At 48.3% G+C, this 138201-nt stretch overlaps 8 protein-coding genes across 15 annotated transcripts in view; 5 read left to right on the top strand and 3 right to left on the bottom strand.

The window, feature by feature from the left end:
- ZNF592 (zinc finger protein 592) lies at positions 3004-33019 on the top strand. 2 transcript variants are annotated; one of them, XM_021407081.1, is made up of 8 exons: positions 3004-5374; positions 15924-16102; positions 19823-19999; positions 20817-20976; positions 24922-25200; positions 26515-26627; positions 29758-29935; positions 31215-33019. In XM_021407081.1, exons 1-8 carry the CDS (start codon positions 3035-3037, stop codon positions 31737-31739), a joined length of 3951 nt encoding a protein of 1316 aa, XP_021262756.1. In that variant the 5' UTR covers positions 3004-3034; the 3' UTR covers positions 31740-33019. The 2 variants fall into 2 exon arrangements, with proteins under 2 accessions (XP_021262756.1, XP_021262757.1); XM_021407082.1 differs by having other exon boundaries at positions 29758-29893.
- SEC11A (SEC11 homolog A, signal peptidase complex subunit) lies at positions 33745-42734 on the top strand. Of its 2 annotated transcripts, XM_021407083.1 has the most exons (7): positions 33745-33886; positions 33969-34078; positions 36320-36469; positions 38571-38687; positions 40575-40694; positions 42057-42114; positions 42258-42734. In XM_021407083.1, exons 1-7 carry the CDS (start codon positions 33836-33838, stop codon positions 42306-42308), a joined length of 657 nt encoding a protein of 218 aa, XP_021262758.1. In that variant the 5' UTR covers positions 33745-33835; the 3' UTR covers positions 42309-42734. The 2 variants fall into 2 exon arrangements, with proteins under 2 accessions (XP_021262758.1, XP_021262759.1); XM_021407084.1 differs by lacking the exon at positions 38571-38687.
- Positions 51272-56371, top strand: NMB (neuromedin B). Of its 5 annotated transcripts, none has more exons than XR_002441891.1 (4): positions 51272-53145; positions 53608-53810; positions 54571-54677; positions 56094-56371. XR_002441891.1 is itself a non-coding variant. In XM_021407653.1 (3 exons), exons 1-3 carry the CDS (start codon positions 53010-53012, stop codon positions 56139-56141), a joined length of 387 nt encoding a protein of 128 aa, XP_021263328.1. In that variant the 5' UTR covers positions 51272-53009; the 3' UTR covers positions 56142-56371. The 5 variants fall into 5 exon arrangements, 2 of the variants coding, with proteins under 2 accessions (XP_021263328.1, XP_021263329.1); XR_002441892.1 differs by lacking the exon at positions 56094-56371 and adding an exon at positions 53918-54092 and having other exon boundaries at positions 54571-54678; XR_002441893.1 differs by lacking the exon at positions 56094-56371 and adding an exon at positions 53918-54069 and having other exon boundaries at positions 54571-54678.
- Positions 63617-68204, top strand: LOC110403930 (dual oxidase maturation factor 1-like). The gene is made up of 6 exons (XM_021407699.1): positions 63617-63815; positions 64617-64674; positions 65375-65509; positions 65646-65859; positions 66520-66734; positions 67382-68204. Exons 1-6 carry the CDS (start codon positions 63669-63671, stop codon positions 67594-67596), a joined length of 984 nt encoding a protein of 327 aa, XP_021263374.1. The 5' UTR covers positions 63617-63668; the 3' UTR covers positions 67597-68204.
- Positions 70599-75798, bottom strand: LOC110404014 (dual oxidase maturation factor 1-like). Its single transcript, XM_021407886.1, has 6 exons — positions 75652-75798; positions 75452-75509; positions 72543-72677; positions 72137-72350; positions 71366-71580; positions 70599-70877 (listed from the first exon to the last, which is right to left on the bottom strand). Exons 1-6 carry the CDS (start codon positions 75796-75798, stop codon positions 70678-70680), a joined length of 969 nt encoding a protein of 322 aa, XP_021263561.1. The 3' UTR covers positions 70599-70677.
- Positions 82686-100939, top strand: DUOX2 (dual oxidase 2). The gene is made up of 33 exons (XM_021407625.1): positions 82686-82749; positions 83382-83465; positions 84386-84550; positions 85407-85594; positions 86579-86780; positions 87258-87424; positions 87497-87557; positions 87663-87759; positions 87863-87950; positions 88656-88755; positions 89026-89189; positions 89444-89607; positions 89797-89915; positions 90615-90752; positions 90854-90967; positions 91816-92018; positions 92132-92317; positions 92688-92913; positions 93538-93631; positions 93859-94034; positions 94214-94280; positions 94592-94684; positions 95544-95722; positions 96523-96753; positions 96946-97045; positions 97172-97221; positions 97303-97430; positions 97607-97760; positions 98329-98561; positions 98922-99080; positions 99239-99394; positions 99476-99604; positions 99857-100939. Exons 1-33 carry the CDS (start codon positions 82686-82688, stop codon positions 99977-99979), a joined length of 4602 nt encoding a protein of 1533 aa, XP_021263300.1. The 3' UTR covers positions 99980-100939.
- SORD (sorbitol dehydrogenase) lies at positions 101062-117590 on the bottom strand. The gene is made up of 9 exons (XM_021407626.1): positions 117422-117590; positions 113944-113977; positions 113077-113241; positions 111426-111585; positions 109128-109246; positions 108615-108680; positions 103606-103781; positions 102671-102792; positions 101062-102002 (listed from the first exon to the last, which is right to left on the bottom strand). Exons 1-9 carry the CDS (start codon positions 117479-117481, stop codon positions 101837-101839), a joined length of 1068 nt encoding a protein of 355 aa, XP_021263301.1. The 5' UTR covers positions 117482-117590; the 3' UTR covers positions 101062-101836.
- RBPMS2 (RNA binding protein with multiple splicing 2) overlaps positions 133164-138201 on the bottom strand; it is a 21693-nt gene continuing 16655 nt past the window's right edge. For both annotated transcript variants that reach the window (XR_002441832.1, XM_021407499.1), the window contains 2 exons: positions 134561-134630; positions 133164-134331 (listed from right to left, as the gene is read on the bottom strand). Coding sequence is in view for 1 of the 2 variants with exons in the window: in XM_021407499.1 (XP_021263174.1) it covers positions 134568-134630 (63 nt within the window). In the remaining variant the exon portion in view is untranslated. The remainder of the gene's footprint in view (positions 134332-134560; positions 134631-138201) is intronic.

The raw sequence follows: 138201 nt of genomic DNA on the forward strand, positions 1-138201 counted from the left end.
AAGTTTTTTCACTGAGAGGGCAGTGATACCCTGGCGCAGGCTGCCCTGAGAGGCTGTAGATGTCCTGTCTACATCTATGGGAGGTGTTCAAGGCCAGGTTGGATGGGGCCCCATGCAGCCTGATCTGGTGCTTGATCTAGTGATTTGCAACCCTCCCTATGGCAGGGAGTTAGAGCTAGGTGATCTTTGAGGTCCCCTCCAACCCAAGCCATTCTCTGAAGCTTGGCCAGAGCAGAAGGCCCTGGACTTTGCCATGGCACCCAGAGCAAGTTCACAGATTTCTGGGATGGTGTGAAGACCTCTAGGTTCCTTGTCTCCTGAAGAAGCGTGCTGTTTCTGGGTTTGCACCATGAAATATATGTACTTTCTTCTGTGAGTCCTTTATCACTGCTTGCTTTACTGATCTATCCCATTGCTTTGCAAGTCTTGGAGCACATCCGTGTATTTTATAGGTAAATAGAGAGAGAAAGCTGGCTTCCGAGCTTTGTTTTTAAGGCAAGTCTTTAGCAATGGAAAGATGGAGTAAGGATAGAAGTCCTCACTTCCTGCTTTCTGCACAAGCCAGTTTGTGGAAGCTTTGGGCAGAATTTCTTCAATGTACTTTTTCTGTTTTCTATCTAAGAAAAGGTGGAGACAAAGTTGTCTCTTAATGGGCTCAAAGATGCACACAAAACCTGAAAATGCAGAGTTTCTTCCAAGAAAACCTTATTTCGTAATGCCGCAGATGCCTCAGATTTGTTTTGTCTTGTGTTTTAACATACTAATGCACCCAGAGATGTGGTTAGGTGTGCAGGGGTAAGAAGGGAAAGGTCAAAAGTGATTGTGAGGCTGATTTTTTTTTTTTTTTAGCATATAAAACTTGGGTGTTCCTGGTTACGGAGTGAAGTGTCTTCCTCACATAGGGATGCATGTGCCAGAAATCTCAGCAGCTGAGCAATGCCTAGCTCTTGCCCAACTCGCACATCTTTTCCCACCCAAAGAAAAGGGAAGTTTCAGATCCACGCTCTTTGCCAACTGCAATAATGTGTGCTGTTTCTAAACTCATTATCAGCTGCTGATGATTGGAAGCACATGGATAATCTTCTGGGTTTCAGGGACTTAAGGCACAGTTGCCCTACCTTGCTGACGGGTGTGACTTGTGAATTGCTGTAGAGTCCTCTGTGGACCTTCATATTTGTGGTTTAATTTAAGAATGAGAACAAGTTTAAGCTAAACCACAGCAAGCCACTTTTAGGCCAAGTAAATCTCTGTAGAGTGTTTTGGAATAGATTAACCTAAGCAACACCTCCAAGGCTTGTCTATAGGCATGGCTGAGCTAACACTCAAGGACCAGCATGCCCTCCTATTCTGTGCTGTAGTGATTTCTCCTGGCCTAGTTCTAGAAGTTGCTCCCAGCTCCAGCTGTCTGCCATGTAGAGTTACGTTTTGTTTGGTTTCCAAGTGATGTTTGACAAACTTTAAATAAACCCAGTCACAAATAACAAAAGCAGTCTGAAATCGGCAACTTCCAGCCTTTAGGGAAGGTATCAGCTGCTTTTCTCCCCCCTGCCTTGTCCAGGTCCTCCTCTCTGCCTGCACCTCTGCTCCCAGCTCTTCCCCCTTCTTTTGGGCTCTTGCCACCCCCTCCATCTCCCACACTTGCTGCTGGCTTTGGCAGTGCTGATGCATCCCAAATCAAGTGAATGTGGCAGGAGTTACTATGCCTGTGGGTGCCCCTTGCCAAGCAGGAACTGGTGCCCTTTGACTTTTTTCCTCCCTATATACATCAGGTCATACAAATGTGGTTTTGAAATGAAACGTCCTAAAAGAATGGCTTATTAAATGTTTAGGAAGTCTTTATATTGCTCCAGTGTTTTGGTTAAGTGTGCAGGCAAGACCAGTATTCCTTACAGTAATGAAATGTTCAACTGATCCTGTGCTGTCAGTTTTCATCATGGATTTGATCAGAGCTTGATTATTGTTCTCGCAGGTCTCTGTGGCTGGTGTTTAAGCCCCACTCCCTTCTGGAGGGCTTGTGAGGAGAGCTGTCTGGGAATATCATTTCTTGTTATGATTTAGATACAATCCTTTACTTTGTGGGCAGTTTTGCCTGGTGGCATCATTACCTAATTAAGGATTGCCTCCTGATGCAGATAACCCCTGCTTGGTTTACAGTGCTTTGAGCTTTTGTACTGAAATATTTACTGTAGACTTGTATTATTTAAATTGCCATGGGTAGGAGTTCATTTCACTTTTCAGGGCTATTTCTTATGGGTCACCTGTTTACTTCCTGCTTTCTTCCTTGAAGCAGGACTGAATTCTTCACATGCAGCAATCTGTTGAGAAATTAGCAGTCACTGTTGCTTTTTAGCATTCCCTTCCTTCCCCACCCTCCCCCCTTCCCCCCCCAAAAAAGCCTAAAACAACCCCAAATGTAGTAATGCACTTCAGAATCTTCTCTGTTGAGGTTCATGATGACAGTTGTTCTCAGAGCAGGGAGGTATCAGGGTGAAAGAGTGTCCTCAGCATGGGCTTGTTGGACCAGGGTTGGTGAAGTGCTGCTGTCTCGCAATGCCTTGAACAGCTCTGGAGGGTACAAGTTGTGTGCAGCACATGATTTGAACAGCTCCTGTCTCTTGTCACCTGCCTCTGCATCTCGAGGGTGAGGACAAGGCAGCAGTTAAGAACTAAAGCTAGTGGGAGACCCTCGGTTGGGTGAAAATAGCCTTGTGGCTGCAGCTTGAATTGATACCAGCCATTGGTGGGCCTGCAGAAGACAGAGTGGGGTTCCCCTCCCCTGGGGAACTTTATTGGCCTGAATGCCTTTGTGCTAAGAAGCTAGGCCCTGCAGAGCTGGTATCTTTGTGTGTGAACAGTCAGTCTTGGAGCAGCTGAAATGGAAGCTGAAGTGTCTGCTGCAGATGTCCCTAGCTGTGTTTGTGTTTTGGTAGTTGTGGTTTTTATGTTTGACTTGCTTGCATCAACACCTTACGAAGTTTGTCCTTGAGAGAAATATACCTGACAAAGTATTTTGCTTTTAATTGTAGCTTTCACCATGGGGGACATGAAAACCCCAGACTTTGATGACCTCTTGGCTGCTTTTGACATCCCTGATCCAACTAGCCTTGATGCCAAGGAGACCATTCCATCAGCTGGGGAGGAGAACGAGAATCACCTGAAGTCATCAGGAATCTGCATAGATGAAAATGTGTCCTTATCCCACTCCTTGCCCCCCTCCGATGCTCCTGTTGTGAGTGTTATCGTGAAGAACACGAGTCGCCAGGAGTCCTTTGAGGCAGAAAAGGAGGGGAATCACCTCGGGACTGGTCTGCTACACAATGGGTTTCGCGGGTCCGATCTGCCATCAGAGGCTCATGCTTTGGTGCATAATTATGGGAAGTTTGAGTCGACTTTTATTAATGGTGATAGTTCAAGAAGTTACTCTGAAAAACTGGACCAGTCCAAGACAGAGCCTTTGCCAACTTTTAGTCAGTTTAGCCCAATTTCCAGCCCTGAGCCAGAGGATACATTCAAAGAGAATAGTATTGGTGATAAACCCAAACATGCCCAAACTCCGTATTTTCCACCTCCTTCGATGTATTTGCCAACAGGAGCGTCAGTATTGGATCACTTCAGGAAGGTACCAGAGCCTGAATTAAGCATGTTTGATCAGTATTGTAAAAAGGAACAAAAGGTGGAGATCCACTACCAGCCAGAGAGCAGGCTGGAAATCAGCAGGAGAGAGCAAGACAAAGCGACTGAGAGGTTTGTGGAGTCAGGCAAGGACTTGGTAGATACCAGTAGCTTCCTTGGAGAAGGCTTGGTGTTTGGAGATCTCCCTCACAGTAATTTAGGAGAAGATAAAGGGTCTGTGCCCGAGTTGAACTTGTCTTCATCAGTACCACCTCGCCAGAGGTTAAAGCCAACTCACTCCAAGTTGTCATCCTGCGTGGCTGCATTGGTAGCTCTTCAGGCCAAAAAGGTTGCATGTATTCCCAAAGGTGATCAGCCAAACCTTACAAAAGAACCTGGTCCTTTTAAAGATGGGACAAAGGGAAGTCCAAAAATGCCCAAGTCGCCAAAGAGCCCACGAAGCCCCTTAGAGGTGGTGAGGAAGGCCAGCAAGCAGCCTGAGAGTCCTCGAAGCGTGTGCAGTGACAGCAGTGGGAAGGGTTCTCCTTCCATGGCAGCCAGCTCTCCACCAGCTATTCCCAAAGTTAGAATCAAGACTATCAAGACATCTTCTGGTGAAATTAAAAGAACTGTAACTAGAATTTTGCCAGAAAGTGATGAGTTGGGCAAGTCTTTGGAAGAATCACCTCTGGAAACCTCATCTGCTGAAGAATTTATCAAGTCTTTCCCTTCCCCTGACACTAGTGCAGTTATGGAAAGCGAGGCTAGCAAGAACTCAACCAAAAATGGGGCTGCCGTAGCTATCCAGCTGTCAAATATAGTGAGCCCTTACACAGATGGTTTGAAAACAGATCTTGCTGGAAATACCACGTCTCTCGTGTCCTTATCTCCGCTGCCCAACTGCAGTGGTGGTGCCGTAACAGTTGGTGTTGCGGGGCAGCAGCTGAACAAGAAGCAGCACCAGCAGCAGGGTATCGTGGTGCAGCCGTCCAATGTGACGACCTCCTCCAGCCTCCTTCCCAAAGCTGTGCACTTGGCAAATCTCAATTTAGTTCCCCACAGTGTTGCTGCTTCTGTTACGGCGAAGTCATCTGTGCAGAGGCGAAATCAGCCTCAGGTGACGCAGATGTCCGTGCCGCTGGTGCATCAAGTAAAGAAAGCTGCTCCCGTCATCGTGGAGGCATTCAACAAAGTACTACACAGTGCCAATCCGGTGCCAATATATACTCCAAACCTTAGCCCTCCACCTGACACCAGTATTAATTTACCTGCCTCTGGGTACTGTTGTCTGGAATGTGGGGATTCATTTGCCTTAGAGAAAAGCCTGACTCAACACTATAGTAGGCGAAGCGTTCATATTGAAGTTATGTGCACTCAGTGTTCAACTATGCTACTTTTTTTTAATAAATGTAGCTTGCTCAAACATGCAAGAGATCACAAGAGCAAAGGCTTTATCATGCAGTGTTCTCAGCTGGTGATGAAACCAATTTCCTTAGACCAAATGTTTTCACCTTCTGCGAGCTCTTCAGCATCTTTGACTCCTCAGACTTTGCACTCACCCTCTCCTTTGCGTAAACCCAATGCTACTTCAGGAAATGGGGTAGGACTTTCTACTAACACCCAGCCAGCCTTGCCTCTCTACCCGGACCCATTGAGACTAATCCGTCAAGGACTTAAGTGTTTAGAATGTAACAAGCAGGCGCAGGATTACGTTGCTTTAGCAGCTCATTACCAGAGAACCTCAGAAGATAATGAGAGACTGGTAAGTCATCATCTTAATGTTATTAGTTAAATCTCTGCGTTTAAAGATACTATTCTCTAGGGTAAAAATAGGCATGGTAGTGGTAAGTGAGTTGGATTGTCTTAAAGAAGTGCTTGCAGGGAACGTTTGAGATACATGTGTGCCCCTGTGCATCTGAAGAGATGTTTTAGCACTGCTTTGCTTGCCTTCTTTGTACTCTTTGCCAGCAAAAAGAATGTCTTTTATTATGGGAATGACAGGAAAAGGAATGTAGGGAGGCAGTGGTGACCCTTGAATCTCAAGGGAAGGTGTTGTTAGAGCTCAGAGATCCCACGAATGAGTTGTAGAGGAGTACCAAGTGGTGCCTTAAGCAGGTTTTTGTTCGCTGAGATTGGCTGGAGGAAATCTGGCGCAGATTAATTTTCCCTTCCCTAGAACCTGCACCAAAATCTTCCTGTAACACTTTGAACGTTGGGTCCTGTTTTTTCTTTAAGACTGGTAAAGTGTATATGGGATTAGCTGAGAGGATGGCAACATGGTATGTGTGGTGGGAGGCTATTTTTGGTGTTTTTTCTCTACTTTTGAATGATAGAGGGGTGAGCTGGTGCAGTGTTGGAATAAGAAGCATCTGCTCCTTGGCTCATGAGCATTGTTAGTGGCTTCCTTGCTCCAGTGAACACTGCACTGTTATGGCTTCCATCGTCTTGCCAGGCATTCCCTTGGAGGTGCAAATGGATCTGGGTCCCTCCTGAAAATCCAGCTGATGAGCAGGAAGGGGATGTTCTTCATTATGCACCAGTCTCTGCTGTGGCCACTGTAGTTCTGCACTCTCCAGAACCTCCTTTTACTTGTTAAATGTCTACCATGAGTATCAAGGCCTGTTACACGGGCATACAGTGGCCCTTTATCTTTCTCTTAAATTCAGCAGCAGCAAAAATAGATTATGGCAAATGATTTTTGTGGTGAAAAATGGGAAGGCTGGAAGGGATTGGTGTGATGGTGTAATCACATTTCTTACCTGAGGCAGACCAGTGAGTACTGTACTCTCTCAACACTGTGACTTGGTTTTGAACTATGATGCATTTCTAGGAAATGTCAGCAGTCTGGAATTAAATACTTTCAGGTGAGGGGATACAGTGAGTGTCCTAAGTGAGCTAAAATGTTAATCAGTTGCATTAAAAATTTATTACCAATTTTTGTTGTGGGATTATCAATTCAAGAGCTCCTTAAAGAGAAATGTCTGATAGTATTTTTAGACTAGTCTCATAATGTATTCTGTAACTTAACCAAGAGAAGAGTTTAAGTCTTTTATTTCAAGTTAGATTTGCTAGATGTGAGATGATTTTTTTGAAGGATTTTTCTGTATATGACTGTTGGAAAAAAATGAAAAAGAGGGGATTTTAAAGCTTGCAAAGCCATCTCCTCCCTATTTTATCTTAAACTCAAAGGTGTGTTCTTGCTACGGTATTGTGCTGAGTCCTTTTTCAATGTATCTGCTCTCCTACCAAATACCTCTTGAAATTGGATGGTGTTGGAGGGGTCCATGTAGTAGGTGGGTGCTATGCTTAGCTTTTCCGAGTTGTCAAGCAAATTTCTGAGGTCCAAACTTTCATATTGGTCAGAAGAAAAGAGGAATGTTGATAGGAGCTGGATATGTTTGAGCAGCTAGTTTCACAAACACTTCCTTAGGCAGTAAAAGAGGATAGAAAATATTCATGTGAAATTCTTACCCCTCTTGCGAGTAATGTAAAAGTGTAAATCCAACGTAAACTCCATTTCATACACTCCAGCAAATTCAGCACAATCATGGTCATGTGCACATGTTTGTTCTGGAGCACACCCCTGTTGCAGGGCAGTGCACTGGCACACAGAGGTGGTATTGACAGTTGTGGACAGCCTCAGGCACAAACCACATCCCTGCATCTCAACAGACTGATTTGCTAGAGGATAACTCTAGAAGAGTTTTCGTCTGAGTTCTGGGATGGAGAATTTTGATAAATTCAAAGTAAAGCTGTGTTTTGACTTGCATGTTCTGAAGTGCTTTGACAAATAACAAATTGCTGTAACTTCGATTGTGGCAGAGCAGATCCATGCTGGGTTGTTGCCTGCAGGTTATCATCAGTGACTTTTCGGATGCCTGCTTTTGGATTATTGCAAGAAGGTGGATTCTTGATCAGGGTCAATGGAAGTAGAAGGGAAAGAATGTTGCTAGCTGAGGGGTAAATGTGGAGTATTTGCAGCTCCCAGGTCTGTACTAAAAGAAGGAGACCTCTTACCCATGAAAAATAAGCTAGGTTTTTGTTTTTTTTTTAATGATACTAAATCTGTATTTACATACCTGCTTTATAACCTTACGTGGGTTATAGAGTCTGATTCTGTGCATCAATTATCTGTGACATATGTACATCTAATGTTGAGCATAACCTGAGAAAGTGAGCAGGCTTTGAAGTACTCAGTTATGGTGCTTTTACCTCAAACCAAAAAACCCTACAAAAATAATTGAAAAAAAAAAAAAAAAAAAAACACTTTCCAGAGAGCACAGAACAGGAATGCCACCTTGTTTGGAAAGTGTCTTATCCAATAGGGTTGATTGGAAGAATTAATCTTGTACCTTTTCTTAAGACGATATTTTCATTTACTCGGTTCCCAGTTGCAGTGATATGACTAAAGGGTGAACAAGCTGCAGTGAGAGGCAGGCATGATTGGATTGGAGAGGGGGAACAGCTTAAGCTGGCTTTGTTCCCCATGGAAACTTATCCTGTACATCAATTGTCACCTTAACTGGAATTTCTTACCATGACTCGGTGCATTACTTTGACGTATTTGTGTTTCCTCTATCTGCTTACAGGGAAAGTAAGGCGATTGAGTTTACTGTTCCTTCCTGTCAGTGGTTTGGAACAAACTTTGTATTATCTCTCTGAATGGCCTTGGGTAAAGTCCGTATTAATGGGACTGATAACAGGTAAATGAGTTTCCTAGGTGGGGCCAAAATGAGAATGACCTCGGTGGATCCCGGTTGTTTTGGAAGAAGGAGGGGAGATGGATGTGGTCTGGACAGTAGAGGAAGGGGGAGATGAGGAGCAGCTATGAGGAAGAGAGGGTGACCATGCTTGGGTTGAGAAGGTGGAATGGAAAGACCTTTAGAGACATAATTGAGAGCTTTACCATCATGTTACATTTCAGGCCTTTGGTAGTTACATTGTGTGTTTTGAGCGGATCATATTAATGGATCACTGTTACTTTACCTTTTTTGGAGACTTGTAAGACTTGGAATTTTCATGAGTTTGATGGGATCTGTTTACTGCTCTGCTGTTCTTTTGCAGAATTACAAGAAATGGTATCTCAAGTTGAGTATGTGGTAGGTTGGATTTTGTTCACCAGATGCCATGCTGCCCTTAGGTATTGCGTTGGTCCAGATGTTCAGAAGGTGATGGCAGATGTTTCTTGTAACTTCAGATCTGTTTGGTCTGACTACAGCAGTGTTATGTTCGAGAGCAAGTTTTTTTTGTTGTTGTTGGGGAAGTATAATTAAATATATGCTAGATTATGCCAAATTAGGCTGATTCATACATATGTTCTATAATTTATTTTTGGTGCATGTGTAGATAAAATTTGCTGAACCAATGAGATAAGAAGTTACCACGGAAAGCTGGGAATATTTTACAGGAGGACCTAGATGATTATGAAGACAGAGTAGGAACAGGATGAAGCAATTGAGAATCAGGATGTTTGGTGTCAAGAAGACTCTGGATGAACAAGCTGGTATGATCGTGCAAGGGATTTATGTTAACCTGCAGTACCAGTCAGGGCCTTGTTTGTGGTCCCTGTTCAGTGTTTATCAGAAATAAACTGGAATAAATGAAAAACGACCAAGGAAGTGGAATTGTGATGTTATGAGGGGAAATTAAAAGGCTTTTATGAGTTCAGCTTGGTAGAGACATAATAAATTATGGTGGCTCTCCTTCAGCACCATAGTAGGCACAATATGTGAGAGCTGTGGCACTTTCTTTCAGAAATTAAATCTTCAAAAATGAAGAGTTTTCTCTACTTGCAGGGATCACCAGAAGTGGCTTGTCAGCATCAGACAGCTCCTGTAGCCTGTTCAGAACTGAGCTCAAATTCCAAATGAAGAAAAAAGGAATCACGCAGCTCCTGATGTGTGCAGTATAGATTTGCTTTTCCTTACAGCAGCCTCATGCACACTTGCTCTGTGTATTCGGTGTGGTGTTTAAAGAGTGGAGCTTTTTAAACCTACAGGCTACACTGATGTGAGAATAGACTCAAAAGCTTTACATAGAAGATCAGGTGATGATTTGTCATCATCAGAAGAATGAATTCTGCAAGAGGCTTCCAGTAGCAGTAGTGAATAAAAGATACAAACTGGTTTTGAGATGCAGCTTATTTGAGATTTGGCAATGATGCACCAGTGCACAATAATGTGTGCAGGAATTCAAGGTACATTCAGATTCTCTTGAGCATCATCATCCATCAGAGAAGTTTCATATGCATTGTTTTTCTTTAGTGACTTCACCACCCAGAATCCATTGAGGTAATTAAGACAAATACAAAATGTGAACTAAGGACCTCTGAATTTTCTTTCACCTTTGTGCTTTTGTTCTTTTTCCCTCTTTTTTTTTTTTTGCCTTTTATTTCTCCAATAAGAATTTTTCACTGAGTCACGACGTATCCTGTTTATGCACCACCTACACTGGAGTTACTTAAAAGCAATTTTATTGCTGCCTTTTTTGTTTCTCCTTCCTTCCCTCCTCTTAAATCAATGTTTTATAATTTATTGGCTAAAACTTGCCAAAGGCTAGTAAAACCACATGCTGCAATGGTAATTTCCCAGCAGCAAACAAGTAAGAAAGTAGCCATATCTCTGCTACTTTTCTGTTGTTTTTTTCTTCTTTTATTTTTCTCTTTTTTTTTATTATTTTTCTTCCCTGCATACTCATGTTTTAATTAGGAAAGCAAGAGGATTGAAAGTCGATAGAAATTCCACTGGTGCTGTAAAGCACTGCTTTCTCCATTTCCCAAACCAAGGACGATGAATGCAATCCTTAGGTACTGGCAGATTCTGATATCTGTTTTATATGGACATTTTCCCTTTGTTTTTTATGGGAACAAAGGGCTGGAGGATGTTACAATGAAAACATGTTGAGGGAAGGAAGCAGACAAAGAGATGAAATAGCAGGATGGGAGCAAGACTCAGTGCCCTGAGGCCAAAGCAGTGCGTTGGGATGAGGAGGAGAGGCTGGGGAAGAAGAGGAAGGCTGGAAGCTGGTGGCTTCTGGCAACAAGAGGAAGGCCTCCAATGACTGGAGTCCTGTGATGGGGGGTTATGGGCACGTTTTGAAGGACAGGCCAGCAAGACAAAGTGAAGGAGTTGTCTGTTTTTGTGAAAGCAGCTGGAACACATGAAGCTCTGCCTGGTGGTGGGATAAGATTAACAGGAAGACTGGTAAGGATTGTATGGTAATGGCTCTTTGCTATAGGCTGATTGACCAGGAAGAACAAGCAGATGAGGTCCTGTACCAAGTGTTAAAAGTAGTCTCACATTCACAGACCTGGGCCTTATGGAGGACTGCATCCACCCGCAGTCCCTGAGTAGCATCAGTGACAATCCCCTGACTCAAGAGAAAGGGGAGCCAGTGGGGAGAGGCGATCTGGATTTTATAATCATGAAGAATGTGGGAATGTGAAGGTCACAGGCAGCCTTGGTTGCGGTGTCCATGAGATAGTGGAGTTCAGGATCCTGAGGGCAGAGAGAAGGGTGAAGGACAAACTTGCTGGACTTCAGGAGAGTAGACTTAGGCCTCCTCAAGGATCTGCTTGAAAGAGTCATAAATTGTTTGATTTGAAAGGGATCACTGGTTCACCCTACCTGCCGCAGCAGGGACACCCAGTGCAGGGTGCCCAGGCCCATATCCTGGCTTTTGAAGATTGCCAGGGAGGAGACTCCACAACTTCTCTGGGCAGCCTGTGCCAGCACTCCATCACCTGCACAGCAGAGCAGTGTTCCCTGATGGTCAGAGGGTGCCTCCTGCCCCAGTTTGTGCCCAGTGCCTCTTGTCCTGGCACTGGGCACCATGGTAAAGAACCTGGCACTGCCTTCTGTGTACCTCCTTGCAGGTGTTTGTTGATGAGACCTCCTTGATCTTTCTGTCTGAAGTCACAGCTCTCTCAGCCTCTCCTCACAGCAGAAGTGCTCTGTGCCCTTCATCATGATGGAGAAGTGTGCGTCTTCCTTCTGGAGGGAGGGCCGAAGTCTTGTAGTTGGGATTAGCAACTACTTGACTGGTCATGTACAAAGGGAGCTGGTTAACAAGCAAAGTAATTTATAAAGATCCTAGCAAAAATGACATTTGAACAGCTGTGGTACTATCTTTGGTAGGATGCAAGGTGTAAGGAGGTGCAAGGTGAGAAGAAAGAAGCAGAGCTTAGAAGACTGATGGACATCGCTGTTGATGGATGGGCAGGATGGAGGGCTAATGTAAGAAGAGAGAGGAGACGCGTGCTATGTAACCTTAGGGGTTGTACAAGTGATTGGAAAGTGAGGATGTGGAATCCCAGTGTCATCCAGTAAGGGATGATTTTAGCAACTGGGAGTTTAGGTTTTGCAACACAGGGGGCACAGCAGTTGTTCAGTTTGTGGATCAAAAGAAATGATGTAGAAACTGAAATTCTTAAAATTATGGCTGAGGTTGTAAGGAGGAAAGATTACAGTCTGAGAAAGTTGAGAATTATGTTTATTTGATGCAGCATTGTCTCTGTATGGGATACTTAGGGCTGGACTTGATGAATGTTCCCTTACTAAAACTTGACTGGTTTTAGGTGTCAGTTTGGGTCTAGATCTTTCTTTTAACTAATAACTAAGTTTCTATTACGTTTTTTTTTCTTCTGCAAGTTGAACGTGCTAGTGAAATGATACGTAGTCATTTAGAGAGAGCCCTGGGAAGGAATGTTTAGCTTAGCTATCATGAAGCCTGCACAAGAAATTCTCTGCTGGCCACTTCTGCTGAATAGAAATAATCCAAGCCAAAATAACCCTGTGGACATCTGGATGGCTTGGGCCAGCAGTAGACCACCAGACTGTAGGGTGGGCCAGCAAAGAGTTGTGCCAGTGGGTGATGGGGCAGGAGGTGCAGAACTGGTGTGCTGGGGCCGCACATTGCTGAAAGCTGTGCTGCCAGAGCTGCATCACCCAGCTCCACAATGAACGTGCTGGAGGGTGCGGGTTGCTGGTCTTCATCCCAGTGAGGCACTGAGTGAAAGCTAGCGCAGAGTTCAAGGTGAACTTTTGAAGTAGTAATTCCTTGCTGTTTTTTTTTTTGTGTGTGTTAGAGCAGAAGCATACTGGTAATCTCCATTGCAGTGCTCTAACTGGGATGCCTTGGGTGCCCCTTCAGTTCTAAAGCAGAAAAATAAAAGCTTGCAAAAGGCTGTGTGTGGGAAGAACTGGGTCTTGGGGGGGCCTCTGGTGGGGGATTTTGGTTTGAATATATAAAGAACAAGGGCTCTTCAAAACATTTGCATCCTGAAAATATCACTTCTGTTCCCCTCTTGTTTCACTTTGAGTACTCTTTTTGTTGTTGTTGTTAGCAGTCTTTCTTCTTTAGTAGCCCGGCTTCCATGCCTTGCTGTCAGCATAGCTCTGTCTTCTCTGCTGCAGCTCTGTGGTGGTTGTGTCGAGGAGGATTTCTGTAGTTTGGGGGCATCTCTTAAATGTGACTTTTGTCAACATCCCCTAATTCTCTATAGCAGCGAAGAGGATCTAAAACTGGTGTAAATCATCTCTGCTTGCACTGAAGCTGGTTCCCTTTCAGTTTGCATCAGCAGTAAGTGAAAGTGAAGGGTTTTGTGCCTCAAGTTCAGCTTCCAGTGGGGTGTTAATGGGGATCCTGCCCTAGCTGGGTGCAGGCTTCAGCTGAGTGAGAAAATTGGCCACGGGCGTTTCGTGGTGATGCCTGCATGTGAGAAGGGAGATTGCTCTGACTTTCTGCTCCAGTGTGCTGTGCACAGCTGGGCTGGAAGGGAACACACTTGTAAATGGATCAGCTGTGGCTCAGAGTCCTTTATGCAATTATTCTAGGGCAGCAGAAGGGTCAGCGGTGCCATCGCTTTGCAGGCACTTTCCTGAGCAAGACTGGGCTTTAATTTCAGACTTTGTGATTCACAAACACCTCCGTGGCTGTGGGGTTGTGCTTCCCACTCTAGAAGGGTTGGGCTAATACGGCTTTCTGTCCTCCACTCTGCTTCAGCTGCTGTTGGTTTTGTTGGCTTTTTTTTATTTTTTTTTTCCCCTTTTGAAGAAGCTGATAAATAGAAATGGGAATAAAATGAAGTGTTCTGAAGTGGCAGAGCTTCTGAGTGTTTTCCTGTCTGTGAATGTGACTTCTGGAAGAAGAAAAGCCTGAATGCTATGTGGCAGGCAAACTGGAGTTACGTAAAACTTGCAGCAAATAACTCTTGATTAAAGTGTAGGTTATGGGAGCATATGAGAAACACAGACATTACACAATTCAAATCATATCCTGGTAACATGCTTTAGAAATAACTGACTAATGAATGTCTCAAATTGCTGCCAGACTTCTTTGAAGAGTCATGGAAAACTCGGAGAGAGATAAAAATGTGACGTCTGGAACCAAGTTACATTTTCTCATACAAAGCAGGAGCGTTGCAGAAGGAAGAAAAAGCCGCTCAGTCTCCAAGATGATGATGATGATGTTTTGTTAAATTTTATTAATTCCTGACATCTGATTTGTTTGATGTGACTGCTGCTGAGCGCTGTGCTGTTCTCGCAGAAGCACGGGATCTGTTCCCTGCGGTGGCAGTGCTCAGCGGGCAGGCTGTCACTTGGTGCATGCCATGAAGACTGCTCTTTCCCATGTGCATCACTTGAATTCTAGAGACAAGTAAATACAACCTGCTGTCATATTGCCCAGCCGCTTCTTCATGCAGTTCTTAGTGGCCAGCCCCTACTTGTCATTCAGAGGCTCAGTGTTCTGTGCCCCCACTGAGCTCTGTGTCAGGGCGGGTGTTTATCCAGCTGTACCCACAGGCACAGGGCATTAATTGTGCCTTATCCTCCCTGTGTCTTGCTTTTTATTCCCTAATTGCATGGTTCTTGCAGAGCCTGAAGAAGTTAACAACTGGTGTTGATGCCCCTGGCTAGCTAAAATCAAAATGTAACCAGCCTCGACAAGGTAGTTTTTTGGATCTTGTGAGACAGTATGTCTCGCTCTGCTACAAGGGCAAAGGTGCCTTCTCCTCGTGTTTGTGCTGAGTCTGCTTTAAATACTGGGAGAGGTCAAAGTTGAGAAGTCCTCTTCTAACCATGCCAAAAAGCTTCATTTCCCAGCACAAATCAGCTAGGAAAAAATGCCATAAAAGACAATAAGGACACCTGAGACTGCCGTGAACATTAAGTCCTACTTGCAGCTCACCCTTTAACTGCTGAGCAAAGCACTCTCAAAACATTCCTTGCCTAGAGGTCCCGGGGATGCTTTAATTTCCTGTTTATGAGTTCAGACGATGGCTCAGTGGTGCTGCAGTTCCTTGCTGGAACCTGGGGCTCCTCCAGCATTTGGGAAGGACCAAAGTCCTCCTGATATTGGTGTGTGTGGGTGTCCTGCGACAATTTCTTCTTGCCATTTCTCTACTACGGAAATCTTTCCTGCTTCAAATTCGATCTGCAACACCTCAGATCATGGCTTTTGGATTGCTTGGCAGGTTCTGAAGTTTCTTCCTTCCTCTGCCTGATTTCTTAATCTCTCCTCTGCTCACAGTGAGCCTTCTTGGATTTATTGTAGCTTTGTGTTTTATTATAAATGATATTTTCTATTACTTGCCGTATTTTGGACAATGCAGAAGAAATTGTGCAGTTCAGTTTCCCACTTTGATAACACATCATTAGCTGCTTGCTGCAGCTCATTCTCAAGGTCAAGTTGGGAGCAGCGGAGTGATCTTGCATGGATTTACTAATGACAGAGGAGAGTTTTAGTTCCTAGAGGTATCTACTATAGCTGTCCATATGTGCATACTGCTGTGGTGCTAAACTTTACGTATCAAGTAAACAAGGCTGCTCCTGCAAATCTGTACTGCTATTAAGTGCGGCCCTTCCAATAGCAAGGAAAAAAAAGGGCACGGATACAGAGAGAAAGCATCTTTGCATCATTTGTAATGCCAGATTATCAAGAAGCATCTCTAAGGATATCATTGCACATGTGGCTTGTGTTCCTTGGAAGCTCAGGTTCAGTCTGGTTCGAAGAAATATTGTGAAAGGCAGGAATGTGGTTTTGGGGGAGCAGGCTGCCACGTGTCAGCACTGCGCTGAGTTCAGCAGTATACATTTCGAGTCAGAGGGCAGGGAAGTTCTGATTTTTGGAGATTTTGATGCAGTTTTGGGGGTACTTTCCAGCTCATGTGTCTCACTGCTAGAATGAAACAGGTGACTGCGAAGGGCTGGTAGACAGGGGTAGGTGCTGCGTCCTCCTATAAACCTGATAGATTCCTGGGGGGGAGGAGTCAAATAGAGAGTAACTAACTAATTCAGCCTTTCTTTCATCAGACGTGTCAGGTGTGCCAGATGATGCTGCCCAACCAGTGCAGCTACTGTGCCCACCAGAGGATCCACGCTCACAAGTCGCCGTACTGCTGCCCCGAGTGTGGGGCTGTCTGCCGCTCCGCCTATTTCCAAACCCACGTCAAAGAGAACTGCCTGCATTACTCCCGCAAAGTCGGCTTCAGGTTTGTGCGAGTTTAATGCTGAAGGGACAGGAGGGAGTGGGAAACTGGATGTGGGTTTTGGAAATCTTCCTTAAAGCAGAAACTGAAGAGGATGTAACACAGAACCGGCGTGGTTTTCTGTAGGACGAAACGCATTTGAAATGGGAAATTACTAAGTGAGTTTAAGGGGAGGTTTCTGAGAGCAGACATGATTTTGAGGCAGCTTTAAGCTGAAAGGTGCTGGCATTACCTCCAGGTCGCACACGGTCCCCTCAAGACCGCTGTTCACAGCCAAAAGATTGCAGATCTTAATCCTCCACGTCTCTTTGAGGACTGAGCATATGTCAGTTGTCACAAACTGAGGGATGCACTTTGTAGATTATTTTATCTCAAAGCTCTTCTTATGAGCTGAGAGAAACGAGGGAAGGCTCCAAAGGCTCTGGATGTGGTAGTGTGTGCGCTTACATTGTCGTTGCTGCAGCCAAATTGATTGCTTTAATAAAAGACATTACATTTCCCCACAAGCTTTTCCTGCTTTGTATGTGTAGATGCAGATGATTTACTCGGGAGATGAGTGATGGACTAGATGACCTTTTAGGATTCCTTAGAATTCAGTTTTTTCTCCATTTACCTTTAAATACCGTGAAATGTAAAGTGAACAGAGCGATATCTGCTCTCGAAGCTGTTCTTTTAAAATGTCTGCCAATTGAGGAGGCCTGCACTGTGTGGCTTCTTCTAAAATCATACTTAAGTTTTCAAGGGCTGTTTCTTTCAATCATGAAGAAAAGAGACATATCCAACTGATTCTGAATTTAATTATATACAGATAGGTTTTGTTTTTTTTTTTAATGTGGGATCTGATTAGAGGAGGCATAGCCCACAACAAAGAATTAATTCTGTTTCAAATTAAATGGCTGTGATACTGAGGCTGTTTGAAAAAGGAATTAATTTCAGAGAAGGAGGAATGCTGAAAAAAAGGAACTGGAGAAGATGTCAGAAAGTGAGCCACAGCTTTGATGCAGTTGCTTGTACTTCGCAGCACTAGTACTTACCCTCCTATTTCCAGCTGATGGGCTCTCAGTCTACAGCAGAGGTTGGTCCTGTTTCTTAAGTGTGTGCTCTTGCATTTTTTTAAAGCATTATTCATCCCAGATTTATAATATCTTTATGATGCCTCCTTAATCCTTATCAGCAATGCCAGCTTCTATCTGTCCACAGATGTCTAGCAAATACTTGCTTTTTGTGCTGGGAGCATTAACAAATGTCTGAAACAAGGCAGAGTTCGGGAATGGTACTTATGGGGGGGGGGTTTAGCTTTTACCAGCTTCTCCAAAAGTTACATTTCTCTTTAGCTTCTTTAATTTGCATATGCTGGTGCTCATCTTTGGCAGCTGAACCCACCAGATAGGGGAACGTCTGGCTGTGTCATCCCTGTCGTACTTCCTGTCTCTGCTGCCAGGCTGGCGTCATTGCAATCACTGAAAACAGAAGAAATTAATTAAAGTTGTAGAACCAAGTCTAGATAATCCATGGCATCTGTCCTATGGTCATGTAGCGACTTTTGTTCTTTCCTTTCCTTTTCATTACTTGCAGAGCTGAAAAGCCAAGGGTTTCTTTTAAATCCTGCCTAGGGTCAGCTCAGCTTTTGCTTCTTCACAAAATATGTCTCTGCTTTCCTTGAATTTCTGATGCATACTTCTTGTTTTGTTTTCCTGATCAGCCCGTGTTTCGTCTCCTATTCTGCTGACATCCCAGCGCATCCAATTAAGTTTGAAGTAGGATTCTTTGAATTCAGGTTTTAGTCATGGCTAGTGATTGCATTGCAGATGGGAAAGGTCTAATGCACTTTAACATGGAAATTAACAAGCCTACCCAAAATGCTGCCAGGCTCCAAGTGTCACCTGCCCACCTTTCCCACCAGTCCCCACTGACCACATGGCATGCATTTTCCTGCTTGCTGCTGTTCGGAGAGTTCAGGAGCTGGATGCTGGCAGCATAAGAGATATGCAGAGGGTTAAGACAACGTCTTGCAGCCTTATCTTCTCTCACAGGATTCCTTCCAAGACTCGTACAGCACCCTTCCTTGCCCTGAGGCTATCCTAGAGTCTTCTCTTGCAAATTATCCCCTCGTGCTTGGATTATAGCAGAATTCAAAATTTACAGAAACTACATGGCAAGCCTCTGACATCCTCCATCCACTTTGCTCTGCTAATTAGCTTACTTTATTGAAGTTCATCTTTTTGGCACTGGATTCTTGATTACAAAGTGGCTTTTGTTTAAACTTCCATTTACTGTAAATTAAATTAACTGGTGATCATTTGACCCTGAGTTAGTAATTATTTCATCCCCTAAATCTTTATGAAGTCTTTAGTGCCTGCCAAAACTGAGTGTAATGAAGAGCTATGTCTTGTTGATTTGAGAAGTGTTTGTTGAATATTCCTGGTTGTACCATCTGTACCTTCCTGCCAGGATTAGAGCTTTCTCTCCCATTTATTCTTGGAGATTAATTCTTCCTAATAAAAGAGTTCCTGGTGCTACCCTAATGAAAGTCGCTTTCCCCAGCTGACATGGCTGAGGATTGGGCTTGAAGGCAGAGCAGAATATTGTCATGTTTTTCCAAGGATGACACCAGCTGTTGTCACTGCTTCCCTCTAGAAAATGAAGAAAGAAGCGTTCCTGTGCGTATTTTGGGGGAGAGGATTTGTCTCCTCTGGGCTGGCTTCTGCCTAACGAGCTTTTGAAATACAGCTTCAAAGCACAGACTTGTTTCCTAAGCGCTGTCAGGAGGCTCGTTTGGAGGGAAGAATAATCTAGCAAACCTCAGAACGAAGGGAAAAACAGTCATAAAGCTTAACCCCAGCTTTGCTGGGGGAAGCCATCTCTATTTGTGGCTATTCTGATCCCAGGTCAGAGGGGTGCTGGTAAGGAAACTGAGCCTCATTTGCCATTGCCAATGTGTGGCTTCCCGTGAGCTCGGCTGTGCGAGGCATGCTTGGGAGAAGTATTCAAGTTAAATATAGGATGGCCTCAGTCAGATGTTGCTATTTGGGGAGAGGCCTCTTGGGAAGAGAGCGAGCAGCTGGGTCACCCTGGCTTTGTTTGGGGCTGCAAGGAGGAATCCTTGGGCTCCACCTGCAACCTCTTCTTCTTCTTCTTCTTCCCATCTTTCCTCATGGAGCATCCCCAGACAAGTACTATCCAGGCAACGCCTGTGTCTTAATGGCTTTAATGAGCTTAATTGCTTTCTGTTGCTGTTTTCAGTATCTTTGCTGCTGCTGTCATTATTTTCTGTTGCTTAGCATGGTATGGTATGGGGTTACTGAAGATTTCCTAGCCGAATGTTCTGTTTTTAGTACATTTGTTATGCTGCTTGTTACTACTCGGAGACCTCTTCAGATACCTTTATTTCAGTTCTTCACTTGCACCTGTGATGGAATTAGCTTTCAGGGGTATGAGGCTGCATTTTTATGTAGTGTATCTTGCCTTCTTCTTTCTGGGTCATTTTAGTCTCTGAAGGTTTCTTTTATAGATGTGCTCCCTTGCCGATCCATGGATTCTGCCCAGCTGGTGAATTCCTGTATCACATTTCTCCTTGATTCCTCTGCGTTGTTACTGAAGAGACTAAACAAGGACCTGCTGTACCACGGTGCATGCCACCTGCCATGCTGCCTCCCATTGGGATGTGCATCTTGGAAGCAGTATTGCCTCTCTGATTCAGCTCTTTCCTTCTGCATCCCCTAGGTGCATCCATTGCGGGGTTGTCTTCATGACCTTGGCGTTGCTGAAAGTGCACATTCATGAGAAACACTGCGAAGTCTTCCACAAGTGTTCTTTTTGCCCAATGGCCTTCAAGTCACCAGACAGCACCATGGCTCACATGACCAGCCAGCACCCAGCAGAGCCTCACAAGACTACTCAGTAAGTATTTTGTTATTATCTGCTCTTCTCCTTTGCTGAGTTGCTCTGCAACTGCCTCCACTTTCTATCTCAGTTGGTTTTTCTTCTTTCTTTTTTTTTTTGTTGTTCGTTTCTGTCGTCGTATCAGAAGAGCTGCCCCTCTGTCTGCTGGCGGAGGTTCGTTCCTAGCCATGGCATGCTCTCCTTGATACAAATGCTGTCTCCTCTGGTAGGAGGAGAGGAGTTTGGGCAGAGAAGAGCAGAGCATTTGCAAACAGATCTTAATTGATGTCTTTTGGTCTAGCAGGAGCCGGAGTGACATCTCTTGATAGATAGCCCCAGAGTAACTGCTGAATCTGGCACTCCAAAGCAAGGGGAGAGTTGTGCTGTGCAGCATTGCCCCAGAAAGAATCACTAGAGAGAAACCTCTTGTTTTTTCCACTCTATAGCATTCCCTTCGGAGCCCTGAGCTACTGCCAAAAATGTGTGCTGTAAGGGAGGGACCACGGAAAGGTGGAATTGAAAGAAATACGTAGCAAATATACTCTGAGTCCGCTCCCATCCATCTGCACTTACTGTCACACACGTAGGTAGTTATGCATATGCATGTAAGCTTATTTTTAGCAAGTTGTGGTATGTGCCTGGGGCATTTTCTTGTTTTTCTCAGTTGAGATAATAGTTCAGTGGTCCACGTGGGAGTATGTTGACAATACATTGATAGAGCACAGCCCTCATCAGAAGCCCACCCCTTTTCGAAGTTGCTGAGATGACTTCTTCCACTGACTTCTCAAGATAACTAATGAAGAGAGAGTGAGTTTTCTTTTTTAAATTGTTCCAGGGTGATCTACAAATGTTCTTGTGAGACTGTCTTTAACAAGAAGAAGCTGCTCCAAGAGCACTTCCAGCAGAATACCAACAAGTTGTTAGTGGGCGTGTTTAAGTGTCCGCAGTGTCAGCTGGTGTATATGCAGAAACAGCAGTTAATGCAGCACGTTAAGGTAGGTAACTCCCACCACTTAATGATATGAGGTCCTAGTTTCTGAGTTCACAGAGAGTTTGCTTTGACTATTTAAGGATATTGATTGAAAAAATGGAATGTTCTTGAGCAATACATTAGTAGAAAAACACACTGCAAAAATATATGGTATTATCTGGAAACATCAGTTGAGCACTTTGTGTTAGTTGGTAATATTGCAGGTGGTTACTCTCCTTGTTGTCTAATTCAACCTTGTAACAAAGGCTTACTTTCTACAGATAAATCTTTCTGATGGTTAACTGCTGTATATTAAGCCCAAGGAAGTGATTAAGCTTTGGGAGGACCTTTATCTTTGCTTAGGAGGCAGGGAGAAGTGTTCTCTGCCCACAGTACTACTGAATTTGTGTAAGGAAAGTTGGATCTCCCTCTTCTGGGTACTGACATAGAAAGGGAGGGCTTTGGCTCCTTGTCCCCTTTGCAGCTGCCTCCAAGAGAGGCAGCACAGTGTTTGAAACCTGCTTCCCTGACTGCTCTGCTTGCCTGCAGAACCACAGCAGATCGCTAGAGGAGTGTGACTGAGACAGAAGGGATTGCCCTGGAGGTACCAGCCTCAGGGGGTAGCTGTATATACTGTTGTGAAGTTTCTAAGCCACTGCCCATCATACTTGAGAAGTTCTGGCAGTTCAGTGAAGTTCTGGGTGATTGGAAAGGGGAAGATATAACCTTGTTTTTTAAAAAGGAAAAAAGAAGACTTGAGGAACTACAGGGTAGTCATTCCTGCACTGTGCCTGGCAAGATCACGGAGCAAATCCTCTTGCAAAGTATGATAACATACATGGAAAACAGAGAGGTGATTGGTGACAGCCAGAATGGCTTCACTTTCTGGCCTTCTACAACACGGTTACATCGTTGGTAGATGAGGGAAGAGCAATTTGTGTCATCTACGTGGAGTTGTGCAAAGCATTTGACAGTGTCCGACGTGACATCCCAGTGTCTAAAACAGTAGTGAATGACAAATGGAACACTCAGGTCACCAGCTTGATGTCCAAATGGAGAGCAGTGATGACTGGTGATCCTCCCGGGTCATTAGTGGGACCAATGTTATTTAGCATCCATGCTGATGACGTGGACAGTGGGACTGAGTGCACCCTCAGTAGGTTTGCAGATAACACTAAGCTGTGTGCTGCGACCAACACACTGGAGGGTTGGGGTGCCATTCAGAGGACCTCGACAGGCTTGAGGGCTGGGCCTGGAGAACCTCATGAAGTTCAGCAAGGCCAGGTGCAAGGTCCTGAACCTGGGTCAGGACAATCCCAAATACAAGTACAAGCTGAGCAGTAAGTGGATACAGGCAGCCCTGCTGAGAAGGATGCTTGGGCATCCTGGTGGATGGAAAGCTCGACATGAGCCGGCAGTATTCCCTCATAGCCCAGAAAGCCAACTATATCCCAAGCTGTACCCAGAAGAAGCGTAGGTGGCAAGTTGAGGGAGGTGATTCTCCTCCTCTGCAGAGTTCTCCAGAGACCCCACTGCAGCACTGTGTTCAGCTCTTGGACACCCAGCACAAGAATGACTTGGAGCTGTTGCTGCAAATCCAGAGGAGGGCCATGAGGATGCTCAAAGGCCTGGAGCACCTCTCCTATGAAGACAGGCTGAGAGAGCTGGGGTTATTGAGGGACTCTGGGAGTGTAGTGAGTGGGCAAAGGGGGAATGGCTTTAAACTAAAAGAGGGGAGATTTAGATTAGATATTATATGAAAATTTTTTACTCATAGGGCAGTGAGGCGCTGGCACTGCTGCCCAGAGCTGTGGGTTCCCCATCCCCAGAGGTGACAAGGCCACGGATGGGCCCTGGGCAGCCTGAGCTGGGGGTAGGCAGCCCACAGCAGGGTGGAACTGGGTGGCCTTGAGGGTCCCTTCCAACCCAACCTATTCTACAGGTCTGTGATACGTATGAAAAGCCTGTTATTGTCTGTTTGGTGGAGGTTCTTAGCAGTATGTGTCTGCGGGCTTGCAGATCTGTTTGTCTCTTAATGTGTGAATGCCACATTTTGTGGTTGCTGTAGTCAGTATATTTCTGTGCACACTAACAACACTTCTGTGAAAATCCTCTTAGATTTCCTGGTTGCATTCTGAAGGAAGAGCTTGCAAAGTCTTACTTCTCTTTGATTAGAAAAAGCAGTGACATAATTTTTTTAATCAGTGACTTTGTCTTGTTTTTACTTAAAAGGCAAGAAGGTTCAGTAGCTCACTGCTAAAAGAAAAAACAGTCAAAACTACTACTTTGCCCTTTCCCTCCACGCCTTTAACTTGCAAATCTGGAAATGCTCTGCATCCGTTAATGAATTAAAATTTGAAACCCTCCTATGAAGCTGATGATTAGTAATCTTCCTGTATTATCGCTGAGAAAATAGAGTTGAGATTAAGGCTGGGACCTTCAAAGCCCCAGTGCTGATAGCTGGGCTTGAGCAGAAGTACCCAACTTGTTGCAGCTCATTTACAGATGCCAGCCCCAAAAGCTTGTCTGCAGCATTTTGTGCACTAGCTACCTGACATTGGCACTACAGAACTTATACATTTTAATCACTGGGCTGTATTTGGCTATCAACATGTCTTTGAGATTATAATTGAAGAAGGCTTTTTGGCCATGGCAAGGTGGTAATTGCATTGACCCATCTCGTTTCCTATCAGATCGCACTGCTTTATGCCATACAGAGTTTATAGGAGGTGCTGGCTGAAAGTCAGCTCATAGAATCATAGAATGGCTGGGGTTGGGAGGGACCTCAAGGATCATCAAGTTCCAATCCCCCTGCCACAGGCAGGGCTGCCAACATCCATAGGTCACTTTCTGTGCTCTTTTTTTTTTTTTTTCCTTCCAGTGGTGTAGTAACAGAAGGCATGCATGCTGATGTACTCTTTACTTATAAAACACTTGAGATTTCCAGATGGGGAGAAAGGGGAAGTGTTTGTGTTACCCTAAATAGCTAGCGATGCTGTGATTGCATCAAAGAGCTTCTGCCGACGTCCGCTGGCTCAGGTGCAGAGCACAGGCTTCTCGGATCAGACCTTGTGTTTTGAAGTTTGTTTGGTGCCTAACCCAAGGAAAGACTTCCAAAGGCCCTGGGGCCTTCGTGTGTTGAAACTTTACCCATTATTAATTACTATGCACAATTAAACCTCTAAATTATCCTTTTGTGAGGATGAACTGTTGTTGTTCCTAGGGGAATTTCTTGAGGTTTCTTTGGTATGTTGCTGTTTTATTTGCTTTTGCTTTCCCACAGCTCTTCATTTCTTATTATTTTCTTTACGTTCAATTTTCTTTGCTAAAATAACTTTTTTGGGGGACAGGGATTTTGGCCTGTTGAACAAGCAAAGAGCCTGAAGATGTGTTCCGTATAAGGTTGATTTCTGGCTTTGTGCTTGCTCTTATTTGTTAAGAGCAAAGTTTTGAATGTAAATAGCTGTAGTCATTGCAGAGTTAAAGGAAGTAAGGTTGGAGAAACTGTGAGATTGTCTCTTCTCTTCCCTTGAGCAAAGATCAAGCAGCTTTGGAGCCTCTAAGATAACAGGAAACGTTCCTCTCAGCATTTACCAAAGCAACATGTTTTTAAAGCTTAGGTTCTTGAAATAATGACAATTACCATTTCTCTCTCATTACATCTTCCCTTTTTAACTTGAGTGCTCAGAGCTCATCCAAAATGTTAAACAGATAGCGGTGAGGAGTTGCTGTTGTCATGCTGGAAACACGAATAGAAGCTTCATGTTTCTTGGGAATATCTCTTACTGGGGGAAGCACTGTGGTCAGCTTCCAGGGGAAGTGGGAGGATGCACAGGATCAAGATGTTAATGTAGTGGTGCTGGGGGGCTTATGTTATTTATTTAAATTTGATAGTCATTTGTACATAAAGGTATATAATACAGATTACGAATAAATGTTATGTTTGATTCAATTATTTTTTGTTTTCCAGGGTGCTCATGGGGTCCCCCAAAATCCTGAGGAGCTCTTAAACTTTCGACAGAAGTCTGAGAAGACGTCAAAGAACCAGGTTCATAACCCATCAAAGGAGCTGTCAGTAGCCAATGGGACTTCCCACTCTCCTCTGCCAAGGAAAGACATGAGGGTGGAAGGGCACAATCCTGAATCCAAGTCCAGGCTGAGAAGAACTGGTTGGACTTGCAAGGAATGTTCGCAGTGGATCCCTGATCGGGAAACCTATGTGTCCCACATGAAGAGAAGTCACGGGAGGGTAAGGACTCACATAAAACATTTCAACTGGATAACAAGATATTTTTAGCAAAAGAGTCTGGTGATCTTGAATATCTGAGGCAAAAAGAATCTGTTTGCCAGCTCACTGAGGAGTAAGAGCAGAATGCTTTCTGTAGGAGTAGAAGGCAGACTTTCTGTCCTTGGTTATATGCTCTGCAACCTATGTACCTTATCCATTTTGTTGTTCCTTCTCCCACTGCATCTAATGGCAGGCTTTCTCCCCTGCATATTTGTGTAAGTGGATGAAAAGTCCTGTCTTCTCCAGCTGCTGGTTCAACAATAGTGTAAACAAACAAAAGTTTCAGGAGGACATACAGTTCTTCTTAACGATGTATTATTCGGTAGATACAACAGATACATGCAGTGCACAGAGCTATCATTATAGGAACTGTAACTATCAAATTTTTGGTTTTATTCAGCTCTGGCCTTGCCTTGACCTAGTTCTGTCAAGTTAATCCTTACTTGCTGGCAGAACATGGGCCAAGATGTTGTGTGCGCCAGATTTCTTAGTACCTTGGCATCAGAATTTCTTGTTTGATGCGCTGAGTCACCCTTCTTGAGTCCCATGAGCAGAAGCTGTGGAAATGTGGTTCATCAGCCTTGATGCCTTCTAACTTGGCGTGGGGAATGCTGGGTTGTGTACTTAAATATCAAGAAGATTTGGGCAGGGTGAAAGAGCTGAATTTTCTCATTTGAGTTCTACAGGAGGAGGAGGAAATTTGCCAAATATTTCAGTTCAATACGTAGTATGTGTTCATTGTTTAAGATGATTCTAAATGGAATGCACACAGGGTATACAAAGGAGGATAGGAAAAGAAGGAAGCTAGCTACTGGGCAGAGTTCTGTAGGGAGATGTGGGTGTCATAAATGGGTAACAGGTGGTACTGTGTGATGCTCTCTAACATACTGCCTTTTTACTGTGCTGAGTTAGGAGAGGGAAGCTGTACTTCACACTGGGTCCTGCCATCTCCTGGGTGAGAATGGACCTTCCCCTGAATAAATTCTGGAGAGTCCCGCAGCGAAATGACCACACAGCAGAAGCGTCTAATGCAATTCCTATCTTAAAAAAAAAGTATGTGGTTTAACTAGTTGTATAAGACCAGTGCTGATATTAGCCATCTACTGGGCTGAAAGTAAGTGAAACCCCAAAATTTCAGTTGCCTTTATCAGTGGAAGAGGGTTGTTTTGCACCCAAGAGGTAAGGTCCAGATGAACAGCAGGGGAAAGTCAGAATAAGGAAGTTAGTGCCTTTTTGTCTGTCTGCTATTGAAAGATATTTCTGTTCTTCTGCTAGTCTATGAAGAGATATCCCTGTCGGCAGTGTGAACGTTCTTTTAATGCCTCCAACAGTCTGCGTAGACACATCCGCAACAACCACGATACAGCAAAGAAAGTTTACACTTGCTGGTACGTACTGAATACCGCGTTTCAAATTGATACTCAGTGACAGGCTAATCTTTCAAGTTTGGAAGTCCTTTGTAATAGATCATGCCTGCTCATATCTACATCAGGCTAGAAATGACTGGGGGAGAGTGAGAAGACAAATATTTTAAATGTGAGCATCACACTTGTGCCTTTCCAATGGAAAAATGGCACAAAAGGTGTATCAAATGCTAATGGGTCAGGGGTCTAGGCCTGGCTACTTTTTTCACAGGCAGAAGTGTCTGCACAAGCTGCAATGGAGAATTAGGCTTTCTGGATTTGCTTGGGAAGGATGCTCCTCAAAGGAGGAGAATGGATTTGGAGACTCCAGATGAGCTATGTGAATCAGCAGTGAATGACTGTCTTGGCTCGTGCGTGTATTTTAACTGAGAATACAGTGTCAGTTCAGGACAAAGCCCAGTGCTTACAAAAATACCCCTGCAACTGTTCTTATCTGCTGTTGCAGAATAAGTCATACGCTGAACGATCACGCAAGCTTAGTTCCTGTATCAGATTCTGAGGCGTCTTCTTAAAACAGAATCAAAGCACGTTTGTGTTTGAAAGGACATTTGTACTGATGTAGGTTAGGGGATTGTTTTTGTTCATCTAAAATTTTGTTTGAATGCAAGTGTTTCTGAAGAATGTGCTATGGATTTTTTGCACTTAAATTACTAGAAGTCTGTTTTGAAGTGTACATCCTTAGTGTGCTCTGTTCCTGTGGCCCATGTAGTGAGCCACAGAAGCTTTGAGAAAATGGATGAAGTATTGGCATCACCACCACTGGAGCCTGATAGAAGCTAGTTCCCAACACATTTTTCAGCCAGAATTTCTCAACTTCCCTTTTCATGTAACTGCACTGTGACTTGCATCCTCTGAAGGAGATGAAACATTGGTTCCCAGTACGTTTCGTTTTGCTTTAACTTTGTGGGTTGTTGGAGTTATGTGCACCTAGTTTGTATAAATCTATTCTCTTTTGTTCACTTGGTTTCAGAGTGGCATGTATCAGAATCAAAATAGCAGGGAAGGAGGATTTGTGTAGGAATAATGTCCTGGGATGTGCATTAGTTTGTACAGATCCTAGGGTCCAGTTTGTCTGTTACATTTCAGAACAGCAGGCAGCTGTGGATCTATAGTTCACCCGTGTGTTCGTGGTCATGCATTATTTGCAGCAGAGAAGACTGAGCTACAAATTCTAGTGTGTTTAATTCTCAAGCTTGTCGTTGCTCCTTCTCAAAATGAGATAAGGCCCTGACTGGACAGTGGTTGTGCCCTCTTTAATCATTCAGTATTTCAGTAAGTCTTCCACTACAACGCTCTTTTTCCTTAAAACACTTGTGCCAGTGTCTCCAACGGCTGCTCTTTGTTTGGATCTCAGGACTTCTGGTTGGTCTTCCCTTCAGCTGCGTGAGCTGAGCGCGTCTCATTACTGAGCCTCTAGGGCCGTGCACCTTCCTATTAACAGACCCTGTAAATATCAGTCTCGGTACCTTAACTTCATGTCACCCTCTACTCCTGGATTTCCCCTTGAAGACCAGAAGCATGAATAAAATCTGTCATTGACCCGATAGTCTGGTATTTCTGCATCTCCAGGTGTGCTGTCTTGTAGTTACCCTCTTGCTTCTAAGCTGTGATTTCCCCTTCTTGCTGTGCCCTGCTTAGGTTTCAGCCTTATGTTAACTTTGTAGGGTGAAATCAGTGCCAGAGGACTTGCTTAAGCTCCCTTCTGCCAAGTTTGTCACTGGTGTAATTAGGAAAGCATTTTTTAGCTATTCACGTGAGAAGAATTCCAAATTAGAACAAATTGCAAGGCATTCTCATGTTTTATGTATTTTCTTTCATAATTCACTTGGTTATTGTGGTCAGACCTTGCTCTTCTTTTCCAAGTCTTAGGTATGAACTGTCTGGAACACTTGATTTTCAGCATGTTTATTTTTGATAAATACCACTTAATAATCTCTCATCTTGCCTCCTTGAAGGAGAAAAATCCCATCATTATTAAATATTGATTTATCATCTAAGCAATTCCTGTTTAAAAAGACCAGAAATACTCAGTGAGTACGTCTGTGTTTTAACATCGTTACTGACCATTGTTTAATTTCTATCTAGTTGAGAAGCTGGAAGATCAGTAGGAATCTTTTTCTCTTCTGTTAAAAAACATCTTTGTCTCCCAGATATGCTTCACCCCTGATTTGCTGCTTTTCATCCCCTGCTGCCTGTGTTTCAGCTGCAATATGTGCATTGCAGAGAGGTCTGATGTTACTTGCCTCATTGCTCGGGTTGATGCATAGCTCATGGACCTTCCCCACGTCACACTGGCAGTCAGCAGAAGAGTACAAAGTCAGCTTTGGCTTTCCCAATTGCTTGCCGAGTGCTCTTTGCGCCTGACTGTGCTACAGAGGAGTGGTGTGGGTTCCTGTGAGACCTGGCACTTATTTCCAGTAGACCTTGGTCATCTGAGAGGGCAAGTTAATAGCTGGCTCTTCTGTTTCACATCTCCTTCTGAAGCTTCACTGTCATTGCTGGCAGCTCTGAAATCCTTCTGGGTTTTAATGTACTTAGTTCCACATAAATGATGTGTTTGTGAGTGCTTCCGGCCACATGGGCTGGAAGTTCAGAGGTTTTGTAAGAATTTCAAGTGTGTTGTGATAAGCATGGTCCTGTGGATGTGATGCTGCACTGGTTGCAGGGGCTGCAGGGCTCCTCCTTGTTACACACGAAATGAGATCTCTGTGTGTTGCTCTCCCGAAAGCTGGTTTTCTCCCATGCTTTTTTCATCTTGATTACTACCTTGTGCTTGTGCACCATGTATTACAGCGGGCCTGATCTCCAGTCATCCCTGTATTTATTATGTACTGTACTGTAAATAATACGTGCCCTACTTCCATTCTTGTTCATCCTTACTGCGGTAAACTTTTATGGATTTCTGTCAGGGATAGTATTTTATTAGTAAAACGGCAATATCTTGTCTCTTTTGGTAATGTAATGGTACATTACTCAAGAACTTCTGTCTCCTATGACACCTACTGGTTTGGCACATAATGAAGAGCTGTTTGGATGAAAGAACAGTTGGGCATTTCCTCTGATAAATTTTCTTTGTTTTGTATTTATTTCCAAGGTACTGCACAGATGAAAATCAGACGTTTCCTCAGCCGTTCATGCTGGAGAATCACATCAGCCTCATGCATGGCATCAAAAACCCAGACTTATCCCAGATGGCCAAAGCAAAAGCTCCAGAGAGAGACACAGCAGAAGTAACTCATATATTTTCATTGAAAAATAAATCTATCTGGCAGGTAGCTGTCCACTCGGGGTAGTAAACTAGCAGTATTTGCGGCACTAAAGCCCTCTTGCTTTGAAATACAGCAGATTTCCCTCCTCTCCTCCAAACTCTGTCTAGTTTGTTTCTAGCAGTGTCGTGATCTGAACTGAAAGCGCAGCTGAGCTGCAGCAGCACTGGGGCAATGCGTCTTGCATCTTTCAAGATAGTTTTGAACATGTGGCCCTGTGTTTACTGGCCTTCTCCAGTCCACTTTGCAACCGGTACTAATTTGGGTTTGTTTTTTCTCTGGTTTTCCCGTGCCACTGTGTTGTTTCCTTGAGGTATGAGAGTCTGGTACATTTTTTCTGCTTTCTGCCTCGTGTTTTTTGTTTTTTTTTTTTTTTACTACTTACACAAAGATTTCTGGTTTAACTCATACTAGATCTGTTACATATGAGCACTGCATTCCTCCTCAGTGGAACTGTGCCATTTTTTTCTGACAAATGTAACCGTTCAACTGATTTTATTTTGGGTTGGTCTGGATTGGAAGGTTGGCAGGTTGAGCTCCTTGTTCCATTTAGTTTAAAAATAGAAGTGATAAAGACTGTTTATCTGTCACCAGTACTGTAGCACAGAGGGATTGCAACCAAGACTGAGTCCCTTATGTGTTTGTGTAGTGATCCCAGGCATGGTGAAAGGGAAACCTGGAATTCGCTTCCGTGAGCTGGTGGCTGCTTCCCCCATGTAGAGCTATGCACCTGGGGAGCTGGCTTCATCCCGCTCTAGCTGTGTTTCAGATACAAGCTGAACTGTATGCAAAACAAAAACTGTGCAATGCTGCTGGATAAGGAAATAACAAAATGACACAAAGGGACACGTGAGATCAAGCCGTCTTTGTAGGAGGAGATGCGCACTGCAGGATGATGAGGTAGAGGGCATGAGAGAATGAGACATGGCGTGAAGAAAAAGACAGAGTAGAGGGAAAAACATTCAGCTTCTCCTTCCCAACGTTTTTCTGCCTTGCCAGCCCCTCCCAGACCTCCCATCTCACTTTGCAGGTCGGCAGTTGACCTCCTGCTTATTGTGATGAAGGGCAGAGTAGGCATTGCTGTAACCCCCGGGTGTTTGGGTATTGATAGGAAAGACGACGCAAGAGGAGCCCCTAGACATGCCGTTGATTAATCTGTAACAAAATACCTATGTGTGTTCACTCTCAGGTGCCTTCAGATGTACACGTGGAATTTAGCAAACTAAGACGCTGATTCTTCTGTGGGCTCAAACAATGAAGTAACTTATTAATCTTATTTTTTAAGGCAAGATCTCCAAAGAGGATGGCAACGAACGAGCTGGGTCAGGCAGAGCCGGCTGCAGGTTCAGACGCCCCGCCAGCCAAAAAACTGAAAGCGCACTGGAAATGTGCAAAATGTGGATTTGCAACAGACATCAGTACTGAGTTTCAGGAACACATACCTCAGCACAAGACAGACAGCTCCACATATCAGTGCTTGTTCTGCGGCTTGTGTTACACATCTCAAATCTCTCTGAACAGACACCTCTTCATTGTTCACAAAGTAAAAGATGAGGAGGAAGAGGAGGAAGAAGAGGATGAGGAGGAGCAGGAGGAGGGAGAAGAGGAGAGGGAGAAGCTACAAGCAAAGATGAATGAGAATGGACATGAGGAGTATAATGGTGAGATGAACACTACGGCGGAAGAAGAAAGCCTGGAATGCAAAGAGTGCAAAACTGACTCAGCTCTTTGTGAGCACAGGCAGACGTGTGGTGTAGAGGGTCCTCATAGCACCTCTCAGAACAATCATTCAAAGTCTATTAAGACTTAAAAGCAAAACAAAACAAAAACTTTTTGCTCTGTTGGGGTTTTTTGTTTGGGGGTTTTTACTCAAAATACTGGGTGGGGATGGGGCAAATCATTGAAATATTCTGTCAATTTCTTGGGATGGACATCCGTTACTTCCATTTGTAAGGGAAATTTGGAAAAGAAAAAATACCCTGCCATTGCATCCTGAGCACTAACTCTCTGCCAGCTCAGAGAGGTGAAAAGGGAAAGCAGGGTGAGAATCCTCCCTGGAGCTTGTCCAATTCCTGAGGATCAAGGAGCACTTTCTGCAGCTGCAGTTCCCTGAAGATGAGCTTTCCTCCTTGGAGTGCACTGCCTCTGCCCACAGCCCCAGCCTTGCCTTCCCCATCTCCCTTTCTTTCTCTTTCTATTTATGACTTACTTTTCCCATTCTGCCTTTGTTTCATTTATTTTAATTCATAATGCTGTCTCAGCAAAGCACGCGTGTCAGGGCTGCGCTGGCCAGTCCGAGATTGTCTGCATTTAACAGGACAGGCCTGAGTCGTACTCAAGCTTGCATTTAATTTACTACCCTAATAACAGTCACTAACAGTTTTCCAAAAGGTAATTTAATGAAACATCATGATTCCTAATCACCCCCAAAATAGAATTTTGTAGCCCCTTCCTGCGAGTGCACAACCACAGTGAGAGGGAGGTGGGTGGGTACAGCACTTCTCTGCACTAGAGCATCACAGTCCCAAAAAACAGAACTTCTCACCGGGGCCTGTGGGGTCCTGGCAGGGAGGTGGTGAGGGTCCCCATAGGGCTGGCAGGGCCAGGAAGCCACCGTCCCATTGGCAGCGCTGCTCCTCTTCTGCCTCAGTTTTCCATATTCCTTTGGAGACGTTTATGTCCACGTAGTCATATTGACTCTGTCCGTGCCGTTTCCTCATTGTTCCCCTGACACACACGTTTCATGTAATATAATTATCTTCTATACCATTTTTTTATGTTGAGCCAGAATCCCGCTCGTTATTGTTTACTATGACAATGTTTAAATAATTTAAGAACTATTTATCTTATTGCATATGAATTGCTCACTTTCTTGTCTCAATGTGTTTTGATACAAACAGTTTGGACTCTTTGTATTTTTTGATACTGTGTACATTAGCCTAGGGAATGTTTTACAAGGTAGCTTATGTAGAGTAACAATAGCAGGGGGCACTCCCATGCCATCACATATCTATTTAATCTGCAGTGGCATTTGTGCCTTGCTATAATGTTTACTTCAAAGTATTTCAAATAAAAGCATCCAGCAGTGCCCGTGGTGCAGTGCTTGCTTGCCGAGGGGAAGGCTGTGGGGCTGGAGGTGGCCGGGAACGCAGGAGGGGTGACCGGAGCTGGAGGGGCACCCCAGCTGGCATGGGTGGGGACGCAGCCTGGGGGCTCCTGCCCACCATCTCCTCCTGCCACCAGCTCCTCCCTGTCCCCTCCATCTCCTTGCTGTCGTCTTCTGACCCTTCCAACTGGGCTGCATCAACACAGTGGGGCTGTTGCGCTGGAGGAGGGCTGTGGAGGCAGGCTGAGGAGCTGCAGTGTTCAGCCTCGAGAAGGCTGCAGGGAGACCTCATTGCAGCCTTCCAGTACTGGAGGGGAGCTTACAAACAGGTGGGAGAGCGACTTTATACACTGTCTAATTGTGATACAAGGGGGGGAATGGCTTTAAACTAAGAGGAGACCGAGGTGAGATGTGCGGAGGAAGCTGTTAACCCAGAGGGCGGTGAGGCACTGGCACTGCTGCCCAGAGTGGTCGGGTGCCCTATCCCCGGAGGTGACAAGGCCACGGATGGGCCCCGGGCAGCCTGAGCTGGGGACGGGCAGCCCGCGGCAGGGCTGAGGCTGGAGGCCCTTCCCACTCAACCGCGCTGGGATCCCATGATTCTCCGATCCCACCTCCCCTGCCCCCTTCCTCCCCTCCCAGCGTCAGCCCCTGTTGGCTCCAGCCCCACAGCGCCCCCTCCCCCTTCCGCTGCCGCCACCGGGGCCTCCCCCGCTTTTCCCGGGCGGGGTGGGGCCGGAAGCGGCTGAGCGCGCGGGCGGAAGCGGAAGTGGCGCGAGGCCCCCGCCGTGGTGCCCGCGATGCTGTCGCTGGACTTTCTGGACGATGTGCGGCGCATGAACAAGCGGCAGGTGCGCGGCGGGGCGGGCGGAACCGGGCACTCCCAGGCCCCGGCCGAGCCTGACCCCGCCGACCCCTTCTCCTCCCCCCCAGCTCTACTACCAGGTGCTGAACTTCGGCATGATCGTCTCGTCCGCCCTCATGATCTGGAAGGGGCTGATGGTGATGACAGGCAGCGAGAGCCCCATCGTGGTGGTGCTGAGGTAAAGGCGCGGCCATAGCGCTGGTGGTGGGCGCGGTACGGTTGGGGCACGGTCGCGGTTGTGGTCGTGGCCGTGGTCCTGGTGATGGCGATGCCCGGAGTGTCCGGCCTTCTGGAGGATGTCCTCTAGAGACACGGCCCCTGCGTCCGTCCCAGCTGCCAGGTCCTAGTTGAGCAAAGCCTCTCTAAGAATCGTCAGTCTCACTGGAAGACAGGGGAGAGGATGAAATGCCTGAAGGGAGGGAACAGGTGCTGCTCAGTGTGCCAGTGCCAGGACAAGAGGTGCTGGGCACAAACTGGAGCGCAGGAGGTTCTGTCTGACCGTCAGGGAGCACTATGCGGGTGACGGAGCGCTGGCCCAGGCTGCCCAGAGGGGCTGTGGAGTCTCCATCCGTGGGGATGTTCAGAAGCCACCTGGACGGTGGCACTCTGCTCTGGGTGTCCCTGCTGGGCAGGGCTGGGCCAGATGGACACAGGGGTCCCCTTCAAGCTCAGCTATTTGGTGGTTCTTTGAAGCAGGAAGGTGAAACTTGCCACCTTGTGTAAAAACAGCATCTTCTCTTTCTGTCAGCTGTCGAATGTGTATGTTACGGGGTGGTCCTGGAGGAGGGACAGAGAAGGAACTAGAGAACATCAAAGAGCTGAATCCAGGCGCTTCTGAGTTCTCTCAAACTTCGTGGAAAAACGCTTGGCAGCATGGTGAAGCATGGGAAAGGAAGGCCTTGAAGCAAGAGGCCTGGCACCAGCGATGGACACACTGCTTGGGGTGTCACTGCTGTATGAAAGCAATGTTTGTGGCAGGGCTCGCCTTGTCACCGAGGCTGGCAGCACATCCCGCTGTAGAGGCTGTAGCAGCAGAGCATCGCAGCACAGTTACCTCCTGTCCGCCTCTCTTGTTGCTGCTGTGTGAATAGTTGAAGAGTGCAATGAGTCTTGATTAATGAAAAAAGAGGTTGACGTCTTTGAGATGCCAGCAAATAAATTCTTACGGGGAAAAGAAGAGTTTCTTTTAAGTAGGACCTGGTTTGCCACTAGCGATGAGTGTTATTACATGTTATGTTACATCCTCACTGGTATCCACTAACTGTTCTTTCATGGCTGCTTATTTTTTTCCCTGGCCTTCCACTGAGCTGGAAGAAAGAGAGCTGCAGCCATACCCTCATACACGTCTGGCTGAAAATAAGTGATATCACCGTAACAAGATATGTTTCAGATGTTGTATGTTGCCTCACAAAAGCACGATGTCATGGGTACCACCACTGCTACTTGTGTCCTCCTACTTTCTGGGACAAATTCCTCTTGATGGAGTTCTTGGGCAGTGACTGGGTCCTGGGACAGCTGGGTGCTGTGTGGGTATCACACGTGTCCTGTTCTGTGGCCGCGTAGGCCTTTCTGTGCATTTTTACATCAGTGTTAATTACCGCATGCCATTTAACAAGACTCAAAAAGAAAAGGCTTCAAAGCAAGTGGCACTCCTGATGGATCCATTGAAGTTCAGGGGAGATGTTTTGCGCTGCTCCTCCCAGTGAGTAAGACATGGGCCGTTAGGTCAGGTTCTCTTTTCTTATCTCCTGAACAGCAGCATCTCTACTGTCTTGAGATAAAATAATGAAAGTTCATTGTTTCCTGTTGTATTGCGTTATTTATCGGGAATTAGGAAGGTTAAGTATTTGGCAACAATTGCCATTTACAAGACAAGAGAAAAACAGCATGAATAGCAGTGCCTGGAATGAGATAGTTAAGTGAAGCGATGAATCACAATAACAAATTTTTAGCACACCCATCTGTTTGATCCAGATGGGAACATAAGAGCCTGTGTGTTTTCAGTGCTTTGTTCTCAAGGACCATCTATCTACCTGTAAAAAAATATATATATATAAAAAGCTCCCCACCACTCCAGTACTGCCAGCATAGCACAATGAATTCAGAGCTTGTAGAGAAGATGCTGCTCCTTGCCAGCCCTGTTATTAAGAAGAGAGCATAAGGTCTTTTCTGCTGGTATGATTTTAACCCTATCCGCTGGCAGTGGTCTTTTTCCACCAAGTCCGAATTGCTGCTAGTATAGTGATTGAAAATCCAAATGTAAGAGAGATTAGACACATGCCGCTTCTCCCAGTCTGTGCCATTTTCTTAGGCATTCTTCTTTAAGGTCACTGCAGGCTTTCTCTTAGAAGGCTATAAACGTTGAAGCCTGATTCTCAGTGTTTAAATATTGCTCAATTGCTCCTCTTCTCTTTTTCAGTGGAAGCATGGAGCCCGCATTTCACAGAGGAGATCTCCTGTTCCTGACGAACCGAATTGAAGATCCAATCAGAGTGGGAGAAATTGTGGTCTTTAGGATAGAAGGAAGGGAAATTCCTATAGTCCATCGTGTCCTGAAAATTCACGAGAAGTATGTTAAGAATCTGGGGGGCTTTTGTTGCAATTGTTGAATTAATTGTCTTTTTCCTCATCTCCTTGGCTAAGTGAATGGGTGGAACTTCATTCAAGAGATATCCAGGTGTTGTAGGAAGCAACGTCAAAGTTTCCAACAGTTCAGATCTATCTCCTTTGGTTTCCTTATGAAGGTCAGCTGGCAGAGTTCACAAGCTGGGGAGTCTGTCCCAGCATCCCGAACTCCCTGTGTCGCTTAGCATCTCTTGTCATTTCCATCCCAAATTGCCATGTAACTTTGCTGTGTTGTCTCCTCTAGGTATGGTTATAGTTGGGTGTGTTAAGTGACTATTGAAGTAGAACTTTATCCGTGAAGAGCTTTTTCAGTGCAGCATGCAGTATTTTAAAGTTTTTAGGGACCTATCCAGGGGCAGGGTGTTTTTGTACAAAGTTTTCTTCTCTGTAGGAATCGTTAGAGCATCATTATGATTGGAGTGTCTAGGTGCACTGCATTATCCGTGTACACTTCATATTCAAAATGTTGAGCAGGTTGCATGTCTGAAGGACTGAAACACAGTTATTCTGGTTTGATTACTGAACAGGGTTTGGTTTTCCAAGCAAGATTTCCTCTTCAGCTGTGAGCCTTCTTATTTGGCTGTGTGACTGATCAAGGGCCAGCAGTTGGTGGGGGTAAGAGCCAGCCCTGGGAGAGATGTGAGCGAAGGCTAAACCTTGAACTGAATCCCTGTTTCTTCGGGCCAGCTCTGAGAAGAGGCCAGCATTTGAACGGGGTCCCAGCCTCTTTCTGCTGAGTAAATGCCTGCTGCATTATGAATGAACTGGAGCTGTACCAAAGCTCAGAGATCCATTCCCAGATTTAATGAATCGCTTGCGTTATATGTAAAGGTGGCGTTCAAGGGTTGCTGTAAACCAATGAAGTTGATGGGTTAGAGGTTCTCTTCTCCCAAGCATTTGTGGCAGCCACAGCTGTTGGAACATCTGGTCTGCTCTCCTGGCCCAACTCAAGCTCAACCAGCTTCATGCACGTAAAATAGTTCAGCTAAAATCCTGACTGCGAGAATGTTGTAGGCATAGAAGATTGATTGCTGTACAGATTGAATCTACACCCAAGACTTGTAGTGGGTTAGTCGTTTTTCAAAGTATTGGTTCTTGATAGAATTAATTTAAAAAATAAGGTTGGTATAGGCGGTAAATTTGCCATCTAACAGTGCACACACGCTTTTTGAGATGTCCTGGGAACTCTTTTAAGTGAAACACTACTTTCCTTCTCCCCTGTTGCATGCAAAAGTCTCATCTGGGCTCCAGAGCTGCTGCTTGGACTGGTGATTGAAGAGGTAAGAAAAGTTAGGGTGTTCTCTCTCTGCTTTCAGCCAGTTTTTGGGAAGGAGGAGGAGAAACGTGCACTCGGTGTGACAGTTTGTCTCCAGAGATTCTCCACCCTGTTTTTTGCTTGGCTTTATCTCAACACGAGGTATCCAGTGCTTTTTTTTTTTTTTTTAGTGGAACCATAGTACCAATCCTAGATTTTGTGAAGTCAAGCCATTCTCCAGTACTTCTGATTGCTTTAAAAGAAAAAAGACAAACCCAAACTTGATCCCTGTGTTAGTAAAGATGAAACAAAAAAAATGAGTACTGTGACCTGAGGGTGAGCATTGGAGGCAGCTCACACTTTGAGGTGTCAGTTGCTTCTCTCGTTAGTTGAAGAATATTTTTCAGGTGACAGATCTGAATTCAGGAATTTCCTCTGGATGGCCAGAGTCCACTTTGTTTCTGTAGTTACGGGCTGAGTATGAAAATCGTGAAAAGTCTCAGTGAAGGCTAACAGGAGTGTCAAAATGAAGAAAAACAGAATACCCTGTGTTCTGCAGTTTTGTGGCAACTGGGGCTCCAGTTCACATCAGTATTGTTTCAATAAGAAAAGCTTTTCTTTACTTGCTAGCTTTTTCTTCATTGTTCCGAATGAAATTCAGTTCGTTCTTTATGACTAAACACAGTCTGTGGTCAAAATTGTCGTCGTGGTTGCAATGCAGGAGAGCCAGACTGGCTTTCATTTCACCTTTCAAACAGTGGAGCAACTCTGCTGTGGGCTTCTCACGCAGGTTCATGGTACAGCACAGAAGCTGTTCAGTAAGATGTTGTGCTCCTACACCATCACTCTTCAGAAATGAAACTCCATTATCTGCGCCTTTGGGTGTCTTTGTCTTTTCCCAGACTCTGTAAGTAAACTGCTGTGTTTTTGCGATTTCCATACTGTGAGCCAGATGTGCTTTGAAGAGAGATCCGTTCTATTTTCTCCTCCTTTTCCCTTCCAAGGCTCTCATATCAAGTAACACAGATTGTTGTTTGTCTGTGATGAAAACAGCAGGGGCTCTGAAGATCCGCGTGCTTTCCCGCACAATACTTGACCTCTTGTTTCTGTGAGGGAGCCAACAGAACTGAGCAACAGGAATGTTCCTGCTCGGCATCTGCCTCCAGATACCACAGGGAGGTGATGGGGACGGCCAGTCCCCAAGCAGTGGCACAAACCGCTGCTTTGAAACAAGTGTTGCCAGTTGTCCATCCAGCCAGGTGGGAATGCCTGGAGGAGGGAGAAGAGTGCAAAACACGATGTGTAAAGCCAGAGTAGGACAGCAGCTGTTTCCAGGTTAGGGCAACAGTTCAGCTACTCCTGGATCCTGGTTCTGATGTGCTAACTAATACACCTTATGAAGAATTAAAGACTAAAGAGAATGTACAGCGATAATTTCCTTGCTTTCTGTAAATTATGGTTTCAAGCAAGAAGCAATAGTTCTGTATTAGTAGCCCCATTTTCTTTTTGATGTGTGTATCTGGTCACTTACTGATGTCATTCTTTGACATCCAAAATACTCTGTCATCAGGACATAGTTTAGTTTGTACCCGTAACCTCTGGTTTTGTTTGATGGCATCTAGGTGTTGTATGAGAAGAGGCAGTGAGAAGCTGTTTGTTTGTAGCTCTCAGTGTCACTTACATGGGACTGCTGTCATATCTCCTGTCAGTTCTGTCATTTCCAGGCTGAAGAGCCTTGGTCTGTTCTTTCTTGTACAGAAGTGGTTCCAGGCCTTGTTAACCATTTCTGAACCTTGGCCAGTTCTCTCCAAAAAGGATGTAGAGGGTTCAGAACCACATGAAGCCTTCAAAATGTAGGCACATCCTGAGTTCATGTAGTATCATAATGGGATTGTTTGTTCTGTTTTGTCCCTCTTTCCTAATAATTTCTGCATTTCAGCTTTTTCCTGACTGCAGCTGAGTAGAACTGTATGCTTTAACCCCAGAGCCTCATTTCCATAGAATCACAGAATGGCTCAAGTTGGAGGAGACTTTAAAGGTCACCTAGTTCCAGCCTCTCTGCCATGGACAGTGTTGCCAGCCACTAGATCAGGCTGCCCAGGATCCCATCCAACCTGGCCTTGAAATCCTCCAGGGACAGGGCATCCACAACCTCTCTGGGCAACCCGTTGCAGTGCCTCAGCACCCTCTGAGTGAAAATTTCTTCCTAACATCTAAATATCCTGAGTTTTGGTTTAAAGCCATTCCATGCCCTAATCACTATCAGACCGTGTAAAAAGTCAGTCCCCTTCCTGCTTATAATCTCAAGTACTGGAAGCCCACAGTGAGGTCTCCCCACAGCCTTCTCTTCTCCAGGCTGAACACCCCCAGCTCCTCAGCCCGTCTCCATAGCAGAAGTGCTCCAGCCCTCGGAGCATCTCCGTGCCCTCCTCTGGCCCCACTCCATTTTGAATAGTAGTACAGAGCCCAGGACTCAACATTTGTATATAATGCAAGAGAAGCATTGACACGAGAGGTCAAAAGCAAAGGCACAGTAGCTGCACCTTCACTGGAAATGGCTGGTTTTGTTCTTAAATTCTGCAGAAAAGCTTGCCTGGAGCCAGAATTTTTTCTTCTGTTTGCATTTTTTTTCCCAAACACTGTCTTCTTTCCTCTGCATTCAGCAGTTTCCCTTTTTCATCCTGCTAGAACATCTAGGACATGTTTGCTTCTAGTATCTTTGTGTTAGTCTCAACACACTTATTTAGAACAGCTCTTAAAAAGTTGACTTATCTTTCTGACTTATCTTTGCCAGGCAAAACGGTGACATCAAATTTTTGACAAAGGGAGACAATAATGCTGTGGATGACAGAGGTCTGTACAAACGAGGGCAGCACTGGCTGGAGAAAAAGGACGTAGTAGGAAGAGCAAGAGGGTAAGTGGAGTTGAGAAAGATGCAGCTTTTCGTACTGCTCTTCCCCAATGCATCCTCTTAATCCCCCTCTCCCAGTGAATTCTCTCCACTGGGTTTTTGTGACCTGCATGAAGGCATTTCAGAAGGTACCACAGAGTTAAAAGACAAAGGTTGTTCCGTTCTGAGCTTGGCCCAAGTGAAGGCATCAAGCTGTGAGCTGCATCGTGAGATTTTGATGCTGAATGGACACCGATGCAGAGGCAGTGCATGCTCAGGCATTAAGGCACAATGAGAATTTGTGTCAAAATTATTTTTGCGAGTCACAGTCTTTCCAGGCAAGAGAGATCTGAATTTCTAATGTGGAACCCCTGTGTGCACAGTAAGGTTCTCAAGAGGTGCGGGTTATCGTCAGAGCTGTTAGAGGCCTGAGAGCCTACTTGCTCAATAATTTCTTCCTCATGGGAGGAAACAACCACCCGTGTCTAATCTCCACAGCTTGCTTGGCCCCTTTTTTTGGAAGTTGTCCTTTTTCCCCAAGGACCTTCTTTCAGTTAGACAAGACAGCTCAGGTACCCAAACGCAGTCTGAACTTCATCTTCCTGATAATCTCACACACATAATCTCACCATTAAGCTTTTTTTCATATTCCAAATCACGCATAAGAATGTCACTTTAATTAACCATCAAGAGTGTTAGAATAATTGGAAGTAGATAGCTGACTCTTGGCTCGTTTAGGTTTTGGTCTTCTCTCTACCAGTTTCTAAGGACCCTACAAGCTACACTGTTTCTGTGCCAGTTCTGTCTATCCCAAGGCAGCTCCACAGGCATTCATTTATTTTGAATCAACTCTTTGCAAACCTGGTACTGATTGCTACTTCCTTCCTCTCAAGAGAATAAGCTGATATTACACCAATGTTTTATTCCCAGTGGTTGCTGCTAGAAACCTGCTGGCACCTGGGTGGAGGTTCACTGTGCTGAAAGGAGCTGGGGAAGCAGGAAAAGTGACAAGCTGCAGGTGGTGGCTGTTTAATTTGGTTGAATTCCCTTGCAGCACATCATGAAAAATGAGTGATTTGATTGACTCTCCTTGTTTGATCCAGAGGAACCTGCCTTTTGGATAGGCCTCTATGCCTTTTGCGGTGGCCCTCAGGAAAGCCAGCCTGGTTGAAGATGCAAGCACTGGGTGAGGTGGATCATCTTTTCCTAGCGCTGCTGAATTAGGTCAGATTGCCCCAAGGTACCATTGGGCCTTGAGTGCCAAGAACCTAGAAGGCTGGTGCTGATGTAGGAAAAAATCAGTGGTTACACTAGTAGAGGTTCTGTGTGCGCTCTTGAATACGATTTTTTTTTTTTTTTTAAATAATAGAGTCTTTATTTTTGTAGATTTGTGCCCTACATTGGAATAGTGACCATCTTAATGAATGATTACCCAAAATTTAAGGTAAGAGTTTTTTCATTTTCTCCCCCTTACTTTATGAGAACTTTGCATGCTCGGGCAGAACTGTTTGCCCAGTACTTCTGATCCTGTTGCTGCATCTTTAGAGGTGAGTGTGCACTCTTTGTCTCTTCTGCTTTCTCTTACAGTATGCAGTCCTCTTTCTACTGGGTTTATTTGTGCTGGTCCATCGAGAGTAGTCTGTTGCACTGAAGTACGTAGTGAAGATTCCGTGGATTTTGTAGATGAACGTTTTAAGTAGACGATGGTCCGATGTGCCGGGAGGAAGAAGAAAACATACATTTCAAAGCTTCTTGCCAGTTTGGGTTTGTTTTGTTTTTTACTGCCTAAGGGCGAATGTTTGTCACAGTATTTCCAATGGTTTGTCACATTTTAGCATTTTTAGTGAGTTTTTTATATTAAAACTTTAAGCCAAACTGTTCAGTGTTTGTACTTTGAAGCTGAGCTTCCTCTCCAAGTGCCTACAGGACTGTGTCCTTCAAGTCTGTGCCTCCGCTGGTCAAGCGTGACCTCTCCCCATACTGACTGAACTGTCAAATGGTGATCTGTGGGGGTGATGTTTTTTTCCATTTTAGAACTGGAATAAAGATTTTACATCTCGCCCAGCATCTTGCCACATTATTCATTATTGCCCAGTTTCCCTGGGGAGGGGTGGTCTTTGTCGTTGCAAATTGACTCCTAGAGCCCAGTGAATTGACTTATCCTCTCTTTGCAGAATAGCAGCTGCTCGTCTCCTTTCTTTTTGGAGAATAAGCAGTCCTGAGCTGTAGATCCATTCAGTATTTCTGTGATCCTGTAAATCACACTGAAATATTCTGCTTCAGAATTGCAAGGTGTTTTGGGCAGAAGATGGCAAAGGGTTACTTTGAAGATATAAACATTCAGTGCAGCCCAAGGTAATAGAAGATTTGAGATGGGAAACATCCACAGCTGTTTGGCAGAGATGATTCAGTAGGATGCAATAGTCATTATTTTTTTTTGCATTTTGGAAATGGGATCAGGGTCCCCACAGCTGGCCACATCTTACAGATCACGTGGAAGCTACTTTTTGTCTGAACCCCCACTGCCCAGAGGTTTTAAAGAAGCCGCCTCTCATCACCACATGCAACAGCTTGTTTTGTGAGCTTCTTGGTCTGGTTAGTGATCTTGTTTGTGGAGAAGTGTCAGAGGAGAATCTGAGACACAGAAGCTCTGTAGTATCTGCTTCTACACAAATCTGTGCCACTTGTACTGAGTGTGTGACCATTGCAACTTACCTCCATGCTGTCTGTGCTGACTAATGGAAAGATTTTATTTCCCCTTTGTTAGGACAGATCTTCATGAGAACATGCATTAGGATCGTGGTGCCTTTGCTGCCTCCAGCTGAGGCTGCCTAACCTTTCTCATACCATTGTCTCTGGTTGTGTCACTTGGCAGCAGGAGCCAAGCTGTCCCTGCCTGTGTTGTCCCAGGACTGACAGCTCTCCTCTTGATCTTGCAAAACCTACCGGCAGTTCAAGGCCACAGCGTGTTACTTCAGTTGCGTTTCGCTGCATCCTCTTCTTCATGACTGCTCAAAGATTGCCCAGCAACAGGGATTATTGAAGATGATTACTGCTATCATGCACAGCTTGTGTAGGGTAAAGCAGTCAGGAAGGGCAAGGACAAAACCTCATTTATGGTCTATTTTTGGTTTCATGCATATGTACCTTGTTAGGCTTGTGCCATCTATAGAGGTGCATTGTCTTGTTAGCTATGTCCATGATGCCATTTTGTTTAACACTCGGCAGCTGTGCTGACCTGTGGTATCCCCACCTGAACAGAGCCAGTTGGTTTAACTGTGTGGTTTGCTGCCTGAGTAGGATCACAGAATCATAGAATCCTTTGAGTTGGAAGGGACCTCTGAAGGCCATCTAGTCCAGCTCCCCTGCAGTGAACAGGGACACCACAGCTCGATCAGGTCACCCAGGGCCTTATCCAGCCTCACCTTGAAAATCTCCAGGGACGAGGCATCAACTACATCACTGGGCAACCTGTTCCAGCGCCTCACCACCCTCTCTATAAAAGATTTTTTCCTTATGTCTAACCTAAATCTACCCTCTTTGAGGTTGAAACCATTTCCCCTTGTTCTGTCACCACAGACCCTGCTCAAGAGTCTGGCCCCTTCTTTCCTGTAGCTCCCCTTTAGATACTGACAAGCTGCTATCAAGTCACCTCGCTGCCTTCTCTTTTCCAGGCTGCGCAGCCCCATCTCTCTCACCCTGTCCTCGTAGGAGAGGCGTTCCATCCCTTGGATCATTTTTGTGGCCCTCCCCTGGACGTGCTGCCGCAGGTCCATGTCTCTCCTGTACTGAGGACTCCACATCTGTACACAGCACTCCAGGTGAGGTCTCGCAGTGCAGAGTAGAGGGGCAGGGTCCCCTCCTTTGCCCTGCTTGCCACACTTCTTTTGATGCAGCCCAGGATACGGTTGGCTTTCTGGGCTGTGAGGGTATAGCGATGGCTCATGTCCAGCTTCCCATTCCCCAGGACCTTCAGGTCTTTTTTGGCAGGGCTGCACTCAATCCTTTCATTCCCCAGCTTGTACTGGTAGTGGAGGTTGCCTTGAGCCAGGTGCGAGACCTTGCACTTAGCTTTGTTGAACATCATGAGGTTCACCTGGCCCATTGCTCAGCCTGTCTAGGTCCCTCTGGATGGCATCCCGTCCCTCTGCTGTGTCCACTGCACCCCACAGCTTGCTGTCATCAGCAAACTTGCTGAGGGTGCACTTGACCCCACTGTTGATGTCACTGATGGAGATATTAAAGAGTATTGGCCCCAACACTGACCCCTGGGGGACACCACTCGTTACCGATCTCCATCCGGACATTGCGCCATTAATCACCACTCTCTGGACTCAATCCTGCAGCCAGTTCTTCATCGATTGAGCAGCCCACCCACCAAATCTATATCTTTCCAATTTGTAGAGAAGAATGTTGTGGGCCGAAGCAAAAAATTGTATTTGGGACACTGCAAACAGTCTACAAACAGGCCCAGCTGCTAGCAATGAGCCTTGAGCCTGCAGCTCTTTGAGTAATCATAAATTAGTAAGAAAAAAACAGTAATAAAAATCTGTGTTTGCCACTCCACTGTTTGAACACTCGAGAAGAGAATTTGGTATACGGTTTGTCAAAATATTGGAGTGAGGGATGGGATGTTTTGTCAAAGCCAAACCTAGACAGCAGTGAGACAGCAGAAAATCTCTTTGAGGGTTACTGCCGCTGTAGAGCACCTTCCTGAGGACTTGGGGCAATGTTTCTGCATTTGCAAGTAGCACCGAGACTGGCTCTGCATTCCCTGCTTCACCTTTGTCTTGAACTGCTTTGTGTATTAATTTGAATTTATTTTAACTTGGGATCATATAGGGGATTGAGCTGAGCTCTTCTGAAGTCTGCTAATCAACACTTCTCAGTGAAAACTTGCTGGAATTGCTTCAGGTGCTGTTCTCTGTGTTCTCTCGCTTTCACACCTTCTGCAAAAACCTGAGCACGCAGTAGCAGTTGTGTTACTGTCACTGAGTCAATTTAAAAAAAAAAGGCTAAAACACAAAGGAATTCTGATTGTAAGGGATGCAGGAATTAGCTCTCAAAGAGCACCTGCTGAACTCCAGCTCCAAGAGATGAGAAACGGTCCTTTTAGATGTCTGGAAATGGTGATGTACCCGTCCTGCCTGCAGCACCCTCACCCCGCAGGTGTTGCCGGCTGCTGGCAGCAGGTGTCAGCAGTCAGTGTGACTGAGGACGCGCTCCCTGCAGACCTGGGTGCAGGAAGGTCCTTTCCAGCTTTGCTCTTGCATAGTGACCCGCAAATGAGCAGGAAGAGTTTGAAAAACGCAGGGTGTTTTGGGTAAAGTGTAGGATAGTTCCAGCTCAGCTTCAGCACTTATCAGGGCCATGGTGTGATTTGGGAAATGACCTCTACAGGCCATCTTCTGCCTCTTTCCAGCTCAGTGTAGCTGAGAATGTGATTCTGTGTTATCTGCAGCTGTGAAATGAGGTGTTGGCTCTAATAAGAACGAGGATTCACACAGTGAATCCACTTGCAGCTCCAATACCCACCAGCTCCTGTGCTACCTCCCACATCACCTTCTGCATCCTTCTAACACCTCTCCTACCACTGCAGGAAGGGAAGGTGCTGGGGACGAGCCCGCAGAGGCTGCAAACTGAGAACGTGGGGGCAGGATGACAAAGAGCTGCTGCTGGCTCCATTCCCCACCTCTTATTCTGCTTTGCGGAGCAGAAAAACTATGGAGCGTGCAGGATCTCTGGTTCAGCTGGTTGCTAATGCTGGAAAGTCTGGCGAGTTCTGCTGTGCTCCCACAGAGCCGGGGGTTTGCTGTTTAGATGGGCTGAGGCTTTCTGTTTCATTTTGGTTTTATTCTTTTTTTAAAGGTGATGCTGCTGCAGGAAAGCCTCTGAGGCTTAAGGATCTCAGGGTGGCTTAGGAAACATGGAGACCTTTGCGTCACAACAGGAATGGGATTTACTTGTAAATTATGTGGGTGTTGAAAGGTCTGATTTATAAAGACAAAAAAAAAAGGGAAAAAAAATCTGTCTGGGCTAAGACTGCCACGGGCTCTGTTGTGGTTACAGCCAAACACAGCAGATTTTCTGGTAGGCAGTGTCACTGCCTAATTGCTGCTCGGTTACATCCGCAGTTCAGGGCGCAGCTCTGCAGTGCACGGATTCTGTCAGGGGCAGTAGCCGCCTCAGAGCAAAGCAGTGCTGGGGTGCTTCTGATCATTGCTAGAATTCTGACTCTTTTTTCACATCCAAGGCATACAGACAAGTGTGATGGATGGGAGGTGAGCTGTGAGGAGTAACTTGCCGGAAATTGAAGCTCTTTGAGATGAAGGCTGTCTTTGAGTGTTTATGATGCCTGAATGCCCAGTCATCAGTTAAACAGCAATGAGCATTACCTGTTTTCCTCTAGATCTGCCGCTGCGTATTGCTTAGCAGGAAGTTTCTAGGGACTGCATTTGTAAGACAACTGGATGCGTGCTTTCCTTAATAAAACTGGATGATCTCATGGTGGTTTTACTGCCTTTATAATCAGAACACACCAACCTTATGTTTTCCAAGGAGAAGCTGTAAGGCAAAGCCTTATCCATGCGTGGTTAGAAGACTGCTTCTTGCTGGAGAAACACATGACAGCAAACCTAGCGTGCAGCTCCCAGGACGACCCAAGCAGAGATGCCAAGGGAGGAGATGTGGCTTAGGCAGAGATGTCTCCTCTGCTGCAGCAGGGGAAACGCAGAGCAGCTGTGTCCATAGCCCGGCCTGAAGGTCAGAACAGTATGGGTGACTCAGGGGCTGAATCAGAGGAGGGGGTGTCCTGGTTCTGGTCCTCCGGCTGCCAGGTGCACCCTGGTGACGCCAGGCAGCCACAGCCTTCAGTTCCCATCCATGTCAGCAGCTCCTGTCACTGCTCGATGACTTGTAGATGACTGGTCCACCCTCTTCAGTTCTGGGGAAACAGCACCTATATTGCATCTAGAGGCAATTTCCTGCCTCTTTTGCCTTCTGCTCTCCCTTGCAGTGCTTCCATCCCTTTCCGCTCACGGGGCTGTTCATGCACATGTTCAGTTCTAATAGGTCTTCTGAATGTTTGATCTAGCAGTGTTCCCTAAGCCTTAGGGGAAATCAGAACTCTGCACAGAGATCTGTCTAATTAGGGACAGATTAGAAGCACACCCTGTGTGATCCAGGATGGCGCAAGCATGCTCTCTTGCTCCTGCTCTCTCTGCCTGGCTCCACATCTCTTGACTTTTCTGCTAGTTCTCTTTAATAATTTAAAAGCACTTCTTGGAGCACTCTCTGCTGAGTATCTTGCTATTGCCTTTGCCCTCCAATCTCTCATTCTCCTATAGAAACCAGCCTTGCAGGGTTTCAGTTTCTGGAGAGACAGAAGTAAAAATAATGTGGAGAAAATGAACTTCAATTTAATTTCTCTAAGCCTCAATTCACTCAAACAGGGATGTCAGTCTTCTGCCACGTAATTCTGGTTGGGACACTTCTGATCTAGGCATGGATTTGCCTGCAAGAAAACAAGATTTTTCTTCTCTAAGTCTTCTTACAAAGCTGTTATTTCTACTGTGTCCAGCGGGTGTGGAGTGAATGGGAAACCTCAGGGAAAACCACAACTCATTTACTGCTTAAATGAAAATTGAAAAACAAGATGTGTGAGATTTCAAATTTTATCTTTTATAAACAACCATTGTTGCCTATGGTAGAATGAATGTAACAGAGGGATTCAGTCTTTTCAAACAAGAGGCAAATGCATCAAAACAGACCCTCGGGTGTATGACAGGGCTTTAAATTTGACATGGCTTCGGAGAAACAGTGAAGGAGATGCTGAAGCAACTTAGCTGCTGCTAAGAGTTTTATTGGCACCAGGAGCTCTGTGAAAGAGACGTGTAGGGGGGTTGAGGCCTTTGCTCTCTGTGTTTATTTTTTATTAGAGCCATTGGTTTTGAGCATGCATTTTCCTTCCCAGTGGATATTGCAGGGCTAGGAAGCATCTGCGCCGTGTTTCTGGAGCTCTGCAGCTCGGAGTCCCTCCCAGGCCACTCTGGGAGATGCATCCGTCAATGCCAAGGTATCAAAGCATAATTCAATACTGAGGAAACAAAATGGACCTTGCTTTAAACCCTGTGAACCACGGCATTTCCAGATTGCTCTGTTAACTTTGCTTGCTCTTAGCTCAGCATTAACAAGGCCCTCTGTGCAGATTATGTTACGTTTGTTTTGCAGAGCTGCTGGAAAATCTGTTTTGCTTTCCTTGGTGAAATTTTGCTTCACTTTTAGGTACATTTGGATTTGTTAATAGTTTCACAGGTCCGTTAGTACTCTCATTAGCCCTACACAGACTGGATTTGCTCACTGATAAGGAAGAAGACACCCCAGGTGTCCTGGCTGTCAGCTCCTGGAACCATCAGTATGATAAATTGCAAAAGAAACTAGCGAATGAGAGGATAACAACAAACCCTGGGGCCTGGATGGAGCTGCCATGGGACACGGACCTGAAAGCATTGAGCTATTTGCCTGTCCTGCAACACCCACCAAAAGAACCACGGGACTTTTAGTGAGCTGGACATGTGGGGATCTGCAGGCTATATACCAGATCAGTGGGCTGGAAAGGAGTAGGACCTAATCTAAGAGTAAGCCTGGAGCTCATTGAAGAAATCGGGGGGGTGTGAGCAAGGTCAGCCTGCTGGGATCATCTAGCTGCATTTCCCAAAGGTCATTTGCAAGGCCCCTCAGAGAAGGCTCCTAAAGAGAGGAAGGAGACCTGGAATACGAAAGGAGGCCCTTACAAGGAGAAATCTTTTGCTAAAATGTAGAAGGAAACAATCTGTTTCTGTAGCAGAAAACACAAAGGAGCTGTGTGGAGATTGCGTTCAGCACATTCAAAAATGATCTGCAAAAGAAGGCAAATGCTGAAGTTTGGTGTTGGTACAAAGTTTTTCAGGGTTGGTGTGGATGAAGGCCAACTGTGCAAAGAGACTGGGCAATAAAAAAGATGAAATTCAAATGTACATAAATACAAAATTGTGCACAGGGGGGAAAAAAACAATTCTAACTCTATTTATAAAACAATGGGTTCTGAGTTAAGTGTTACCATCTGGAACGCTGGGGTTGTAACAGATTGTGCTATGAAAATGTCATTTCAGTGGTCAGTAGTCATCGAGAAAATAAATTGCAAGTGAGAATTAATAGGGAAAAATAGAGAGTAGAACATACCATGGCAGTTTCCTCCAACTGGAGGCATCAGGGGAAACCAACGGTGCAAGCTGTAAGATCCCTAGATCCTTTAGGCTGCTTTGGGTGAGAAGGAATGGTTCCTGCAGCTGGGAAGGACTGGATCCATGTAGGGCTGCAGAGAGGTGGCTGCCAGCTGCTCTGGCCCAGTCCCAGGGGTTAATCCCACCAGGAAAGGGGGTGGTGAGCTCTGTGCAGACACGCACTGCCTTGAGGGCGAAGCCATCTATCACAAGTCCAGCCCATGCTGAGTCACCTCTGTCCTTCCCCAGCTCCATTGCAAGGCACTTGGTGGCTGACAGGCGACTCTCCTGTACCACCTGCGGAAGCCAGTGTGGTGACCTTTGCTGGCAAAAATCAATTTCTAAAATAGAATTTGTAATGCCTTTTTTTAAAAATATATTAGCTGGGAAGATTCCTTTGGCAGCAAGTAGCAGTTGGTAAGGTGAACTTCTGAGCTGCAGAGAGCAAGCCGTGGAGGAGCATTGTAGTGACAATTTCTGACCCACGTGCTGAAACTTGGGTCACCAAACCTCTCCCAAGCAGGAGACTCCAAGTGTGGGTGCTAGCTGTTTTTCCTGAATTAGGAACATCGTATTTTTGCAATGAAGGTACGGATTAAAAAATCTAGTGGAAACTTGATCTTGGGGTGACAGTGGAGGGAGGAGCCCTCTTGCCTGCTCAGGAAGGGAGTAATTTGGCTGCAGTGTGATCACAGCTGCAGTTGTTACTCCCAGGTGTGGTAAAACACTCTCTGGATGGACCCAGTTTGTTGAGCATCCTGCCCAGGGGTGCTTTGCACCTGCACAACATTCTCCAGAATGCTTGACCATAATTATGCCACTTAAGAGGGTGAGCTGTGCTAAGCTTTGTGCTTGGGATCTGTGTTTTGGTGTTGGGAGCTCAATTTTAACAAGACCACTGCAGAGGGCAAAACTGGTATTCTCAAACCTTGACTGCACAGCTTCCTTTAGCACCAACAGTGCTGCTCAGCAAGCAGTGGGCTTGGGTCCATTTCACTGCTTTTTATAAAAACCCACTGGCTGCCCAGAATCATGTACCCACTTCCAGCCTGCACCAAGTCCCTGAGCAGCTGTTGTGTTGCTTTTCCTCAGCTTGAAACCAGGGTTATGAGCCCTTGTTAATCAAATCTCCCTGCACCCTGTCCAGCTAAGCCTCTGTGTCCAGCAATTAAAGCAGTGTAACTTCAGCGTTATAGCATTTATTACAATGCTGTGACAGAAAAGCTCCCTGCTTTCCTGTTCCCAGCCTGGCTTGCAGTCCTTTATCACGCCCTAGAAGAGAGAAATACCTGCAGCTTCCAGCTGAAAAAGAGGAAAGATCTGTGTCAGGTAGGTTGTGTTTCTAGTTACAAACAGATCAGAACAAAAGACTTCACCCTGCTTTAAATGCTGTGCTGGTTCTTGCTGCTTGGAAGGTGACAGTCCTGGTCCCTGGGGCTGCCTTCTTCTTTCCGTTAATCTCTCAGGAGCACTGTAGTTCCAGGCAGGAGCAGGACTTAACCCCATCACACTTCAGTAGGTGCTGTAATTGCCCGGGACTCGTTTCTCTGCCCTCTCTGTAATTGGTATCACTTCATCCTCTCTAATCCTACAGGTAACCCTTCCTCCCGCTCATCCTCACTGCTGCTCGTGTGCAGTGGTGCAGTGTCAAGAGCAAGACCCAGTCTTGCCGGGCCACCAGCTATTAAAAATCAGATCAGGGTGGGACCTCGGGCATCATGTCATCTGACATGAGTGAAACCTTCCCACAGAGCTTGTGAGGACCTTGTGAGCACATGAGGTTTTATACTTTTTTTCCTTCTTGTAACATTAAAGCTGTGTTTGCAGTTCAGACTCTACCCCAAGCTGAGAGAGGAATGAATTGCCTCAAGATCTTTTCTCTCCAGCAGCAATAAATCCTGAGAAGGCCATTGCTAATGAGCCTTCCCTGTGCCAGTTCCCAGGGGAACTGGGTCATTGCCCCCCCCACAACCCACACCTTCTGGCAAAGGGGAGCTGTGTGTTGGGTAGAAGCTCTGAGGGCACCAATAGGCCCCAGTGGCTCCCAGCTGAGCCCACAGGCCTGGAGCGAGCTGCAGCTCGGCCGCTATCTTGAGCTCTGAGCGCTGGTCTCCAGTAGTGCCTGGCTGTGGATTGACTTCCTCACTTGACCTGAGTCACTCCTTATTGCTATCGGCGTTTTGGGTCATTACTGGATTATGGTGCTGGTTACCCTCACCAGACCTCATCCTGACATGTAGCTGTTGCTGGGCACAGAAGAAGACAAACTGATTGGAAACGTGATAATCTGTGCCTGGTTTGGCTGCAGTGAAAAGGGAGTAGTGGTCTTCAAGACCCTGACAGGAGCAAGTTGTCAGTGTCTGGGAAATGGATCAGCAGCATCCTGTGGGAAGCAGCTCGAAGGGTAAAGGAGCTCAGGAGGGTTGGCAGGTTTAAGGACAGGGTCTTCCAAGGCCATCCCAATAACGAAGTAAGTGAATGGTGCAGGGAGGGTGAGAGGAGGAGGGGTTCCCGGTGCGTGAGTCCGGCAATCGATGGCCCACCCCATGCAGCACCACTTTGTGGTTGTTTTGTGGGTTATTTTGGGGCCCTGGGGGCCATTTGGGAGTCATTCTGTGATTATTTCGGTGCCATTTCAGATTGTTTTGAGGTTACTTTGGGATCGTTTAGCGCCATTTGGGGATTGTTTCACAGTCATTTTGGTGCCATTTGGGCCTCTTGGACATTGTCTGGGGGCAGTTTTGACATCCTTTGGGCCTTTGGGGGCTGCTTTGGTGCCATTTTGGGCTGCGTTGTGGTCATTTGGGAGGTTCTTTTGGGATTGTAGTGTAGACAAAACCGCAGTGCAGGGGTTGACGGTGAGGCAGACTCGGTGGTCTCGGTGGGTGCCGTCCCACTCGGGACGTTCCCACAGCCCGTGCGCCGCGTCGAGAGGACGCGGAGGGCGGGAAGCTAGCGGCCGGGGACGGCTCGCCGAGGGGGCGTGGCTTGAAGAGGCCCCGCCCCCCCGCTCTATATAAATTGAAGCGGCCGCGGCGCCGCCGACTGCTGGGGGGAGCGGGGTCCCGCCGGGGCGGCCATGGCGGCTTTGCGCTGCCTCCTGCTGCTGCTGTGCGGCGCCGCGTTGGGGCCCGCCGTGCACCTCGACTTCGCCGAGCACCGCACCCAGGCGGCCAAGATCAAAGTCAACCCCCGCGGCAACCTCTGGGCCACAGGTACCGGGGGCCCGCGGGGCGGAGCGGCCGGGCGAGAGTCGGTGCCCATCGCTTCAGGCTGCGGGGCGCGGGGTTCCGCGGTTGGGGCGGTCTCTGGTTCGCGCTGTCGCCTGAGCTCTCGGTACCTTCGGAGAAGGGGAGGCCGCTTTGAGAGCCGTGACGTCCCGGCTGTGCCCGGCGCCCCTGAGGGCAGAGCTGAGGGGCACGGCGCTCCTCGCGGCTCCTGGTGCCGACCCGCTGCTCCTTTAGCCCGAGAGCTCCTATCGGCGGGAGGGAAGTTCCCCGAGAGAGGCCCCGGGCTCGCTGGGTTTCTCCCTGCGCTTGGCTCTTCGAGGTGTTCGGTTTGCTTGGTGCTTCGTGTCGGATTGTCAGCGTGCGGTACAGAGGACAGCTTGGCTCATTCAGCTGAGGTCCTTGCTCCAGTCCCAGGCGCGTGGGGCACACGAGCGCGCTGTGTTGCAGGTCACTTCATGGGGAAGAAGAGCGTGACGGGCACTCCGCATCTGGACGCACCGGGGCAGCCGGGAGTGCCGATGGCTTTCAGTCCCTCACTCAGAGCGTTGCTGGAGGACGTGGTGGAACTGCTTACCCGGGAACTCCTGAAAATCCTCTTGCAAGAAAGACTCCTGGATGAGAACCAAGGAAAATACGATCTCACTGACCAGGTGAATATTGGCTAGTATGGAGGGAGACGCCCAGAGCAGGGAGGTAGCGGAGATGGAAGCACCTGCACGGCTGCTGGAGGGTTATTTCCCGCTTCTGCTCTTTCTAGGATTGTGTCCAGCTCAACATGGGCTTGTTGTCCTGATGTTTGGAGGGCTGAGCAGGGGATGAGGTGATCTCCAGCCCAGGGGTTGTTAACAAGCATCTGGATCCTCCACTGATGCACAGGAAGATGGCTGGCTGATGCAGTTGCCATGTAGAGTATGTCCCTTTATCCAGTCATGGTGAGGACAGGGAGATGAAATTCCGCCTCCCTTCTCTTTGTAGGGAAAGGTCAAGAGGGACACTGCTCTGTGCAGGAAAAAGAGTCTGTCCGCAAAAAGGTTTTAGTCTTCTAATTCCCCCTTCTGGGGCTCTTTCCCTGTGGTTAGGGTGCCTCGTTACTGTGGGGGCACGTGGTGTTGTTAGTTTCACCTGTGGAGAGGTGAGGTGTGTGTTATTTTGCTGCAGAACAGGTCTCTGGGAGCAGTCACATGCCCTGTCTGCAGCAGGGGCTCCTGTACTGCATCAGCAGATCCTCAGCTTCCCCTTTTTAGCTCCTTAGCGTGGCTTTTCCCGCAGGGCTCTCCCAATTTGTGGGAAGTTAGCCCCTGGGAGCAAAACCTCTACAGATCCTCACGCAGGAGGTGGAGATGGAATTGCTTGGGCTGCGTGGTTCTGTCCGTTTGCTACCTCTTGGTGTCTTGCCCTTTCTGTTCACAGCAGGAAGTAACAGAGAGCCTAGAAGGGATGAAATCCCCATAGGTGCGTCCTGCGTGCGCTCCCACTGAGCTGCTGTGCTTGAGGAGCCATTCAGTAGCTGAACACAGGTAAAGCTGCTTCTGTCATCTAGAAGCACTGTATAGGCAGTGCTTTCTCCTGTTCCCTTCTTGGGATAGGCACAGGTGGAGTGGAGCTGCAGGGATGTGAGCCTGAGTGGTACTGGTGGCTCAAGCCACCTCCCTGAGTCAATTTCAGCAGATTTAGGTAAACTGAGGATCTCCTAGAGAACTAATCCCCTTATGACAGAGGGTTTTCTATAAGGAAGATACAGCTGGGCATGGCTGAAGTCTCTGTTTCCCTGGAGGTAGAGCCAGAGCTAGAACCTGGTGCTGGACATCAGTCTTTGGTATGTGAGCTGCCCTGGTGTCTCTAGGGTGCCTGGGTGTGAGGTGGCACCCCATCCTCGGTGCCTGGCATGCAGCTGGCTCCAACCTTACACCAGCTCCTTCCAGAACCTCACAGCTCTCCTGCCTCAATCTGCAAGTGGGCACCTTGCTGGGTGTTAGATCTGTTTCTGTCCTTCAGACACCCTGAGCACCTCTGGACTAGCTTCTACCTTTTGCTCCTTTTTTTTTTTTTTTTTTTTTCCCCCCCCCCCCCCACCACCACTCACCCCTGTGGGCATCCATGCCTCTGAGCTGCTGGTTGATATTAATCCTCCTTGGTGCCTTTGAGCATTGTTACACTTTTCTGTGGGACCTTAATTCTTTTGCTCTTGTGGGTTACATGACAGCAACATAAATTCCTTCCACTCTTCCTCCTGTCTCCCTCCCTGTGGCTGTTGCTGGACACCTGGGGTCAGCAGCCAGGCTGTGCTTGAGCTGGTGTGCGTGCTGTGTTTGCCGCCTGCCTGAGAAGCTGCTTAACAGCTTTGTGCTGTGAAACTCTGTGCACCCTCTGTTCAGGGTCTGTCACTTCCATCCTGAAGCAGTTTAGAAAAGCAAAGATGCTTCTCCCTTCCTTGGGACCTCCTGGTCAACAGGACAAGAACTAATTTGCTAAGTGCTATTCTGGTGCTTCAGCACAAGAGCTGTGCTTTGCTGCAGGGTGACTGTCAAGGGAATGCAAGCTACTGTTCAAAAACCAAGCAGATCTTTTCCTTTGAGGCAGTATCACTGATAAGCTGGTTCTTCCTTTCTCTGGGCTCCTGTAAACATTAAACAAATCCTTTGCTTCATGTGGGCTGGTCCTGCCTGCTGCTGGTGGGATTTGTCTCGAAATATCCCTCCACAAAGCAGGAGCCCACGCGCTGTTCCATGCAAGTGATAGCAGAAGTCTCACAGAGCAGAAGGGGTTTGAAAATGGGGATTCTTCTTCATCTTTTTAACCATGTGCAGTCGGCAGGGCTTGGCTCTCAGTGTGCTGGGACTTCACAGTGTTAACCCAGGGCCATGCCCATGTATGTGATGGCAGCTGAGGTAGCACAGAGGACTAGAGGCTCACCGTTGTGCTTTTTCTTGTAGGAGACCGGGCTTCTAACAAAGGTACTGGAGAAGTATTTTTCAAATTGAAGAAGCACAGCAGTGAAGGATGAGGTCGGAAGGCTAAGCTGTGCATGGCAAATGGTGGAGAGCATCATCCTTGTGGGTTACTGTAGCAACATCACTTTTATTTATTCTTTCTGTAATACTGTTAATAGTGATTGCTTGTATGAAAAGCAGATCCTCCCTGTATATTTCCTGTATGTTTTCTGCTTCCTTGATGTCTGATGCGCCCCTGTGAATAAAACCAGTTCTTTGCAGATGCTAGCTCAGACTTTTCCTTGGGAGGTAGAAAGGCAGACCCCATGGCTTGTGCAGGAAGAATGCAGAATGGACGGAGGCTCCTGCCTCTTGTCAGCCAGGAGGTGATAGGCTATGCTTCCTGCAGCCCCTGCTTATTGATGTAAAACAAAATTACAAACTTGGGTAAGTTCTTACAGCACCCACTAATGGAGCAATCCTCTATAAGCCCTCCTCGTTGGAGTGTACTCGCTTAAGGATGGCTGTGTGGTGTGCAGTGTGTGCCCACGGCTAAGCTCTCAGCAGCCCCAGGGTCTTTGGGGACAGCTGAAGAAGGCAGGCTGTCTTTTTATTAACTTTTTTTTTTAATGATGTGTTTAAAATATTGAGTGTACCGTCTTCCCTTATGTATCACTGATAGGGTTTGCTGGCAGCAATTGCCTGGATGCTGCAAGCTAGAACCAGTGCTCATCAGTAATAAGGACCCAGAATGGTCCACGCAGCAAATGCTCTCAAAAAATTTACTTTAGCCTCTGAAGCCTACAGGTCTTAGGCCAATAAATGAGCTTTTTTCCAGCTAACTGAGGGCTGACCTTTGTGGAAAGAAACAGATGTTCTGCAACTGGTTTGCCACAAACCCATGAAATGCCCCAGTGCTAGGGTCCTTTGTCCTTCAGGGGAGTGGGACCGAGCCAAGGGGGAGGTTTCCAGGAAGCTACCTCTCTTCAACTTATTTCTTCCACAGACTTGTTGCTGTGTGCTAGGATACAAGTGGCCCCCAGCCTGCCTTCTGTTAGCTGTAGCAAAGCCTTGGCTTATAAACTAATAATAAGCAAGGAAAACAATGGCACAGCCTATCATATTTGATGCTGGAGAAGACCAGATGCCTGAGAGCTGGCAGTGTGATGGAATGGCAGCTGTATGGGATTCCTGACCTGATGCTCAGCTGTCTTACAATGTGCCGTGTTGTGAGACTGCCAGCTTACATCTAGGCCAGGGAGGTTTAAGGGAAGGCAAGCAGGTTTCTGGATGTCACAGCAGAAATCTGCCATGCATCGCCTAAGTGTGATCAGTTGTCCCCATGCCTGGAGACTGCCTCTGCCAGGAAAGACAGAAGGGTGATTGTGGTGGGTGATTCCCTTCTCAGGGGAACGTAGGGCCCCGTATGCAGACCTGACCCGACCTGTAGGTTCGTGTGCTGCCTCCCTGGCACCTGCATCAGGGGCATCACCGAAAAACTCCTGGGTCTGGTTCGCTCCTCTGATTACTGCTTGTTAGTGATAGTCCAGGCAGGCAGTGATGAAATCACTTGAGGAAGCCTGCTGAAGTACTGATTGAGGTGCTGAGCAGGCTCAGAGTGAAGATGGAGATGGTGGTGATGTGTCCCTGCTGTGTGTAAGACCAGGCATCATGGAGAAAACCATGTACTTTGGTGCTCTTAGAGCTCAAATGGTGTCCTCTGCCCTGTCCCCATGATTACTGTTTTGCTGGATCTGAGCGTGTTTGTATTTCAGCCACCTGCTCAAAGCAGGATCAGCTCGGGACTTTCTCCATTTGGGTCTTAAAAACCTCTGGGGCTGAAGACTGCACAGCCTGGTGCTGCACCTACAACTCCGTCACTTGGCTGTTTCATTGTTTCTCCCTTAATGCCAAGCAGCCACTCAAGCCCAAGCCTCAAGTCCCTCTTCAATTTAAATTACAAACCGGAAAACCATTCAGTTTTTTCAGCTTTACACTTGTCCCCTTGTTACTGCTCCATGCTGCTGCATGGAGCTGTCATGCCTCAACATTTGCCAGAACTTCTGCACGCCATGAGCAGAGCTGCAGTGGGGCCATTGACTTGACAGGTTACTGGGGTGCCCTCAGCCTGCACAGACCCTCAGCAGCTGCATCAGTTCAGAACATGGATAGCTTCATGGTGATCATGGCAAGTCTCCTGGACTTCCCTGTGGCCATGGCATGACTGCAGAGATGGGAAAAGGAAATGAAGCAAGATAAGAGAAAGGGAGATAAACCACCTTCACCACTGATATTTGTTTCCTTTCAGTTGTGGAATAGCTTGGTGAAGAGAAGCCAACTCAGATCGGTATGGTTGAAGGTCCACTGCTACCACTTGGTGTCATTAGTGTCACAGGCTTAGTGAAGTGCTCCTGCTTAGTTAGTTGCATAGGACTGACTCTCCTACACTCTCAGCAAAGGTGTCAGGCCTCAGGTTGATGTGCTCCTTCCTCTGCAGTGTTTTGCACCCTCTCTTGCATAGGATATCAACAAACAAGGCAGTGAAGTCAGGGGTAAAGGAGGCAGAAAGGAAATCAGCTTGCTGTCAGGACGAAAAAATTAGGCTCCTAACACTTTTGCCATCCCCCATGCTTCTCCAGAGCTCCTCTCATCCTGATATGGCCTGGTAGCTCTGTGGGAATGTCGCTCTGTGACCCAGCTGTACGGGCATCAGGTGCTGCTGCCCAAGGCTAGAAAGACAGACCGTCCCACCTACAGACCCACAAAACCTTTCTGTGGGCTGCACTTGCAGCATTTGTTCCTGGCAGATGTGAGCTCAATGGATGGAAAAGGGTCTAGAACAGCAGGGACGTAACCAGTCCTGGAGCCAGGTAAGTGCCTTCCTGCAGCAGGACCCCAAAACACATCAGGGAGATGATGTACAGAGAGGAGAAGTCTGACAAGATGTCACTTCCATTTTCTATGTATTTATGCCATACTTAACCTCCGTATGGTGATAAGAACCAAGAATGGAAATAAAATATTCACATATGAATTGGTACTTCAAGCTTGTGGTTTATAAAACATCATGAGTAGGATAAACATGATATAGCAGATGATAATTGCTTTGTACAGCACTGGGTACTGCTCCACTGGTGCCTCAACTCAGCTGCTACTGACTCCACTGCTCAATGCTGAGACCTTACTGTACAGCTCTACAGCTACTCTACAGCTGTATATAGCTGGCCAAATTACTGCATAATTGATGCTTTTTTATAAAAAGTATGTTTTTTATAAAATGTATTTAGATCATTTTTACAAGAATGAGATGTTTTCCCAGTGTGGGAAGCCAATCAAAGCAGTAGTTCAGGCAAGCCCCCTTCCTCCTCAAGCAACCGGCAGAGGCACGTAGAATAAGATCCCTCGTAAAAGTGAATTTAGGACACTCCTTTATCTTGATAAGGACAAACAAAACTCCCAGTGGAGCAGCCCTCAGGGCTTTCTACCGCTTTGGAAGGAGAGGTGCTTGTTTTCCTATTACACCATGTGCTACTGGTACTTTTTGCCTGGATGGAAGATGCAGATATTCAGATAATCTCCTATCTACAATAAGAATCTGGGATGGAGAGTACTCGTGTGCTCAGGCAGAGACCTTCATCCAAGGTTGGGTAGTACAGCTCTGTGCATTAATTTCAAGGAAGATGTGGAGATGTTAGACACAGGAACTCCATGGAAAAAATGGATATCACTTTCATCAGGCCTCTAAAAACAGGGATTAAGAGAGAAAGCTTCTCTCTAAATTGTAGCCTGGGATGAAAGTGCTAATTATCATGCAGTACATCATTAACAAGACCTAGAAAAGCTAGAGAAGGGTCAACTCCCTCTTACGACGTCAAACTGAACCCCTGGAAGGGATTCTCCAAGCTGAGGCAGTAAAATCCACTTCAAGGCAACTCCTTATTCAATATGGGCACTGTTTGCAATTCCCATAGGGTAAGACATAGAGTCTCTGGGTAAGGATGGAGATACTAAGGAAGGTAGCCAGGTTTCTGTGCCCTGGAGCTCCAAGAGCACATGCTGAGAACCTGAATGGGGCTGGGGCTTGTGATGGTCAATCAGCCCCAAGCACAATGATGTTTCTGGCACGCACCTCTGAAGGTCCCATAGGTGACCCATTCCTCTCCTACAGTTTTGATGGCTCTTGGAAGGAGCAGAACGCTGGATACCCAACACAGTTTCTGGATGAAGGATTCCTGAAAGTATAGTTCAAGTCCCTCCTGTGTCAGTTCTCACTAGGAGGATGGCAGCACCCAGCATCCTATGGTGATCCTACTCACTGACAGACTACTTCTGCCCCCATCCCAGCCCTCACCCAACTTGGTCACCTGACCACTTTCCTCTATTCATGCTCAGTGCTCCTTGGAGCAAAGTAATTGCTCAGGAAGATCTTGGTGCAGTGGTTGACTTTTCCCAGAGCAAGGACACATCTCCAAGCATTTGTACCTGTTCCGCTTCTGGCCCTGCACAGGATCCTGTTCTTGCTTCCAGGGTTTTGCACTAAGATGAACAATAGAACAATCCAAGCTGGCTTGCCTTACTGTTGACATTCTAGGCATCCCCAGCTCATGGGCCAGTAAGAGATGAGCCTAGTTTATCAGACTCCTGAATGTGGAGTGTAATCACAGAGACAGAGAAAGTGAAGCCCTAAGAGCGAGATATGACTTTGAGGCATTTCTCCTCTCTCTGGTCAATGGCAGTACTCAAGCCAGTAAGGTCAGGCAGTAGGTAGAGCTGGCAGGAGCTGGGGATGGTGGAAGAGGCGGGTGTTTGGTCAAAGCTGCTCCCTATGTCTTCAGGATTACGCCCCAGGAAGTGGGTGGGCAGGAATATGATCTGTAGGATGACGAAGGTTGGAGGTGTGATCACTCTGTTCCCCAAACCATGCTGCTGGACAGTGCTGGGATAAATCTGCTGAGGATGGAGGCCACAAGTCAGGAGCTGAGCCAGGCAGCAGTCACAGGGAGGGGAGAGAAGCCATGCCATGCCCTGTCCTCTCAGCCAAACTTGTTTTACAGGTCTCACATGCTGGGACGTCTGGCCTTTTCCCCCATCTTTGGATCCACAGCGTCTTTGGATCCCCATCAACTTCAATGTTCTATGGCAGCTGCACCTTTTCTCATCTGGTGGGCACCCCATGTTGGGAAAATCTCAATAGAGTTTCACATGGGCTGGCCAATGGGAAGCCTTTCCCTCTGCCACCCAGACCTCTTCCAGCAACAGATGTTGGGTGGGGAGACATTGAGTGGGCTCCACCTCAGCAGAGCCCCAGCCTGATGCCAGATGAAGTATCTATGCTCAAGAACGGGACTGAGGGGCAATGGGGACAACCAGTGGGGCAGAGTGGCTCCTGGACACTAACTCCACCATTGGCACCAAGGGGCTGGGCACAGACCCCCACTGGAGGTCTTCTGGGTTCCCACTGCACCCCCAAAGCCACCTCCTTGCCCAGACATGTCCTGCACCATCCCCATCTTGGCTCTCAGCACCATGAGAGACAATGAAGCTGCTTGTGTAAGAAGGGCTGCTCCCATCACCCCCACTTCTTTCCCTGGATGGTGTGATTCATCCCAGTCACGCTGTCCATCACTGAGAGCAGGGCAAAGCAGAGAAATGGCTAGAGAAAATTGAAAAGAGAGGGAAAAAAGCAAGTCTGAGTTATCATCATGGCCTCAGGCTTCCCATAAGAATTCATCAGGGATACAGAGTGCTGGTGAAGGGCAAAACCAACATTTTTCCCATGACCCCATCAGCAGTCCAGAGATGTGTAGCACTTCCCTGCCACGTCCACACTGTGTTTCCATCACTGCTGAGGATGGGGTCTTTGAAGAAGGATGACATTTCCATCTGTCTGGGCTCTTCTCCAGGGAGAAGAGGCTATGCAAAGACCATCAGCTCCCACCCCATGGGGAAATCCCTGTTCCAGGGCAGTGGGGTTTGATGTGCAGCCTGGTGGAGCAAAGTCTACAGTGCTTTGCAGGCAGAGAGGTAGGAAACCAGGGCAACCCTGGGCACTCCCCCAGCATCCTTGCACTCAAACGCTGGCACTGACTCCACATCCAACCATTGCCTGCACCAAGCTGGGTAGCACCACTCTGGGACTTGAAGGGAAATGGCCAACTTTGTGCAGAAATGCCTAATTTCCTGCTAAGCATGAGCTCCCTCTGCCAAGAGGTGGGAAGCACAGCTTTTCAGGGTGCCCAGCCAGGCCATCCACCACCATAAAGTGCTGAGACAGCAAAAAATGTCCAAGAGTGTGCTGCACCTATTCATCATGGGAGGAACAGGGATCTCCCAGCCCAAGGAAGGACATCAGAAATAGTTCCAGCTTTAGAGGAAAGCCCCTAAACATTTCTGTCACACTGGGACCTCTCTGCATCAACACAACCCGCTTAGGCTAACCAAAATGCCAAAGAATGAAAACAAATCCTCAAAGCCTTATTTTCCATGATCTCTGCATTGCACCTAGGTTAGTAACCTGAGCATCTTCTGTGTAATGGGGCTTCAACCCCTTCAGATCTGTCATCATCACTCTGCTGATCACCTGTCCAGCTGCTGTGTCAGCTGTGTCACCTTGCCTAGTGACCAAGAGTTTGGAGGGGACCTTGCCTGGAAAATTCCCCTGGCGATGGAGTCTGGCACATGGTCAATAGTGGTAGCCATCCCCAGACAGGATGCTGTGCTGGATAATGCATTTTATTGGGACAATGGCACTAATGGGGGCTTTGAAGAACTTTGCTGCCTTCCCAAGGAGCTTGGCAGCCCCAGTGTCTTCCTGCCATAAAAAAACCTGCTGGATTTTTTATGGGAAAAATGGAGGAAAAGAAGGCAAAGCCCCCCAGGACCTCTCACTTTTGCAACTCCATGGGACGCCATGCCAGCCCTTCACTCCTTGCATCCTGCCTGTCTTGGGGCTTGGCAGCAGTGTTGGAGGAGGCGGGACACAGCATACAAATTCGGGAAGAAACACGCCAGGCTGGCTTCTCGCCCGTAGCCCCGGAGGCAGCGTGGGCAGGCTAAGGCAGCAGCTCAGAGCAGCCTTTGGCCCAGGGGATCGGCGGGTGCTCCAGCATCGACTGCAGCAGAGGTAAGAGCTGCATGGGGTGCAGGGTCTTCTGCTTGACTGGTCTCTCACGGACAGGGTTGTCGGGCAGCATCTTGGCCAAAACAAACCTGAGAGCATATCCAGGCACTGCAACAGAGATCCCTGCAGTTTGGATGTGCCCTGGGGGGAATGGGGAGGGCTCCCAGGGGCCCTTCAACTCGCGATGGTGAGTTATCCCATAGAAAGAGATCGAGGTGCTTGCCCCTGTACAGAGGCAAAGAGGGAGGGATGGCCATTCAGAAGGACTGGCACAAACCACTGAACCCCCACCCTCCCTGGAGGTGGGCACTAGAGGTGGTGCACAACACCCTGGGACAGGAGCAGGAGATGGTTCTGCGGGGCAGACTGGGTCAGAGGAAGTATGGGCAGATGACGTATCCATTAGTGGTGTGCTCCCAGAGGCTCTCAGTTCTGATTTCCACCCCTTAAGCAACAGGATGACTCTGTGGGATGGCTCCTTCCCCTTCTACCCTGGCACCAATGCTTGCTTCCCCTTCGACACCACCTGGGCCATCATTGTCTCCGTCTTCCTCTCTGCACTGGCCACTTCCATCATCATCCTGCCAGGCATCCGGGGCAAAGGGGTAAGTGGAGGGGCCAGGGGAGCTCAGCCCTATGCTGGATAGAGCCTGAGTGCCACCTCCTTCCCTGCATCTACAGCAGGCCTGGGGCAGTGACCTGCTGATGGCTGGGGCTGAGGGATACCAGATACGGGGATGAGCTCCAGCCCAGCTCCCATACTGGAGAGGCCAGACTTCACCATCCCAAATTTACAGTTGGCCCAGATCTGAGCTTGGCAAGCTCTTGGCTAGATTAGCCTGAATGATTTCACTGGGTGAGGCACAAAGGGCTTGCTCCACCTTCCTGAATCCCCAAAAAAACAGATGGTGTGCAGTGTGCATGCCTCAGCACCACTCACTGAGCCCCCTGGGGATGCCAGGCAAACTCACCTAGCCCCGACACTACTGCTCTTGCATGCCACAAGCCTGCTGGAGAGGCATTTCCCACCCAGAAAACCTCCAAACTGCTTTTGTCTCCAGCTGTGGCCAGCTTCCAACACATTGAAACACGTAAGTTTTGGATACGTGTGGAAACTTCAACTCAGGACTATTAAAGGGAGTGTCTATATCCTTCCCAGAAAGGGGATGGGCACAGTTTTCTCGAATGGGTTGGTTTGATCTTCTAGCTCTGCCTCAGCCTCCATGTTGCCCATTACATGGAAGGGATGCCCAAGCCATGGGTCCTTCCTCTGTCCTACTCACCTGTGAAGCCCATGGGGTTGCCCACCAAGTGAGAGAGGGGCCTATTTCTGGTGGGACTTACTCAAAGCTGAGCCCCATGTCACAAAACCTGAGCATGTCCCCAACTCTGCTTTCCACTTGCAGCGGCTCTTCTGGCTCCTGCGGGTGGTGACAGGCCTCTTCATTGGAGCAGTGGTCCTCAGTGAGTATGGGGGTCTCAGGGTTTTCAGAGACAGATGGGGAAATGCAAGGATGGACAAGATGTGGAGCATGGAGGAGCAAGGTGGGGGGATGAACAAAACTGCTGAGTCCATCTTGCAAGATGAGCTCACAGGGAAGACCAACCCACTTCTGTGCCCAGGATCTGAGCCCAGCAGGACAATCATAGAATCATAGAATCACAGAATACCCCGAGTTGGAAGGGACCCACAAGGGTCATCTCGTCCAACTCCTGGCTCCACTACCTGAAATTCAAATCATATGTCTAAAGGCTTCTTGGATTAGCAATGATAGGAAGCACAGACACTCAGTCACCTCCTCTCCAAAGGCTGGTGGACCACTACTGGTTTCCCATCTGCCAGGAGACCCAGACAAACTGGCAGTAGTTAGAGGAGGATCGGTGCCTGGATGGTGTTCACACACAAGCCCCAGTGCCTCTACGGCTGGGAACTGAGCTGACCATGGGGAGAAACAATCCCAAATGGGGCTCCTGGGGAAGTGAGCAGGTGCTGGGGGAGGGACATGCATGCACCATGCCTCTCTGCTCACAATCCTGCTTATAAACCAGGCCTTGCCCTTGGAATATTGTTTGGGCCATAGTGACACTCACAGTATGTCCTTCCAGCATACATTTTCCGTAGATGTCTGGCCACCAGGACATGGCTAATCCCTCATCTTTACAGCCATACAGTTTACCAGGGACTGGGAGAGCGGCTGGGTGACAGCAAACACCTCCTACAAATCCTTCAGCCGTGCCGTGGTGAATGCAGATATTGGGCTGCACATCGGCCTGGCGGGGGTGAACATCACACTGGTGGGTGAGTATGTACTGCAACCCAAAGAGATTGGACACAAGTTTGGCCACTGTCCACCCAGACAGTGGGCCTTTGTGGTAGGAAATCTTGCAGTTGCCTCCAAGTCTGGGAGAAGACCTTAGTCCTCCTCCTCTGGCAGGAAACCCAGTGAATCAGGTCAATGAGACCATCAACTACAGTGAGCAGTTTTCCTGGAGCTTTGATGCAGATTATGACCACAGCTATAGCGAAGGCCTGGAGAAGGGGCTGCCCAGCCCCATCCTCTACGTGGCGGAGAAGTTCACCACACAAAGCCCCTGCAACGTGCACAGGCAGTACCGCATCTCCAGCCGCTACGCATCTGTTACGCTGTGGTAAGATGGGGCAAGCAGTCAGTTCTACTTCTGCTCAGCTGTAGGTAGAAAGGTCTCAGAGGTTGTGGGAAAGATGCTGCCAGGAAGCGTGGTTTGGCATTCCTCACAGGTGTGTCAGCAGCCAGGCCCAGCCCATGTCTCCTTCTTCACGCTCAACAAAAATAACTGGCCATGCCCAAACCTCTCTGTTATTGAGAAGCTGGTTATCTGAAGGCAAAGACGTGATTTAAAATGATTCTGCCTTATTGTTCTTGGATTCAGAACAATTTCTTAGACTCACTTCCCCAGTAAGCTAAATCCAAGCCCTACACACAGGGCAAGGCTAAGAGCTGGGCTCACTCCAGCTGCTGAATCAGATGTGGGCAGGGCTCGCGGTTTGATTCTTCCTAAACAGGTCTCCTTGGCTGCCCTTTTCCCTTTGAATAGATAGGAAACACCTGGGGCTGGCCAGTTATGAAGGACCACAGGGTCAGAGAAAGATACAATTTGAAGGGGGCTTCTGGAGGTCTCCACTCGAGCCCCCTGCTCAGAGTAACCATATCAGAGTCTCAAGTAGTTCAGTGCTGAATGCCCCCAGGTATGAAGAGCCCTCTTCACCACTGCAGGAACTGACATGCTCACATGCAGTGCCTTCAGCTCAGTTCTGTGATCCTTTTGTAGGATGGCCTTATGCACCTGGATCGTTTCTATCCTGCTCTTTTCCATGCCTGTCCTCCTTTATGGTGGCTACATGCTCCTGCTCACTGCCGTGCTGATGCTTTTCTCACTGCTTTTCTTCGTCACGGTGAGGAACATCCCAAAGTGTCCCATGCAGTTTGGGCCAGCCTCCCTGAAAACAGATTACGGTGGATCCTTTTGGCTGACATTAACAACAGGTGAGTGCTTAGCTGGGGCTTTTTGTCTCCGTTCCTGCAGCAATAATGCCCCAGTGGTATTTCATCCACTCATACGAGTGACCAAAATCATCTGCATCCTGAGTCATAAAACCAGGGAGACACTTGGCCTGGAGGGGCCATCTGAGATCTCTCATGCAGCAGGATTAATGTCAAAGCCTCATCAGGTTGTCTAGGGCCTTGTTCAGGCTTCCAGTTGATGTCCCCATGCATCAACTCTCTGCCTTTCAGGACCACGGATGGTCCTCTCCACCTTTCAGGGTTTGTCCCATGGCTGTTCCACACACTGGCAGAAGGTGGCAATTAGATCCTCCTGAAGGCTTCTCTCTTCCTGGCTAAAGAAACCTACCTCCTTCAGTCATTCCCCATACATGGTGGGCTCTAGGCCTAACTGTCTGGGACTTCTGTCACAACTAATTAACTTCTCTTTGTACTGGAGAGCCCAGCTGTGTCCATATGTGGAGGTGCTATAGGAAGCTGGGAAGGGAAATAATCCCTTCCCTTGACCCCCCACATGATGCCATATCCCACTGGCCTCTATCCCCTCTGGCCCCCATCTCTAGGTCTGTGGCTGGATGGGCCTGAGGTGCATTTGGGGCCAATGCATCTCTCCATGCTGTGTGTTTCAGGGCTGCTCTGCCTGCTGCTGGGGCTGGGTGTGATCGTCCTCAACTCTGTGCACCCGCAGAAACTGAAGCTTGTCTTCAACATGGAAGAGGGAAAGCAAGAAGAAGTAGATGGGTGGGACAAGTCCCATCTGCCAGCTGAGACCAGCTCCTGTGAGCAGGACATGCTGATGGTCTCCCTGGGTGAGCTCTGTGAGGTGACAGCCACCAAGCTGTGAGGCAAAAACTACACAGCCTCGGAGCCCTCCTTGATGTGGAAGCTAAACCAAAAGAAACTAGAGAGTAATCAAATATATATAATAAACGGATAAATATGAAGCAAAGGAGAAGCAACCCCTATACACATCCCAATAGGACATTCACCCCAAAAGGTCCTCAAGAAGCCCACTCTGCCCAACAATGCTCTTCCCATCAACAGGTAGAGAAGAGTGAGCAGAGCTGTGGGCACTAAAGTACCCCCATATTCAGCACCTGCTCTTGGTCTGGAGTGAAGTATGGTTTGGCAAGTAATCTTGTGAATTAGAAGGATGTTGGTTGAACCAAACCTTGGAGGTATCTTCAGTGTTGGAAGTGCCAAACCATGGAGGTTTCCTAAATGTTGGAGGCACCAAGTCTTGCAGAATTCTTGCATGTCAGAGATACCAAACCCTAGAGACCCCCTGGATGTCAGAGATAGTAAATCTTGGAGGCTCCCTTGGTGTCAAAGATGTCACATCAGATGTCAAAGGCAGAAACATCAGTAATGATCACAAAATGTGATTTACCAACACTCTTGTGGCCTTCTAAAAGGAAGATAAAATGTTTCAGTGGGTGGGAAGGAGGGGAGGAGGAGGGAATGAAAGTGCATGCCCCAGTGCCACAGTCAGTGTCTGTAAACAGTTTGCAAGAGGAGGGCACCTGGGAGGTTTGGTTTCATGCTGCTTAGTTACCCACTTGTTATGGGGCATGCAAAGATGTAATCCTACAGACCCCAGGTGGATGTGGCCAACCACTCCTGCTGCTGGCAGCTAGCAGGTACCTTGATCATGCAGGGTGTGTATTTCTTTAACTCTGTGCAGGCTTTGCAACACCATTTTTCTGTTTTGTACCCACTAACTGTCCCCTCTGTCTCAATAAAGTAAGATAGACCTGGTCTTTCTCTTGTATGTCAGTAAAAGAATCCCTCTGAGTGCTAACAGGCTGGGGATATGCTGATCCTCTGACATGATGGTCATAGGAAAGGGAAGAAGTGACAGCCTTTTTGTGGCCCCATATGGGACATCTGACAGTGGCTAATTAGCTCAGGGCAATAGGGGCGAATGGTAAGTAGAGTATCAGAGAATCCCCAGGCAAATAAGCAACCAGGATATGGGAAGGTTGGAGTGACCCTGGACATGAGGAGGTCTTGATGAGAGCAATCCCCAGACCAGCAGAGGGATGATCGTTGTGAAGGGCTCTCAGGGAAGGGGTGCTTAGGCATGGCAGCTTGTCCCATCCCACTCCAGATGGAAAGACCTTCAACAAGGACCTTAAGGTGTTCAAAAATAGGTCAGAACGGAACTCCTTGGATTTGCAAAACCTCAACTAGGACATTCCCAATGGCATCTACTAGGTGCTTCAGCCTAAAGATCCAAGGTGAAACAGAAGCCTTTTATCCATTGAAAGGAAATTCAGCCCTCATAAACCTCTGCCTTTCCCAGTGTGTCCCCACTTGCAGCCCATCCTGGCGGCAGGGCAGCAGGCAGCTCTGGTGCCTGCTAGGTGGCATGGTGGCCGCATGTCTCAGGGCGCCGTGTGCCTTCAGGCACAGGGACCATGATCTTTGCAGAGCCCCAGGGACAGTTCATGGTGTTTGCTCCGTTTGTTGGCACAGGCTGTCTGGCCAGATTCCCTGTGTCCAACAGGCCAGGTCTGCATAGCATGGGACCAGAAAGAGCCTGGGCTGGGAGCCAAGGCTTTGCTGGCAATTACTTCATATCCTGTTGTCCTACAGCATCTTGGTTCAGCCAAGAAACTGGGACCTGTGATGGATGAAGAGGCAGGACCTGCCCAGGGGCCACATAACCCCAAAGTTTCTCAAAGGAACCTTTATCCATTCTGAATCTCATCCTTTCTGGGGGTGCCTCTGTCAGGACAGCCACCCCATGGAAGGATGCCACTGCTTGGTGCTCACAGGCATTTGCCTGCAGACAAGCCCCACAGCTCCCACTGAAGCAACCAGCCCCAGAAAATGCCCAAAATGTTTCCAAGAAGTAGTTTTCAATAAAAAACTATTAAAACCAGTAATTCCTGCCAGCAACAAATCACACCAAAGCAACACATACATCATGTGAAAAGAGAAAGCAACCTAACAAAACACCAAGAGTCCTTTCTCAGCATCCAGATATGACTACCTCCTTGCACGTGCCAGTGGAAGTCTCACAGGGCCAGTGGGTTTAAATGCCAGCGTTCATCTTTTGTTTGTAATAATGCAACTTGATGCACTCAATTTTTCACCCTGGCTACAGGCAGGCTGGGGCTGACTCAGGGCTGCATTTTGCGATAAGCCCAGCCAGCCCAAGTGTGCTCCACTTGGAAGAAGCCCATCCAAGAGAATGGGTGTAATTGCACTCTTCTCTCTCCCGTCTTTCCCGTGGCATCTTTTTGTCCCGTGTTAGGCTACAATTCTTACCTAATAAAACCCAAATTTGAAAGTGAAAATAATCACATCACCACATTCCCACTGGCGAACTCCTTGGTATATTTGCTCAATCTTTAATTTTGTAGCTGTTTTTTTACTCTGCCTCACACAGCATCCAGCCTGGGGGAGTTTGGGTCTGTGCATGGCTTTCCTAGGTACATCTAAAGTTCTACACTAGAACTAGATATCAGTGCTTGGGAAAGAAAATTCGAGCGTGTTTGATAGCTGGATGTTGGAGTAGTGGCACCCTCAAAGAGAAGTCTTACCACTATGGGAAATCTCACCCACTGGTACGGGAACTGGCCATCAGAAACACTCTGCACCAAGCTGTGGCAGGGCATAGAGCAGGAACGGGCGTTTCTCCTCAGACAGGGATCTCCAGGTGAGTGTGCAGCTCAAGTTGCTGGAGATCTGAGCTACACAGCCTGCAGCGTGCCAGCTCGCTGCAAAGCTGCCCTTGTCCAGGAGAGGACAATCAGGGATTGCAAAGGTAGTTCTGAGCAAGTCTTCATCCTAACATGGATTCGTGCACTCTTCAAAGGCAGCTAGATGGGTAGATAAGTCTCCGGAGACATCAAGAAAGGTTCATGCTCTGCACTCTTAGGCCCGCCTTCAGGTAAGGAATAGGAAAAATTTTCTTCTAGATGTCATTAGGGGTAAGTTTGGAGGGTTGAGGAGGAGACAGTGTACTGTTCATGAACTGAAGGTTGACGTACACTTCAGTCATCTCTTGGTAATCCTCTGCTTTGTCCTCATGGAGATCAAAGAAAGTTTTCAGTAGGTCAGAGTTGCAGTAGTGCAGTGCAACAACAGTGATCCCAGCCACAAAACAGAGCAAGCCTGGAAGACAACATTCTCTCCATGAGCAATCCTGTAAACATCAGCACATTTCCCACCCCATATCCCTACTCATGAACAGTACGCTGTCTCCTCCTCAACCCTCCGAAATTACCCCTAATGGCCCCCAACTAAGGGACACCTTCTGCTGAGGAAGATGGCCTTCTACTGTATGAGGTGGTTTCAGCCGCTACGCTGACTACCATAAAATCCAAGTACAAGACTTAAAACCCAGGCATTCGATCCCCAATTCCTTGCATTGCTACAACTCAGGAGCTAAAAATCTCTCCACCACTCTCAAGACAGTGATGCATCTCTAAGTTCTGCCAGCCCTCTCCATAACTCTGCTGGGAGCTGTTGTTTCAAGACACAGGATGAGCCTAAACTGAGCCGCAGTCCCAAGCTCCCTCACCTCCACTGGTGAGGAGAAAGCTCTGGGACTCTTGTACAGCCCACAGGTGGTGGGACCTAATATAGCTTGTTGTACTTACCAACTGCTAGAGTGAGCCAGAAAGATCCCCCATAGCCTACGCGCAGGGATGTGGTCCCAAACTGGATTGGGCATATCAGAGAGTTCCTCACAGTGGAGAAGGAGAGCAATGAGAAGATCATGAAGGCCCCTGTGACCAGGATCATGTAGCCTCCATAGACTAGGACAGGCATGGAGAAGAGCATGTTGGAGAGGAGCCAAGTGCAAAAGGCCACCCTAGAGACAAGAGAAGACCGATGGATAAGATGTGCAAGTGCCACTGACTAGGACACTCTACCTGAGGATTTCCAGGTGGGAGAAGAGATCTGGGGTCTTGGTTGCACTACATGAGGTCAAGAAGCTCTGTGGGCAGGCTGGAGTGATCCCTGGTCTCCCAGGCTGAGCAGGGAGATGTGCAATGCTCACACTACCATGTCCAAATGCAAAAGCACAGATTGCATACCTACACCACTTCAGCTCCCTGCCCACCTAAGTGTGGTGCAGGGCAGACCACAGAGAGCAGCACACGGGACTGAGACACCTGTAGAAGTAGGTATAAGCTGTTTGCAGCAGCTCTGAACTTGACTCAGGAGCTAGGACACAGGGGAAGCCTTCAGCTGTGGTCCATGGGCTCTTGCTCCTACACAGCGCAGGGCCAGTGGTCTGACAGGAGATCTCAGAGAGCCCCCTCCACACACATGGCTTTCCTTACAGCAGTTTGCAATTGCCACCCACCACTCACCACCCTGACAGGCCTAGGAACAAGGCCATGTCCTCATAGAGAAGGCCTCACCAGAGACTGGCTGATGCATAGTGGCTGGAGATGCGGTACTGCCTGTGCACGTTGCAGGGGCTTTGTGTGGTGAACTTCTCCGCCACGTAGAGGATGGGGCTGGGCAGCCCCTTCTCCAGGCCTTCGCTATAGCTGTGGTCGTAGTCTGCATCAAAGCTCCAGGCAAAGTGTTCGTTGTAGTTGATGGTCTCATTGACCTGATTCACTGGGTTTCCTGCCAGAGGAAGAGGACTAAAGTCCTGCTGTGGCCCAGTAGAATGGGCATTGACAGCCAGGAGTATCTTGATGACAAGAGGGGTCCAGGAGCCTCCAGAAAAACCAAGGCCATCGAAAAAGCTCTTGGAGACCTCCTATGGCTGTGGTCTCTACAGAGCTGGGACTGAAGAGAAAGGGACATGGCACTCACCCACCAGCGTGACATTCACCCCCGCCAGGCTGACGTGCAGCCCGATGTCCGCATTCACCACAGCTCGGCTGAAGGACTTGTAGGAGGTGTTTGCTGTCACCCAGCCGCTCTCCCAGTCCCCTGTAAACTGGACAACTGACAGAAAAAGTTTGATTAGGGTTAAAGAGGGGTTGCTCTAGGGCTTTACTGAGCTCAAGGTGGACCCGGGGCAAGCACAACCTGCTGCATTCCCGCTCCAGCACTGCAAGGGAGTGTAAGAAGGGCAGGAGAGATGACTCAGCCACAAAGACGTGCTTCAACCAGCCCCCACGCCCTGGCAGAGCTCTTGTCCTCCTCTCGCTCAGCATCCACTCCCTCGGTCCTGCAGGCGGGGAGCTCCGATCCCCACGACCTCAATCTGCTTTGGCCATCCTCTTCGGCACTTCCCTGCGTACTGCTCACCATGGCAAGCACCGCGACGCCTGGGGACAGTGCTCAGAAATGAGCCCATTCCTCAGCCTCAGCAGCAGGGGTGAGTTTCATTGCCATTATTAAGCTCCCTGTTAAGCAGCTGATCACACTGTTAGTGAATAATAAAAATTCACTGGAATTTTTGTCGAATAGAAATGGTGGAGAGGGGTGGTCAGTGCCATCACAGCTCCTGCTAGTCATTTCGGCTGGGAGAGAAGGAAGAATCAGAATCCTTTCTGCTATATGTTTTTCTGAAAAAAAAGTTTATTTTCTGCAACACTTTCACTTTGTGGCGGACTTAACTTTCTGGCAATTATATGAGCTGAAATTAAGGGTGAGGACTGAATCTCAGGCTGAAAAAGACCTTTCAACCCTCCTGAAAGTAAGCTCCACTGCTGGGTCAACTTGTGAGAGCACTGATCCGGCAGCAGCTTCACAGGGACGTTTCCTGGCTGCAGCACTGAGTGTGCCCTGCTGCTTCTGGACAGAAATCCTGATGCTGGCTTTAAAACAATCAATTCCTCTTGTGTAACCAAGCAGATCTGGATACATCCTTGTCCAGAGAGCAGCACTGGATGGTTCTCCAGGGCTAAGTGAGGGCTGAACTCGTTCAGGCTGTGGAGCAAGCTGCTGTCCCCACCCCTCCACTAACTGCAGCCTGGCACTTCTGGTAGCATCTCCCAGTGCCTGGACATTTCCAAGCAGAGGGCAACCACCACAGGCAGACTGGGCCCTATAACCCATGTGTCAGGCAGCAGAGTGCCATGGACAGTTACAGTCCAGCTATCTACTTCTATCCTCGAGTTGAATTGGGGCTTGTCATTTAGGTTGTGCATCATCATCCTGCTCCAAGTGGTTTTCTGTTATCTGCCCTGCCCTTTAAAGCCTGTCCTTGGAGGGCTCCTGGAAAGTTTCCTTGATTTAGGGTCAGGACTGGTTGCTCTCCCCACCTGTCATCTTCCCTCCCCTCCCCGAAGCTGCTGCTCATACACCCTGCAGCTCTGTTCAAACTTGAGATGACCACAGCCTGGACCTTGCTGGTTACAAGTGTCAGTCCCATTAATTACAGAAGATTTCCTGCTTCCTGTCCAATCAAATTCTCTCCTTCATCTCCTGCCTTGCTCCTTGGAAAGTCTCTATGCCCTACTTCCATCCTGACTGTATTTTGTTTTGTCTTGCTCTCTCTACATGACTGCAAGGCTCCAAATTTGTCTGGCTGCAGTCCAAGCTCCTTATCCACGCTCCCTTGGCACCGGACTGCGCAGCTGGAGGAACATGGGGCTCCTCAGTGCCGTTAGAACAAGCAAAGATTCAGAAGTGCACATGGGCATGCCAAGTGCTCACAGTCCCTGTGTTGGGGTCAGTACCGGGACCAGCCCTGTTTAATATCTTTATTGGTGAGCTGGGTGAGGGGACTGAGTGCACCCTCAGTAAGTTTGCAGATTACACCAAGTTGGGAGGAAGTGTTGATCTGCCTGAGGGCAGGAAGGCCCTAAAGAGGGATCTACACAGGCTGCATCGATGGGCTGAGGCCAATGGGATGAGCTTCAACAAGACAAAGGGCCGGGTCCTGCACTTTGATCCTAACAACCTCAGGCATTGCTACAGTCTTGGGGTAGTGTGTCTGGCAAGCTGCGCAGAGGAAAAGGATCTGGGGCTGTTGGTTGACAATCAGCTGAACATGAGCCGGCAGTGTGCCCAGGTGGCCAAGAAGGCCAATGGCATCCTGGCTTGTATCAGAAATAGTGCAGCCAGCAGGAGCAGAGAGGTGACTGTCCCTCTACAGTCAGCACTGGTGAGGCCGCATCTCCAGTGCTGTGTTCAGTGTTGGGCCCCTCACTGCCAAAAAGACATTGAGGCCCTGGAGTGTGTCCAGAGACAGGCAACGGAGCTGTGAGGGGTTGGGAGCACGAGTGTTTTGGGGAGCAGCTGAGGGAGCTGGGATGGTTCAGGGGAGATCTTATCACTCCCAACAACTCCCTGAAAGGAGTTTGTGGTGAGGTGAGGGTCAGCCTCTTCTCCTGGGTAACAGCGATAGAATGAGAGCTGATGGGCTCAAGTTGCACCAGGGGAGGTTCATGTTGGATATTAGGAAGAATTTCTTCTCTGAAAGAGTGGTAATGCATTGGAACACACTGCCCAGGGAGGTGGTGGAGTCACCGTCCCTGGAGGTGTTCAAGAACCATGGAGATATGGCACTGAGAAACATGGTTAGTGGGCATGGTGGGGATGAATTGACAGTTGGACTTGATGAGCCTAGTGATCTTTCCAATCTTAATGATTTTATGATTCTATGGTTCAAATGGTGAGGGAGCCCACCTGAGAGCTGCATTGCTGTTTTGCATAGCAGGGGTAGGGGAACCAGCTCCTGCCAAGCCACTCACTCATGGTCCCCAGACCCTGCCCCAGGGCTGAATCTTACCCTCAGAACTGCCCTTGGAGGGGTGTGCAGCACTTACCAACAATCACCACTCCCACCATCAGGCTGAAGAGAACACGGACCATCCAGTACAGCCTCTGCATGGAGAGAGGTGGGATGTCAGGCATGGAGAACAGCCCCTGACTGTCCTCCCACCTCACCCTGAGCCAGCCAGGGTCACCCTGGCATCCAAAATGCGGAGAGTGGATGCTTATCCCTGGGAGAAGAAGGGTCACGCACCACCCGTCCACGGATGCCTGGGATGATGAGCAGGAAGGTGGAAGCCAGCGTCAGGAAGACGATAACCACAATGATGGTACTGACATCGAACACAAAGCTCTTCCTCTGCTGCAGGTAGAAGGGGTAGATGCCATCAAAGAGAGTCATTCTGCACCTGCAGGAAATGGTGGGATAAGTGGTAGCAGCACAGGCCCAGACTGCCTCGTTGGCTTCTCCAGTCTGTGGTCACCAGCTCCAGCTCAGCTCTAGAAGAACCAGCTGTGGAAGAGCGGCCTCAATTCCTTGTTCCAGAGGGACAAGGAAACGTGACGCTGCAAGGAAATAGACCCAGTGAAATACTGCCCAGCAGAGTAGTACCCAAAGCCCTCAGGAAAGGAAAGGAGCCACCTGGTTTAGTGCTTAGCCAGCCCAAGGGGCTCGTGGCCGTGTAGGGAACCACAACTGCTGTCTGTGGGGAGCAGCCCAAGCCCAGAAACCTGCTGAGCAACTCCTCCCCAGGCAAAGCTGGGTCATTCCCTCCAGCAGATGCAGTCAGGGCTTTCTGCTTTGTGGTGTGTCCTTCCAGGAAGTCTGCCAGCCAGCAGGCACTGCTCCTCTGAGCTGGCACATGCAGCCTTTCTCCAAAATGACAAGGAGCCACCGAGAACATTGACTTCACAGAAACAGGATTATCCCAGCCAGGGGCACCACTGCCAAGCAGAGCAAACCCATCACTTCCATTTCCACCCCTCTCCTCAGAGGCTTTTCCCAGGAACTGCAAAGTACAGTCTTGGGATGTGGTCCAAGAACACAAGGCACTGGAGCACTTAAGCATCAGGAACAAACCTCGGGGTGTAGGAGACTGAGCTACAAGAGACCAAATGGCAGACAACCTGTGCGATTTCCATTGATTACTTTGAACTCCCACCAACGCTTCAGTCCTAGCAATTACAGAACTTCCCCCATTTCTGGATTAGATCTTTTCTACCAAAACCGATTACATGTTTCATCCTCTCATTTTCCTTATTTAATAGCATCTCTGCATGTAACTACCCTGGGAAGTCTTCAAAAGTCAGGGAATGCCAGAGCTAATATGACTCATGATCAAACATAATTTCATTCTGTCTCTGCATGGAGGAGTTGTTTTTATTCTTATTTTCTGAAAACAGTAATAATCATATTTTTAGGTAAGATCCAACCCAAAGCAATTCAGCCACAGAACTGCGAGTCTCAAATCCCCAGAAGTGGGAGGGAATTACACTAAGGATCTTAAATCAATTTTGGGGGGGCAGCTGAAGTCACTTCACAATCCATAAAGCAATACTTTGTTTCAGAATACCTCTCTGTCAAGAAACACAGACCATTACAGCAAACAATTTAACAGATACTTGGTTTTGCAGGGAAATTGTCTGGCTCACAACTGCTCCAGCTCTCATCTGGACACTCAGTTCCAGAGTAACAGAGCCATCAAGCATGCTTATAAAGCTCGGCTTGCGTTGTTTTGCTGTAACTATTCCAAACATATTTCCCTGGACAGCTAAGCACAGAGAGGGCCAGCCTTGCAGCACCATAGCCACTAGGATTACCTGACAAGAATGATCTACAACTGAGTTCCAGTGTTAGGCTGAAGTCCAGTCGCAGGATTCCCAGACCAGCAAACGCACCCACAAACAGTCCGAGAGGCTGTAAGAGCAGGAATAAACAACTCGCTTAGACTACAGCTAGTTAAATCTTGATTGCTTGAATATCACTCTTTCCACTATGTCTTTGTCCTGACTTCAAAAGGTGTCCAGAGGGAAGGAATGCTTTCCCCGACTGCATTCACCAAAACCCAACCCTTCGCAAATTAAAATAATCAAACTACAAGCAGCAAGTAAGAAGCAAAAACACAGCACATAGCATGGAAAATGTTTCCATTTTAATGTAACTTTAACTTTCAAAGAGTATCAAAGGATGCCTGCATTTCCTCTACACTTCTGAGAGAGGTTTTTGGGGGAGTTCCCAGGGAAACAGTACTTTATGTTGCTGCCAGCCCAACCTTTCTTGCTTGAATCCCCGCACAGAAGATCAGGGCAGAAGAAATGGAAGTTGCTGCACCTTGGAAAGCATCCTACAGTGCAGAAACATTCATGCAACCCCAGAGCCCCTGTCATCTCCTCTGTCAGTGTATGGAGACTCTGATAGCGTATGGAGAAAGTTGAGAGATGTCTTCAAGGAAGAGTTCAGTCATTTAGTAGAAATTAACATTTAAAAAAGACGTTTATCTTTTGTTTAAAATATTCTGTACTGGCAAGGGAGAAGGGCAAGGGAAGCAGAATGTTTGTTGAAACCTTAGCAGTTTCCACTGACAGAAATCACATTTTCCTGCCATAGAATGTGTCAGGCTGGAAGTCCAGCCCAAACCTTGCAGCAGAGTCAACAGCAATTCTAGACTGGGTTGCTGGGGGCTGCAGGTTGGTATTTCCCACTAAAGCTTCCAAAGCCCATCCCTCACCCTTGGAAACTGAGCGATTAGTGCTACAGTTCAGGGGTGGAGACATTCTTTATTTTCCCACCTTTGGAAAAGGATCCAATCGAGATAAGGAAAAACTTAATTTAGGATGGCGATTCATCCTTTCCTCCCCACACTCACCTAGCAGGGACCCATAAAACCGCGTGGGGAGCACCAGCTCCTCGGAGCCCGAGAAGGGCTGGGGCCAGATCAGGGCGCCCCAGCGGGGAGCGGCGGTGGCGGGCAGCGGGGCTCGGGCGAGGCGGCGCGGGGCTCGGCGGTCCTTTTCCAGCAACCTACCTGCTGGCGGCAGCAGTAGTGGCAGCTCTCGGGTGGCACCGTCCCGCGCACCGTTCTTATAGGCGGTGGCGGGCGCGGAGCCCTATGTAAATACCGGCGCGGCCCGCCCCGCCGCACTGCCCTCCGCACCGCCGGGCAGGTGAGTGCCGCGACTCGTGTCCTCCCCTGCGTGGGGGGCCAGAGGGTGCTGGGGGTCGGGGCCACGCGTGTCGATGCCTGAGCGGGGTCTGGGGATCGGTTCCACGCGTGTTCCACCTGCGTGGGGGGTGCGGGGGTGCAGGAGCCAGGGACACACATGTCCAGTGTGGAGTATGAGGGATCGGAGCTATGCTTATCCTTGCCAACGTGGAGTCCGAGGGATCCGGGGTACACCTGTCCCCTCTGCCCGGGGGGAGCTAAGGCATGTGGCTGTCTCCAGGGGTGTGGCAGGGGTCAAGGGGTTGTGCTACTCCTCTTTTTTTCTTACAGTGAGGCCACAGTGTGATGGGATACGTGTCCCCACTTGTGTGGTGTATGGAAGGGGTTGGGCCGCAGATTTTGTGCCAACTTGATGGACCGGGTGGGATGGGGCCGTGGCTCCCCACTCCTTGAGATCCAGGTGGCCAGGCCACTGGTGTCCCTTCCTGCTTAGGGGACGATGAGATGGGGCTATGTGTCCCTTTCTGCATGGGGGACCAAGGGATTAGGGCTAGTGCCCTGACCTGCTCAGGGCACTCACCTGTATGGGGCACTGGGGAGGTTGGGACTGCTGATGTCCCTGCCTTCATGGAGGACTTGGGATGTCAGGGTCATGGGTGTCCATATCTGCATGAGGGCAGAGTGGGGTGGGGTCAGGCATCTCTCCCTCCTGCAGGGTGCAGTGGAGCCATGCGTATCCCCACATGTGAGGGTTTGCAGCCATAGGATAGAATAGGCACAGGACATGGAGTTTGGGTTACTCGTGTCTGTGTCTTGTGTAGGCACAGGGTACTATGTGAACAGATAGGAACACCAAGGGATTTATGTCCCACCTGAGGAGGGAATGTCTCATGTGCACTGTGGTGGCACTGGGGCATCTGGTACCAAGAGTGTTCCCAGGTGGGACTGATCCCTGTGTGAATGTGATCCACAGTGTGTTCCCAGCTTTGTTGTTTTCTGGATGACGTCCAAGGCTGGAGAGATGCAGCCTGATCCCAAACCCCAGTGCTGACTGGCTAGCTGGGAAAGTGTCAGTCCCTCAGTATGTCCCACCAGCACCGGAGGGAAACCAGAAAAAAATCTGTGACTAACTGGAACCATAGGGATCAGGCTCCAGGCTTCACAAATACCTTGAGTTTGCTCTTCTCTACCTATATGATAACGCTTAGCTCTGCCATGGTGTTGCCACTTTTCCAAGAAGCTGACAGGGCTCACAGTCCTGGCTGAAACATGGCTCTGGAAAGGGGTCTGGGGATGTTTAGAGCATGAAGATCTGACTCTGGGGGAGCCAAATCTGTTGAGATCAAGTGGAGCTGGATTCCTGGCTGTGGAGGGAAGCCACATACTTGTGCTATCTGCAGCAGGGTTTCAACATACTCAGAGGGGTGTAAAAGTTCAGTTTTAGGGCACAGGTTTTCTCTCTGATGAGAGAAGACAGGACTGAGGAAGCTGATCTTTGCTTCCACGAGGTGCAGACAGAGGGAGCGGTTTTCCCAGTGTTGCACAGGGAATCTGTGGAACAGCAAAGCCTGGAGGGCTCATCAGACCTTAAAAACTTCCTGGTACGTTTTGCAAATCTGTGGAACCAAATGTGGAAATCTTTCACTCGGCAAGCTGCTCCATGGGCTTCCAAGGCTGGTCTCATTTCATCGTGTCAGGGAAACCACGGAGTGGTTTGGGAGGCTTGAAGGCAGATGCGAGAAGAGGAGGCTCTTTCTGGAGAAGCCAGGCAACTGATCCTCAACACATCAAGACCATACCAGGAAAGCATGGGAAAGGAGCCGATGGGGACATCTGAGTGCTGCTCATGGGAGACCCATCTTCCTTGGACATGGGGTCCCAAGCCCAGATGTGCATCTTCCCCATCTTGAGGATAGCCTGTTAGGATTGGTGTCACTCAGCCTTGCCTTTGAAGGAGTTCCCAGCAGTGGCGGGAGAAAGTCTGACAGATGGGGGAGATGTGTCAGTGCCCGCCATACCTGCACAGTCCAAGTCCTGCTATGAAGAAGTGCTCTTGGGAAAGGGAGATTGCTCTTGAGGATTGGTTGCGAGAGACACACTGCAGATATGCCAAATAATTCATGGGAAAGCATAAAGGTAATGGAAAGGCATGAAAGAGATGTTTCACACTGGTGAAAAAGAGTGCATTGTTGAGGAGCCTATAGACCAACCTACTGCTTGGAGCAAGCCAACAACATTGATTGTATCATGCTGGCCTTGACTTGATCTACCCAGGGCTGGAAGATCTCCAAAGCCTCCCCAGAGTCTGGGATGGACTGGGCAATAGGAGATGAGAAGTGCATGAGAACCGGTGTGTTGTCTGATGTCTGAATCAAGAGAGCTGAGAAAATGGGAGATGTGCTCAGTGACAGAAGGAATTCTCAGAATTATTTTCTGCTGGAACCCAGTGAGAAAAAGCAAGGGGAAGGGGAACAGGTACTATGCTGTGCCTATGGTGATGTGCTTTGGGTTGTGTCTTCACACCACACTTCTTGAGTGACTTTGGTAAATCTTCACCTTCATGCCTCAGCTGTAGATGAGGGTTGTGACTCTGTACATTGTGGGTGAGCAGGAGAGAAATCCAGCAGGAGACAAATCATGTGGTGATGGTGAATGGGCTCTGCCATTCCTGGCACTCCAGAAATCTCTGATGGAAGTGCGTTAATTCAAGTTTCTATGCTACGTTCACAACCTGGCAATAAGTATCCAATTTTACAAGTGCAATTAACTGTGAGCACAAATGGTAAATCTCAGCCCACTACATTAGGCACGTGGATGTTCTCCTGACTTACTGACTTAGGCGTTATAATTGTGCCACTGATAATTTTCAGTGAAAAACCTCCACTGCAATTTGCAGAAAGTAAAGGATAAAACCTGCAGAACTGCTGGCAATGTGTCAGCCTTCTTGAAACCAATGTTTCTCAAGGTTTGATTCAAACAACTGGAAAAAAAGAAAAAAGAAAAGCTAACAGGGACTTGTTGAATTGTGACAGAGCAATGTAGGAAAATCTCAGAAATCTGTGCATCTCCGTATTTCTTGGTGATGCAGCTCATCCAAAATGATGTTAGCCTTTGGATACTCACCCACAATGCTGTTACTTACGCATAATGCTGGACCAAGTGTGCAAAAACCATAGTTAGTGGAAAACCCTATTTTGGAGTCATATCCAAGTTTGGTATCCCCGTGCATGGAAAGTCAATGGCAGCATTATATCATTTGTGATTAAAAAAAAGATAACCTTTGCTGTTTATGGCTGGGAATCCCTTTGTTCAGCTGGGCGTTGGCCAAGGATTTGGAGGTTCATGTCCCACTGATGACATTTGCTCTGGATTCAGGGTCTTTGTGGAAAGTAACACGGTAAGGCATCACGAGAAAGACTGGTCCCAAGAGTGCCATAAAGCACTTGCAAGGAGATAACCCAGAAGTGACATAGAGATCTTTAACTGCAGGATTAGCACATTTGGGGGCACCTGACTGCATGCTGTGGATGTTCCCATCGTGTCTGCAGCTGGGTTTTGTTTGGATAGGACAATGTGAATGCAGAGAAACTACTGGTTTAAATACGTCTGTTTCTGTAAGAACAAGCTTATTCCTATTAACTGAGTTGGGGGATCTTAACGTCTTCCAGCCGTGGATGATGAATTGTGAACCTACCATCGGGGCTACCTGGTCCTGCTTCAGCAGAAGGGCCATCTCAGGCCAGGTGGTACCTCCTGACAGAACTTTCCCAGGATGATGGGCTCCCGCACAGACCCAACGTCCTTCCTACAGCCCGAAGTTGGTAGTGCTGCTGACGATGACAGCAGGGAGGTTTCACTGGGCAGTAGACACCACAAGAGGGAGCCGACAGTATGGTCAGTAGATCATAGGATCGCAGAATCACTTAGATTGGAAAAGACCTCTAAGGTGATCAAGCCCAACTATTAACTTAGCACTGCCAGGTCTGCCACTAAACCATGTCCCTGAGCACTATGTCTACACATCTTTTAAACACTTCCAAGGATGGTGCCTCCTGGAGCAGCCAGCTCTAGCTCGTTCCTCCTACTTTCTCTTTGCAGATTGTTTCTTACAAGGGCCCAGAGGCAAATGCAGCCCACAGAGATGACGTTGTGTTTGACAGTGGTTCTACTGATGTCATGGACCTTGGGTGGTAAGAGCTGTTTCTGGGAAGGGTGTCTAAGGGTAGAGCCTGGATCCAATGGAGTTTCCTGGAGTGCTTTATCTGAGGCAAGATGATTTATTTTGTGAGGAGATAAGAAAACAGAGCAAGGTCCCAAGTGTCTGGAGTCCACAGTCTTGGAGACTCCTCTATTGCTCTGTGTGTGTGCACAGCTTGTAACTAGGAAACTGAGCTTCTTCCTTGTTTGATGAACATTAGCAGAAGTAAAACAAGGTGCATGCTTATTGGTATAGGTTGATTCTTAATACACAGTGCAAAGAGGAGAGCATAACCCCAGGTGATGAGGAGTAAGGGAAGACTTTTAACACATATGAAGAGCATTTGAGAGCAGACTGGTGGGAGCCAGAAATCATACACATTGATTTGGAAACATCAGGATCCTAGGCATTAATTTCTACCTCAGACATAGTTTATCCCTCAAAAGAGGACAAAACTTATCTGAATATGTGTTTATACGGAAGGTTTCAAAAGAGCATGGGGAAAATGTAACAGCATAATATAATTTTTATAGTGGAAAAATATAACAGCACAATATAATTTCATAGTGGAAACACTCTCCATGCATTAGTTTGCTGCTCACCACATGGGTTCATCTTTTTCAGGAGCCCAGGAGAACATCACCTGGGAGGTGCAGCGCTACGATGGCTGGTACAACAACCTGCAGCACCACAGCCACGGCTCAGTGGGTGCGTGCCAGGCCTGGGGATGGCGGTGGTGGATGGGGATAGGTGACACTTTGGCAACGGGACTGAGACAGAAACCCTTTCCCACTTGAGTCTGAGCCCAGGAGGTACTGGTAGATTACTAGATGCACCTGGCAGCCAGCCCTGTTAGAGCAGTCTGAGGGAACCAAGCAGCCCAGCTTTCTCTCCAATGTCATCGCCCTGTCACTCTTCCTTCTGGCCCAGACACCATCTGTGGGCTGTGCTGGGGCTGGATCAGGCCAGAGCAGAACTGTGCCATGTGGGGCCATTCAAAATGTCTGAGACTCGGGGGACATGGCTGTTCCCAGCAGTGCTTCATTGGTGATCAGGGATACCAGAGCTGGGAAAAAGACTTCTTTGGAGACAAATCTGTAGAAAATAAGCCCAAAATGAAGCCAGCAAATTCAGGATTTCTCTCAGCTTTAGGATTCTCCAGCAAATGAAGACCACCACATTGGTGGAAAGGTTTTTGAAACTAACTTTGGGTGTGAAGTCAGGGTGCTTCTCATCTTCTCCTTTGTCTCTGCGCCTATCTGGCTGTTCCCTCTCCCAGTTCCTACAGTGCATGCAATCCCCGTACTTATACACGATTGCATAGTCAAAGCAGGCAGCTTAATTTCACTCCAGTTACCACATGCAGCACACCACTGAGCTCCCATATAAAGCAAAGGGATTTGCAGAGGAAGAGGAGAAGGACAACAGGAAGGGAACATGCCCACACAGGATCCCTCTTCATTTTATAAGGACTGATCCCAGTGTTGCAAGCAATGTTGGGAGTTGGCCTTGGTACCAAGACTTCTGCCTATGTCCTCCCATCTCTTTCTGCTTGTACCTTCACACACATCAGCATACCCTGCTGCTGGGTGCCGTTGGGCCCACACCGTGTTGCTGTGGTGTCGCAGGTTCCCGGTTGCGGCGTCTCCTGCCAGCCAACTATGCAGATGGCGTCTACCAGGCCCTGCAGGAGCCCTATGTACCCAATGCTCGCCAACTCAGCAACGCGGTGGCACGAGGACCTTCAGGGCTGCCCTCCAAGAGGAACACAACTGTGCTGGCTGTATTCTTCGGTAAGAGCTGGGAGCTGCCAAGGGGTGAAAGACATTTGTTTTTTATGCCCACAGATCAAAGCTCTCCTCACACCCGCTGCTTCAGAGCAAGCCCATATCCTAAGTATAAAGCCTTGCATGTTGCACTACCAAAATGCTGTCCATCTCTCTTATGAGTTAGGAATGAGTTTTTGGTGACCTTTGTTAAAAACTGATATTTGTCTCTTAGAAACTTCCTCATTTGCTTTAGCAGTAAAGTTATCTGATTGTAAAACAACTGACAGATCTGATCAGAGCCGCTTGGTGAGTGGTTGCTGGGCAGAAGTGCTACAAGTCAGAGCAGTTTCTGCTGTTGCTCTGAAGGGGTCTTGAGTCCCTGGGAGCTGCTGGCTCACTGGGGAAGCAGGCTGAACTCTTCAAAGATGTGAAGACAAATTAGTTCCATACTCAAAGTTCTTATAGGTCCTCAGATGCCTCTGTTGAGGGTGCTCCGTGCTGAGGTGAGCTACTGGAGGGGTAGACATTGGTGTGGTACCGTTTAATTTCTCCCTGGAGGCAGATTTTCCCATCCCACTAAAGCTCAAATGGGCCAAGAATCACTGAGCTCAACCTCAGCAGCAACTATTGGTCTTGAAGGCCATCAGCAAGGAGAAGTTCAGGGAAGTAATGTGTAAGCCTTGCTCCTGATGAAATGGTGGCCTACTCCTGATGCTCCAGCTGCTGGTGGTCTCTGAACTGCTGGTTGAGTTTCTCCACCGTGGTCCCTGAATACCCTTTTCTTACTCATGAGGTCTGACCAGGAGTACCTGGAGCATCATCTATTCTAGGTGCTGGTGACTATCATCCCAACAACTGTCCATGCTTGGCTATCTGGCAGGTTTCCATGTGCTCTCAGACATCCTGGGGACAGAGAAACCTGGCTGTCCTGCTGAGTTCCTGAACATCCACATCCCAGAGGGCGACCCTGTGTTTGACCCTGCAGGCACTGGAGACATTGTCTTGCCCTTCCAGCGCATCCACTGGGCACTGGAGACGGGGCAGAGCCCCAATAGCCCCCGAGAACAGGTAGGAGATTGTGTTTCCTTTTCCCTTCCTCTTATAGCTGAATTCATCTTCATCCGGAGTTTGGGTTTTATGGCATTTCCAAAGAAAAGGGCAGCACTTCCTCAAGTGTCTGAACCAATTGCAGATGAACCCAAAACACAACCTCCAAGGTACTGGTTTTCATGGAGCAATAACTGTGGTTTCTCAAGATTAGTGCTTTTTTGGCCAGAAAAAAACTTGGTTACTCTAGATCTGCCCAATTTTAATGCACAGTTGAGTGTCTTGTATGCTTGAAAGAGAGCAGAAGCAAAAGTGTAAAGGAGCAGTTCTCAATCTTCCTTGGCTGCTGGAGTTTTTATTGCATCAAAAGGAGCATAGATAAGTCTGTTGGTACTGGATGCTGGATGAGAGCAGCCTCTGGCTGGTGAAACAAATGATAACCAGAACTTTAGAATGACAAGAGTAAAGAATTTCAGTACCAGATTTCTACATTGAGACCACTCTAGAAGATCGGTAATTAAGACATGTAATTTAGGCAACTCTTTAATAATGTATCATGAAGATGAGCTGGTACTGTTGTAAGGTTGTAAAGCTTCTGGATTTCCACGAATGTCTCCATGTTTTGCAGTGCTGGATGCATTCCAAAGTCAGTGTGCTGTGGGTTTCTTTTTTTTCATTCTGGGAAGTTTCCCAACCAAAACTGCTGAAGGAAAACTGCCCTGCCCTAAATCTTTCACATGACAAAGCGTGATGAGACCAGATTAGCAGGTCACATTTTCAGCAGTTTCAAGCCTTAGAAAAACGAAAACTCCAGCACGCTTTCAAAAGAAAAAGCATTCCTGCAGGAATTAGTCCATCAGATTGCATGGGGGTTGGCCATGGTCATATTTGCACCCTGATAGCTCTTGCTAAAACAGGGGATGGGGTGGCTTGCAAGATCAAATAGGTCAAGATGTGACTTTTCAGATGTCTTGCACCTTTTGACACTCATTGTACTCACCCTAGACCAATGAGGTGACAGGCTGGCTGGATGGCAGCTCCATCTATGGCCCTTCGCATTCCTGGAGCGATGCCCTGAGGAACTTCTCAAATGGACAGCTGGCATCGGGACCCGGAGGGCACGTCCCCAGGGAGACGGACGGGAAGGTTCCCATGTGGAAAGCTCTGGATCCATCCACTGGAAAGGGCGGCCCTCATGGGATCTATGGTAAGGGACAATCTGCAGCTTCCTTGGTGGTTGTTTCATGGTCTCCCCAGCTGTGGGAGAGAAGGCAGTGTCCTAGCCTGAGGGGGAGGAAGATGTGCTGTGAACTGAAGGTACTGCATCCCCAGAAGGCATTGGGTCATTTCCCAGAGGCTGGCAGGTGCTCATGCCTCAGATTCGAGGCAATCTCCTGTTGGGAAAGGGGATGCAGACAATAAAAACTGGCTCAGCTTGCTTTGAATTCCTTACCTGCCTGACCCCTGGTCTGTGCTTGGGGCCTGTGCTGTCTGCTTGCCCAGGTTGCTCACATCCACAGGGAGAAACAGTGAGGGGAAAAGGGCAGGAGGCGGGGGGGGCTGGGGTTTAACAACGGGGCTGGGGACTTCTCAACCATGGATGTGGCAAGCCCCTGCATGGCGAGCAGGAGGTGAAGGCATGGGTGCCTCCATCCCCCTCTGATGTCTTTGGTGGCTCTTGCAGACCTGGGGAATGCCTGGGGGAACGAGAACCGCTTCCTGCAGGCCATGAGCATTGCTTGGTTTCGATACCACAACTACCTGGCTGCGGAGCTGGCCAAGAATCACCCTAGCTGGTCTGATGAGGACATCTTCCAGCACGCTCGCAAGAGGGTCATTGCCACCTTCCAGGTGAGGGACAGGACTTCGTGGTCTCAAGTGTTCTCCTTGGTCTTGTCCCTGACCTGGCTCCCTGTGCCCTAGAGCATTGTGCTGTACGAGTGGCTGCCGGCACTGCTGGGGACACCTGTTCAAACGTACACAGGTGAGAGTCACAGTGAGCAGTGGAGCAAGGGAGCTTGGGGTCAGGGCTTCATCTTCTTTCCCTCCATCCTGGCTGCTGGATCCAGCCATTGCTGCCACCCTGCAGGTTACCAGCAGCACATGGACCCCAGCCTCTCACCAGAGTTTGTGGCAGCAGCAAGGATTTTCCTTGCCACCATGGTGCCGCCGGGTGTCTACAAGAGGTAGGAGGAGCATGATGCCAGGAAAGGGGACGCCCAAGCTTGAGTCATAGCTGGGGATAATCCCTGCCTGGCCTAAGTGCCCAGCCCTTCTCTGATGTCTCAGGGACCCCAGTTGCCATTTACGAAATGTGTCCAGCTCCAGTGGCCCATTCCCAGCGGTGAGGCTCTGCAACAGCTACTGGAGCAGAGAGGTATGGGGAAGGATTCCAAGCATGTGGTAGTAGTTCTGTTTCCCCATGGATTGTCTTTTCCTTGGGAGCACTCATTTCCCACAGAGGGGAGGGACCCATGGTCCCTTCAGCTGATGAGGTCAGGGATGTGAGGACAGAATCTGTTCTGGGCACAGAGTCAAAGCATTCTGCAGAGTGGTCACTGCTGTGGGAGTGCTGGACTGGAGCCGCTCTGCCTCCTATCCCCTTCTCTGGGGTTATTTTCTAGCCTCATCCATATTGGCTCCTGTTCAGCTCCATGGCTGGCGGTGGTGGGAGGATCGCTTTCATGCTAACAGCTCCTGGTCTGGTTGTGCCCCAAAGCTCTGCAGGAGGACACATGTGCCATGGCCAGGAAAATCCACTGGTAGCTTGAGTTGGTGGTGGACATTCCCTGCTTGGGTTTCATTCAGTGCTTTATAGTATGGAGGACTGCACAGGGGGCTGAAAGGGAAACTGGGCACAGAGTATGATAAAGTAAGCAAGGAGAATGAGATCCTCCTCGCCCAGACATACCCAGATGCCTTCTTCAGGCACAGCAGGCTCAGACCTCAAGGTTGAGGTGACACAGAGGAGATGAACCTGGAAGACTTATAGATCCCCCTTTGTCCTCTGGGTACTGGGTTTGGGGATGCAGGGCTTCCCTACATCCTTTGACCTGTGAAGAATCACATCATCTTCCCTCAGAGCACAGAGATGCAGCAGGAAGATGTGGATGACCTCCTGCTGGGGATGAGCTCACAGATCGCAGAACGGGAGGACAACATCGTGGTGGAAGATCTCCAAGGTCTGCACTCCCCTAGACTCAGCTGGCATGTTGTGGGGCTGTTTGTGGGCCAAGGTGGGAAGGCTGGTCGCATCATACTCAGACCAGCTTCAGCCCCATGCAGGGCATGTTGACCACAGCCCTGGGGTCTTCAACCACAAGAGCATGTCAGTAGTCCCCATGTTCAGCATGGCCAGTGGCAGAGACACAAGGCCCACCAGGATCCCGGGACAGTTAAGGTTGCCATTTTAGCTCTGCTATAGCATCACGGTGATTTGATTCCACCTGTAGATTACTGGTATGGACCTCTGAAGTACTCCCGTGCCGACTATGTGGCCAGTTGGCTGCAGCGCGGGCGGGACCTTGGCCTACCCACCTACAACCAGGCCCGGGAGCGGTTTGGGTTGGAGCCTCTGCAAGACTGGACGAACCTTGCCCCACACTCCCAGCAAAAGGTAACGGGAAGGTGGTTTGGGTGCAGAAACCATGTGTGTTGGGGCCCCTTGGGGCCATCCAAGTTGTAGGTGGTTTCTCCAGCAACGTAGGGAGGGGGTCATAGCATCTGGCTGTGTGGAGCAGAACACCCTCCCAGCCCAGGGGCATAGGGTGTCTGGGAAGTCCACGTCCCTTACTCCTCCTGGGGCTCACTGGGATTTTCTGGCTAAGTTTTCCCTCAGCTCAGCTGTGCACGGTGGGGTTTTCTGGCCAGGTCCTGGAGGTTGCTGCCCTGTACGCTAACAACACGGCCCGGCTGGAGCTGCTCCCTGGAGGCATGCTGGAAGTTGACAGTCCCCTCTTCAGCGCCATCATCCTGGACCAGTTTGTGCGCCTGCGTGATGGTGACAGGTTCTGGTTTGAGAACATCAAAAATGGGTAAATGCCTCCTCCCCCTCTGTGCGCAGAGCCCTCATAACACACATCAGAGATGGAGAAACCATCCTCCATCTCCTTTAGCTCCTAAAACAGTGTGGGGAGCAAGCACCAGCTGCCACTGGCCAGATCTGTGGGGCTGAGCAGTGGCAACCTCAGAGCCACCACTTGGCTCCCCCATCATTTCACCAGGCTGTTCACTGCAAAGGAGGCTGAGGAGATCCGCAACACCACATTCCGTGACGTCCTGGCTGCAGTCACCTACTCACAGCAGGCAGAGCTGCAGAGCAACGTGTTTGTCTGGAGTGAGGGTGAGTGCTCCATCTTGCACTGAGCTGGGACACAGGACAGGAGTGCACAGAACATGTTGAAATGCAAGGGTGGTTTGTAAACTAGACAGGCAACACTGATGTTGAAAGTGGGTTGAAGCCCAGGCATGAGCACTGCATGACTCCTGGAAGGATTCCCAGGCACAAAAAATGCTCTTGATGCTCTGAAATGTTCTCTGGTTAAGGCTTAGCCTCTGCCTACCCTGCATTGTGTCACTCTCCTCACTGGCATGTTCTTTATCTGTTTCTATATGCATGCACACATAGGTCGGTAGGTTAAATGTGAGAGACCTGGAAACTTTTTATCTGGCACACATTCCAGCCCTTGCAAGATGTTTTGGTTCCTTTGAAATGCACTTCTCACAATTGCTCCCTGGGTTTACAGCCCAGACAAGCAGAGGCTCTGAACCCCATCTTGCAAAGGGTTCTTGCGCAGCCTGTCCCATGGGACAGGTGGTGGTGCTGAGCTCCGCTGAGTACATGAGTCCAGTTCTGCACATGGTGTGATGTGATGTACCAAGGTTCAGCCTGAAAACAAAGCTTGTCCCTTAAGATCTCAAGGCTCCCTGTGTCATTTGGCAATGAATCCCAAGCAGCATCTCAGCTGGAGGTTTGTGGAGACGATGGAGGTTGGGAAGGTAAAAGCCCCAGACTCTCACAGCCTGTCTCCTCCCCATGCAGGGGACCCATGCCCCCAGCCCCAGCAGCTGACAGCTCAACTCCTGGCCAACTGCACACCCATGACCGTGCTGGATTACTTCGAAGGCAGCGGTGCAGGCTTTGGCATCATCATCGTTGTCCTCTGCTGCTTGCCTTTAGGTTTGCCTCTCCAATTCCTGACCCATCTCCTCTTCTACCAAAGAAAGCACGGGAAAGGAGCTTCGTGGTACCTCACGCCTCTCTCTCCCGTGTGTCCCCAGTGAGTCTCCTTGTTGCTTGGATCATTGCCGTTCTCCGTGAGAGAGATTTCAAGAAGCTGCAGAAGAAGAAGAAGGCCAGCGTTCGGAGGGAGGTGACCAGCGAGGCGATACACGGTGAAGTAGCATTTCCGATCCTTTGATGATGCCTGGTGATGCTGCTGAAGTCAGGACACGTCAACAGGCAGCACTGGGGGTCATACTTATCAGGCTTGGAGCTAATATGCTAACTGAATATAAGAAGAAAATGTTTCCCCAGGATGATAGGGTGCAGTCCCATTGCTGTCTGAGATCTGACTGGATAAAGCCTTGAGCAGACTGGCCATAACCCATTGATGGTCCTACTTTGGGCAGCATGAGGTTCCTTCCCAACCCAAGTCATCCTGTGAGCCAGATAATATCTTACCTGAAAAAAACCTATGTAGATTAATTGCACTGATAGGACAGGGACTGTACCTCCTTACTCTGGACACTGGAAGAATCCTGCCTCCTAGCTCTGTGGTCTGTACTCCTTGCATATCTGTGCATTTGAGCTCTGTGGTTGGGAAATCATTCTTCCCTTAATATGTTTGGTCTCCCAGCAGATGTGCTGCCAGCAGTTAGAGAATATCACCAAGTGCAAATAAAATGCAAGTCTAGAATAAATTTCAGAAATTGGATGGGAGAGGGAGAGCTTAACTCTGACACAACTAAGACTCAGGCACACTTGTATCATTGCACCAGGGATGGCACAGTTATTGCAGCAAAGTCAGGCTATGCAGTAGCAAAATCCAGCAACCCAGGTGACCTGTAGAGTATTTTCTGTGCCCCATCTGCATCTTGCAGCATTGGCAGGGAAGGAATGAAGGCTTTCCATCCCTTTTTGCAAGCCAAGTACAAATCACTCCCAGGGATGAAGGAGGTGCTGGGATGATTAGAAGCACAGGTACACATTTCCAACTGAATGCTGTGCTATTTCCCATCAGCCATGGAGTGGCATGGTCCCAAGACAGACAGCTCCCTTGTCTACATCCAGCTCCAAGCTGACAAAGTGCTCAAAGTGCTGGATGGGAGAGGGTCGCTGCTCCGAAGCATCAGCCTGAAAGCCCAGCAAAGGGTGGAGGTGATCCTCTCCAGCAACAAAGGGAACAAAGCTCTGCTGCTGAAGAGCCCCAAGGAGTATGACCTGGTGAGTACCATGATGCCTGGAGAGAGCCTCCTCTGTCCTCCACCATCCTTGCATACACACTGCCCCATTTGGAGCCTCTGCCGCTCACAGCCATTTGATGGGAACTTCTGCAGGTGCTGTTTTTCAGCGAGGAGGCAGAGAGGAGGAGCTTCATTGGCAAACTCCAAGACTACTTGAAAAAGAGCTGCCTTGAGATGCATGTGTCCGAGATGAAGGAGCAAAGCCTGCTTAAACGGGCAGTCACCCAGGAGCAGAGGAAACAAATTCTGGAGACTTTCTTCAGGCACCTGTTTGCTCAGGTATGTAGAGGTGTGGCAGGCTCTGATGCATTGGCAAAGGTATTTCTGTATTAACAGAGCAATGAATGATGCTGCTGTTGGGCTCCATAGGAGCTGGTAAGCCATACACAAGGAAGCTGCCAATTGTTTGAGGACCAAGGGACTTTTTCCCTTGTAGAAAACAAAGGGAGTTTGTAGTGATGATATGAATGTTTCAAGTTGCAGAGAGATGTTTGGATGGTGGACCTGTGATTTCCATCACGTAGAGGAGAAACATGGGGCTTCCTGTGCCGAGAGCCACCTGTCTCTGCACCATAGGTTGAGCAGGTGAACACCATCCTTCTCTTCTAGCAGCACTCATGAGTTTTCTTTTATGGGACACAACCTGCAGATGCTGGACATCGACAAGAGTGATGCTGGAGAACTCAACTTTGAGTCTTCACAGAAAGCAAAGGAGTCTCTGACATGTGAGCTGAGCAGGGCTGAGTTTGCTGAGGCCCTCGGGCTCAAAGCCAACTCCATGTTTGTGGACTCCATGTTCTCCCTGGCTGATAAGGATGGCAACGGCTACATCTCCTTCAGGGAGTTCCTGGACATCTTGGTGGTCTTCATGAAAGGTGGGAGCTGGTGGTGGTTGGTATTGCTCAAAGTCCTGTTTCTGGACTCTAGTAGAGTGAAAGACAAGACTCATCCAACAGGTCAACCTGTAGACACTTCACAAATAAAATTCCTTTCATTTTTGACAGCTCAGCTTGAGTTGTGGGGCAATGGCAATGTAATTATGCTTTCTTGAGGCTGTTCATGAGGAGAGCTGTCTTAGAGCAGCAATTTGCTGATCTGTCACCTCCAACATACAACTCTGCCCCATCTCAATCTCCCTAAATGACCAAGCAAAAAGGGATTTGCAGATGGAGGCATTCATATTCAGTCACAGTAGCTCCCAGAAAAAGTCTTTGCTTGCAAAAGCACATTCTGAGTTTGCACAATAATGCAAAACAAAGAATGCGTATTTACCCATTTTTTCACCACACACTTGAGAAAATCAAGCAGAAGTGCAGCACAAGGGTCTGAAGAGAAGTTCAGTTACCATTCACACTGAGCAGCAGTGTTATTTTAGTGTCTTCAGGGCTGGGTGAGACATCACTGATGCAAGTCCAGACTCCTGAAGACAATGTCTGGAAGCAAGTGTGCTGGTGAAAATAGGATCTTGCTCTCACTTTGTTTCTCTTCTGTGCCACCAGGGTCCTCAGAGGAGAAGTCCAAGATGATGTTCAGGATGTATGACATTGATGAGAATGGGTTCCTCTCCAAGGAGGAGTTTTTGAGGATGCTCAGGTACTTCTCCTCAGCCCAACAGACATTTTCACAATGTCTGCAGTTACGGGTGTTTGCACAAGCAGCTCACAGCTTCAGTGCTTCAGTCCCCAGGAAGCTACATGAGAGACAATGGGCTCAACACTCGCAACCAGGAGTGTCATTTCTACTGTGAAGCTTGTCTGGGGCTCTGCCCTGTGTTATTGCAAGGACTCAAGCTATGGTCTCAGCTCTCCTCCTTGTTCCAGGTCCTTCATTGAGATCTCCAACAACTGCTTGTCAAGAGAGCAGGCGGAGCAGGTGACCGAGTCCATGTTCCAGGCCTCAGGGTTCCAGGACAGGGATGAACTGACATGGGAGGATTTCCACTACATGCTCCGGGACCATGACAATGAGCTTCGTCTCAGCCAGCTCTGCATCAAGGGTCAGTGGGGGAGTGGATGGGAGGTCTGGGTCACCTCCATAGGCCTGGAGGGGATGGGTAGCACCTAATACATAGCTCCCAAATCTTGTTCCATCCCAAATTAATCTCTCCAACCAACAACTCATCCACCTCATCTCTCACACTGTAAATGGTCATTTTGTCCTTTTGGTTTCTGAAAGGCACCCCTGAGGTGTTCAAGAAAAACTTACACAACCGTGTCTCCTTCATCAAGAAAGAGCCCAGAGGGTAAGTGCTTTCACTGGTCCTGCTGCCATTTCTCTTCTGCCCCTGTGCACATCCATCCTTCACCTCACCTTCTCCAGCAAATGCTCCTGAAATGTTTTGCTTTTTGGAGTGAATCCATCCGCTGTACCAAGCAGCTAGAGTTCATGCAAGCAGGGAGGAGTGGGATGGCTTCTCAGCTGAGCCTGTGATGGAAAGTGTCCATGCAGCAGCAATGAGGAAAATTTTGGAAGGGCTAAACTTGCTGCTGACCGACCCACAGCCCTTCCTGCAAGGACAGCTTTAGGTAGTATGTCTTTCCCTCTTTCTGGCAGAACCATCTCAGACGGGGAGGACCCAAACCTGGGCACAGTGGCCCACTACATGGATCGAGAAGGGCAAGAGCTGAGGAAGAGACCAGGCAGAAAGTGAGTAAGCTCATCTCCTTGTTGCATTTCTCATGTCTCTGTGTAGCACATAGGTCAAGTGACACTGCTGTGAAGAGCAGCACAACATGGGGAGGGGATGCAGGAGCAGATCTGCAGGAGATGTTCAGCCCCAGCAGGCACACCAAGCCCTTGCTTGAGCACCTACAATGAGGGCAGTGCAGGGCTGTCTGCTTTCCTTCTATTGCTGGGGATGTATGGATGCCTCTCTGAAAAAAAAAATAATGAAGTGGACAACTTTGGAGACCACGATAGTGGGTTTTGGGGTGTATGCCTTACCCACAGAGAGGAGCATTACACAGCGGTTCCTGCCTGTGCTCTTCTGTCCCTTGGGACTGTGCTGATACACATATGGGCTGCCTGCAGGCACTGCCAGAGGGGTTCCAGTCCTCACTGTGGCGTCACTGGCAAATACTTCCACGAGGCAGCAGTTAAGTGTCTGGTTTTTATGACCAGGAGTAATATATTCATCATAATATCCCAGTTTGCCTTAACAATGTCAAGGACCTTCCCTATCCTGGGTTCTTTATGTAGGTTTGAATATAAAAATGCAAATTATCTTTTACAGTCCCTGTCTATGGCTTCATTTATGAGTCACACGACCTGCAGAGCTGTTGTTGTCTTTCAAATAGATAAACCAGCGACCTGAGGTCACCCCCTGACACCGCATCCTGTGGGTCACTGCAGTAATGGGTGTGCAGAGCTGGTTGCAGTGCTGTGCAGAGAGGAAGACCCAAACCTAGGCACTGCAGCACAGTGCACAGAGCAGGAGGACTCTGAGCCATGCCCTGTTGATTAAATCTCAAAATGATGCCAGTCTTCTTCTTTTTTTTTTTACAAGGGCGAATCAGTACCAGCTGCATCTGTACACTGAAGCGCAGCGGAAGAAGTACCAGCAGAACAAAGTTCAGCAGAAGATCCAGGAGTTCAAGCGTTTCATTGAGAATTACCGGCGTCACATCGTCTGTGTGGTCCTGTTCTCTGCCATCACCGCCGGCTTGTTTGTGGAGAGAGCGTACTGTGAGTGGCCCTGCAGCCCCATGTGGGGGCTCCCTCCCTTTTGAGGAGCTGCCCATTGCATGGGGTATACTGCAAAAGGTCTTTGGACAATGGCACTGGTCCTTGCCTGGAATAACCATAGAATTACTAAGGTCAGATAAGACCTTTGGAGGGTCAGAGCAAGGGCAGTTTCAAAGCTGAAGGTCTTGTCTAGAGAAGGCCTGAAGAGCTGTGAAGCTGGGGATGCCACCACCTCACTGAGCATGGGCCAGTCCTTGTGACCATCTTCCCTGTGAAGTGTTCTTGTTTTATGTCCAATTTGAATTTCCTTTCGTGCATTTGCTTCTCATCCTTTCACTATGCAGCTCTGAAAAAGAATTTGGCTCTGTCCCATCTGTCAAACCCACTAAAGTGGTTCAGATAGCAACAAGGTCCTCCCTTCCTACTATCCTCCAGCCTGACCAAGACCCTCACTCTGTCCCCTGTGTAACGTATTTCAGCTCCCACCCGTCTTGGTGGATTTTGCTGGACTTGCTCTAGTTTGTTGATGCCTCTTTTATGTTGGGGTGTTCAAGTCTGGACATAAGGTGCAGATTCACGGTGCCCTACAGAGAGCAAACACCTCCCTTGATCTCCAAGGACACCCTGTCACCCAGCAGTGGCATACCAGGGCCTGACACAGCCTATTATGCCTCTGTCCCCACGCAGCCCTGTCTGGATGACATTTCTTGGCCACACAAGTGGCTGTCCCTATGGGGCAGAAAGGGACATGGTCTCCATCACCAGGTACATGATGCCCACTCTGCTTTCTTCCCTGCCAGACTATGCCTTCGCATCCCCCAGCACAGGAATTGCACAGACCACCTTTGTTGGGATTATCATCTCACGGGGATCGGCTGCCTGCATCTCCTTCATGTACTCCTACATCCTGCTCACCATGTGCCGCAATGTCATCACTGTCCTGCGGGAGACGTTCCTCAATCACTACATCCCCTTTGATGCTGCTGTGGATTTCCACCGCTGGATTGCCATGGCAGCCCTGATTTTCTCAGGTAGGTGGGCTGCTGGGGTGGGGGGCAGGAGGATCAGACAGCCATGGCACGGCAGGACAGTGTGAGAAGCTTGAAGACACAGGCACCAGAGAAGATGAGGAATCACCATGTCCCCGTGCACATCAGTGAGGTCTGCTACATTTCCATCCACAGCAGTGGTGATGCTTTTCTCTCTCAATTTCTCTCCTACAGTGCTCCACACTGCAGGTCATTTAGTGAACGTCTACATCTTCTCAGTCACGCCTCTCAGCGTGTTGTCCTGCCTCTTTTCCAGTGTCTTTATGAATGATGGGTAGGTGGAATTTAGAACATAGTCCAGGCAGAGCATCCTGGACATAGAAGGGAATGGAAATGAAAGCCAGGAGTTTGGTTTCTCCCAGGGCTGGCTATGCAATGGGGCAATTTCTTGTCCCTCTAGGTCACAGCTCCCTCAGAAGTATTACTGGTGGTTCTTCCAGACCATTCCAGGTGAGAACACACAGCAGGGCCCAGCCCCAAGGGAGCCCCAATGGGGCAGCTCTGATCCCCTCCCAACCCTTCCTTTCCAAGGCATGACAGGAGTGCTGCTGCTCATCATTCTGGCTGTGATGTATGTCTTCGCCACCCACCATTTCCGCCATGTCAGCTTCCAGGCCTTCTGGATCACCCACCATCTCTATGTGCTGCTTTACGTGCTGGTAAAGGTCATGGAATGGGAGAGGGGGATGATGCCTGTGGACTGCAACCACATAGGAGGTCCCTAGGGACCTGGTGTCCTCAGTCTCAGCTCCCTGCTGCTGTTGAGCTGCCACCAACCCAGAGGCAGCTGTGCCAAGTGTCGTGCTGATGGTGGCCGTCTCCTGTCCTTGTCCAGGTTATCATCCATGGCAGCTACGCTCTGATCCAGCAGCCCCGCTTCCACATCTTCTTCATCATCCCAGCTCTCATCTACGGTGCAGACAAGCTGCTCAGCCTGAGCAGGAAGAAGGTGGAGCTCAACGTGGTGAAAGCTGAGCTCCTACCATCAGGTACCACGTCCCTCTGGTTGCGCGGTGCCAGGTCAGCCCAGGCCTTTTACAAGAGGATGGAGGCTACAGCGTGGAGGAAACACATCTACCCAAGGGTGGGGTTTTATGGAGTGTTCCATGGTGGCAGTTTCCAACCCAGGTGGTACACAGGTACCTGTGGCCCCAGAAATTGACTTGGTGGTGGCTCAGGCCAGCACCTCCAACAGGGAGCCATGTCCCATTGCATGTGATCCTCTGCTGCTTTCACAGCACACTGCATGGTAAGGATCTCCTGTGCTTCCCTCAAACTAGGGAAACTGAGGCAGAGAGCTCAGACCATCACACCCATACCTCAGTACAGCCTCTGCAGTTTGTCCTCAAACTGTCCCACCCACTATTAGCGGAGCACAAATGCTCTTTCCATAAGCCTTTCTCCACTCGACTTCTCCACTTTAACAAAGGAAAAAATGAAGTCATAGAATGATAGACTTGTTTGAGTTGGAAGGCCATCAGTCCAACTCCCTTCACTGAACAGGGACACCTCCAGCTCCATTAGGTTCTCAGAGTTGGGTCCCCTTCCCCTCCCCAGGTGTCACTCACCTCCGGTTCCAGCGGCCACAGGATTTTGACTACAAGTCTGGGCAGTGGGTGCGCATTGCCTGCATGGCCCTGGGCACCACTGAGTACCACCCTTTCACGCTGACCTCGGCTCCACACGAGGACACACTGAGCCTGCACATCCGTGCCGTGGGGCCCTGGACCACACGCCTGCGGGAGCTCTACTCCCCTGAGAGCCTGGCCCTCATTGGCAGGCTGCCCAAGGTGAGGTGTCCCTCCAGGGATGGGAACAACCAAGCCGAGAGCATCTCAGTCTTGGCAGGGGAGGGTTAGGCTGGGTGTTAGGAAAAGGTTCTGCACCAAAGGGTGGTGAGCGTAGAACAGGCTGCCCAGGGCAGTGGCACAGCCCTGAGCTGCTGGAGCTCAGAAAGCATTTGGACAATGATTTCAGACATAGGGTTTGGGTTTTGGGTGGTCCTTCATGGACCCAGAAGTAGGGCTTGATGATCCTTGTGGGTCACTTCCAACTGGGGATATTCTGTGATTCTGTGAGCCCTGAAGGCTGACCAAGCCCTGGGCAAGTGGAGAATGGAGATGCTGTACTGATGGCTGACTCCTTTCTAGCTCTATCTGGATGGACCCTTTGGGGAGGGCCACCAGGAGTGGCACAAGTTTGAGGTGTCGGTGCTGGTGGGAGGAGGCATTGGGGTGACGCCTTTCGCATCCATCCTCAAAGATTTGGTCTTCAAGTCATCCATCAACTCCAAGCTGATGTGTAAGAAGGTAAGATGAAACATCCAGAGGGCAGGAGCCCTCCTGAGATACCTTCACCTGTTGTTGGCATCTCTGTGGGTAAAGTCCCCCACAGCCCTATTGGGAAGAGCCCCATGGATGCGTGTAGAGGTCCCAGTCCAATGGAGCCTCATCCCTGACTTCTACAGATCTATTTCATCTGGGTGACACGCACGCAGCGGCAGTTTGAGTGGCTGGCAGACATCATCCGTGAGGTGGAGGAGACAGACAGGAACGAACTGGTGTCCGTGCACATCTACATCACGCAGCTGGCTGAGAAGTTTGACCTGCGCACCACCATGCTGGTGAGTCCCACGCTGGTAGCACCTGTGGTGTGAATGCCGTGCCATGGTGGGCTGTCTGACATGTACGAGTCTCTCTTGCAGTACATCTGTGAGCGGCACTTCCAGAAGGTGCTGAACAAGAGCCTGTTCACGGGGCTGCGCTCCATCACCCATTTTGGCCGCCCCCCGTTCGTGCCCTTCTTCGACTCACTGCAGGAGGTGCACCCTGAGGTTAGTGCCACCGAGCTGCTTGGGGACAGGATGGGGGCACCCACCTGCAAGCATGAGGGACAATGATGTCCCCAGTCCCAGCCTTTCCCCAAGGTCCTGGAAACCTCAGTAGCAAAAGAGGAGGGCAGGAGGGGCATAAACCGCCACGCTGCTGCAGCTGCTCAGGGGGATGATAACCTCAGACCCATGTCCATGAGCACGTGGGCTGGGGGGAAGCTGCTGCTGACCCCTTTGGCTGCCCTTCTTCCCCAGGTGCACAAGATTGGGGTGTTCAGCTGTGGCCCGCCTGGGATGACGAAGAGCGTGGAAAAGGCTTGTCAGCAGCTGAACAAGAAGGACCAGGCCTACTTCGCACATCACTATGAGAATTTCTGACCCTGCTCCCCTGCTCTTTTACCCCTGTGTGCTGCAGTCTTCGTGGGAAAGGTGTGTTCCACCCCAGTATCCATGCAAACGAGGCTTTGGGTGGTCACGGTCCTATGCTCCCACCTGCTGCCATTCCTAGAAGAAATGCACCCATGACTGTGAGCCCAGCACACTGGGAGCCAAGACCTGGCACCCAGAGCACGGCCTTCCCAGTACGCCCTGTGTGTGCCAGTGCAGAAAACCTAGTGCTGGATTTAAACCTGGCTCTGCCACCTTAATCCTACACCTCAGAGGTTGGCTCTGAGCAGCTTTTGGAAAGCAGCACAACCCAAATTCACAGCACTTTGCCTACAGACCCAGGTAGTGGGCACACGCATGTGGAGGCAGCAAGCTCCCTTCTCCTGCAAATGGGCTTGGCTTCCCTAATGCACTCATTTGTGCTTGCTCATTAGTGCTCTGAGCCTCCCTCAGGTCTGCTTAGGGCCTGTGTTTGCACTGGCTTCTTTCAGCAGCATCACCATCCTCTGATCAGGGATCATTTGTGCTTGTTTAACTAATGCCTAGCTATGCATCGCTGGGCTGCTGCTCTCCTGGGCTGTGAATGAGCAACAGAATTTTATCTTTGCATAAATAAAGCTGACTGAAGTTTAAAATCATTTTATTGCCTTCTGTGCTGAGTCTTAAGTTACCTGCCAGAAGTACTGCAAGTCTACATCATGCTGGTGTTGCTCCAGTTAGAATATTTGCACCGTCCCACCTGGAAATACATTCAACAGGAGCGAGTTTCCACTGCACTGGTCATACAGAAGGGCTGAGGGCAGGAGGGAAAGGATCTGAGCCTAGGCACGGTCCCCTGAACTGTGCCCTGCAGTGCCCCTGCAGAGCCAGTGCTCCCCTGCAAGACCTTGTGTAGGGGCAAATTGCAGCCAAGGTGCCCATAGAGGCTGAGCCTTGGGAACAGTCTCAGTTGGGTCACTGAGCTCTCCCACAGCCTGGTGAGAGCCAGCAGCATGAAAGCCCAGAGGACAGCACAGCCCAATAGTCACAGACCCCTTCAAACCATTCACCATACACCTCAGAGGACACAGAGACACCAGGAAGGGTGCATTTATTGTGGGAAGTCCAGTACCGGCCCAAGAAAGGGATCTCAGATTGATCTCCTAGTATTAAAATTAACACAACTCTAATCTAAGATTAGATTTTATCTGCAACCTGCTCCTTGGCGAGTACCTCATTTATGGCTCACTAACTCAGCAGGAAGGGCTGATATCCCAGAGAAGTTACAATCATTCACAGTGGTATTATCTTAGTGATACTGCTCCCCTGCTGTGCTTCCCCCCATGCTAAAAGCAAGCTGTGCTCCTCACCAGCAGCCCCCCCTCAGGAGCCACATAAAGACCAGGATATACTTTCCCAGCTGGAGACATGGCAGCTTCCTTCCAACACACTCCAGCCTGCTCTGCAGCAGTCCTTTCTGCCCCAACAGGGGCTGCTGGAGGGATTACACAGAAGATATGGTCCCAGCTAGCCTCCAGGCCTAGCTTCACCCTGGACTTTCAGGACCTGCACTTTGCTGTTCGTGAAGAGCACGGGGTGAACAATCTGAATGTTCAGACGCTCCCTGGCCAGGTTTTGTTCCACAGGCTGTTATAGTCCCTGAGCATCCCTGGAGGGATGTGCAAAATCACGTATCCCTCAGTGCCATTCACCCTCATTATCATTTGATTTCTTCGCTCTATTACAAAACACTGCCTGCATAAGGTGACTGTGTAAACGTGCAACAGCCATACATCGGCCTCTCGTGGCTTCATGCTTTGCATCTCAGGCAGACAGTGCAATGGGGAGAGGGCCGGGCACCGCAGCATCTCAGGGGTTCTGGTCAGTGGGGTCACATTTCAGCATGACTTTTACCCCTTCGCCCCTCTTTGTGGTCTCGAATGCCTCAAGAGCCTTTTCCAGGGGGAAGCGGTGTGTAACCAAGGGCTTGACGTTGATCCGCTTGGATGCGAGCAAGGAAATGGCCACAGGCCACCTGCAAGGGAAATGGAGAGCAGGAAGTGAGAGCAGTCACCAGCTTGGAGCACCAAGGAAAGGGCAGAGAGAAGCCTGGCTTCATTACAGTAAGCTCTTCAGCCCAGGCAACCAAGGGAATTCTGCCCACAGTCTTCCAGAGAACAAGACCAAAGAGGACAGCTGAGCTTCTCCTGCCTTCAGGGCTAGGACAGCTTCCAGTACACTTGAAGACCTGCTTTTCTGCAAGCTGTGCAGTTCAGTCCTCCATAGAAAGCATATACGCCTTCAAATGGGTTACTGATACGCCTTCAGCTCCAGCAAAATAGGAAAACTAAGCACAGCTCTTGCAAATCCATGCATGCACTGTTCTCCAACGAGAACAACGATGTGGTTTCCTTTCATGATGAGAAAGGAAAGCAGAGCTGATGGGCACCATCAGCAAGGCTGGGTATGCATCAAGATTCCCCAAATCCTTTGTCTCAAAATGGACCATGTAACAGTTAGGAAGGCAGATGCTAGCATGCAGCCAGCTTTTCACACAGCAGTGCGGAGGGGCATTGCCAGGCCAAGCTGCTGCTTAGGATCTCCTAGCATAAAGGGCTGAGAGCAGGTAAAAGTATTCTCAAGGATGCTGGTGATTAAAGACATGGAGACACACCAGCCTGCCCAGCCCCGCATGACACTCACGTGTTGCAGTAGCGGAATATCCCCCGGATATCCACCTCCCGCACTGCAGCATTCACAATGGGCACAGTCACCATCTCAGGGCCCAGCCCCACCAGCACCAGGGTCCCTCCAGAACGAGTGGCCTGGAGACAAGACACACAGATACGCTGTATTTCACCATCTGTCTAAAAATAAAAGTGTTCCTTGTGGCTGTGACGGACTGCCTGGGGCACGGTGGAGAAGCTGGGGAGAGGCAGGATGCTGTCAGGAGACCTTAAGTGCGAAACATGTGATAAACAAGGCTTAAAAAGCAATCTTTCAACAATCCCTGAGGGATTTTGTTATCCAAATCTCATTCTGAAAAATGACTGGCACTTAGGAGTACAAGAGTTTCTTTTGGATCTCAGTAGGAAAGACTTAAAACATCTACGAGACTGATGCTCCCCTGGAATTTCTTTTTGCAGCTTGTCCCATTTGTCTCTTGTCCTTTCATTGCAAACCTCTGAGAAGCGTCTTCTCTACATCCTAACATTACACAGTTCACGAGAGCAAAATATCCCCTCCATAGCTGCTTTTTTCACCAGCTGGAATTAATATTCTTAATTATTTTCTTTACTGGGACTTATGATAAGATGCTGTTCTATTTGTACCAGCTCCCTGACACTGCTGCGTAGCCACGCTTAGGTTTCACGGTGCTCCTGTAGTCTCTTTGGTAAGTGCACCTAGCATCAAATCAGACAATTATTTCCATGCTGTCTGCAAAGACACAACTTTTTAATCATCCCTCAGTGGACAATTTGTCCCTAGTTTGTGGTTTTACGGTCATCTTCCCTTTCCTGCACTAAACCCAATGAAACTAAGGGTATAGTACTGAAAGAACTGTCATTCCCTGCTGGGTCCCAGAAAGAGGAAGCAAAAGCCAGTACTGCTCTAGCCTGGGGACAAGTGGTACTCACATAAATGCCAGCCTGGATGCAGGCTTGGACTCCGGTACACTCCACGGTTATCTCAGGCATGCAGCCAAGCAGACTTTCCACTTTGGCGGCCACCTCCTGCGGGGTCTCGTTCTTTACCTGAATGGTGAAATCTGCCCCCACCTCCTTGGCTGTCTGCAGGCGAGAGGCAGATAAATCTGTGGAAGGACAAAACATGTCAGCAACAGGCACAACACACAAACCAGAGAGGGAGCAAGAGTTTGAGCTTGCAGTCTGCTTCCTAGCCCTATCTGACAAGCAGAACCACCTTGCTCAGTGCCCAGCTGTCGACTACCTCAAGATAAGTCCCAAGAATTTCTGTAGCCCACCCAGACCAAAGGGTTGCCCAGCCTTGATGCAAGCAGATGACAGCCATCAAGGAGCCCTGATGGAAGTACACATTGTTGGGGCCTGAATACAGGCTTACAGGGCAGCACACAACCAGGAAAGGGTTTACGTTCCCTCCCTCAAATTCACACAGGCTTCAGTGAGGAGGTAGCAAGGAAACATGCTCATTTCAATGAAGAATAAGCAGAGGAACCTCAGTGAAGGAAAAGGCAAAAGGCAGCCTACAGTTTGACAAAATCCCAACACTTACTTCTGTATTCTTCTTCCCTGGGTTAGGGTTAGCTAAGGTGCCTGGTTGTGACACCCCCAAGGACATCTTTCAAAGGGCACCTGCAGACCGAGGCTTTGATTTGCAACCCGATAGCCCACAAATCACCCTGCTATGGACAGCACAGCACCCAGAAGTGTTTCTGGTCCATTTGTATAATGAACACTGTGTGTTCTCTCTTCCACATGACCCCAAACCCCAGTGAGGACAGGGACATCTCAGGAGAGGAGAAGCTGAACACTTCAATTGTGGTAAGAAAGAGATACAAGTACACAAACTAGAAGGCTTGTGGTTGGGTTTGGTGATCTGGAAGGTCTTGTCCAGTTTCACCAATTCCACAACTCTATGATTTCCGGGCAGAAATCATCTCTTTGCCTGCCAAAGCAGTGATCTGCAGGGGGCCTCTGTGTTTGCACTGGAAAAGAAGTCTGGATCAAAGGTGGAAACTGAGCTGTAACAGCCAAGATTCCTAGACCCACAGCTGAGGAGTGGGCAGTGCCTCCTGCCAAAGATCCTAGGCTTGAAGACTGACAAAAACACACCTTTCCCCAGGGTACGTTCCTTCTCCTTTCTAGGACAACACAAAGAGGAAAATACCCTTCACACCAGGACACAGCATCTCTTCCAGCTTCAGAGAAGTCAGAGATAGGGTTGGGGGCGGAAATAATCAGGGAGAAGAGAACAGGAGAGAAGGCTATAACCCTGGTGAGTCCACTGCTCTAAAGTGAGCCGCTCTGAGTCAGCTCCAGAGCTGGAAGGAAGCGAGGCCAGAAGACCTGCCTTGCCCATCATGCAGGGAACATGACGTTACTGCCAGGGCAGGTGATGGACATGTCCCTGCCAGCTCGTGGCCAGGTGCAGGCACACCCAGAGATGAGCACCCAGGAAAGCTTGGGGGGAGTTTCAAGAAGGGAGAACAAAGGGTTATAAAATGCTACTGAAGGAGGAAAAGCCAAGGCTGGAAACTCAATGCAACATCACCCTGGAAGCCCCAAGGTGAGGCTGTAGGAGACATTAGTCACCTCTATCCTTCCCAAGCTCTGAGCTCCTTGGGCAGTGTGTACAGTCACGCTTTGCACCGAGCTGCACTCAGGACTTCCCAAACAACAAGAGCTGCTAGTTTTCAGGCACTTCAAGAGCTCAGCAGCACTTCTGCCTGGCATGGCTGGTGTCTCTCAAACCTCAGTGTATGGTAGCAAAACCCATGCAGAAAACTGCACACTTCTTCTGCAGCTGGTGTCAGCTTTCTGATCTACTCATCAAGGAAGCCCTTGCAGAGGAGAGGGATGCAGGAAGAGCAACAATACCATCAGAGTCAGTCAGGACTCTGGTAACATCTTGGTACGCATGGCCTATGTGAATCACTGTTAAACATTTATTAAAGCTGCCAGAATTGCAGGTTCTCCAATCAGAAGGCTACTGTGTTGTCCAGCGCTCAGACACTTGTGAGTTCATAGGACCAAGCTGTTTAGATTTTAAACCTCAGTGTGGCTGAACCCCACATAACTCTTGGGTAAATGCTCAATTAAAGAACTACCTCTTGCCCTTAGGCAGAAATTAATTTTCACTTCCCAGTCAGAGATAATCAGTGGTTTCACTGCTAGACTAAGCAGCCCAATCTTGCATCTCTAAACCCACAGAAATTATCAAATCACACTTAAGCTTCTTGTGAGCCAGTTTAACTGGGAAATATTCTTGAAGCTCTCACATGTTCCGTGTTGATCAGCCTTCATAAAGGAGCTGAACTTGGTCTAGTTATTCATCTTCCCGGACATTGAATTCCAGGGTTTCCAGAGGTACCAGTACACAGGACTTAAGATTTAAGCAACCCAAGGGGAATAACGACCCTTAGGGAGGAAATACTAAGTGCACTTTAAGTGACAGAACAAGGCAAGACAGTCCAACACTCTCATAGAAATATCCAACCACTGCTTCACTTGCTTGGAGTATAAAGCTACTCTTTTAGGTCTTTAAGGACAAAAGGAGTTTTTCAGAGCAACAGCATGTCCACAGCAAGGAAGAAGGAGAGGAGAAGGTACACCCATAGCAATGGAGTGGAGGAAGCTGTAGGGTCTTAGGGAATAGCAGACAAGGAGCCATGTAACAAATTCACCTTCAGCACTCAATTGCAAGCCATTAAACACATCCATTAGCCTGCTGGGAATAAAGCACTTCTGGGAGAAGCACACAGGTTATTTAGAAGCACCAATACTTTGTGTCATGTAAGCTGTCATAGTTGGTAGGAAAGCCAACCTCTGGTGCACACTACCCTTTTGGGAAGGGTAGAGCTGAGTCTCTAGCTACAGTGCTGGAGTTTCTTCAGAAGTTTTCCAACATTGGTTGGCTTCAGCTATGACAGTAGCCATAGGAGGCGAGTTCTCCCCACACTGGGAGAAAGCTCTGCTAGTGAGTTATATATTCATGTGCAGTTCTCCAAAACAAACATTTAAAGCAATGAGCTTTCAGAGTGCTGTGCAAAGTTCTTCATAGACAAACATCATAAAAATGGTATGAGCTGAACTGAAGAATTTGGCAGCAAAAGACAAAAGGGCCTTGTTGATCAGTCACCTCATAGGTATCGGCTCCTAAAGCTGACACAAAAAAGCAGTTCCTTGAGAAGCACAGAAAAATCCCCAGAGACAACAAGCCTAACTAAACCCTTTTCTCAGTTCATGTCATGTACAAATATTTGACTAGAGGCGGCACCTGCGTGGGTGTCTCTGAGTATCTCAGCCCCAGGTGGGGGATGTGGAGATATCCATACAGCAGGATTGCTACCCAGGCCTTGCTCACCCCACAAAGCAGGTACCAAGAACTTCCTATGGTCACCTGGAGCACATGCTATACAGACCTCTAGTTCACAGACAGCAGCTCCCTGAGCTACAGGAAAGACCACATCTGAGCAGGACCGGGGCTGGGGCACTGGGGTGACCCAGCAGCCTCAGCCCCACCAACCCCTGCCAGCTCATGAGTCTCTTCCCCACCCACGGACTCGGTCACCCACCAGCCTCTGCAGTAGCTCAGCTCTGCAGCAAAGGTATGATTCAAGAAGTCAAGCTGATCTACCTCCTATGGCAACGATCATCCTTGGATGACAACACTTAGCAAAATCTAAGGCCTGAATTGATTACATCCACCAAGCACACCCTGCAGGGTGGGGCCAGCATAGCAAAATGTGCCCTTGACTTGGCAGCATGAGCATTTTGGGAGGAGAAGGCAATAACCAGCCTTTGGTTTTGACGCAATCTAGTACTGAAGGATCCTTCCAGAAAAGCAAAAGGGTGGAACCTTAATCTTGTCTCTCAAGACTGAAAAACAGTAAGTCAAAAAAACCTGGTCCAAAGTGGGGAGGTGGAGCAACAGCCTTCTGAAAGGACCATGCTGGGGCTTTGGCCCAGAACACTTCAGCAACCTCTGCTTGCTGCTTGGTGGCATCTCCATCCTCAGAGGTTTTCCAGACCCAAACAAAAGCATGTTAGACCGTATTTCTCCAGGATGCAGTTAGGCAAGGATTTCTGAAATGTAGGCATCCTGAAAAGGCCATTTTGGTCACTAAGAGTAATCAGTGGAAAATGCACCCCCCTAGCACAAAAGCAGCAAGAAAGACTGTAGAGGGACGATGTGGCTGGACACAGAAATGACCATGAAAATACTTTGTCCAGGCCACCATCTAGGACTACAAAAGGAGAACAGTTTGCTTGGAGAAAAGCTCCAAAAACAGCACCAAGGAGGGAAGAAAATACATTGAGTTTGCCTGCCATCAAGGTAAAGATTAGAAGCAGACACAATCAATGTCTATAAGCATTATAAGGAAGAGAAAATCTAATAATCAAGACACCTCATTCTGTGAGTCAAGGCACAACATAAACTACAAACTGAAAGGTGAGGTCAGAAGAGCTAAAAACAGAAACAGAAAGAAAACAAGCAGCGATCAGAGGCAGCAGGAGCAAAAAGAGCATCTGCAACTATAAGATTTCCCAGGCAGATGCACTGCCATTTCTCAAGAGACCTGCTCAAATTCCAATGGAAGCTTCTAGGGCTTGATCCAACAACCACTCATTAGCCTCTGGTTTATTCCCCTTGAAGCGATGCAGCTAGCCCACTTGCACAACCTACTTCTGCTAGGAAGCAGATGTAATTAGCCTGGTCCAATAACCTTGCAGGGAAGCACCAGTTGCAACCTGCATGCTCTATAGATTCTAATTAGGGCAGAGATTAATGTCTTGTCCTGGAGAATGAGGTGTTTATTAGGATTCCCTCCAAAAAGGCACTCTACCACTGCATTCAGGGACAGGCATGAGGTTTCCAAGCAGTTACCTTGAAGTAACAACAATTCTGTGAAAAATGCAAGCTTCTAAGGATTGAAAGGACTTACCTGTAACTATCACTGCTGCTGCACCCATCATCTTGGCTATAATCACATTAACAAGGCCAATTGGTCCTGGGTATAAAGGGCAGAAAAAGCACATTTACAGCTGTCAGACAGCACCAGATGAGGGATTTGAATGTGCCCAGAGCTGGGCTCTGATTACGTTTCCAGGTGGGCAGCTCTCAGATCACAGCATCACCACAGCCCCAGGGTAGTGAGAGCAGATGTGGAGAGCAGCTATTGTTACAAGAGGGACTCTGCAATGAAAACACCACCCTCTCCTCTGCTCCCTCAAGCTGCCGGGCGCAGTATGGCTTGTACTTTGCATTCTGGCTGCTCAGAGCGCAGCTCTGCAGTGCAGTATGGGCAAGGACAGCCTCAAGGTCTCCCCTGGCACCGCCATAACTCTCCCAAAACACACACTTACAGCTGGGTCTGGAAGCATAGCCTGCACCCCGTCCATCCCCCTCTGTGCCACTGCTGGCAGAGAACCCAGGGACTGAGGATGTTCTACCATACCTGAGCCACATATGAAGACTTTGCTTCCCAGAGTGACTCCTGCTCTTTTGCAGGCGTGGATTCCCACCGAAAGAGGTTCAATAAGGGCCCCTTCTTCAAAGGTGACATTATCTGGAAGCCTGCAAGAGCCAGACACAGAGCAACAGTCACCAAGGAGGTTTATGAGAGTGATGAGGAAGGCAGTGATACCTGAAGACTAAACATGGGTCTAATTAACCATTGCAAAATACATTCTCACCTACAGTCTGAGAAATGCAGGACTGGAAGGCATTTCAAGAGGTTGTATTGCCTAAGTACCCAACACAGGGACCCACAAACTTCTGCACACCACCTGTAGGTTTCTCTACAGCTGGGACCCATCAGTGAAGACCCCTCATTTGGGTGGAGTCATGGTGCTCCATAGAATCATAGAATCTTTTGAGTTGATAGGGACCTTTAAAGATCATCCAGTCCAACTCCTCCAGGCTTCAGGGAACACCTTGCTACCTAGCACAAGCCAATGGCGATGCCATATAAAGCAAAGGCAGCCAGAACAATGTTTCCACATCATGCCCTGGATATGATGCATTAAGTGTTTGTTTAAGTGGACTGGTCCCAGGAGACATTATAAATGTGTACAGAGAGTATCAAACACCTTTTGGACAGAAAGAGAAGCATAAGGCAGCTAGCAAAACTGTTGGAAAAAAAAGCAGAGGGAGGGCGAAACCTTTCTGCACTGCTGACAGAAATAAATCCCAGACTTTCAGAAAGCCACCAGTGTGGCCTCTCACACAGCGGGTACTGGAACAGCACTGGGAAGCTCAAGGTCAGAGCTCAGCCACACCACCACAAAGACAAAGCAACGGAAATGACAGCTGTGGGAAGGCAGCTGTAAGACGTCTCTATGTCCCTTACCTCCAAGAGGCATTAAAGGGCTTACTCCAAGAGTTTGGATGCCTGAGAGTTTGGCATCACATCCTGCAGAAAGACAGACAATACTTGCCCAAATGTGCAAATGCCCACTGAGCTCCGCCATCAGCTTTTCTTGGCAAATCTGTGCTGACAAGAGCAACTTCATGCCAGGGAATTTGCTCTCCATCACACGGCCATAGCACTGCTGATCTGAACCCGAGAGCACCAGGCTGTGTTTCACAGTTTAAGTTAAAAAAATATAATTAACCGAAGTAATATCCCCAGTTATTCAAACTGGGGAAAACAGCAGACCTCTCACTAAAATAAGATAAATACAAAAAACCAGCCAATTCCTCCCCAACAAGGACTTGTGATATACTGTCAGAAAATGGTATTTAAAGAAACGGGGAAAATCAGGGATAGCAGGTCTGCACAGCAAGAAGTTAGGCCCATAAAGAGCAGCATCACATTCTGCTAGCAGCTGCTTTGGATTCAGTCTGAAAGGACCTTTCTGCCTGAGGATGCTCATGAGAAGTAAAAGCATTCAGATGCCTTCTTCTGAATGATTCGACCCTGAACGCTGACTCTGTGGACACCAAAGAGCAATTCTGGCAAGTCCTTGCTTCACAGAGATTGAGAGAGAAAAGCTCCAGATAGAGACCTGTCTCAAGAAACGAGAATCTTACCCTATTTTTACCTTCCTGTGTAAATGCACTTACATGGGTATAATACTGTAGTGGTTTATGCACATTTTTAGCATAGTAATTTCCTGGAGTATTTAAGAACAGGTTTGCTTTTAAGCAAACATGTCACTACTGCCACAATGAAGAGCACCCTCAAGTTTGATCAAGTGAATATGAAAACAGATGTGTAATCCTGGCAGCTCAGCGGGGCCACTCAGTGCCACACACAAAAACAGCAGCTTAGCAGGGACACTGTTTTCTCTTCCTGTTCTGCTACATGAGGTGACTTTGTTTCAAATGCCAGAGCAAAGTGCCAGCAATTGATGTGGTTCTTCCTGATAAACAGCAGTAATACTAGAATCAGACAAAGACCTGCCGGCACAGCTGTAAGAAGGCAAGGATATAAAAAGACAACAGAAAAGACCCCAAGAGCAGGGACCAAACGGGAAAAGGAAATAATTATAGGGTACAACAGTGGTGACATTGCAGGAAATGTCTGCTGATCTCTGGCACCAGAGGGGAGAGCTATACCTGCCTGATAAACCCTTTGCAAGGTGGCTGCCGTTCAAACCTTTACATGTTATTCATGGATCAGAAAGCAACAAAACCTGTTGTGTTCAAGTAAAGAGCACTCACTGTGATACTCAAAAGGGCCAAGGGCAATTGCTTCAACTAATCCCCCCACAGAGAATATACATTTCTCTCCAGAGGGTGCAGGACTGACTTGTAGCAGTAGCTGGCACTGTGCTTGTAGTAGCGGCACAGGTTCCCATCATCGGGAGGCGTCGCACAGAAGAAGATGGTTGGAGACAGGTTATAGCGGCCAGTTTTGCAGAACTCATCTGTTTCTCTAGGGACACCAGGCTCGATGGCCACACGATCACCTGCCAGGGTGAAAGCAGAGTGCGTTACTCAGAGGGAGGGTGGGCACATAGTACGGGTAGCTCAGAACAAGTGCGGAAGACAGCATGAAACCCCGGCACAGGAGAAGCATGAGGGACATCTGCTAGCTGAGAAAGATCACACAGCACACAGCAGGCAAGTTCCCAGCACTCCCTTTACGGAGGCCTCCTCACCAAGACCTTCACAGTTAGATGAAAAGAGTTGGTGTTTCAGAGGCACAGCCACAGAGCAGATGGAGGCTCAGTCACATAGAAATCTCTCTCCAGCTGCACTCAGTCTCAATAGATGAAAAGACAGCCCTCAGCCTAAGCAATCCCACACTGATCAGATCTCGTTCAAAATCAGAGTAAGAAATAATTAAAACAAAGCAGGGGAGCTCTGCTGGTCACCAAGCTGGAAAGGAACTCAAGATGCAGAGGTGACAATCAGGACTCAGGCAGCACATATCAGAGAACAGAGACAGCTTGATGCTAATGATAGCATAGCCTTTGTGGCTGGAAAGACACATGCTGCAGAACAAAACATAATTATTTAAATGAACTTACGAGGTAGGATGGACTAAGGGAAAAAAATGGTGGGACCGCATTACAAGTACACAAGGGACAGAAGATGGTTCCTTTTTATTTGGCAGAGAAAGCCAGTCAATGCTAAATTCTCTCAGCTCTCCACCAAAAGGCTCTTAATTAGGTACAGTGACAAACAAAAGGATGGATCAAAGTAAAGATCTGTGATAGTTCACTGCACCATCTGTGACATGGCACACAGGGAATGCCTAGGGGAGAGAGGGGCAGGACATGCTGAATGCTCTCCCAGCCTCCCATTACATTCAGTTTCAGGGACCACCAGGCTGCACGTGGTTTCTCTGCATTTTGTAACCCTCACCAATTTCTCTCCTTCCTTCATCTGCATTGAATTTCATCTGCAACCCATCACCCAGGCACCCTGCTACCTCTCTCTTGTCCTCTCCACTCTGCCTAACTCGCAGCCATCAGCAAATGGCAAAGTTCACTGCTAAGTCCATTTTCTAGGACATTTCTGCAAACTGCAGAGGTCACAATGTTGCTCCAATGGCCCTCTCCACTACAGGGGGCCATTTGCTCCTTCATGTACACACACACTGAAGAAACATTAACAGCAGGTTGTTGGCAAGAGCAACGCATGTGGTTTCTGCAGCTTTCTCCAGCTTCCTCAAAAGGCACCTTTTATCAGCATGCACTCCAACTTGCACCAAAACACAATCAGAGCAGATCAAGGTAAGATAAGATACTGAGATACTCCTAAGAAAAAGATAAACCACTGCAGTCAAGTTGGGTAACACATAGCACTGTGGCACTCTTAGGGGAGGGTCAGACTGTGTGACCTGCAGCTCATAAAAGCAAATGCTTTATTGCAATGGAAAAGCACAGCCTGTTATCAATGCATTCTCAGGAAAAGAAAACAAAAACTCAAAAGATAGATTCAATTCTAATCACCTGGTTTCAGATGTGTCACTCCTGCTCCCACTTTGATGACAGTCCCGGAAGCCTCGTGCCCCAACACCATGGGGTCCTTCACGATAAAATCTCCAATTCGACCATGCTGCCAGTAGTGAACGTCGGATCCACAGATCCCAACAGAATGCATCCGCATGAGGACCTCTGCCAGAAAGGGATGAAAGCTTCCATGTAGAAAAACTTACCTTCTTTAACACTGGAAGAGAGACACACTCACTGTCTCTGTGTCCCATGATCATGGTCAAACCAGCTCTGAAATACCCACATTTACTGGAATTAAATAAATGCACCAGAACTGCATATACACGCAGGACAGATGGCACATTCATGAGACGTGCTGAAATGTAAAGCTGTACAAGGATTTTCATTTCAGTAAAGCTTAAAATAGGGTGAGATCCCTGTCAATGAAAGCTAATACAAACTAAGAGGGGCATGATGCCTCCTGGAGCAAAAACAAAAGAGCAAGTACATTTAATTTCTCCTTCTCCCTATGCTATAATTTCAGCCCTGGAGAGAGCGGTGAATCAAATCCCCATGAGCCCATACACCTAGCCTGTTACTATTTAGCCCTTCAGTAAGGTCCTCTGGCCTGTCCCAAGAGCAGTGTAATGTGAAATACATGAAACAGGATGCAAAATGAAGCCAGATTCTGGGCTATTTCTGTGACTGCTCCAGCTCTCCTTTTCAAAGGGAAATACAGCATTATCCATTTCAGCTGCAGATTCTTTTTTTAGATTATTTTATACTTTCTCAGCTGTTTATAGTATCATGGAGTGACAAAAGAGAACACGAAAAGAAAACAGAGCAGCAAAGGCGGCAGGGAGAATCAGTCATCTCCAGACCTACCATTGGGACCCGGCTCCGGGATCGGACGGTTTTCCTGCGGACAAACAGAAAGAAAAAGAGGGATTCAGGTGCTTGTTGCCCAGAGATGTGATGGATGCCCTGTCCCTCAAGGCCACACTGGACAAGGCTCAGAGCAACTGGCGGAGCTGTGGATGTCCCTGCTCATTGCAGGGAGTTGGACTAGATGACCTTTAAAGGTCCCTTCCAACTCCAAGGATTCTATGATCATACTATAAAGAAGATATTTTTACTACAGAGCAATAACTAAATGTATAAATCACTCGTAAATGCTACTGTAAACCATGTTGAAAGCCATGTCCTCTTCTTGTAATTGTATGAACATCTCTTTATGGGATGAGTAGTAAGTGTGGGCTTCTGAAAGTCATCGCATAGTGCTGGCTGTTGGCTGCAGGTCATCCTTCCTCCCAAACGGCCTGCAACCTTTCTGCCTTTGCTGATCTCTCCCAACTACTTCAAAAGTCAAAAGAAGAATTCTGTTGGGTATTACAACACTGAGACGGAACAGTGCACCACTGCACATTGCGCTTCCAAACATCTCTGAAGTTCTGGGTCAAGGAACACAGAAAGGGTATATGAATGTCCCAGCTTTAAAGAGGCTCTGCCATACTTTTATTCTCAATGTTAAGAAAGTGAAAGGGAAAAGATTATGTTTGCTTTCCTATCAACAATAAGAAATTCACTGAAAGTCCACCTTTAGGGTCATGCTTCCAAGAGAGTCCTCACTGAAGCTGTTTGCGCTAACTTTGCTCTCTGCAGAACCTACGTGTGGCTCAAATTTTCATGCATCCTATAACCCTTTGCCCACAGGCCAAGACTGGGCACAAGTCCTCTGAGCAGATCTCCTGTTCCCAGAGCTCCCATTTAAATATTGCAGCTACTAGGAAACATTTGGTGGACATCACAGAACAGTGAGCCCACAGCCGGTGTTTGCCTCTTGCAGTGCTTACCTCGGGCTGTATCTTTTTGCAAGAGTGCCTTCAGTATCTAGTTAGCAAGGAAACTGATCTCTGAATTCAATTTAGAAAAGGAAATTTTCTAGAAAAGGAAAATTCCAGCAACAAAACAAAATTTAACGAGTGCAAAAACAGATATGGAAATCCTGAAGCTCATCTGTACCAAGGCCGCAACTCTGTAGGCTGATTACAGGGGTACTGCATCACAGCTGGGAACTGTGGGAAGTGCAGTGGGGCGAGGTGAAGGGAAGCTGGATAGAAGTTGACCCAGGCACACATCTCCCGCAGCACAGCTTTCTTAAAATACCTACTGAATAACCAGTGCTGCCTGTGGGCAGAGTGGCCCAAATTCTGATGACCGTGGTGTGAAGTGTGGTGCAAGTCCATCAACTGAAATTGTCAATGCAATGCATTTATTCTGGGAGGGAGGCAGTTCTGTCCCACCAAGGACACAGTACAGAACATTTGTTTTAAAAGAAGCTGATCTAGATGTAAGCTCTAATGTAAAAAATGTCTAACATGCGCAGTCTGGTAGCACATCAGAGGTACAGACCGCCTCAGCTACCCCAAAGGAATCAAACACTCTCTAGTCAATGGCTAGAGATAAAAACAAAGCCAACTTTTAGCTGAAAATGTGTAGGTGGGATTCCTCAGTCCAAAGAAAAACACATTTTTTTTTTCTTTTCAGTAACAGCTGTGCCAAAAGACAGATGTTTTAGTGGAAAACGCATCCTCCAGCTTGATTTGTTAAAAACATAATGACCCAAGACTCCACATTCCTGGATGGATGTTTCCTGTCCATCGCTCATGGTGAAGTCCAGAGACAGCAACAGGTCTGACTGAGGCTGTGAAGCAAATGCAGCACTTTCTTCTGTGAAACAAGATCTATTAGGAGAGGAAGGATACAAACCAATACATCTCTAAGTGGCAGAAAATGGGAGGCTGCTCTAACTGTAAAAGAACTAACAAAATATGCCAATATATTTTCACATAACATAGATCAGAATCTGAATTCAGTGACTCTTTCAATGGCAAACAGGTTCATAAGGGTGCGGGTATCATGGGAAAGATTACTTCACCTAACTTTAGCCATCAATAATGCAGATAACAAGCTCAGCGTTTCCTGTTCAAACTCTTAATGTGACCAAGAGGCACTGGAAGGAGAGCACTGGGGCAAAGAAACACAGCAGTCCAACCCCCCTGCAACGAACAGTGATACCCACAGCTAGATCAGGTGCTCAGGGCCCCATCCAGCCTGACCTTGAGTACCTCCAGGGCCAGAGCATCCACCACCTCTGGTGGTGGGCAACCTGTTCCAGTGCCTCACTATCCTTATTGTAGAACACTTTCTCTTCATATCCAACCTATATCTCCTCTCTTGCACTTTGAAACCATTTGCCTTCATCCTGTCACAACAGACCCTGCAAAAGAGTCTGTTCCCTTCTTTCTTACAGCCCCTTTAGGTACTGAAGGCTGCTATCAGGTCACCTCTGAGCCTTCTCTTCTCCAAGTTGAACAGCCCCAGCTCTCTCAGCCTGTCCTTGCAGGGAGGTGTTCCATCCCTTGGATCATTTTTGTGGCCCTCCTCTGGATGTGCTCCAACAGGTCTATGTCTCTCCTGTGCTGAGGAGCCCACATCCGGACATAGTACTCCAGGTGAAGTCTCACAGCACAGAGCAGAGGAGCAGACCCCCTCGCCCTGCTGGCTGCGCTGCTTTGGATGCACCCAGGGTATGGTTGGATTTCTGGGCTGCGAGGGCACAGTGCTGATCCATGTCCAGCTGCCATCCACCAGTACCCCCAGGTCCTTTTCAGCCTGTGAGATTACAGACCAGCAACACAAACAGGATGAGCCAGCATCCATCATCACAAGGCTTGTGCACCTTTCTGAATGACAAGACCTTGGGAACGTGTTCTTGAACCAGAGCACCAGCTTGCTCCTCACTCACTGTGCAGGGCCTTTTACATGGAGCAGAAGTCAGGCTGTTGCTGCGTGCCCTTCCAGTGAAGGCTGCAGTGGGGCCAAGATGGCAGGGAGCCATGCAGGAGTCACCCACGTGAGCACCGCTCGGCCTTCAGCGTGCCTTCCTCACCCTGTGCAGGAACGGCACCACACCGTCCCCACGATCCCACCCCGAGCACGTTCTGCAGGTCTCTGACGTCCGCCCGATGGTGACAGCTCTCCTGCCAGGCCTGTTTGTGCAGAAAGCCGCCCGGCAGCCTACCCACACAGCGAGCCGCCCGCACGGCCTGACAGCTCCGCACAGGAGCGAGATGGGGTTGAGAAGCCGCTTAGAAGCCGGCACCTGCACGGGCACGCTGACGGAGGCACGTGGCCGACTCGGCTCCTCTTAACCTCCTTCCCAGCCATTAAGCAATGCGTCACCTGCAATTACTACTTTCTGGGAACGCCTTTTCTCGGCGATCCCCGCCGGCAGCGCGGCCTTCCCGCCTGCCTCCCGCTGCCCTCCGCAGCCCGCGGCCCCGCTCCCCCCGGCCCGTACCAGCCGCAGCTCCCCGGCCCGGTGCACTACCACGGCCAGGTTCTGCCCCGCCGCCGCCATGGCTCGGCTCAGCTCGGCGCTCGGGTCCAAGGGCCAACAGCGGAGCCTCTCCCCGCCGCGGGGCCGCCCTCTGCCCCCAGCCGGCCCGGCGCCGCCCCGCAGGCCCCCCTCCCCTCGGCCCGGCCCACAGCCGGGCAGCCCCGCTCCGCCCTCCCGGTGCCCGCGGAGCCGGGGAGAGCCGGCTGGGGGCTGTAGGCCCGGCGCGCTCCGGGTCCTGCCCTCTCTCCGGGCCGCGTCCCTACTCTTCACTGAGCACAGGGTAAACACAGCAACATCTGCCGCGCAGTGTGGGGAGCAGGCAGCAGGCCTGGGGCCTTGTGTGCTGCACGCCGAGCTTGGGCTGCAGTCACACAGCATCTGCGCATCGTTTCCGTGCAGGGAATGGACTCCAGGGAATAAGCTTGAGATTTCAGGCTCTCGAGGTGGCAGGGGTATTTTCTGTCTGAGATCCTTTGCAGGCAGAGCTGGCAAAGATCTCCAAAAGATCATTCACCCCGGTGTTCCCCGAGCAGCCTGAAGCTGAGAGTTTTTGAGCTTGAGCTGCCTTGGAAAAACAAAACAAACAACTCAGGATGTGTCATGCAACGTTGCCAGAACCATTTAAGGTTTTGCCTCAACGCCAAATTATGTTTCTTCTTCCTGCTGTATTTGTTTGCTTGCATGAATGGGAGTACCTCTGAACTTCCTTTCCTTTTTTTTTTATTTACCTTGCAGGCAGGTGAGGGCTGATATGTCAGGATCAGCTGTATCTGTCGTTCCCAGCAATGTTTGTTGGAGGCAGGGTGGAATTAGTGGCCACAAGCTGACCTGTGGTTACAAGGGTGGGGGAAGGAGTATGTGTGAGGGAAGCTGTGACAGAACATGTTACTCAGTGTTTACATGGCAGTACACCTCCTCCCTTGATGAAGCCCCAGTATTCATACTTCTGCAAATTGCATAAAGATAGCGAGTGGCTGTCTCCTCCTGAACACTCTTATTTGCTTGAGGCACCTGCTCATGGCTCTCCTTTTTGGGACATGTTGCAGCCAGCCTCCAAGCTACACTGCAGGGCAGACCATCATGCGTTCAAGAAACGTTTAGATGTTGTACTGAGGGATATGGTTTGGTGGGGAAATACAGGTGGTAGGTAGATAGATGGGCTGGATGATCTTGGAGGTATTTTCCAATTTTGGTGATTCTGTGATTCTGTCTGCTGATTTTCAATGAAAACCCTGAGTAAGCGGAGTTGCCCAGAATTAAGCATGTCTGGGGATGCTGGCGATTCCCATGCAGCCTAGGCTATGAATAACCCAGCAGATTGAAAGTTCATTCTTCTCTTCCAGCAGAAACTGGTGGTGCTGGCTTTTCTCAAGGTGCAGCCATGCCCTTGGCCAACACAGCCATGTGGCTGGACAGCTTCTGCTCCCTGCCCCACCACAGGATGTGAAGGAAGGCAGTTCCTTGGTGGCACTGGTGGAGACAAACAGCTTTTTGTTGAGGCAGAACTAGTCCCTTCAGCTCTTCCACCCCTCCTTGCCATGACTGTCAGCACTCCAATTTCCTTCTCTTTCCAGCTTTTCTTCTGATTCCACTTCACGTTTTCCATCTGTATTTTCTCTGACAGTACTTGCTGTCCAGTGCTTCTTCAATTTACGAGGACTTGGCCAGCTGCTGTAAAATTCCTCTGAGATCCTGGTTTAAGAGAAGCTTTGAAGCTCACATCATGGTCTATTTCTCGTTGTTTGCCTTTCAGTGCCACCTCACAAACTCTTTTGACCACCAACCAAGGAAAGCTCCAAATAAAAACTACTTAGGACTTAGTTGTTTCTTTTTTGTTTCTTTCCTGTGCAAGCTGGTAGGCACCAACTTCTTCTGACCACAAAGGGCATACATATTTCCCTCAAGCATGGTAGTAGCAGTACTATAAAGATCATGTCATAATCATAAGTTTATAGTGCAAAACAATCTGTATTGCCAGAACAGCTTCACTTTACATCTGCTCAACCGAAACGTGTTTACTTAAGAAGCTGATGATTGGGATTGTTGTTCCCTTGCTAGGTGAGAGGATAGGTGCTTTGCTGACATGACCGTAACTCAGTTTACATCTATCAGCCAAACTCAGCATGCATTTTCCTTCTTTGCAAGTTCTGAAACGCCCCTCAGGACCATTTCAGCTCAAGCAGGATTTACGCCAAATGCAGTTTCTTTCATTTCCCCTATTATTTACCTCAGAAGAGGTCCCCATGTTTCCCTAGGAGGTGCAGTCATTCTCAACAGGATTCCTCTGAAGCTTCTTGCACATCGCAGCCTAACAATTCTATTTCTGTTGAACTGGTGCAGAAGTTTTATTCTACATTTAAAAAGAAAATGCTAAAACACTTGTTCAGATCTACCAGCACCTTTGACAACATTTCACAAAAGAAGTATTTTAAAAAGCATGGTAATACTTGTCGTCTATCCTGGAGAAAGGGATTTCCGTGACAACATCTCAGCCATAAGATCATAATCAAGACCTTAGGTAGTTTCATCTCATGGCACCAAGACTCTGGGAGACTTTGTGACTGCAGGTTATCAATTTTTGCATCATTCTGTTCTGAGTCAAGACCTTCATCTATCCCTGTGCGTACGTGCCATCACTCAGTCTGCCTTCTCCATTGATTCCATGATTCAAGTAATCAGAAGTCTCCTAAACAGGTGGTTATTTGCATAGCTTACATTTACAGCTTCTTAAGAATCAATCCTCAGCTGCTCACTTCCTTGTTCGTGCTTAAAGGGTATCACACTTTGGATCCTCCCATCAACTTGTATTTTATTTAATTTTCCCCGTAGCAGTAATGCTTAGGTAATCATTCACAATCTGCTTGTGAGAAAATCATCTGGAGATCTTTTATCAGCTTTTCAAGAACATGGAGGCATGCACTTCCTCCTGTCCAGGGAGAGGTGGCTGTACCTTTTGTGTTGCTCACTGGGGCTGTCCTGTTCCTTGTTTCCATGTTTATTCTCAGAAATACAGAACTTACCACCAACCTCTGTTGCCAATGACATTTGTCCAGCTGGGGCATTTGTCCGCTCTTTTTGTGCCATTGCCTGGAATACCCCAAGCCCATGTACACAGTAGTGTGAGTCACTCAGTCTGCTCAAGGGCAAGGACCAAACTGCCCAGAAGTCACTGAAGGTAATTTGGTGATGTACAGGGGTCCAAGGCAGGGATGCTACTCAGGGAAGCTCTGCTTTACTCCACAACTAACTCCTGCGTCACGTATCCAGGAACACCTCTCTTCAGCCAGATTTCCTGAGCCACTGAGTGGTGGCAAAGCTGTCTACATTGATGTCAGTGCCTGGTGGTTGAAGCACTGGCTCAGGTACATGTACGTAAGGGTTTTAAACCCCAGGCTCTGCTTCCAGGACCTTCGAATAACAAAATGTTCTTTGGGACACCTGCAGTTACAAAAATAGCTTTCCAAGCATCAAGACCTGTTTGCTAGTGCATTTCAAAAACTCTTGTACTGCTTCTTTCCATGCTCCGGCATTGTCATGTCAATCGTATGCAACAGCGTGCATGGGTATGTGACCCACTGCTCCTTCTTTCGGAGTACAGTTTTACTGACTTCACAGTCATTTTTCACATAGGAAACTGCCAGATCTCCTCTAGCCATTGACTCCCCATCTCAGTACCCTTGGGAGCTAAGGGTGGGAGCCTCGTCCAGAATGTGACACTTGGGCTGCGAGTCTCTTAATCCAGGAGAGTTGCCTGGATTAATTGGTAATGTTTAATCCACGATCCCCCCCACATGCTACAGCCACACAATGCCCTTCTGAAATTCCTGCATGAATTCAATTCTGATATTAACCCTGCAAAGTTAAGCAGTCGAGTTGTTAATGCCCTATGAACCCAGTGGCTTCTGCCCAGATCCTCCTCTCTAGTCTGCAACACATGAAAGTAACAAAATAAAACCTAGTTATCTGATTCTTTCTGAGCCTTATTCACTGAATTAAGATGAAGTAAGTGGGGAAAAGTGCCACTATCAATGGTTAGCATCATACAATGACAGACAGACAGATGTAACCTAGAGGAACCAACTGTGGGTTTGCCACCAGCTCCTGTCCAAGGCAGGGTTAACTGTGGAGTGATATCAAGTTGATAAGAGCCTTATCCAGTCTGGTTGGTGGTGTCTTCGTGGCTGATAATCTTTTAACATATCTTTGTGCCTGTCCCATGGCTACACTGTACATGGAGACAGTTTTTTCCTTAAGTTCAACCAGTGTGTCTGTAATGCAATTTGAGCAGTCACTTCTTGTCTTTCCTCTGGGCACCTCAGAGATGAGAAAAGTCTGGTTTTATCTTCTCTAAATCCAGCCACTACATAACTGAAGGCAGCAATTACATACCCCAGAAACCTTCTGTTTTCCAGGTGAAACAAGCCCAGCTACTTCAACATCTCTTTGTATGCCATGTTCTCCAGCCTTAACCATGTTAGTGACCCTCTGCTGGACTTTGCAGTTGACCAATCTTTCCAACGTCCCTCTGGAAGGATTTACTCAAAGCCCTGCTTCCATGAACACAGGCAAAACCAAACAGTCAATGACATTACTTCCTCTCTCTTGTAGCATCTCTTTCTTTGTGTACCACCCTGAAGTTATGTGTCTCTATAAGCATGATTATTGTGCACCTTTCCTCAATATCTTCTACTTCCGTTCATACACCATTGATACCTGCATGGTTTGAGACTCACCATGTGGTACTCGGAGGTACCCATAGAGATACTTCTTGGCAAAGGCTTGGCAGTACAGTTAACAGCCTCAGTTTGTGGCTGTTTGTATGTCATCATCTTTTTTTCCCCTAAGAAAGGACTTCTGGTGGTGGAAGAATACAGAAGCTGCCTATATGCTTTTCAGAGCTTTTCTCCTCCTCATGACACAAACCTTTCTGAAATCATCATTAAGTCTTCATGGGCAGCTGTGTATGCTCCATGCAGGAGAGGTGAGGCTGGTTTTAGGGGAGCTCTTTCATTTCTGGAGGACTGGGTGGTGGAGCAGAAAGCTGCAGGCAAGTGGAGCAGAGCTATGGGATGTCAGACCACCAAACAGACAGGGCTTGGTGAAACATGCAGGGTGGTAACCAGAGAAGGAGTAGCTACGAGGAGGCTTTTAAGGCAAGGAGGGAACCCTGGACCATGCTGTGCTGAAGGCAGGAAGGGTGGTGAGGAACAGCACCGGAGCTTGGATAACACATAAGGAAGTTAGCTTGTTTTCCACTGGGGAGCCAGGCTACACAGAAAGTTAAGCTATTCATCTACAGGGATCAATACCCCAAGATAAGCTGTGTGTGGGAGCAGATTTTGAATATTCTATCTTCCTCATTTGGGGCTATTCACCGCAATGTGTTCCTGCAAGAACCTGACCTTTCTTAGCACCAGTGGCACCTGGCTGGAGGCAGTTATTTGCTTTGGTTTGTAATCATATCTAATCCATGCCTTCACCATTCATGGAGAAATCTGATGCCATTACAAAGAGATTCTATTAAAAAAAATCACATATTTAAACACATCTCAAATAACTAAGTGCTGTGGAATGAGTTGCAAACCACATAGATGAGGAAACAGAGGGAAATAAAAACACCGAACGCATCACGGAAGCTAGGTAGCAGTTTATTGCCCTGCCCCTCAAGATTTGTCTGGAAATTTTTTTTAAAAAAGTGTTGACATTGCATCTTCTTAAACAAGGTGAACTATTTGCAATGAAGTCAACCACCCAGGGCTAGAAATGAATTCTGAATCTCACAGAGAACTGAATAACTTCCTCTTCTCAAAACGTGAAGCTCTTCTTTCTAATCTGGAATGAGGACCCATGTTCTGAGACCAGTATGAGCAGGACAGTAAGTTTGGCCCCAGTAGAACATCTGTATTTTGGCCAATGGACAGCATCAACAGTCCATATGGGCAAAATAGGTTGAGACATCAACAAAACCAATTCACAGTATTTGGGTCAATGTCCAGTGAAATGATGCTGAGGGAAGAAATAAGCTCTGCAGTGTGAGCAGATGAGGTGAATGAATGTAAGTTGGCCTGTGCTGTGAACATCCCCAGGAGCAGGGAGCTGGATACTGCCTAGCGTTGGGTCCAGTGTCTGAACAACTGCCAACCAATGGGAAGTGGTGTATGAATTCCTTTGCTTGCACAATGTGGCTTTGCTTTACCTTGTAATCTGTCTTTAACTCAGCCTGTGAGTTCTGGCATTTCTACCTTTTCACCCTCACCCACATCCAGGCAGCATGGCAACTCCCTCTTCAGTGGTGTTCCAGGAAATATGGAGAGCCCAGCACTGAAGTAAGTCTTCCAGGAAGGTTTTCCATCCTGTTAATTTCAGGTGTGACGCTCTTGTCTTTCTCTGCTCTCCTCTGAGAGAGGAAAAAGATGAACCAAATGCCACCTACGGTAACCATTAGGGTGGGCTGCAGCGGTGGTAACCTATGCTCCAATCAGGTTGATGTCAAGAGCATAGCATATGTCGTGACATGTATTTCAGCTCCAAAATGAAACAAATGTGGAGAAACCCTGATCTCACCTTAAATTTAGCTGATTGTTGCCCAAAAGTCCAGTTCCTGAAGCATCAGAAGGACTTAGGGAAACTTCTCTCTGCATCTCTTTTATGCTGCTCTGCTGCCTCGGTCTCTAATGGTTCTGTAGGGATCATCAATTAAGTTTTCCCCGTGCAAGAGTTGTTCAATGGTCTGATTTCAGAAAGTCTTGTGGTATCTCCAATTTATAGAAACTACTTTGGCTGGGTGTTCTGATGATCCTGGTGTTCCCACGTTCCACTCTGGACAACTTCTGGAGGCGTAAAGCTGCTGAACTCTCACATGCTGGGCTTGTTATGCATTTTTTCCATTTAATGTCTACCTTTCTTTCTGAGATGTTTGCATTACGAGGTGCCAGAGGCTACACATTACTTTCATGAAAGACACGTAGGACTTGCATACTCACCTTGGCACTGTGAGAATCTGGAGCATCCTTTTTGGGCCAGACAACTAAAAGTTGGGTGGGGTTGGAAAGGCAAGCTGGGCTTGGTGTACGGAGCCCATGGTCCACGGCATTCCTTGAGGAGTGCAGTGGAAAGGCAGCTGCTGGAGGAGGAGGATGAGCATAGGAAAACCAGCTTGAGTTGAGCTGGGAAGGAAAGCCTAGCATGCTAGGATGTTAAAGCTCCCCATTGCAGAGAGCCAGAGAGGATACGGGACTGCAAGCTGGAATACAAGGTAGCTCTTCTTCACACATCTGAAAGCAAGTGGGACTCTAACTGATGAATGCTCAGCTTTTTTCAGTGTGTGGGCTACGAGTTTCCTCCCAGTGGCAGAAGACACCCATGGGTTGTGACTCCTCTGCTGCTGTGTAGCCGAACTCCTACACGAGCAGGGTGATGCATCCTACTCCCAACCTTGCCCTGGAGGTCAATCCAACAGCATACATTTGCAAGGCTTCCCCCAGACAACACAAAGCACTGTGTGATTTGCTTATTCTGATTTTTCACATCATGTCCTTTTTCAATTCCAGCCTTGCTACTTCGATTCCCTTTAGGTGGACAGTGATCTCTTCTAGGTTATACCCATGTCTCCATGGGATGCTGGGAACTCAGATCCACCCCAGTGGTTTGGCTGACTCAGAATTTCAACGTGTCCTGGCAAGAAGTAGAAAACCCAGAGCCTAGAAAGAAACAAGGTGATGCTCAAGAAACCCAACAAAGAACTTGTCTGATGGATTGATGACACAGGATGGAGACTGCTCTTTTAACCCTTGGCAGATGGCCAACTTTTATATCCCTAGATGGAAAGATGGAAAGAGGCCAGGAAGATCTGGCCCTAACTTGCAGGCTGTTGGTAACTGGTTGGGCTTTAGGATATGACCTGTTCATTCCCTTCATCTTTCCAACATTAGAAGATTTCAGAATTGACTCACTCATGAATTTCCTTGTCTTCTAAAGCAGTGACTGAGCTGGAAGTTGCTGCTGTTTCCTAATTAAATGCTGGGCACATCTTGCAAGGCTGTGGGCTATCGTGGCAGAGTCCACCTCTGCTTATCACCACCGTATCTATAACTAGTAAACTAGCAAACTAGCAATCATTACCTCTTGCTCACAAGCGTACTGATGGACACAGCTGTTAAAAAGCTAATCATCACTAACAGTTTGCATTGCCAACCCCTTTTGGCACAGCCACACAGCTCCTTTTCTAGACCTGCTCATTTCTGCATTCTCACAACATTAGCCATGTAGGGGGGGGAAGAAAACAATCTCTGGCAATAATCTGGGGGGGAAATGTATTTTTATGACATTTTGACGTTATGTTGCCTGTTTTTTTGTAGTACTGATTAAAAGTGCACTTTCATGTTCTTTGGGATAATTATTGGTGACAGAGAAAATGTAGTTTTAGGCTTGAGTACAGTAGGATTAAAATCTCAGCCAAAATGAGCACATGCCTAGATTCAGCTATCCTGCTTTGGATCCTTCATGATGTTGGCAGCAGCTCCTGCTACACAGTGCTTTTGGCAATTGACTTTAAAAACCTGCAGTGAGCCTCTGAAGGAATCATAACTTGAGATTTTTATTCTTTTTTCTAATGTAGAAAAATGTTGTTTTGTAATTTCCCTGCCAGGAATCCACTTGGATTTCACAGAATCATAGAATGGCTTGGGTTGGAAGGAACCTTATAGGTCATCTGGTTCCAGCTGCTCTGACACCCACTAAATCAGGCGCCAGATCAGGCTGCCCAGGTCCCCAACCAACCTGGCCTTGAACATCTCCAGGGTTGGGGGCATCCACTGCTTCTCTGAGCAACCTGTCGCAGTGCCTCTCCACTCTCTGAGTGAAAAATTTCCTCCTAACATCAAATCTAATCTCCCCTCTTTTAGTTTAAAACCATTCCCCCTTATCCTTTCACTATCAGAATGTGTAAAAAGTCTGTCCCCCTTCTAATTATAAGCTGCTTTTAAGTATGGGAAGGCCACAATGAGTTCTCCCACAAGGCTTCTCTTCTCCAGGCTGAACACCTCCAACTCCCTCAGCCTTTCTTCACAGGAGAGATGTTCCACCTCTCTGATCATCTTCGTGGCACTTCTCTGGACACAATCCAACAGCTCCACATCTTTCTTGTGCTGGGGGCCCCTGACCCAAGTGTAAGACCCTGCACTTGGCCTTGTTGAACCTCATCAGGTTTACATGTGACCACTTTTCAAGCCTGTCCAGGTCCCTCTGGATGGTATTGTATTCCTTGTATTGTATCAGCTGTACCACTCAGCTTGGTGCCATCAGCAAACTGCTGAGGGTGTGCTCAATCCCATCATCTGTGTCACTGATGAAGATGCTGAAGAGCACCGGTCCTGAGACAGACCCTGGGGGACACCACTCATCACCGCCTCCACCTGGACATAGAGCCACTGACCACAACTCTTTGGTTGCGACCATCCAACCAATTCCTTATCCATGGAATAGTTCATATCTTTCCAATTTATAGATGAGGAAGTGATGCATGGATGTGGCCTTGCACAAGTGCAGGTAGACGACATCAGTTGCCCTCCCTTTCTCCACTGATGCCATCACTCCATCATAGAAGGCCACCGAATGGGTCAGACAAAACCTTCCCTTGGTGAAGCTGTGCTGGCTGTCTTGAATCGCTTGTTCTTCTCACATGTGCCTTAACATGTCTTCCAGGAGGATCTGTTCCATGATATTCTCAGGCACAGAGGTGAGGATCCCTGATCTGTAGTTACCCAGATCTTTCTTCCTCCCTTTCTTATAAATGGGAGTGATATTTCCCTTTCTCCAGTCACTGGGAGCTTTGGCTGACAGCCATGACTTTCCAAATATGACGGAGAGCAGCTTGGCAACCACATCAGTTCCTTCACATTGTCCAGCTTCATAGACTTGTACACATTCAGCCTCATGAGAAGGTCTCGGTCTTGCTTTTCTCTAACACTAGGAAGGATTCCACTCCCCAAACCCCCAGTCAATGATTTGGATCCCCACATACCATTCACCAGCTGAGGGATGGAAGAAGATTGCAAGAGGGCAATAAAAAAGGATTTCACAGACAATGGAACCTGGAATGCCACAGGACAAGCTTTGTTTTCTGCCCAAGACTTCATACAGTGACGCATCTTGCCTAAACAGATTGACACAGACGTATCCAGGGTTGTGCTACTTAGTTGGGAAACAGCCAATGGGGAAGGGGAACCATGCGGTTCTGGAGGAGCTAGGGGCAAGATGAGGACGGATCTCAGAATGCAAATGAGCTGCTGTGTTGGAAGAAAATGAGATCTCAGAGCCATGAATCAGCCTAGGGCCCTCCCCACTGCTGGAATAATCCAAAAGACTTCAGCTGAGGAAGGCAAGAGGATCCCAGTCTTGCTGTGGGCAAATATGACTCAACGGGAAAGGCATGGTGTGGCTCCATGGGTGGAGGAGGGTGCTTCTCTCCAAGACAGGAGCAGAGGTTTTGTGGGTTTTTTGCAGTTTTCTTTGTGTCACTGCAAGCTGGACTGAGTTGCCTGTTGTTTTTGTTGGACTGAAAATGAAAGGCTGTTTTGGGCCACCTGACAAGCAAAGCAGCACAGAGACATGCTGAATCACCTGCAGCATTCTGAGAGTGCTCCTGTGGGGCGAATGAAACCCAGTCCTTTAGTTTTGTGGGGTTTTCCACTGAAAGATATCTAGATATCTATAGCGTGTGAGTGTGTGTAAGTTGAGTGTGACCTGGGTCCAGAGCAACATGCCAAAGCAAGCAGTTCAGCTTCTTCTCTCTGCTTGAGATCCTTGTGCAGTTATTAGGATAAATTTGATTTCAGCACAAAGCGACACAGAAAGGCTTTTCAGTGTTGTTTTTTTTTTTTTTTTTTCCCAGGAAAATGCATTCTGTGCCTTTGCTTTTACTTTTCTATGTTCATCTTTTTACAGGATTAGTTTAATGACCTTATTTAGCAACAAATTGCCCATGTAGCTTTTCTCTACCTGTTTTCCTGCACAACAACACTGGTTTGTTCTTTAGCCCAGGCTTTGCTCCCAGCAATCTCAGTCACAAAAGTGGCAGTGCTGATATAAGGTCTATATTAACAATTTCCTAAAAGAATATTATCAAAATGATTTAAAACAGCTGACATCATTTTTCCCGCAGAGAGTCAATGCACATTTTAATAGAGACCAGAAGCAATGTACATTATTGTCCACGCAAAAAGATTCTACTGGGATGACATCAGGATCCTCACGTGCATTGCAGCTTTACTCTGATCCAATATGCAAACAAATAGCTGTGGCAGATCACATTTCTCTTAACCACAGAATATTTTCCTTGGACACCCAAGGCACTTACCGGCTTTGGGTTTGTGTGTGCATGTATAACGATCTTCTTTAACACCACAAACAGTTCAAAAAGCTGCTAGCTTCCATTTTTCATTTGCACAGTGCTTTCTTAAGGGCACATGTGATGAGAAGCAAACACTAAGAAATGAGAGCTGTTAAAAAGAAGTTTATCCATTTGTATTACGTGATAACTGACTTCCTATTGAATGTGGCCAGAGATGACTTCTTAACCAGACGTATCCCTTCTCCCATTCAACATCCACATAAATTGCAAGAATCAGAGAATGAGTGAGGGCTGAAGGGCTCAACCCACCCTCCTGCTCCAAGTTAAGGCGGGGTGCCCAAGAGCTTCTCCAACCATGCACTGAAGTCTTCAAGGTTGGAAATCCCACTATGCTATTTGCTCCCTGTCCAGCAGCTCTACCATGCTCAGTGTGATCTTTTTCACTTATATCCAACTGGAAATTCCCCCCTTTCTCAAGAGGGATCGATCTTTAAAGTACCATGACCATTTTTTTTTAAAGATATAGGATTTCCTGTGTCTGTTCAATAAAACCAAATCCATCATGAGAACTCCATGCTTCCTCCCAAGTTATCTTTCATTCTTTAACCATGGAAAATATTTTTTTTTTAGACAGGAAACAACGACAATAGGCCTAGCAGTCCCTGGGATTTCCAAGTAAGCCTTTTTTGGGGGCACAAAATGTCCATGTCACAGTGCTCAGCTCAAGCCAAGAGATGGCCATTTTAAGATACAGCTGTTGAAAACTCTGGAGGTTGCATTTCAGAAAGATACTGCCACACTGAGGCTTGTCTGCATGAGAGAAATGGTGTACTCTAGTTCCTCCAGGCTGCCCCAGAACCACCCTTATAAAAGAGAGGATGTCCTTACAAGTGGTAATTTCCGTGGAAAATCTGTTCTTTGTTACTGATTCCCAGCTAACCAGAGGGGTAACCCAAAAATATGGCAATGAAATTAAAATTTAATACGATCTTCCCCTTTTATACTTGTCAGCATTTTGATGTACATGGGACGCAAACACAAGGATTGATTCAGAAGTAGAATAGTCATGACCTGTGGTCAGTGATTTACTCGGGAATGTTTTCCTTGCAGAAACGAGCTCTTGGGATTGGAGATACTCTTGTTGATTAACATCCGCATAAAGACTCAGCTATGGGGTTCAGGGTGGTGGTGGGTGAGGATGATAAATGCATTATTTCTCAAGGAATAACTTTGTTCCATTTGTAGGTGAAGGCAGTGATGTGCTTATCAGGCTGTCTATCAAACCATTAGATGACTTATCGAGCCAAGCCCTTGGAAGCAGTGCTGCTTGTTGTTGATTTTGGCCAACGATGATTCCTAGAACTGCAACACCAGAACCTGTTCCCAGAGCAAGGTGTTGGGATGAATCAGCTGGCATCCACCAGCGGGGACCTTATCCAATGCCATGTGTAGGCTGAGTGACCTCTCCATGGCCATTCGCAAGATGTTTCCACCCCAAATCCTCTAAGCTTACTCGTTCCCTTCCACTTTCCCTTCCCATAGATCTTGAGAAAGTGGCAGGGAGATTTGGATCCCAGTAGGTTTCCAAGAGGTCCCACTACCTCCTGGGAGCCAGAGGACGCTACAAGGAGTGTGCCAATCATGGCAGCGTGAAGCCCACCAGATGAAGCCCAGTGCATGAAGCCAACCAGATAAAGCTTTAGGGTCAGTCTGTCATGTCCAGAGAGTGTTGGAAATAGTGGGTCTCCTGCCCAGCAGCTCTAGGATTCGTACTGGGCAGAGATTTGCACAGGCTGCCCAGGGAGGTGATGGTGTCACCGTCCCTGCAGGTATTCAAGAAAAGTGTAAGTGTGGCACTGAGGGACATGGTTAGTGGGAAGTATTGGTGGTGGGTGGACCGTTGGACTAGATGATCTTAGAGGTCTTTTCCAATCTTAATGATTCTAGGATTCTAGGATTTCAGAGATAGCTTTGCCTCCCTCCAGGCGTCCTGACTCGCTCAGTTCTTCCTGAGCTGGTCTCCTACTGCCCTCTGCTGCCTCATCCCAACACTGTTGTAGGCTGGTGGCTTCCTCACCCGCACCATATTAGGATGGTTAGAATCACACTCCTCATTCTCGCTTGCCAGAAGCACAGACCCTCTCAGCAAACCCATTGGGATTCAGTGGGGTTTTTCTGTGGCGATGCTATAGCTGATGAAAAAATGGGACCTCCCTCTATTAATGCAGAGTGACTCTGTCTGAATTGCCTACACTTAGTCCATCCCAACGGGAAGAGGAAAGTGCAGGGCAAAATCCGGGTGTGTTTCGTCTACTATCCCCAGCTGCAACCTCCTCCTAAGCTGATGCTTGGGAAACTGTCCTGGATCTATGTACTCAGGTCTTGGATGCCACCTCCTGGCTTTCCCACTGTACTGTGCATCCCATCTCAAAGCACACTGCAACAAGCCTTCCTCGTTCAGAGCAGCTTCTATTTCCTGAGGCTCTGACCTGAAGTAGTTCCCTCATTTAATAACTTTCACCTGTTGTGCCGGGTGCAATTGTCCCCACACACTTGTATCACACCTGTGTCTTTTATATGTCACCTGTGTCTTTCTGTGCTCCCTCTTTGGGATATTGAGTTGCTGCTTCCGAGTACCTGAAGGTGGAGTTGGGGAATCGTTTCAGAAGTGGGTGGTTGGGGAGATAGCAAATCAGAGGGATTTTCTGAGGTCTGATCAGTATAAACTCCTGTGGAGTTTGGCTTTCCAGGTAGGCACCTGGGTAGGGTCTTTCTGCAAAGGAAAGGAGGTCACCAGCAGAACTGGGAATAGCAATGCAGAGCTCAGGTTGGAGCCACTTGTCCTCTCCACGAGGTGCACAACAATTGTCCTCCAGCCTGAGATCGCGTGGTCTTCAGCCATGGAAGGCACGCTCTGCGGAGAGAGGGCCATGGTGGAGGTCCTTCTGCCTGCGCTGCTGCCACAGACCAGCAGATGGAAGCTGCTGGGCTTTGCAGGAGCCATTTGAATAATCTGCAGAACCTGTCTGCATTGCTTTCATCAGCAGGAATAGGATGAAGGTCCCAGATCCTGTGACCTCCACTGCTGAGCGGCACCTGGGCATCCTCCATAACCAGCAAAGGTGTGCAGGACCATGAGAGCCTCACCTCCATGGGACACCCTGATCTCTGAGCTCCGTGCTCCAGCTGGTCCTTGGGAAGCGCAGGCATTAAACACTTGGTCTCCTGGCCTCCCATTTCTAGCAGGGACTGAGTTTTGCATCTGGGCTTCCTGGCTTCCCTTGCTTGCTGCATGCCCAACCTGTCCAAACAGGGGGCTGGGATCTGTATCTATCTATGGATCTATAGATACATATGTATATATCTACATACATAGACATCTACGTTGTTACAGATTTATCTAGAGAAATAGATATATCTACAGACACCTATATGGAGAGATATACATATATACAAGCATAGATACATTGATGGATATAGCTGACTGGATAGATATACGTTTAGTATAGACGTATAGATACGTAGGTACCTCATCCATGGCTGTTCCCTGCCCCCAAGGGCCCCTTTGCATGGTGATGATCAGCCCTGGGAGGTGGGCAGGGTCAAAGCAGGATCGTGGCTTCACACCCCTTACACCACAGCCGCCCATGGTGGCACTGGGTTGGGGGAACAGCAGGGACCCTCAGTGCAGACGTGACCTACTTCAGCTCCACTGCGCCCGCACCCGGTGTAAAAGCTTAATAGAGCCGGGCATCAATTATTCATTACCTGGCCATGTTAATGCATGTGCTAAAGGCCTTTTTTTTTTAAAACAACAAAAAAAAGTCTTCTCTATAATTTAAAGCCTCACACGCTCCCGTCGCTGGGGATGCTCTCAGAGGCGTTTCTGCTCCGGTGAGCAGCAGGCAGGAGCCAGGAGGGGACGCGCAGCCCCACCGCTGCACCCCACACCGGCTTCCATCCCACGCCATAGGGGGAGCAGGGCAACTCCACGCACCCAGCTGTGACCAGACCACCACGCCAAGGGGACATGCAGTTCCCAAAGGCCCAGCACTGGAGCAGATAGGCAGGTGGAGATGAGGGCACAGCAGCCACTCACCCTCATGCAGCCCCAAAGGAGCCAGGCCACGCAGCAGCTCCAGCACGTTTTGCCTTCTATGGACATCTCTGCTGCACAAGGAACAGCGCTGGCACAGATGTGAGGCCAGCCCAGGCCCGGGGGAGGGGGGGGAAAGGAAGAAAAACACCCAAAAGCAGAGAGGCTTCCTGGCAAAGAGCCCTACGTCCTGCTCCAGGGGGTGCCCCATGCCACCCCCAGCCCCCCAAGAACACAGCACACAGCAGCAGAAAGAGTCACAGCAGCCTCTGGGTATATATTTTCTTTTGTTGCATTTCATATATTATCCAGTTTCACATTCTCATAGGATCAGCAAGTATAGAGCAACTTATTCTCAAATCTTTTAATACAAGCGAGACAGCCATGGTCATATAATACTTAAAGCACTTCAATACCAAGCAATAAGACGCTAAAACAAAAATTGCACAATTTCTTGTTTACGATGCCTGACTGAATCATTAGTACAGAAGACAACCCTTCTCTTTTCAAGCTTTTAACTAAACATTAACTTATCTTACAGGATTACAATTTCTCTTTTAATAATAATAATTAATTGCACACAAACACACAAGAAATTCTTTATGATGCATAAATATTTCCTTATTACACATGGTACAAAAATACTCGTACTTTTTTTTTTTGTTCGGTATTCCCATAAGGACAGCTGATTATTTGGCAGGACTGGATGCTCTCCAATCAGAAGGATGTGGAAAAAAAAGGGAAGAAAAAAAAAAAAGAGGTTAGATAGCTTACAGCCTTTCTATATATAGAAGTCTGAAAAAAAATAATATAATAACCCTGATTTTAAAACCGGAGGATGGATGAGAACAGAAACCCAGTGCATCATACTTGGAGGAAAGGAGGAAGAAAAAAAAAAAAGGGAAAAAAAAAAAAACATTTTTCAAATTCTTCTGGTCATACTGCGAAGGGGGAGGGCAGAGGTGGGGAAGGGGTGAGGCAAGGACAGTTCGTATTTCTCAGAGCCAAGTCTTCACCAACGCAAGATGAAAACCTCGATGGATCAGTCCGTAGGACCTGTTGCTAACGGTTACACAAATGCTAGAACAAACAAACTTACACTCACACATACACAAGTTAAGTGTTTTAATTCATGCCAGAAAACATGCAAAACCCGATTTGCCTTTCGTTTCCTTCAGCCGAGCCCAGGACCGAGCCCCCGCCGGGTGTTGGCGCAGCCAGACAGTGAAGCTCAGTATGGACGGATGGATGGAGGGACGGAGGGATGGAGGCGGCGTGCGGCAGCTTCACAGTCTGGAGGGGGATGCGCCGGGGCTGGGCGCCTTGTCCGCTGGCCGCAAACCAAAGCGAGAGGTGGGAGCCATCATCCCTGTCACATCCCTCCACGGAGAGGCAGGGAGGAGGAACAGGAGCCCAGGAGAGACGCTGCGGGAAAGGGGACGGTGAGCAGGGCTGGTAGGATCCATGGCCCACCCTGCTCTCCCCATGCCCACCAGGGTGGATCTGACCCCATCGCCCATCAATCAGATCCAACCTTATGCTACATGGGGTGTATGGGGTGAGTAACAGCTCCCATCCTTCCCTTCCTCCCTGCAGGAGCTCAGGGAGCCCAAGGACAGACAAGACAAGGCTCCAGGAGTAATTAGTTACTTACTAACAAACTAACAAAACTGACGAGACTTCCATCCTTGCTGAGTAGCTTCGGAGGGAGGATACCAGCGCATCTGAAAAAAAGAAAGCCACGCCAGAGGTCCGTGATCCAGGATTATTTCAACCAGAGCCCAAGCCTCCAGCTTGTTTAGGCCACCTATGAACAGAGATGGCTCCAGTGCTGGAAAGGAAGCACCAGGATGTACCCCAAAGAAGTGCCCTAAGTGCTGGCACCACCCAGCCCTGTGCTGGTGGCTCGCGTGTGTACAGATTGAGGCTCACCAGGCACCGGGACCTGGCCAGGTCCTCCCTTAAGGAGGGCAGAAGGATCCCACACACCTGAAGGGGGCTAGCTCCCCATCCCAGGGCTTGTCTCAACATCCCAAGTATGTTCCATAACTAGAAGACAGCATCCAAATTCACACCCAGCTCACTACAATACATTGAGCAACACCATCCAGGTTGGGGAAGGTCCTCACTATCAAGCTGTGTGTGAAGCTTGTCACTTTGGAGGCATGCAGAAAGAGTGACTGCTCCCTCAGCCACGTTCACGCTCTTCCAAACATCCTGTATTTACAGCTTTCCCCCCATTCAGGCTCAGGCAGGGCAGAGGAGGCTCCCACCAGGCAGCCATCACTGCTAGGTGGTGACCAGTCTGCCCTCAGCCAACGAAGGAGACGTTACAAGCCTACGCACTTAAACCAGAATTCTTCCACTTGACACAAGTAAAACCTACCTCATTCAACACAGAAAAGACCCAAAGGGCTTTATAAAAAAAAAAATTCAGATATCAGAAAAGGTTCTGGGCAGACCATGCCACAGAGACAAGTGGCAGAGCTACAAACCAGCAGGACTTGGAGGCTTCCCCAAGCACCTCTACCACCCAGGGCTGCTCTGCAATGAGGAAGGAACCAACAAGCAGATGTAGGTACAGTAACCAAAGCAAGCACTATCCAGAGACCATTGGCAAGGTTTTCTTGAATGCAAGCCCCATTTGGAGTGAAGAAAGAGCTGCAGCTGCTAATACGGATGCTTTGGTAGCGGAGGCTCCATGGTTCATCCAACTTGTAGGTGGCCATGCACTATTGTCATGTCATCAATGATCAACATCTGGCCTTGCCGCAGGCTGTAAGCAGGCAGGAGACACGCCAGGTTGCCCTCCATCATATTTGAGAAGTTGTTGCTGTCGGGTGAAGTCCCCAGTGAAAAAGGGAAATGTCACTCCCATTTATAAGGAAGAGAAGAAGCAAGATCTGGGGAACTACATGCTGGTGAGCTTCACCTCTGTGCCTGCGAAGATCAAGGAACAAATCCTTCTGGAAGAAACGTTAAGGCACATGTGAGCAGAACAGGTGATCCAAGACAGCCAGCACAGCTTCACCAACGGCAAGTAATGCCTGACTCATCTGGTGGCCTTCTGTGATGGAGGGACAGCATTAGTTGACAAGGGAAAGGCAAGTGAGGTCATCTACCTGGACCTGTGCATGGCATTTGGCATGGTCCTGCCCCACATCCTTATCTCTAAGTTAGAGAGAGATGGATTTGATGGCTGGCCTATTCAGTGTCTAAGTTGGATGGCTGCAGACAGAGGGTTGTGGTCAATGGCTCTATGTCCAGGTGGAGGCCAGTGACGAGTGGTATCCCCCAGGGGTCCGTCTCATTTCTGGTGCTATTCAGCATCTTCATCAATGACACAGATAATGGCATTGAGTTTACCCTCAGCAGTTTCCTGATGGCACCGAGCTGAGAGATGCAGTTGATACAGCAGAAGGAAGGGATGCCATCCAGAGGGATTTGGGTGGGCTCACAAAGTGGGCCCAAGTGAACTTAATGAGGTTCAACACAGCCAAGCACAGGGTCCTGCACTTGGGTCGGGGCAATCCCGGGTATGAGTACAGATGCCAGAAGAACTCCTTGAGAGCAGCGCTGCGGAGAAGGACTTGGTGGTTCTGGCAGATGAAAAGCTGGACATGAGGCAGCAGAGTGCGCTTGGGGCCCAGAAGGCCAACGGCATCCTGGGCTGCACCAACAGAGGGGTGGCAGCGGGCAGGGAGGGGACTGTCCCCTCTGCTCTGCCCTCGTGAGGCCCCACCTGCAGTGCTGCGTCCAGGCCTGGGGCCCCCAGCACAGGAAGGGTGAGGAGCTGCTGGAGCGGGGCCAGAGGAGGGCACGGAGATGCTCTGAGGGCTGGAGCACCTCTGCTATGGAGACGGGCTGAGGAGCTGGGGGTTCAGCCTGGAGAAAAGACTGCGGGGAGACCTCATTGTAGCCATCCAGTACCTGAGGGGAGCTTATAAACAGGAGGGAGATAGACTTTGTACGCAGGCAGATAGTGACAGATAGGACAATTGGGACTGGCTTTAAACTCATAGAGGGGACATTTAGCTGAGATGTAAGGTGGAAACTCTTTACTCAGAGGTGGTGAGGTGCAGGCAATGCTGCCCAGAGCTGTAGGTGCCCCATCCCTGGAGGGGGCAAGGCCACAGGCAGCCTGAGCTGCTAGGAGGCAGCTGGCCCACAGCAGTGGTGGGAGAGAGTGCTGGAACTGCATGCTCTTTAAGGTCCCTTCAAATCTAAGCCACCAAGAACGCCGCTCTGGGTTGACATGTTAGCTGCAACGCCAGGGAACAATGGGTGGCTGTTCTCTAAGCACCTTGCATGCTACTCTACAGTACACTGGGTGGCATATGCAGCAGCCATCCTGTACTCCTGCATGAGACCTCCACAGGCCTTCAGAAGAGACAGAGCTGAAAACTGAGATATCCAGAGCCAGTGATAGCCTCAGCAATGTACTCCAAGCGAGATACATCCTTGATGCTCTGTTCTAACCATACTTCCTTTGCCCCTGGAAGAAGAAGAGGTCTGTCACCTGATGGAAAGGCCAGAGGCTTTCTAATGCAAACACTGGCAGCAAGTGCCAGGACCTTCAGACAGCAGCCTCCTGCCAGGAGCTGGAAGGGATACAAGGTCACACCTCCCAGAAAACACAGGTGCCTGTGACAGCTGCATCCTCCTTCCATCAGCACAAGACCTGTGATGCTACAAACAGAACAGCCCCAAGGTAGAGCTGGAGAGCTGAGATCCTTCTTGTGATGCTTCCCACAGGGAGAGCCCTGCCAGTTCCATCAGCTACACAGAGCTGCCGGATCCCAGCTATCCAAACCCTACAGCTGGGAGGTGCTTGCTCAGCACAGCCACATCTCAGGCCCTCCTCCCCAGCCACATCCCCCCATCCAGCACCCCTCCCCTCAACAGCTGGAAGCAGTTTCCTGTTGCTGCAGGACAGGAGGAAACTCCCCCTTCCTTCACAAGGCCGCAAGCTTAACCCGGCAGCAGCTGCCATCCCACGCACCCAGCCCTTGGTGCGAGCAGGCAGGGCAGCTGGGCACATGCACCCAGCCCAGCCTCCAGCCACATCCCCAAACATGCAGGCTCTTCCCTCCTCCCCTTCTCACAGGGTCTGAGCCACCTCCTACCCCACACGTGCGCTCCAGAGCTTCCAGCACCTCTGTTTGCCAACAGAAATCCCATTCTCCTTTTGAAGAACTGGATCATCTAGCCAAGATGACATGCTCTTTAAGAAACTGGCATTGTCAAGAGTCTGTTTTCTATTATTATCTTAACATCCCTCAAAATGCCTTGCTT

This window comes from Numida meleagris, chromosome 9 (genome assembly GCF_002078875.1).
Source record: "Numida meleagris isolate 19003 breed g44 Domestic line chromosome 9, NumMel1.0, whole genome shotgun sequence".
Taxonomy (NCBI): Eukaryota; Metazoa; Chordata; class Aves; order Galliformes; family Numididae; genus Numida; species Numida meleagris.

What these genes read in the sequence shown, in the direction of transcription:
- ZNF592 (XM_021407081.1), top strand. Translation starts at nt 3,035, where the DNA reads ATGGGGGACATGAAAACCCCAGACTTTGATGACCTCTTGGCTGCTTTT. An exon ending in GAGCCTCACAAGACTACTCA is followed by an intron (nt 20,000 to 20,816) that starts GTAAGTATTTTG and finishes AAATTGTTCCAG; the next exon opens with GGTGATCTACAAATGTTCTT. An exon ending in AAAATAAATCTATCTGGCAG is followed by an intron (nt 29,936 to 31,214) that starts GTAGCTGTCCAC and finishes TTATTTTTTAAG; the next exon opens with GCAAGATCTCCAAAGAGGAT.
- SEC11A (XM_021407083.1), top strand. Translation starts at nt 33,836, where the DNA reads ATGCTGTCGCTGGACTTTCTGGACGATGTGCGGCGCATGAACAAGCGG. An exon ending in TTTGTCTTTTCCCAGACTCT is followed by an intron (nt 38,688 to 40,574) that starts GTAAGTAAACTG and finishes TATCTTTGCCAG; the next exon opens with GCAAAACGGTGACATCAAAT. An exon ending in ATGATTACCCAAAATTTAAG is followed by an intron (nt 42,115 to 42,257) that starts GTAAGAGTTTTT and finishes TTTCTCTTACAG; the next exon opens with TATGCAGTCCTCTTTCTACT.
- NMB (XM_021407653.1), top strand. Translation starts at nt 53,010, where the DNA reads ATGGCGGCTTTGCGCTGCCTCCTGCTGCTGCTGTGCGGCGCCGCGTTG. An exon ending in CGGCAACCTCTGGGCCACAG is followed by an intron (nt 53,146 to 53,607) that starts GTACCGGGGGCC and finishes GCTGTGTTGCAG; the next exon opens with GTCACTTCATGGGGAAGAAG. An exon ending in AATACGATCTCACTGACCAG is followed by an intron (nt 53,811 to 56,093) that starts GTGAATATTGGC and finishes TTTTTCTTGTAG; the next exon opens with GAGACCGGGCTTCTAACAAA.
- LOC110403930 (XM_021407699.1), top strand. Translation starts at nt 63,669, where the DNA reads ATGACTCTGTGGGATGGCTCCTTCCCCTTCTACCCTGGCACCAATGCT. An exon ending in CAGGCATCCGGGGCAAAGGG is followed by an intron (nt 63,816 to 64,616) that starts GTAAGTGGAGGG and finishes TTCCACTTGCAG; the next exon opens with CGGCTCTTCTGGCTCCTGCG. An exon ending in CATTGGAGCAGTGGTCCTCA is followed by an intron (nt 64,675 to 65,374) that starts GTGAGTATGGGG and finishes TCATCTTTACAG; the next exon opens with CCATACAGTTTACCAGGGAC.
- LOC110404014 (XM_021407886.1), bottom strand. Translation starts at nt 75,798, where the DNA reads ATGACTCTCTTTGATGGCATCTACCCCTTCTACCTGCAGCAGAGGAAG. An exon ending in GGTGGGAGTGGTGATTGTTG is followed by an intron (nt 72,678 to 75,451) that starts GTAAGTGCTGCA and finishes TTTTTCTGTCAG; the next exon opens with TTGTCCAGTTTACAGGGGAC. An exon ending in CTGGCTCACTCTAGCAGTTG is followed by an intron (nt 70,878 to 71,365) that starts GTAAGTACAACA and finishes GTTGTCTTCCAG; the next exon opens with GCTTGCTCTGTTTTGTGGCT.
- DUOX2 (XM_021407625.1), top strand. Translation starts at nt 82,686, where the DNA reads ATGCAGCCCACAGAGATGACGTTGTGTTTGACAGTGGTTCTACTGATG. An exon ending in CCAATAGCCCCCGAGAACAG is followed by an intron (nt 85,595 to 86,578) that starts GTAGGAGATTGT and finishes TACTCACCCTAG; the next exon opens with ACCAATGAGGTGACAGGCTG. An exon ending in CTTGGTGGTCTTCATGAAAG is followed by an intron (nt 92,914 to 93,537) that starts GTGGGAGCTGGT and finishes CTGTGCCACCAG; the next exon opens with GGTCCTCAGAGGAGAAGTCC.
- SORD (XM_021407626.1), bottom strand. Translation starts at nt 117,481, where the DNA reads ATGGCGGCGGCGGGGCAGAACCTGGCCGTGGTAGTGCACCGGGCCGGG. An exon ending in AGTGACACATCTGAAACCAG is followed by an intron (nt 111,586 to 113,076) that starts GTGATTAGAATT and finishes TCACCCTGGCAG; the next exon opens with GTGATCGTGTGGCCATCGAG. An exon ending in AGTCTTCATATGTGGCTCAG is followed by an intron (nt 108,681 to 109,127) that starts GTATGGTAGAAC and finishes CTTTATACCCAG; the next exon opens with GACCAATTGGCCTTGTTAAT.